The sequence below is a fragment of the Pygocentrus nattereri genome, chromosome 10 (genome assembly GCF_015220715.1).
Source record: "Pygocentrus nattereri isolate fPygNat1 chromosome 10, fPygNat1.pri, whole genome shotgun sequence".
Classification (NCBI taxonomy): Eukaryota; Metazoa; Chordata; class Actinopteri; order Characiformes; family Serrasalmidae; genus Pygocentrus; species Pygocentrus nattereri.
This window is the reverse complement of record NC_051220.1, coordinates 40164565-40308743: the sequence shown is the minus strand read 5'-3', so window position 1 is coordinate 40308743 and position 144179 is coordinate 40164565. Positions and strand designations below refer to the sequence as shown.

Sequence of the window (144179 nt, the reverse complement as noted above, 5' to 3'; positions counted from 1 at the left end):
CAAACTCTTATTAAAAAAAAAGAATATCTAAGATTCCCATAATTGATAATAAAAACACTTAAAATGATGGTTCTTCAAGGGCTCTTTAGTAAAGAAAATGGTTCTATATAGAACCATGAACTATCAAAGAACCGTTTGCATGGGTTCTTTTCTTAGCGAAACGGTTATTCAGATGGATGGAGAGTGTGTTGTAGATGGTTCCATACAGAACCTTTCCAAGTGTTCTTCAATTGTAACAATTGAAGAACCCTTTTCTAAAGGGGTTCTGCATGGAATCATCTACATCCACATTCAGCGGCACAGTGGCATGGCGTGGTCACCTCACAGCAAGGAGGGCCTGGGTTTGAGTCCCTGGCCGGGTGACAGCAGCGACAGTGGCAAAGAAAAACTCCCTAAAGAGGAAGAAACCTTGAGAGGAACCGAGACTCAGAAGGAGAACCCATCCTCCTCTGGTCGACACCGGACAGCAAACATTAGTATGAAGTTTTATAGAACAAAGTGGGAAAGAAAAGATCTGAGGGTGAGGACTGCACAGCGCTGTAAAGCAAGAAGCCCAGTGGTGGTCAAGCCGGTCCAGAAGGCTGGTGACCTTAGAAGGTGTGTGTTTTTACATCCACATTCTCCTTCAATCTTAAAGAGCCCTGTAATTTTGCAAAGGGTTTGTTGAGCATCCATGGTTCTACATAGAATGACTTTCTTTACTAAAGAACTCTTAAAGAACCATCATCTTTAAGTGCTTTACATTATGTAAAAGGGGTTCTTTCAGCCTTGAAAGTTCTTCTCACTCACGTCTCATTTACAAGAACCTTCTTCAAACAATTCCCTGTTCTTGACGAACCAGAGGTGGTTCTTCGATTGACCCACAGGGCTCTCGTTGACCTCTTTAAAGGGCCGAGAATTCTCTGCTTCTTCAAATTCTGCGTAATAAAATGGTTATGATGCAAATAAAGCCAGTTAGAGTGGTTTGGTGCGAAATGCTCTGTTCTGGAGAAACTTACAGACTCAATATTGTTCACAGAAGAGTGCACTGAAGTTCAATACCTCTAAAAGCTCCTTCACAGACTGTTATTATATGAAATGGTTATAAATACGCTGTTGATGTTTGAAGGGTTGCTTTAAGGCATATTTTTAAAAAGCAATAAAAGCACAGATGTCAGCAACACATGTAGGATCACTGGTGGTTTTAGGCAGTGGTGGACAGTAACTGAGTAACTGAGTAAATGTAATTAGTTTCTGTACTTTAGTATTTTTGGTGTATCTGTACTGAAGTTTCTCCGTTCTGGGCGACTTTTTCCTTTCACTCCACTACATTTCAGAGTCTAATATCCGACTTTTTCCTCCTACATTTTGAGAAATCTGTCGTTCCTTTTGGTTTCTGTGTGTATAAAAACGTAACATGTCAAAACGAAAGAAGCGCAAAGCCAGAGCACCAATCAGGGCCCAGCGGTCACTTTGTCTAGAGCTGGTTTTGACCTGTTGGTCATACCGACCCAGTGCAGCACGCGGTTCAACGTCAGCGCAGCAGCGTAAAACTTTGGGAGAGTCTGTTCAACATAAATGATGAACTAACCTAACTTTGTGTAAATAGAGCTCAATATAGAAATATGTCCACATATGCAGTCGAGACTGACGCGGCTTTTTTCTGAATTTCTACAAACACCATTTCATTTTATAGTAAATGAGTTTGGGCTGGTTTATGTTTATGAACAGACGCCTACAGATCAACATAGTAAAGGAGCTCATCTGTGATCCTGAGTTTAAAGCCAGTTTTTATTCAACTTAAACTTGGAACTAAGTTGTAAATAAATCTGAAACTGAAACTTTGCTTGTGTGTAAAAAGTGATTTCAGAGCCACTCGGTTCTCCCTGATGGAAACTGTTTACCTTCAGTGTTTTGTGCTTCTGATCATTTTAATAGACGTCAGCGTCACTAATTAATGACGTTCTATTAAAAGACTGGTTTACCAAGAGAGACGCTGGAGGACTTTCACCTGAAATGAGTTCATGAAGCCAGTCTGGTTATAAAAATGATAACAGGACATCAGAGCCAGAATTACTCTTTTAGTACTTTTACTTTATACTTAAGTACATTTGAAGGGAAATACTTTAGTACTTTTACTCAAGTGGAGGTCTAAAGGGAGGAACTTCTACTTTTACAGGAGTAATATTTACCTTGGGGGTCTCGACTTTAACTCAGGTTCATGATTTGTCAACTTTGTCCATCACTGGTTTTAAATTTCTTTGTGAACTATTTCACATCGAATCACTCTGAATGACTTTGCTTACATCCACTGAATTATGCAGGAATTTTCAAACATTTGGTGGAATTCTCCTTTAAGACTGAAACTCTTACTTTCCGAGTCAGACGTGACCTTAATACGCCAGATGATCAAAGGAAGACTGTGAGGGCTTTGAGTCCAGCTTTCTGAAATCTACAGTCTTTGTGAGGAGGCAGGTTATTAAATCTCAGACCCGCTGCAAACATGTTTGATACTGAATCTCTGGCATTTTAGCGGAGCTCCAAGTCCTCTGTTTATCTGGCTCGCTGTGGTTGACTCCACACTGCAAGCATCCACCATAATTACACGTCTTAAAGCTGCACTCAACAAGCTACATATTGGTTTGTACTCTGTCAACATGAAGCGTGTTCTAAGAAAAGCCTCATGTCGGCCTTTTATTATGAGCCTGGAGCAGCTGAAAGACCATACTGTGCTTCTGAGTCTCTTTACTGCTGCTACTATGCTGCTTTAATGTGAAGCTGTTATGTGGTGGTTTGTATAGAGATGTTTATTTGGTACAAATTATTAGGAGTATTTCATATAAACAGTTTGCATCTTAAGGTAATAAGTGGGACAAAAGTAGCTCACCCAGCCACAGCCTTGCTCGTGTGGTGTTTGAAGGTAGGATGGAAGGAGAAGCCTGACTTATGAACATTTCTAAAGGTTCTCCTCTCAGTCGGCTGCATGGATGCTTGGCAGGTTTCAGTGGAGCCGAGTGCTGGCCTTCATCCTCCCGGATCACTGAGGATTACTGCACTGGAACTGATTAGAGAGAAACTTTTTTAAAAATCTACTGCTGGAGAAAAGGTGTTTGAAGTGCGATGTACATTTGGATTGATTGAATTACGCCTGAGTGTGTGTGAGAGGAAAGTAGGAGCTCTAACTTAGCATGAGAGGTTCCTGTTAATAATAATACGCCTAAATAACCAGTGGGGAACCCTTAGCGACCTTCTGTGAAGAACCTGATTTTTTGATATTTTGATTAATAGTCAAAGGATTAATACTTTATTGGTATGTTTTGGTTGGAAGAGGTTAAATTTCTGAAACGACCAACAGAATCAGGATTATTATCCAATCAGGACTGTTTTCTCTGTGGTGTCTACACCAATCAGGCATAACATCATGACCACCTCCTTGTTTCTACGCTCACTGTCCACTTTATCAGCTCCACTTACTGTATAGCTGCACTTTGTAGTTCTACAGTTACAGACTGTAGTCCATCTGTTTCTCTGATACTCTGTTACCCTGTTCTTCAGTGGTCAGGACCCCCATGGACCCTCACAGAGCAGGTACTATATGGGTGGTGGGTCATTCTCAGCAATGCAGTAACACTGACGTGGTGGTGGTGTGTTGGTGTGTGTTGTGCTGGTCTGAGTGGATCAGACCCCTCAGTGCTGCTGGAGTTTTTAAATACCTCAGTGTCTCTGCTGGACTGAGAATAGTCCACCAACCAAAAATATCCAGCCGACAGCGTCCTGTGACCACTGATGAAGGACTATCACTAGCGTGACTGAGATCCTCCCCTCCTTCTTGCCCGCAATTAGCAGGACCATCAGCCAACCTTTATTATGTTCATTCACAGAGACGCACTGAGGCAGCAGCTCTGTGGTGTTGTTAGTGTAATATCTCCATATCATTATCATCAGTATATTTGTTTTTCTGCAGTAAATTAAAAATAAGAACGTTTTGCACCGCATGTATTTGTTTTATCATTATATATATTTATCATTATAAATAGTGTTTTTGGATACAGTTATACAGTAGTACTAAATCACGCCGTGTCTCTGTGTGTGTAAAATATTACAACTTTGTTTTTATTATTTATTATTGGTGTTATTAGCAAAAATAGCTCTTATGCAAATTCAAACAGAACGTGGAACTGAAAGTGTTCGATTACAAAAAATATCACTATATAATAAATATTTTTCCACTAAGAACAAAAAGAAATGTGCTACTACCTGCCTGTGAATTATAACCTCTCTCTCTGTAGTAGTCTACTACTTTGTCAATGTACTGTAGCAAGGGATAGACAGACAGGCAGACAGAGAGACAGACAAAGAGATAGATAGATAGATAGATAGATAGATAGATAGATAGATAGATAGATAGATAGATAGATAGATAGATAGATAGATAGATAGACAGACAGACAGACAGACAGACAGACAGACAGAGAGATAGATAGATAGATAGATAGATAGATAGATAGATAGATAGATAGATAGACAGACAGACAGAGAGAGAGATAGATAGATAGACAGACAGACAGACAGACAGACAGACAGACAGACAGACAGATAGATAGATAGATAGACAGACAGACAGACAGACAGACAGAGAGAGATAGATAGACAGACAGACAGACAGACAGACAGACAGACAGACAGACAGACAGACAGATAGATAGATAGATAGATAGATAGATAGATAGATAGATAGACAGACATACAGATAGACAGACAGAGAGATAGATAGATAGATAGATAGATAGATAGATAGATAGATAGATAGATAGATAGATAGATAGATAGATAGACAGACAGATAGACAGACAGAGAGAGATAGATAGATAGATAGATAGATAGATAGATAGATAGATAGATAGATAGATAGATAGATAGATAGACAGAGAGATAGATAGACAGATAGATAGATAGATAGATAGATAGATAGATAGATAGATAGATAGATAGATAGGTAGACACACAGACAAAGTCTCCATTAGAACGCTTCTCAATCAATCATATATGTGTGTATGTGCATATATATATATATCTATTTATATATAAAGTTGCCATTTACTTACCTAGTGAATCTTTAAGAAGGCTTCTTTTTCAACCCTGAAAAAACCCTGGTTTTAACATGCAGGCTGTCTTTTGCCGCTGTGTAAACTCTGGCTTTGTTTTTACGTTTCATTGCAGATGAAAGCAGCGAGAGTGAATGAGGAGCTGTGTCTCCACTTCCTCAGGGGATGGAGACTCGGGCTCGATCATGCTTCATTTGGGCAAAAAATAGTGTCAGTTTGACCTCAGCGATCAATGGGGCAGCATCCAGAGCTCATTCGGTTCCTCAGGGGACACAGAGGGGCCCTGATTTTTGTGTCAGTAATGGAAGGGGTTTCAGTGCTCGGAGGGATGAAGGCCTGTGCGTCTGCTTCCCATGGCGAGTAGATAAACAGTCATGATGGCTTTGAAAAGAGGCAAGAAGTCCCTGCTTTCCAGTAGAGCTTGATGTCTGTTCATCCTTCTGTTGCTGAGTTACAGAAGATAAGCCCATGGGTTGCCACATCCTGAGCTGACACGAATACCTGTGCATCTTCAGATTAACAGAGATAGAATTAAGTAATTAATCATTAATAATATAGAATATACAATAGAACTTCTTTCTCAACTAATGAAGTCTGTCCATTAAAATACCATGGCTGGTTGTACTGATATATGCTCTTAAATTCACCAGAAGAGGAGCATTTCCATTACGTTTCAGAGGGAACTCGTAAATCACTGACCACTGTTACAGAGTCTTATTGTTTTATGTAGAGCAGGTCTTTTTTCAGAAATCTTGGACTGAAAAGCAGAAGGCAATTATTGGAAAGGATCAGAAGGATCAAGATGTGATGTGTCATGTATGTAATGGTTTGATGAAGCTAACTTGTTTACATGTATTAAATGTTTTACCATCGCTGGTAATAACTCTAGGAGTAACCTAGATGCATTGAGTCAAATATGGTTGTGGTTGATCTAAAGGACATCAAGCTATACGCCCCATTAAGACTAATAGAGCTGAAATCTTCAAAACATTCTTAGGACATGTGGCTTCTAGACTGTCTGCCATCAGAAGGTGTAGTAACCAGTAACCAGTGGCAAGCCATGACCGTATGAGTTAGGGCCTTCGATTTGGGACTTACATGTCACACCCTAAACCTTAAACCCTCTATGATCTTCTGCAAGGACCCCCACGGGATGCTATTAATTTGTTAGCACATAAACATTTTTTGGCTGTTATGGATTAAACAGAAAGATCTGAGGGTTGTTTAAGACATTGCCAATTTTATTTAGCAGACACAGCAGTGTTGCTGGAGTTTTTAAACACCTCGGTGTCTCTGCTGGACTGAGAAGAGTCCACCAACCAAAAATATCCAGCCAACAGCGTCCTGTGGGCAGCGTCCTGTGACCACTGATGAAGGACTAGAGGATGACCAGCACAAACTGTGCAGCAGCAGATGAGCTGTCGGCTCTGACTTTACATCTACAAGGTAGGAGTGTCTAACAGAGTGGACAATGAGTGGACACAGTGCTTAAAAGCTACAGCAGCACTGCTGTGTCTCATCCACTCTTACCAGCACAACCCTATACAGTATATAGATAAAACGAACAATGAGCATAGATACAAGAAGGTTGTAGTGGTCACAATGTTATGCCTGATTGGTGTATATGAACCTGCACTATGTAAGTTTTGGGTATTTGGAGACCTCTCTGGTTGAAATGTGTAATTGCATGCAATGAGGGGGAGAACATTTTGTGCGTGGGCTGTTCTTCAGACCCCTTCCCGAACGCATGAACCTGATGATGATCTAGGGATGATACAGTGTCGATTTTGCATTTGAGACCTAAACATTGAGCCGGACCTTCTTTTTGTGTGATGTAATGACGTATGACGTGGTCTGAAACCTCAACCCGATGCCTCTGACTTTTAAACGATTATTTCAGGCTTTACAGGGCGACTCACAGCAGCGCCCACTCAGCATATTTTAGCTTGTTTTCATTCTCCTCACTCAATAATACTTCTTCTTTCACCTTCTACACCTTTTAGCAATTTTACAGTGATTCCTTTAGTGAAGAGGTCAGGCTACCCCCAGTATTCACGCTCAGTGACATATCCAGGACTTCCAGAACGTCTAGAGGTCTGCTTTTTATCACGTAATTAGTCCAATTGGAAATCAAAACGTGATTGGTTCATTATATTGCTGGTTCTTAATAATGTTGGAAGTTAATCTAATATATAAGGCCTTTACTCCAGCTCCTGAAGTCCTAACCAACTGGAAAACTCACTTGCCTGGACCTACCTAGATACCAGGGAAAGAGAAATTCTGATTGGTGCATTTTAAGTAGCTGAAACTTAACTTAACTCTTAAAATAAGAGTGTTGCTACAATACTTACATATTTTAAATACAACACGTATGAATCATTAGGCCCTCTTCGCAAGCCTTGAAGGCCCCGGGGGCTCCCCAGTGGTAGTAACACAGAGAGCAGGGGTGTCATGCTCAACCACTAAAATAGCCATATTAAAAAATCTCAGTGAGTCTGTGTTTTTATTTTATTTTTTAAATTTTGCCATGAGCCCAACTGGTGTTTTTTTTGCTTAGAATATGCCAAAACGTGATGGCAAATAATAGGCACTGAATACCTGAACAATTCAAAGATGATTGTAAATAAAAACTAATAGTTTTATTTAAAACGATAGACTACATTTGCTGCAGAGCTAATCGTTAGGGAACCAGCCCTGTGACCGGAAGGTTGCCGTTTGATCTACTGAGCCAACAGTATGTGACTGAAGTGCCCTTGAGCAAGACACCTAACACATCACGTTGCAGTGCATGGTGGGAGCTGTAGTGCGGTTCATGGTGAACTGGGCTAATTTGAAGTGGGCTGAATAGGATTGTCCAAGGGGCCTGGTTTGGCCCGCAAGCCGTGTGGTTGACACCTTGGGAATAGAGGATTAATGATAGGCTGATGTTGAATTTTTGACTCCATGCTTTCTATTTTGGTACTGGAGAACTTCAGCTGTGATCCTGCATGATCATAACTACGTCCTTTGCAGAGTTTTTTCAGTGGACAACTAACTTCTACACTGTAATATCTCTGTGTAATGATAACCAGCCTCTTTCTCCTTTCAGGAAGCCTGTAAATCTCAGGCAGCCGGACATACCACTCAGACAGGGAGCCTAATTGGAAACAGCACAGGCTGTTTCTCTGTGTGCAGGGTACACGCAGCAGCGAGTGAAGGCATAAATAGTGGGATTGCAGTGTGTCAAACATTGCTGAATGGTCCATATTTTATCCCTTCACATTAATGACCACAACGTCCTGTCTATAAATATGTGTTACGCTCAATAGGGCTGGTGATTTAAAGCTATTGCACTTCAGTATGTGGGTTCTTACTGTATGTGGCAGAAAAATAAATGACTGTGTGCAAAAAATGTAATGTAACATACTTAAATACTTGCAGTGAACAGAAACAGAATTCACAGAAGCTCTAGCAGATCTCGTCCTGTTGACTCTGACAAAGACCTTCTTCATCCTGCCTATGGTTGATGGTGTCATTAGATGCAGCCACTGTAGTCATTAGATGCAATCACATGGTTTTCTCTTCTTCTCCAGCCCTCATTCTTAGAAGATGTAAGAGATTAAACCACGTTTGAAAGGAGCATTTATTATTCCGGACTTTTATGACCCTACAAAATCCATCGCACCTAAAACATAACTGCTATTATCCAATTATAAAGAAAATTCCTAGTGAAGTATTGGTGTCAGAAGTGGGCAGAGTAGTGGAAAACTGTGCTCCCATAAATGTAATGCTACTTTAGTGGAAATGACTAGAAGTAGAACTATGTTTTCAACAAAATCATTCAGAGTGGTTTGGTGTGAAGTGTTCTGTTTGAGATAAATACACGAGTCAGAATTGTCCACAGTGAAGGTGATGGGAACCAGACGTCCCCCTCTAAAAGCTCCCTCACAGAAAGTTATTAGATAAAATGGTTATGAATGTCTGGGAGTTTTATGATAGTTTTGAGAAGGCTTTGGTTTTTAAAATAAACCTTATTTTTTAGATTTATGGCTATTTTACCATCATCCATATTACACACAAAAACTCAGAAGACTCGTGTTCACTGGTGGTTTTGGACAGTAAAGCTCAACCACAAAATTATGCAGCGCTTTTAAAAACCTGGTGGAATTTGCTTTTAAGTGCTTAACTTATGGAACCGGAGTGGAACTTACTAGTCCATCCTGCATCTATCAGCACAGGAACTGAAGAGGCTCTTCTTGTTTTGGTCTAAAATAAAATGCTAAAGCTCCAAGGTGGGAGTACAGCTGACCGAGAGCTGGACCAACACGACGGAAGGAAATTAAAGGGCCCCTATCATGGAAAACTGAACTTTCATTGTTTTTTTCTGAAACGAGTGAGTTTGATGTGATGTAAACATCGTGAAAGTTTCAAAATGAGCCATTCCTCCGCAGCCATGGAAACTATATCTGGAAACTAAGCCAGTTTTGAAATCATCGTTGTTGTGATGTCATGAAAGTCAACACATTTACATACACCGGTCAGGCATAACATCATGACCACCTCCTCGTTTCTACGCTCACTGTCCACTTTATCAGCTCCACTTACTGTATAGCTGCTCTCTGTAGTTCTACAGTTACAGACTGTAGTCCATCTGTTTCTCTGATACTCTGTTACCCTGTTCTTCAGTGGTCAGGACCCCCATGGACCCCCACAGAGCAGGTACTGTTTGGGTGGTGGATCATTCTCAGCACTGCAGTAACACTGACGTGGTGGTGGTGTGTTAGTGTGTGTTGTGCTGGTCTGAGTGGATTGAGATCAGTCCACCAACCAAAAATATTCAGCCAACAGTGTCCTGTGGGCAGCGTCCTGTGACCACTGATGAAGGACTAGAGGATGACCAACACAAACTGTGCAGCAGCAGATGAGCTGTCGTCTCTGACTTTACATCTACAAGGTGGACCGACAAGGTAGGAGTGTCTAACAGAGTGGACAGTGAGTGGACACAGTGTTTAAAATCTCCAGCAGCACTGCTGTGTCTGATCCACTCGCACACCACCACTACGTCAGTGTCACTGCAGTGCTGAGAATGACCCACCACCCAAATAGAAGCTCAGGTTTTTTTTTGAAAGAGGCACAATCCATGGCAGCCAATCAGAACAGAGATCATTTACATATATCTTTATATTAAATAAAGGCGCTGTAACACAAACAGCCTGTTTAATTCTGGGTGATGAAGAGACGTTGGGAAATGGCCACATAAGATAAATGATGACTGTTTCAGTACATAAAAGTACACGGGTGCACAAAGATGACCTCAGGGGTACAAATAAAAAACAACAGAAGTGTAGGACACAGGCCCTTTAACCCCCCCCCACCCCCCAAAAATGGGGAATTATGTGACTAGAGATGGAAATTAGGAAAAAGTACTCACTGATATTCAGTAGAAGGAAACTTATCCCATGAAAATACTCATCAGAGCATGAAGTGACTAGTCAGAGCTGAGAGTAAGAGAAAGATGGTTTACCTCATATGGTCATGCGGTCATTCAGTACCATGTAAGGCTGAAGTGATGATGCCGAGCAGTTTGTTCTCCCAAGTGTTTAAACCGTATTAGTTGCAATCTTTATCACTCTGGGCTTTCTCCACGGAATTCCTCACCATATATGAGAATAGCTGCCTCGTGCCTCACTGATGCAAATCATCTGCGTTTTATTATCTACATTCTGTACACAAAGCAATTCCATTCAAATGAAATTATATTATATAATTATATATACATGCTGAATAATAGATGACGTCACGAGGCCGAGGATGACATGGTTTGGAATAGGCTGCTGCATTCCTACCTTTTTTTGTGAATTCTTGAGTCTGTTGTGTTTTGAATGCAGTTCACCAGCAGTAAATAAAAGCTTGAAAACTGTTTTGATGAAAAAAAAAAAAGAATTTTAAGGAAATTAAGCAGGTGAAACACCACTGACATCTAGTGGAGAACGTGGAGAACTACAGGGACATTAAAAAAAAACAAAATATGAAGATTTTTTCCAGTCTAATCAAATCAAAAGACTAAAAAGAGAATTTTGATCACTGAACGGAAAATTCCACCTTTTTCTGAGTAATTCAGTCCTCGGGAGACTTTACAGTGGTGGTGATGGGAACCAGGGGTCATCATGACTACAACACAAATATAGACATTTTATTTAATCTTCTGAGTTTTTATATGTAACATTGATGATGGATTAATAGTGGGAAATCTGAAAATATTTGGAAGGTGGATCATTCTCAGCAGTGCAGTAACACTGACGTGGTGGTGTGTTAGTGTGTGTTGCGCTGGTATGAGAGGATCAGACAAAGCAGTGCTCGGACACACACACACACACACTCTTGCTTCATGAACTCATTTCAGGTGAAAGTCCTCCAGCGTCTCTCTTGGTAAACCAGTCTTTTAATAGAACGTCATTAATTAGTGACGCTGACGTCTATTAAAATGATCAGAAGCACAAAACACTGAAGGTAAACAGTTTCCATCAGGGAGAACCGAGTGGCTCTGAAATCACTTTTTACACACAAGCAAAGTTTCAGTTTCAGATTTATTTACAACTTAGTTCCAAGTTTAAGTTGAATAAAAACTGGCTTTAAACTCAGGATCACAGATGAGCTCCTTTACTATGTTGATCTGTAGGCGTCTGTTCATAAACATAAACCAGCCCAAACTCATTTACTATAAAATGAAATGGTGTTTGTAGAAATTCAGAAAAAAGCCGCGTCAGTCTCGACTGCATATGTGGACATATTTCTATATTGAGCTCTATTTACACAAAGTTAGGTTAGTTCATCATTTATGTTGAACAGACTCTCCCAAAGTTTTACGCTGCTGCGCTGACGCTGAACCGCGTGCTGCACTGGGTCGGTATGACCAACAGGTCAAAACCAGCTCTAAACAAAGTGACCGCTGGGCCCTGATTGGTGCTCTGGCTTTGCGCTTCTTTCGTTTTGACATGTGACGTTTTTATACACACAGAAACCAAAAGGAACGACAGATTTCTCAAAATGTAGGAGGAAAAAGTCGATATTAGACTCTGAAATGTAGTGGAGTGAAAGGAAAAAGTCCAGAACGGAGAAACTTCAGTACAGATACACCAAAAATACTAAAGTACAGAAACTAATTACATTTACTTTAAATTTACTGTCCACCACTGGACATCACAGGAACAATGGATTCAAGCCAGGCTCCGTATATATGTACTTTTGAAAGTTTAACAATGTTTACATACCACATCACATTTTTAAAATCTAAAACAGCAAGGATAAATTCTCTTTGGATGGTAAGGGTCCTTTATTATTATTTATTAATCTGTTTAAAATGAAATTTGTCTCCTCTAGTTCTCTATTACAGTTCATACACAGTGATTTTTTACTATTGAAGCATTGACATCAATCTACCTGTCAATTATGGCCAACTGCCCAGGCCAAGTAACATAGTTTTTCAGTTTTTTTCCATGATTTGAAAACACCTGTTGCTGTTTACATTGTATGTAAAGTTTACAGTGAATGGACCAAAAGAAACGGCCCAAAAATGACTTGGAAAAAAATCTGGTTCCATTGACTTCCATTAAAAGTAAAGTAGGTTTTTTCCTTCTCCTGTAAAGTTGCCGTTTTGGATATACAAGGTTTTGTTCCGACAGCAGCGATACACAACATTTCTTCACCCATCAGAGAAAGTTTTGAGGCATTTCTCTCTTTTCCATAATAAAAGCAGTTGGTATGAATGACGTGTCTATATACATTTTCTCTCTGCCTGAAACTGAATAGCAGGACACATACAGGTCGCGCTGGCTGCTGCTGACCAGCAGAGGGTGCCAAACACTAAACTCGCTGCTGACCATCATTAGTATTTCAGCAGCGTGGTGTGGAGAAGAAAAGAGCCACTGGCCTCAGTGGTCATTTGCATCATTGTGAGGCTTCTTTAGTGTGTGAATGAGCAGAGCATGGACAGGCTGCCTTCTATCGGCCCTTTAAAACACCTCTGGAGAAAAGAAGCTGTTGTGATCCGCAGAGTGAAGAGTGAAGAGAGAAGAGTGAAGTTCTCTCATTTAAGGGTCTGAAGTGGGAAAAGCAGTTTTGACTTCCAGGCCTCTCTTACAAAGTCCTAAAGTGTCTAAAAATAAAAAAAAACACTTTTTGGATAAAATAACATCTTATCTTTTAGCTCATATTGGTGGGGAAATCATTTAAAAACACCATCTTATGCACTTAATCCTGTGTGCAGAGAGCAAATATGTGATTAATCTACATCTGGCTAAATAGGCTACTGTGCCAGTCCGTTATTGGATTACACTCTTGAAATTACAGTACCAGTTCTCACCATTTATCTGAGCCAATCACACGTCACGAAAGTCCTGGGACCGTCCAATCAGGAGAGGCGGCGGATGTCCCCTCCCCCTCTGCACTATTAATTAGATGGGATTGTGCAGTTTAGTGTCTGTGAGGGAAGCAGAAGGGAACCTGTCCCATCTTCATCACACTGCCTGGACTCTTCACCTTCAGCTCTCAACATGGTTGATGCATTCTGCGCAACGTGGAAACTCGTGGACAGCCAGAACTTTGATGAGTACATGAAAGCACTGGGTGAGTTGAATTTGATGTGGACATGCACTGGACCTGTTTGCAGGATGTGCATAGACAGGAATGCATACTGTGCTGGCTTAACTGTGCGGTGGTCATTTTCACAGGTGTCGGGTTTGCGACCAGGCAAGTGGGCAATGTCACCAAGCCCACTATCGTCATCAGCCATGAGGGGGACAAAGTTGTTATTAAAACACTGAGTACCTTCAAGAACACTGAGATTTCCTTCAAGCTGGGGGAGGAGTTTGACGAGACCACTGCAGATGACAGGAACGTGAAGGTTTGTGCACTTTTGCTGGCCATAATATCGGAAACACTGGTGGTCACTGATGCATGTTCCTTTGTCTTGGCCGTTATCTGGAATCAGTGCAGTAATCGGCCTGCACAAATGTGCACAGAGCTATTAACCTGCTGCAGTGCATTCTGTGACATTCACATGGTCAGCGTGCTGAAAAAAGTGATGCGTGGAATTTCCCTCATTTAAATGTTCACAGATCTGCAAACCTGCATCTAAAAAGTTTTGACTTTACAGGAGAAAACTTTGAGAGTTTTTATTTAAAGTTACTATAAAAAAAAAAAAGATTTGATTCAAAGTCGTTTTGAACCATTACTGTATGTATAAAGTTGTGTGTGCAAAAGTTTTAATACCCCTGGGCAAACTGCACGTTTGGTTGGATTTTCTAGGTGAAGGTACGTTAACACATCCTCTACAGAGAACGTGCTTAAATATGACATTCCTCTGCTATATTTAGTGCAAAGATTCTATTAATAAGACATCTAAAATGTGCCGTAACCTTTGAACAGGCCACATTTGATATTTTCTATATTTTCCAATGTGGTTCAGTTGGGTTAAGATGTTAAATGCATCAAAATGTGCACCCTGCAGAGGACGTGTTTACTTATTCACACTTAGAATATCAATACATTTGCAAGCACTGGACCAGGGGTGCCCAAACTTTTATGACTATATTTATATATATATATATATATATATATATATATATATATATATATATAGAATATACATATTCTAATGCATACATATTCTAATGCATATATATTCTAATGCATATATATTCTAATGCAGATATCTACCATTATAGTTGATGTACTAATTTAGACATATTAGATTATTAATGTAGTGTGTGGTTCTTTAAGTTTAGCTTCACTGTCAAACAGTAACCAACTGTAGCAGAACCTGTAATGTGCTCTGTATCCTCTCTCTGATAACAGTCCACAGTAACCTTGGATGGAGACAATCTAGTACACGTTCAGAAGTGGGACGGAAAAGAAACCAAGTTTGTCCGAGAAATCAAGGACGGTAAAATGGTTATGGTGAGCAGCCATTCACAAATATTACTATACTATTGCTACAGTTTTACCTCTGTAAACGTTTTCGTCAATGGGCTTATTATGTACTAACTTCTTGGAAAACTATACCATATGGCTCAGTTCTTCTGAGGGGTTTTAAGAGCTTTTAAGAACATCATCTTTACAGTTGTGTCCATTTAGCACCCGTAAAAACTTTAATACACTGTTAACATCCTTTGTTACTGTTTGCAGACTCTGGCCTTCGAGGGCGTCCAGGCAGTTCGTACGTACGAAAAGGCGTAAACGTGAAAGGGACGGATGCTTCAGTCTACTCCTGGCAACTTGACATCGTTTTTGTTCATTATACGATTAGTCGGTCCCTTTTTAAGACACGGGGCACCTTTTTTAACTACTTTTTATATCAAATGCATGAGTTGTGGAGTTACTTGGGTGTTTGTGTTAAACTGACTGAAATACATACTTGATGACGTCTTGAGTTTCTGCCTCTTTGTTTTGTCTCTTTCTTTTCTGCTCGTCGCAGCTGCAGAAGTTTAATGGGCATATCTTGGTGTTGTATCTGACTTTGCGGCATCAGATTAAATGCTAAATGGTGAAGGATCGAGATTAAGGCTCGCGCTTATCTCAGCGCAGCATGTTTACTTATCAACCAACAGATTGTGAGGTTTGATAAATACACAGAAACCTTTAACACACAGTCGTGAGGCTATAATTACACGGAGATTCTAACTAAATGGCGTCTGAAAAAAAAAAGATTTTAAAATGAATTTTATTGTTAGTATGATTATTTTTACACTTTATAATATGCAGCCACTGATATGTAATATATGACAGGGGGTTGAGTAAATGTACTTAGCTGAAGTGTTATTTCAGAAGGTTTGTTCTTTAACGGACTTTTAGTGAAGTTTTTGAAGTTTGTAATTTTACTCAATCATATTTACAAGAAAGAAAAAAAAAACATCATTTTTACTCCATACGTTTTCATTCAGACCTTCAAAGCACTCATTACAAAACTCAAAGGCTGGGAGATTTTAAAATGAAGCTAAAGATTTTTGGCATCATGTATGACTACATACAGGACTTTTCATTAGTAGGCGCCCACTTAAAGGGGAATTCCACCAAATTTTCAAAATTGGTAAAACATTTAATCATTCATATAAACAAAGTTTTTCAGAGTGGTTTAACGTGAAATGCTCCGTCCTTGACAAACTTACTGAGTCAGTGGTGGTAACAGGAACTGAGCGTCTGAAGAGTTTAATGCCTCTATAAAGAAAGATAGAAAGATACTCATAATGGTAGCAAATACATTTTCTGAGAAATGAAATGTTATGCCTAAAGGCCTTTTTACCACCCTTTCATGGTGGAGGGGTACATGCAGGGTGTTGTGAGACAAAACAGTCCCCCAAAAAATCTGATTCAGAAGACGGACATTGAAGCAGAACTCCAGTCATTAAGATGTAAACAGAATCATTCAGAGCGGTTTGGTGTGAAACGCTCCATTCTAGAGAAACTTAGAGTCACAGTTGTTTACAAGTGGTAGTGATAGGAACCAGACGTCCACCTCTAAAAGCTCCCTCACAGATAGAGATAGATAGATAGATAGATAGATAGATAGATAGATAGATAGATAGATAGATAGATAGATAGATAGATAGATAGATTTGAGAATTTTCTGTTTTTAAAAGGCATTTTGGTGGAGAGATACATGGAAGGTGTGATGAGGAAAAATAGCCCCCCCCACCCAAAAAACCCCCCAAAAAACAGCATTTTTCTGATTTATTGCTATTTTACCATCATTAACATCCCATATAAAGCTCAGAAGACTCGTGTGGGTTCTCTGCTGGTTCTGGATGGTAAACAAAGTGTCTATATCTGTGTTGTGGTCATGCCGACCCCTGGTTCCCATCACCACCACTGTAAAGACATCAGTGAGCTGATTTCTCTAAAATTAACCACTCTGACTTTGTTTACGTCTCAATGATAGAATTATGTGAAAATGCTAATTTTCCGCTTTAAGAATAATTTCTCTGGTGCTTTTTTCAGCCCTGACGTTTAGTTTGCGCTGTGAGTCAGGCCAGCAGAGTGTTGGTATCAACAGAGAAAGCTTGGCTTGTCAGTGCGGTGATGATGAGTGTATCCAATCGGCTTTCACTGTGTGGGAGGCTTGTGGCTGCCCTCTGCTGCTGAACGCTGCCAGTGGAGTTTTGGATGAGGCAGCTTTTTCATGCCTTCTGAGGCAAGTTCCAGCGTACCATAAACTCTCAGCTGACATACATCCTGCTTAATAAAGTGAGATTAAAGTCCTGTAGGCTGAGTTGCCTCAGTGACGCATTACAAAGTCTGATTTAGTCCAATGCAGACCCACCAACCAAGCTTTCATGTGGAGAATCACTGGTGATGAACGAGTATCTTCATCTGGACTCATTAGAAACTAAATAGAATTTAGCTGCCAACTATTTTAAGGCCAGTTTTGATGTAAAGGTGATAATAAGTGATGCGCCAATTCCACTCTTTTCTCTCTGATACCAATACGGCTGATATCAAGTGCCAGTACTGTTACTAATTCTAACCAGCCCAACTACATTCTTGAAAAAGATGGTCCTTCAAGGGTTCTTTAGTAAAGACAGTGGTTCTATATGAAACCATTTGCACTCAAAGAACCGTTTGCATGCTTAAATAGTTCTTTACATGGTGAAATGGTTCTTCAGATTGATGGAGAATGTGTTGTATATGGTTCTGTATAGCACCAAAAAAGGGTTCTTCTATTGAGAATGTCGAGCTTGTAACATCAGAAGAAGCCTTTTTGGTGGTATTCACTCTCAGATATAAAGGCACTAAACTGACACTGGGGCAGTGCCCCTCTTATCACTGGAGTGGGACCCTCAAAGCTCCATCTCAGTGCCTTTAGTCAGGGAACATAACTGAACCATAATCCACTGAGATGATCTGTTCTAAGCTGGACTGACTCCACACACCCCGCCCCGCCTCGCCTCCAGGCTTTTATTCTACTGGTCTGTTTTAAAACATTTGGTTATGAAAAGGAACAAATACCAACTTTTCACCTGGAGAAAATGATTTAAGGGACACAGTCAGATCTTAGAACCACTGGAGAACCTTTGAGGGAACATTTACGCTGTTTGCACCTTGGTGTACCTGAAACGTACCAGCACAGAACCTTTATTTCTAATAGTGTATAGAACCATTTTCATAAAGGTTCTCTCATAGAAGTCTTGATATATAAGTATATGAGTCTTATTATTTACACAGTTACACTTTATAAATATTTTATTTTGGTAAAAGCTGCATTCAGCGTCACAAATAAAACATACCAACCTCAAAATATCGCTGCCGTCTGAACAAATCCTCTCTGAAAAACGCCCGTTGACCAGTACATTGTGTGTAAATTTCATGATGAATGGACCAAAAGAAACGGCCCAAAATGACTTAGAAGAAAGTCTGGTTCCATTGACTTACATTAAAAGTAAAGCAGGTTTTATATATACCTACATATATATATATATATATATATACACACACACAACCATTTGAGATGCTTAGGACAACCTACTTTTGCTTATTTACTATATATAATTAGTATTTACCACTTTACTAGAATTTATTATTACATAATTTATAATTAGCAATAACAATCACATTTAATTTAACAACTGAAATAAATGTAATAAAAATTTTTTTGTGCAAAATACTGAAAAATGCACAGATAAACCTGTGGTGTGTATACGTTTTCAAGCTATTTGTCTCACACAGGCATCCTGTGCACTCATGCTTACATCTCTACTGTAGTAAATTTGACATATTTTACTGTAATTTCTTGTTTTTTCTGAATATCGCTGCTGAGGGAACAAAACATTGTTTCTCCAAAATAGTAACTTTACAGGAGAAGGAAAAAACATACTGTACTTTCAATGTAAGTCAATGGAACCAGAATTTGAATCTAGTCATTTTGGGCCAATTCTTTTAGTCCATTCTTCATGAAATTTACACACAATGTAAAGAACAACAGGCGTTTCATAATTCTGTCGAAACCTGAGAAACGACAAAAATGGAGATACGAGGTTTTGTTCTGACAGCAGCGATACACTGTACTTCAAATACTAGACATTTCTAAACTGCCTGAGTGTGAAATAAAACTATTACTATGGTAAAATCACAGATAAACCAGGGTAAACTTTCATTAGGGACTAAACAGCAAGACGAGACATGTGGGTTGTTCCAGAGTCTGTGATCAGAAGCAGCGACCCAGGACCGAGCACTCGTCTCACTGTGCTAACTTTTATTCCTCACTTTGATTCACTCCGTTAGTGAATCTGTGAAAGCTGGACTCCTTTGAAGAGTGTTGCAGCCAGTTAATGAGTGTAGCTGACATGCACATACAGGCCTGGGACATTGGTACGTCTTCAAAAGCCTGAGGCCAGAGAAACTGCCAGCTTCAGGAACATCAGGTGTTTGATATAAACTGTTGGTACTTGCTCTACTGTGTAATGCTACTTGTTCTATGGCACTTTGTGGCATTCTAGAAAATACAGCCCAAATTCTGAGATCTGAGCTGTCTGCCGTGCCCTGAACTGAACCGATTTCATGCAGCCTTCATCTAAACCTTCATTTGCATTTGCAGACTGCTTCAATCATGTGTTCAAACAGCATAAATAGACGGTTTTGTTAGGGGCTGCTTTTTCTTTTCACTGGCAACTGACTTAAAAAGACCAAGACCATTTAGTGTCGGCCAACTTTATCAACTATTGAGTCAGTTGAAAAGGGCAGTCTGGGTGAGGACAGTCTGGCTTCTGTGGAACGGGCCTTCAGGCGAAATCTAAGACTATAGAACAGCAGAAGACTCGAGGGGGGCAGACAGAACAGTACACACACAGTACACAGATCATGTGTGCACACTATGAAGAATAAAGCTCGGATCTTTCTGGGTCCAGGAACTGAATCAGATCAACGTTTAGACTAGGCGGGAACTTCATACTTACACGATATTTACACAAATCCTTCTATAACAAAAAGAAAAGAAACAGTTCTTCTGCTGATCTATCTATCTATCTATCTATCTATCTATCTATCTATCTATCTATCTATCTATCTATCTATCTATCTATCTATCTATCTATCTATCTGTGTGTCTATTTGTCCATCCATCCGTCCATCCATCTGTCTGTATGTCTATCTATCTATTTATCCATCCATCTGTCCAGCCACCCATCCATCTGTCCATTCGTCCATCCACTCCATCCATTCATACGTCTATCTATCTATCTATCTATCTATCTATCTATCTATCTATCTATCTATCTATCTATCTATCTATCTGTCCAGCCACCCATCCGTCTGTCCATTCATCCATCCACTCCATCCATTCATACATCTATCTATCTATCTATCTATCTATCTATCTATCTATCTATCTATCTATCTATCTATCTATCTATCTATCTATCTATCTATCTGTGTGTCTGTCTATTTGTCCATCCATCCGTCCACTCCATCCGTCCATCCATCTATCTATCTATCTATCTATCTATCTATCTATCTATCTATCTATCTATCTATCTATCTATCTGTCCATCTGTCCAGCCACCCATCCGTCCGTCCATTCGTCCATCCACTCCATCCACCCATACGTCTATCTATCTATCTATCTATCTATCTATCTATCTATCTATCTATCTATCTATCTATCTATCTATCTATCTATCTGTCCGTCCGTCCGTCCGTCCGTCCGTCCGTCCACTCCATCCGTCCATCTGTCTATCTATTTCTGTCTGTCTGTCTGTCTGTCTGTCTGTCTGTCTGTCTATCTATCTGTACGTCCATCTGTCCATCCACTCCATCCGTCCGTCCATCTGTCTGTTCATCCATCCATCTATCTATCTATCTAAACTGAATTTGTACTTGTCATGCTCTGTTGGACGGGACTGACCTACAGTAACCTCTCCCAGGCGAGCACTCGCCTGAAGTCGAAGGTAATCTCATAATCCCTGGTGTCATTACGTAGAGCATCATTCGATTGATTTGGCCAACCATGTGCTCAGACGCTGCCAGTGAAGTTAAGAGTTTCTGCAGTATGAGATTATACAGAGCCTCGCATGCTACGCTAAACTGTTGACCTGCTTGGCCATTTGGGTAAATAAACTGCTGTGCATCGTAGCTGATATTTGATGCTTATGCTATATTTTAAAGTCTAGTGTTGCGGTTATTTGTCCAAGTCTGTAACTGTTCAAGAGGCTTTTACATTAAAGATGGTCCCTAGCGACCATTCTAGTGGTCACACAGCAGGCTGTCCGGGAATGAACTAATTCGTACACAAAAGCGCCGTAATTGGAGTGGAAACTAATGGGCTATTGTCTTCTGCCTTCACCTCTGACCAAAAGTGGGCAAGCAGAGCCTCTAACTGCACATAATGACGCCATTGAAATGGTTCATCTGAGAATCTTAATATAAACCAGTCTGATCACAATAAACCAGCGGCGCTAATATTGGATATGATTAGTCTCATGCTTTTGGACGGGTCTCTGCAGCCACATGAGCTGTTATGTCATCTGTGTTTGCTGTGGTCTCCGAGGCTCCAGTGGCCTGGTGTGCCTTTAGTGTGAAATGTATGTCAGTGTGGCCTCACCAGTGGGGCCTCTGCATGCTAATCCTCATTAGAGGGCGCTTCCCAGGCTTTTTTTCCACATCTTCCTTAATACAATCCCCTGCCATTCATTCATGCATTTTGGTTCCTGACCTATGAAAAACTGTCTTATGCCAATTTTCACATGGATATTTTTGTGCATTGTGAATCCCTGTGATTGAGTAACTCCTTTTTAGCTTGTGGCTTCTGTAGCAGTTTGTCACCCAGCGTGAAAGCTTGCCTTAATCATTTTTCCCCCCTTTTTAGAATCCTGCTGGCCTAACCTTAAGCCGATTTTGGCTCGTCTTCATGGACTGAGAGTAGCCCGTTCCCTGCTGGCCAATAGCCTTCAAGCGTTAGAGTGACATCACTGTCAGATGATGCCCTTGCCAAGTATCATGAAAGGAACGAACCCTTTTGTCCTGGTTGAAAAGAAAAGAGGCAGCGAAGGTCTGGGAAAGACGGGAGCCTCCTCCTCCGCTCGCCATGGGAACTACTAACAGCGAAGGAAAAATATTTCAGTGGACAATGGGCAGATTGTAATCAGGCAGCGGTCCAGGACTACAATGTAGCCCACCAATGAGGGGGAGGCTTCAGTGTAGTGCCACTTATTACTACATCAAACCCTGCAGTGATTAATGACATAATGATAATGATGTAATAGAAAAGCTATTGTTTCAAAGCATGACAATAACTAACCCACTCACTGATTACAGTCACTGCAGTCCACTTTATGAATAAATTATGAAGCCACTTACTTGAAAATAAATCTCATTACATTAACTTGTGCTAGAAGTTTGGTCATTTAATTTCCTCACTTTATAATAACATTATACATATTTAAAACATGATGTTTTGGTCTGACAGTGACAATATATATTTATTACTTTTAACCCTCTAGTCCACAATGTTGCCTCTGGGCAACAAACTCATTCATTTCCTCACTTTACAATAACATTGTACATATTTAAAGACAACAGCAGGGTTAACAACAAAGGGAAGGGTTTGATTAAGGCAATAAAAAGCCTGTACTTGGTCTTAGTATCTCTGAATGGGCACATTTAAACCTCTTTTTTTAACATTCAGTATCATTTTTTGTTATGAGAATTTGCAGAAATGTGTTTGTTGCCTAGAAGCAACATTGTGCGACAGTGGAATGGATTCAGCCAATCACAAGCCAGGTCTCACCACTTCAGAGAACACGGCTCTACATTATTTCTTTTCATTCTCGCACAATGTTGCCTCGAGGCAACACACTCCAAACTAACCCCTGCATGCATTATTTATTTTTTATTTGTTTTTGAATTTTTAATAATCAGGTCAGAAAAAATGAATCAGGGACCGTTTGTGCCAGAAAAGTGACTTGAATTAAAATAAAATAAAAAAGAAAAAAACAGGAAAAGTGTGCTTTGTGTTTTCTCTCATTTATCAGTTTTCTAAAATGTTATTGTGGTAGTTCTAATTGTGCATTTGCCGTTTTTTTGTTTTATGTCGTTTTATTTCTTTACAAACTTTTAAACAACTAAACATTGATTTTACAGAAACACGGACGCATCAACTAAACCTAACAAATGTTTTCAGTGTTTATTGTATCCGCTATTCACCTTCATTCCAGCTTCCGTTCTTCTCAGGACCCTCACTTTCAGCTCCTCAAAGAACCTGCAGACACGCCTCCAAAGTTCAGTCTGAGAAGCTGGTTTGATTTTCTGAACTAATCAAACCCATTCAGTGGTGCTGAGGTCTGGACTCTGGGGTGGTCAGTCCTTCGTTCAGCTTCTTTGTTTGATGTGTCCGTCTTCTTTCCTCAGTGAGGTTCTTCTTGATCAGCTACACGTCCTTTCAGACCCACAGCACTGAGTGGTTTTCTCACAGTGGAAGGATGGACAGAAACACCTGTGGATGTTTTCAGATCTGAAGCAGCTTGGTTTTCTTGGAAGCTTTAAGTGCTGTTTATCTGATGGGGGCAGTTTTGGGGTTGACCAGCTCTTCCAGGTGGTTGTTAGGAGGAACGTTTTCTCTGTAGGTCTTAATCAGTTTTTGAACTCCAGATTTGGAAACTCCTGTATTCTCACTTCATCTCCTTCATCATGCAAGTGAATTGTTTTCTCAGAAATATCTCCTCAAAATGATGCACTTGTTAATGACTGATTTGCCTGGAAATGAAATAACTGGTCTCTACTTTTGATTAGTAAATAAACGAGACTAGTTTTTAATACACTTTTACTTTAGTTTGAACTTAATTGCATGTTTAATTCGCACATATCGTGAACTCAAAGCGTTTTTTCAGGACAACCTCAGTTATATATTGTTCCAGTCAGTGCTTTTCTCTATAATGTGGGGGACTATTTAGACCCGCTTAGCATGCCAAAGCCTTGACACACTCAGAGTCCTGCAGTGCATACCAATAGACTAAATCAAATACCTCCAGCGGAGTTCACTGGTTTCCTTCTCAACACGTCTGAGTTGTATATTTACAGCAAGTACAGTCAGCAAGTTCTGCCACTTTGATCCCACTTGAATATTTGGACTGTAAAACTGAAATAAACTGATTTCAGGTTTATTGCTTTGCAGTTTTCAAAAGGCTGTTTGAGTTTAGATTGTAGAGATGTTAAAAAGACCTCCGTCCTGGATCATGTGCACTCCTATATTGCCCCCTTGTGGTTATTCACTGTTCATGCAAATTGGTCTGCAAACAGGATTTTAAATATTTTGACATTTTGAAAACATCATGGTGTTTTATTAAAAGCCCATCATGAAAATCACAAAATTTAAAAGTAAAAAATAAACATAACTTCTGCACAGGCCACGTTTTACATCCTACATTTGCTCCAATCAGTTAAATTCAGCAATTTAACGGTAATTTTGCCTTAAGATTTGCAGTTCAGTTCACATTTCCCTTAGAAAAAATGAACCGAGCATGGAATTGACCCAAACCTTCATTTGACTGCTTTGCATTCCTAGAAATAATAACTCACGCCAGTTGCATTAATAACTATTTATTGCAGCAGAATTTACAGTTTCAGGGTTATATACACCTCATTTTCTTACAATTTAAAATAATTACAGCCATAGTTACTTCAGTTATATGTATGTTGGATTTTGAAACAGATGTATTCGTACTTAGGTTATAATAAAGCCCACTGATCAAATAAATGAAGTCATTTATTACACTGGGCCTCTTTCTGGGAAGTTTTGAAATAAATATAACTCCCAAAAACATCTACAGAATCTGAGGAAATAACATTTGTGGAAATATACTAATTACAGTATGTTCCAGACTAATATCATTCTCTAAATCACTCAGTTTGTCAGCACTTAAATACAGATTTACACAAAACTAGTAGCAGAAAACTTCATGCAGTTCGGCTCAAAATGTTCTCCATACAGTAGGTGCATATATATATATATATGTATATATATATATATATATATATATATATATATATATATATATATACATACATACATACATGCACCCCTGTTATTACTCATTAATACAGTATATTCAGGCCAGTGGTGGTGCTTTAGTCTTTAAAACTGGCTTTGCATGTTCAACAACAGCTTTGTGTCGTTCACTGATCCTGGTTAAACGCACACTGTATAAAGCACCACTGTGGCCTCCCTCACTGTTCTCGACAACACACTGAGCTCATTTACATAAAGCCCAGCTTCTCCATTCACTCCGTCCCTGTTCATAGCGCTGCGCTGTATATGAATACAGACTTCCTGCGCATAAATCTTCTCTTTAAAGTAAGAAATGACATTAAAGCCACAAAACGTGACATACTTGACAAAGTCATGTAAACAGTAAAGGTAAAAAAGGGCAGGTGGTATTAACATTAAAGTTTTCCCCCTTTGTTTCATTCTGAAAAACACTTTTCATTAAATACATTTTCAGAAAATATTGGCAGAACCAATAAAATAGCACAGCTTAAAATTCAAAGTGTTTTGGTACTTTTACTTGGTGCTATGTAGACCCCGTCTTGCTAAGCCTGTAGCTGTGCAGTCTGCCACTGCATGGACAAACTATTCTAATTTGTCATATGCATAACAATAATGATCAGAATCATCATAATGAGTTATTTCATATTTATAATCCCTAAAATAATATGAGTAGTGTGTGTGTGTGTGTGTGTGTGTGTGTGTATGTATACACACTAATCAGGCATAACATTCTGACCTCCTTGTTTCTACACATCAGCTCCACTTACTGTATAGCTGCTCTTTGTATTTCTACAGTTACAGACGGTAGTCCATTTGTTCTTCAGTGGTCAGGACCCCCATGGACCCTCACAGAGCAGGTGCTATTTGGGTGGTGGATCATTCTCAGCACTGCAGTAACACTGACGTGGTGGTGGTGTGTTAGTGTGTGTTGTGCTGGTGCGAGTGGATCAGACACAGCAGCGCTGCTGGAGTTTTTAAGCACTGTGTCCACTCACTGTCCACTCTATTAGACACTCCTACCTTGTAGATGTAAAGTCAGAGACGACAGCTCATCTGCTGCTGCACAGTTTGTTTTGGTCATCCTCTAGTCCTTCATCAGTGGTCACAGGACGCTGTTGGCTTGATATTTCTGGACCAACACAGTGCTGAGAATGACCCACCACCCAAATAGTACCTGCTCTGTGAGGGTCCCTGGGGGTCCTGACCACTGAAGAACAGGGTAACAGAGTATCAGAGAAACAGATGGACTACAGTCTGTAACTGCAGCTATACAGTAAGTGGAGAATCAGGGAGGTGGTCATAATGTTATGCCTGTTGAGTGTGTGCATAAATATCTATATATATACTGTAAAAATAAAATGTGTCATAACTTTTGCACAGGCCACTTTCTATACTAAAAAGTGTGTTCTCTGTACATGTATTAACTTATATTCACTTAGAAAGTCAATAAAAACAATTCGACCACGGGCGCCCAAACTTTTGCACACAACAACACTATTAAAAAAATGTCTCGTCAGGTCAACCTAAAAAAATGACTTCATGGGGCAACAAGTAAGCGAACTACTTTTTTTTTCCCAACCTAAATAAAAACTTTGAATGGACCATTTTTTTCAGTCAATGTAATTCAGTTCAAGCTCTTCTTACAACATGAAGTTCTTTAGGTTGATCTGTCGAGCCATTTCTTACAGCCTTTGTTCCCCCTCTACCGTCTTCAGTCCACAATCATATCATTTTGACAATATTGTGTTTAACTTCAGTCAAAAATAGAGATGGCATATCATTTTCCTTTTCTGATGTCTTCTGATACATCAGTGGGCATCACTGTCCACTACTTGCTCTTTAAAAGCTACTAAGCTGTACAGTGAGATATTTTTCATTGCAGCCCTTCTCTCGATATGATGATCTAAAAGTGGTCTGTCGTAGTAAAACTACTCAGTCGCTCTATAAATGATGCAGAATGAGCCACACGGCTAACATCGCGTCACACGGACTGAGCAGATCTGTTACAGGACTGAATTACATTCACTCCTTATTCACTCCCAAATCTCACCCAGCACTTTCTGCTGACATCAGCTCCACGCCCATCAATACTGAGACACCATCTCTAGATAAAACAGTAAAAGTGAAGTTTGGTCAGGCTTGAAGGGCTCAGCGCTGGGTAAAGACCCGAGACTCATACTGACCCCTGGCCTCGTCTGTGGTCGTGCTGTTTACACGTCAAGAACATTTCAAGTTCAAACAAAGCGTTTAAGCCATTAAAGTCAAATTTCACCAAAACGTCTCTGGCTGGACATCATTTTCTTCCTGTGCTCAGCTGGTGTGAGGTGAGCAATGGTTGTTTTTAACAGAACAGTACTTTTAATGTAACATCTGACCACATACTGTACAAGCGTGAAAGGGAAATTCCACCAATATTTCAAATTTTCTGCATAATCCAGAGGTTGAGATGTAAACAAAGCCATTCAGAGTGGTTCGTGTGAAATGGTTCACTGTAGAGAAACGTACAGGCTCAGATTTCTTTACAGTGGTGGTGATAGGAACCAGGGGTCACCATGACAACAACACAAATACAGCTTATTTACTATCCAGAACCACCAGAGAACCCACACGAGTCTTCAGTGTTTTATACGTCATTTTCAAATGGCAAAATAGCAATAAATCTGAAAAATATTGCTTCTTTGGGGACTATTTCTCTATTCCTTACCTCATCTTCCACCAAAGTGAACATAAACCTTCTCAAACCTGCCGTAAAATAACGTCTCAGACATTCATGAGCAGTTCACGTAGGAACTTTCTGTGAGGAGCTTTTAGAGGTGGACGTCTGGTTCCCATCACCACCACTGTGAACGATTCTGACACGATGAGTTTCACTAGAACAGAACGTTTCACACCAAACCGCTGTGAACCACTTTACATTTCACTGATTGAATTATTCAGAGAGTCTGAAAAATCAGTGGCGTTCCCCTTTAATGCTGATCTCAGCAATAATTACCACGTCTTTCTTCTTTCCTTAAAGTTATAGTTCTGTTATAAGCTGTAATCATTCCAGCGATACATATCGATGGGAGTGAATAACACAAGAATGCATGGAAATTGATTCTTAATAACAAGGAATTAATATTATAATTAATTCATAAGGAAAATAAATGGAGCAATGCTCAGTTTTCAGAAGCAACGCAGGTTCCACTCATCAGTGCAGTGACACTCATGGGGACGCACTGTGTTAAAAAAACATGAACAGCTCAAAAAATCTATATTCTGACTTGGGTTTCTACATATTTGGCTACATGATCCATGATGCCACATCAGCTGTTGAAAGGATGATGTAGGAAACGCCTCTCTGTCCATCATTTTGATAGAAAACAGTGGAATGCTTTAATCAGCACCCTATCAAAACGAGGAACTGTACCAGTGAGGCCATCAGTTTACTTATGAAACCTTGACCTCGTGCTTAGTTGATCTTCCACCACAGCACAAAGTTTTCTGTGATCAGACAAGTGATTTGTTTTGCCTTCACCTGTCAGAGTTTTCACGGACATGTAGTTTTCCATTCCTTATTAAAAATACATACAACTGAATAAACAGAAAACGAGATGCGAATGCATTCTGGCTTTGGAAAACACTTTAAAGGGCCCATACCATGGAAAACTGACTGTTTCTAATAAAAAAAAAATCACTATTAAAGTTTCAAAATGTAGTCCACACAGTCCATGTGGGCAAACTAAGCTGTAAAAGCAGCCTGTTATGAATTCTACGCATGTGTGATGTCACAAAACATGCATATATTTACGTATTCCAGCCGAGTCAGCTGACAAGGCGTTTAGCCCCGTTCATTCTTGCTGGAATAATAAGTAGTGTTTCAACACATAATAACAAACTGCCGGTTAGATTCTGAGGGATAGAAAGAGGTCATCTAAAAATGAATGATGACCCAAATAAATGTGATAAATGGACCTAAATGGAGGAAAAACATCAAATGCGATCAAATGTATCATATGGGCCCTTTAACGCAAGCGAGGCCTGCAAGGTAAACGACAGCCTGATGCCTCCAAAACACCAAACTTACTGAAATATGGTCATTTTAAGACGAAAAGGAATCAGGTCCGTCTTTGAAAGCTCATCGAGGATTATATTATACTTCCCTCGGCTCTTGTTGGTGTGGATATAGAGGACCAGCCGTGTATCCGCTGGTAGATGAGGCCACCACTTTTAACGGTTGTCGTTGTGGTCGCTTAGTGTGACGCAGAACTTGTTTCAGTTTGGCAGTCATAAATAGGGTGGGGAGAACGGGAAGAAGGGATACTGCATGTCATATTCGTCCACGTAGAAGCACTGGAAGTAGGGCACGTCCTCTGAAAACGCAAAGAAGACTTGTCATTGCTGATCATTTTAAAAGAAATCGTCCGCTGCCGAAATCATCAGTTTGGAGAAGATAACATCATTTCCTGAACAGACAATTAAATAAAGGAGCCAGGTAGAGAGACCCGCCCACTTTCTATTTGTCTCAATTTACCCAAAACACACGGAGCCCCGCTGGTGACATCCGTATAAATAAAAGAATGCACGGCCACGACTTAGTAACGCGTGGGAATGAGATGATTAAGACGTGGCCACGACTTACCAAAGCATGGGAACGAGCTCCTAATGCATGGCCATGACTTAGTACGCCTCGATCTCGTTCCCACACCTTACTAAGTCATGTCCATGCATTAGGATCTCGTTCCCACGCATTAAGAAGGCGTGGCCACGCATTATTTTTATCTATACAGGATGTCACTGCTGCGTGCTAAAACTTCTACTCAGGAAGCTTCTACTCATTCACACAGGAACTGGCTACGGGTAGGAAAGCAGAAGGATGTATGTATGACATTACTTAAAAAACTGAAGAGTTTCTGGCTCGTTTGTTTTTTAAGGGGGCATTCATAACAGTTCATATAAGAGCATGTAAGTGCTCTTATTTTCCTTGTTGTCTATGAGGCAATATGCACCCTGACTAAAAAGCTCTAGCCCAAACAAAGTTCTTCACATTTTTAAACAACATTTCAAAGCTACATTTTTAAGATAAAAAACTGTTTTGTGCTGCACTAAATTTTATCCACAGCTGGCCAATTTACATGTGCGGCGTTTGGCAGACGCTTTTATCCAGGACAATTTACAATGGGATCGTTTTACACAGGTGGGTGAAGGTGATGTTGGGAGTCTTGCCCAAGGACTCTTATTGGTATTGAATTCCAGTCTACAGCATAGAAGGCTGAGGTGTTACCCACTACGCTATCCCAACCATGCTGAGGATTCCTCGTCACTCCATCAACTCCAGGAAAAGCTATATATATTTATATATATATATATATATATATATATATATACACATACATACATATATTATGGCAAGCCGGACAGGAAATATTTTATTAACTTTGATATATATATATGGAGTGAACATTGATATGGAATAAAAGTTGCTGTTGAAGGGTTGAGGATGGCTAAAATAACCAAAACTGTGCATCAATAAATGGGCATTAACTCTGATATCTGAAATCTGATAAAGTGACCAGTATCCGCACTCTTACTAACTCTGAGCTGGACATAACATAATACAGCTAACGCATGCATACAATGTAACTAAAGCACTACATAAAGCTGTTTAGTGAGTGTGTGTGTGTGTGTGTGTGTGTGTGTGTGTGTGTGTGTGTGTGTGTGTGTGTGTGTGTGTGTGTGTGTGTGTGTGTGTGTGTGTGTTTGGGGGGGTCAATGCTACAACACAGTCAACCCCCAGAAGTCCCTCTCTGTGCCAAATAAAACATTTGATGTTATTTTTATTTTTGAATTATATTAGTCAATTTTTTTAATTTGACCCATGTATATAAAGGTTCATTCCATATCTATCAAGGTTCATTGTGTATATATAAAAGTGGATCAAACACTGAGAAAAAAATATAAAATAGAGAAATAAAATATAAGTGTGTTGTAGCATTGAGCCGATGTCTATTATCTTAAGGCTGTGCTGACCTGTAGCTCCAAGGTCAGAAACAATGGCCCAGTGTCCCATGGCTAATCTCAGGATGAAACAACTGAGATACAATTTACATCTACAGTGATGATGGAGACGTTCAGCTCCTTTAATTTGTAGCTCACTAACACTTTCCAAGACCTCAGGTTAACCTCAGTTCAAACACAGAGAGGTCAATGAAAGTTCACTATAGAGTGATTGTGATAAACTATAAGATCACACATTAAAGAGTGAACTGTGACCACACCGCTCACAAACAGGCAACAGACCTGGAGCACACCCAGTTTTAAAAGGCATCAGCTGAACCCTCCGCCCCCCCAAAGCAGTTCCCACTCACTGATGCCATCAGTATAAATCACCGGTCACTGTCATAAAAGGCTGTAACTGAAACTAAAAGTATTAAAAATGTAACATGAAACATCTGCGATGATTGTCTATTTAAAAACGACAACATTGCACAAAAGCTCTGATTCATTTTGGACTCTCTCATGAGTGCCCCCTAGTGTCCGACAGCAGATAAGACACTATTTAATTCTCCCTAATTAGACATCCTCTGGCTGGAGGCCATTGCCTGTTTGGCTGATGTACGCTGGGAGCTAAAATAGAGCAAAAGGATCACAGTCCTTCAGGACTGTCCATCTTCTGGAGGTTACAGGGTGGGTTTTGTTGGCATTTACCACACTAGAACATCACAAAAGTGGTGTTGGAGCTATTTTACTGAACGGAACTCACCTTCTTCCAATTCTTCCTCCTTGGTCACCTCAGGCTCTTCTGAAAAATAAATAGGAGTGACAGATTAGTGCACAATAATCTTTATATCTGAATGAGAAACCAGCAAATTGCAACAGACAATGATCTGAACTCTCGTGATATTTACCTTTTGTTTTCACCTCTTTGGTCACTTCTTTCTCGGTGGGCTTTTCTGTGAGGGAAAAAGGAAAGTCTACTGAGCTTCAGGAAGAAATAAATTCAAATAGATTGGCCTTTATTCCCTGATTGCTCAAACCATCTTTGTTAGAATGTCAATATGAATCTTACACTGGGGTAAACAGAGTAAGACTAAGAGATACTTTTTTAATCCCACAAATGGGGAAATTCCACCTCTGCATTTAACCCATCCGTGAATTGAAACACCACATACACACACTAGGGGGCAGTAAGCACACTTGTTCGGAGTGGTGGGCAGCCCTATGCATCTGTTTAGGGGTTAGGTGTCTTGCTCAAGGATACCTCAGTCATGGACCGTCAGCGCTGGGGATCGAACCGGCAACCTTCCGGTCACGGGGCCAGTTCCCTAACCTCCAGCCCATGACTGCCCCATGTAGCTGTCATCTTTCAGTTTACATGCAATATAATTGGAAATATGGTTCTCTTATTGTTTACAGTAAATACATCATAAGTGATTTTCAATTACCTTCTTCTTTGACTGCCTCAGGTTCTAAAACAGAAGGAAATTATAGTTGTTAGAAACATTGATCTGATATATTCATTTTAGGGTGAAAACAGACTGAGGGCAGGGACTGAGGGCAGATGATGTGGCAGATATCTCAACACTTCAAGACATTTTCAGAATACATGGTATACACCAACTGTCCACTTCATTAAAACCACCTCCTTGTTTCCACATACATTGTGCATTTTATCAGCTCCACTGACCATACAGGAGCACTTTGTAGTTCTACAGTTACAGACTGTAGTCCATCTGTTTCTCTGCATACTTTTTTGGCCCCCTTTCACCCTGTCCTTCAATAGCCAGGACCCCCACAGAACCACCGAAGACCAGGTGTAAACACTGTGCCCACTCACTGTCCACTCTATTAGACACTCCTACCTTGTCCGTCCACCTTGTAGATGTAAAGTCAGAGACGACAGCTCATCTGCTGCTGCACAGTTTGTGATGGTCATCCTCTAGTCCTTCATCAGTGGTCACAGGACGCTGTTGGCTGGATATTTGTGGTTCTCAGTCCAGCAGCGACACTGAGGTGTTTAAAAACTCCAGCAGCACTGCTGTGTCTGATCCACTCACACCAGCACAACACCCACCACCACCACGTCAGTGTTACTGCAGTGCTGAGAATGACCCACCATCCAAATAGTACCTGCTCTGTGGGGGTCCATGGGGGTCCTGACCTGACTAGACTCTCTAACGTAGAATCTCTAACATAGTGAAGCCACTTCCTGATGTACCTTTCTTTGCAGGTTTCTTTACTGGGGTCACTTTCTCCTTTGGGATTTCTTGTAGGAGGAAAGAAATTAATATTCAAATACATGCTAATTTTGAAAATGAATGTCTTGTGGAGTGCAGATCAGCGAGCAGAGCACTTCCAAAAATACACCTCACAAATGGCCTAAACAGTTTTATTGTTCAGCGTAGATTTAATTCTGAAATATTTACCTTTCTTTTTAGGTTCGGGCTTGATTTTCTCTGTCGGAGCCTCTGCTACATTGGAAAGGTTAATAAAAAAATAGATATTTGTTAGATCTGAACAAAAACTATATTGATATTTTTAGCACATAAGTAACATCAAAAAGTGCACAAAGAATTTAGGGGAAAATTATTCAACATTTTCACATATTTCATTTGTCGAGATGAAAGTCTAAATGGTTTGTTTACATCTTAACCACATAATTATGGAGAAATTATGGAGACACACAATCACCTTTCTTTGTGGTGGCTGGTTGAGTGATGTTCTTCATGGTCCGCCCTATACGGGGGATAAAATATCCTCATGTGATGTGGATCCTCATAGTGTAATTTCTTAATGATATAATTCAGCTCATTTTATATGCGTACCGCTCTTTACTGCTGCTGCTTTAGTGATGTTTTTCAGAGCCTCACGTCCTGAAAGAGACAAAAGATTTGATGAACAATTGACAGGTTTGTTTGTAAAACGTTGGTTGAAGTTTGCTGACTTTGGCACCTTTCACTACAGTGGGGACCTTAAGCTTCTCTTTCAAAGGCACAGCTCCTGTTAAGATAATTGATTGATTAAAAGTTTGTGTGCACAAAGAAAATTGTGGAGTGATTTTAATACAGGACTTAAGGTGAAGGCAGAAACAGACTTGTGGCTGAACTGAAGCTCTGGTTAGTTGCAGTGGTCAGCGCAACAGAGCCAAATGTTACACTGGTGTCAAAATGTGTAGCGTCTCACCTTTACTGGTAGAAGTTCTCACCATACAGGTTTAAAACAGGACTCTCTCCATACAGAGACATTATGTTGCTCAGTGACAGAAACCATGTAGATGACATTTGTAATGAGACGTGACCTTTTTCCCTGTCATACTGTCCAAGCGAGTAAATGTCAGCAGGTTGTACTGGGCCACTACGGAAGACTTTCGAAAAGCAAGCCGACACATACAGACAAAGGCTGTTCTTACTGTGAGGGCAAATTAAGATTTGATATTTTATGCCTATTTTTGAGACTCGGTTGTAATTTCCTGTTAAATGTATGTTTTCTGCTGTTTTCCCGACTCTGAAAAATCCCTTGATTTTCTAGGTTCTAAGATGCAGACCTTTCTTGATCACTGCAGGTTTCACTTTCTCCTTCACATCTTTGGGCTCTGAAACAAAAAATGCACACATTATTAATCTCAAGAAGTCATCAAGGTTAATGCATATGGTGTGGGTCTTAAAATATATTTACTGCTGCAGCCTTGTGGGAGCGTAATATGCCATTTTGTTCAATATTCTCAGTGTATCTATAATTAAAATGAAAATGGGCTGAAAGACAATTTACATAACTGATCTTTGATGATGTCTACAGTTGTGCATCATTATTCACTCAGTGTTGAGTTTAAACATGGAACTCTGAGTCTATATGCTTTTCTCAATGGTAAAACAATAAAAAGCAATAATTGTGGAGTGATTTTAATCCAGTATGAATCTGCAGTGTGTGTAGTTTTACAGTCTGACTGTAATAATTGTGGAGTGATTTTAATCCAGTATGAATCTGCAGTGTGTAGTTTTACAGTCTGACTGTAATAATTGTGGAGTGATTTTAATCCAGTATGAATCTGCAGTGTGTGTAGTTTTACAGTCTGACTGTAATAATTGTGGAGTGATTTTAATCCAGTATGAATCTGCAGTGTGTGTAGTTTTACAGTCTGACTGTAATAATTGTGGAGTGATTTTAATCCAGTATGAATCTGCAGTGTGTAGTTTTACAGTCTGACTGTAATAATTGTGGAGTGATTTTAATCCAGTATGAATCTGCAGTGTGTAGTTTTACAGTCTGACTGTAATAATTGTGGAGGGATTTTAATCCAGTATGAATCTGCAGTGTGTGTAGTTTTACAGTCTGACTGTAATAATTGTGGAGTGATTTTAATCCAGTATGAATCTGCAGTGTGTAGTTTTACAGTCTGACTGTAATAATTGTGGAGTGATTTTAATCCAGTATGAATCTGCAGTGTGTGTAGTTTTACAGTCTGACTGTAATAATTGTGGAGTGATTTTAATCCAGTATGAATCTGCAGTGTGTGTAGTTTTACAGTCTGACTGTAATAATTGTGGAGTGATTTTAATCCAGTATGAATCTGCAGTGTGTGTAGTTTTACAGTCTGACTGTAATAATTGTGGAGGGATTTTAATCCAGTATGAATCTGCAGTGTGTGTAGTTTTACAGTCTGACTGTAATAATTGTGGAGTGATTTTAATCCAGTATGAATCTGCAGTGTGTAGTTTTACAGTCTGACTGTAATAATTGTGGAGTGATTTTAATCCAGTATGAATCTGCAGTGTGTAGTTTTACAGTCTGACTGTAATAATTGTGGAGTGATTTTAATCCAGTATGAATCTGCAGTGTGTAGTTTTACAGTCTGACTGTAATAATTGTGGAGTGATTTTAATCCAGTATGAATCTGCAGCGTGTAGTTTTACAGTCTGACTGTAATAATTGTGGAGTGATTTTAATCCAGTATGAATCTGCAGTGTGTGTAGTTTTACAGTCTGACTGTAATAATTGTGGAGTGATTTTAATCCAGTATGAATCTGCAGTGTGTAGTTTTACAGTCTGACTGTAATAATTGTGGAGTGATTTTAATCCAGTATGAATCTGCAGTGTGTAGTTTTACAGTCTGACTGTAATAATTGTGGAGTGATTTTAATCCAGTATGAATCTGCAGTGTGTAGTTTTACAGTCTGACTGTAATAATTGTGGAGTGATTTTAATCCAGTAAGAATCTGCAGTGTGTGTAGTTTTACAGTCTGACTGTAATAATTGTGGAGTGACTTTAATCCAGTATGAATCTGCAGTGTGTGTAGTTTTACAGTCTGACTGTAATAATTGTGGAGTGACTTTAATCCAGTATGAATCTGCAGTGTGTGTAGTTTTACAGTCTGACTGTAATAATTGTGGAGTGACTTTAATCCAGTATGAATCTGCAGTGTGTGTAGTTTTACAGTCTGACTGTAATAATTGTGGAGTGACTTTAATCCAGTATGAATCTGCAGTGTGTGTAGTTTTACAGTCTGACTGTAGCAGGTGTGAGGTGAATGGTATTCTGTAATTGCCTGCATTACAGGCAAAACCTGTGGATAAACTAAACTAATCCAGCTCCAATAGTGCTTTGTTCTTACCTTTGAGGGTTCGGTTGTCCATCCTTAACTGATCAATCTGGCTTTGTGTGACCTCCAGGTCAGATCTTATTTCACCAATGTCCTTCCTCAGTAAATCCAGGATAGACAATTTTTGGTTGATGGCTTTCAGCAACTCTACTTCCACACCCATATCTGTACACACAGAAAAATACTTAAAGCAGCTGTTCAGTAGGTTTATATCAGTTGTGACATTTATTTTCAGAGGCAGGTCATTTTAACTGACTTGAGTTTTGGCAAGAGGAAAGAATGAAAACCTTCACACCCAACAGCTCATGCACTGAAAGCAAGGTGGCATTGCAATACTGCAGAATTAGCAGACAAACTAACACGCTTCACAAAGATAGAGAACATTCTGGGTTTGTCCATCCATCCATTTTCTAAGCCGCTTCTCCGTCAGGGTCGCGGGGGGGTGCTGGAGCCTATCCCAGCAGTCTTCGGGCGGAAGGCAGGATACACCCTGGACAGGTCGCCAGTCCATCGCAGGGCAGACAGACAAACACAGACAGTCACTCACACCTAGGGGCAGTGTAACATGTCCAATTGGCCTGACTGCATGTCTTTGGACTGTGGGAGGAAACCGGAGAACCCGGAGGAAACCCACGCAGACACGGGGAGAACATGCAAACTCCACACAGAGAGGACCCCGGTCACCCGGCCGGGGAATCGAACCCAGGCCCTCCTCGTTGTGAGGCGACAGCGCTACCCACCACGCCAACGTGCCGCATTCTGGGATTGTATTTGAAGCAAATACAAAGATTTCATGGGTAACAAGCCACAGGTGTCTCTAAATCTCAATCTAAAATCTATTCTTTATGCATGTATTTTATTTCCTCATGAATATCTGTTGTGCTTATAAGGTACTTAAGCAAAGTCTAGTTTGATATTTAACTGTACTAAACTGACACTGGGTCAGTGCCCCTCTCGTCACTGGGGTCGGACCCTCAAGGCTCCATCTCAGTACCTTCAGTCAGGGAACATAACTGAACCATAATCCACTGAGATGATCTGTTCTAAGCTGGACTGACTCCACACACCCCGCCTCGCCTCGCCTCCAGGCTTTTATTCTACTGCTCTGTTTTAAAACATTCGGTTATGAAAAGGAACAAATACCAACTTTTCACCTGGAGAACCTGATTTAAGCTCCACAGTCAGGCCTTAAACCCACTGGAGAACCTTTGAGGGAACATTTACGCTGTTTGTACCTTGATGATCTAAAAATGTACCTGAACAGAACCTTCACTTCTAACAGTGAAGCTGTGGTCTTCAAAAAATGACAAAAATCACCCAAGCATACCTTTGGGAGTGGGATACACCACAGGGATCGGGGCTTCTGGCTCTGAAACAGAACGACAGTGTTGATCATTTCACGAACACATAGTTTACAAATTCTACATTTATAGTTATATAAACTGATTTATGACTGACTATGTGACAATAATCCATATATATGTGGATTTTATGTGTTGAATACTTTAATAAACTAAAAATGGAAACATTAACATTTTAACATAAGACAGATTTTTAGGCATTTCTGCTTTTTGCTGCATCAAAAGAAGCATGGAAACAAGGCTCTACTGTATCATATCATACCAAATTATGACTTTTGTGAATTGCTTACATTGTAAAAACCATTTTAATGACATTTTGCTTTAGCCTCATATTCATGAATGATGTTATTGATTAACAGAGCCCGTTGCCAAGAAGGGTGAACCAGTCATAACTGACTGAAGTAGGGTTTGTAGGCCTTGGCCTTTTTTATTACAAGCTCTATTAGTAAACCAAAAACACATGCAGTCAAATGCAAAAGTTTGGGCCTCAATCTTTTGGTCAAATGACATGTTATAAATGTCCACTACAGTGACACACTCCTGTAAATTCAATGCACGATAACAATTTCTTTGCTAAATTTAACATACTGAAAAAAAATCATAAAACAGTGCAAAACAGTGTGAAAGTTACGGTGCATTATATTATGTTTTCCCAATAAAACTCAGCAAAGAAACAGAAATCTGGTTCTAAAATTTGAAGAGAAAAAAAAAACATGTACAGTTTGAATCCTTATTGTAATCACTTATAGCTCAGTAGTGCAAATGCAAAGGACCAATAAGCCAACAAGCTCTATTCATGGTTTAGAGAAGAAAAGCCTGGATATACATACTCTTCTTTACAGCCACTGGTTTGGCCCTCACGTCTGCAGCCTCAGGCACTATAAGCCAAAAAAAAAAAAAAAAAAAAAAAGATATTTAATCTTCTCCAATTTCAAAACGCTGTGTAGAGAAACAAAGGAGCTTCATGCAGATTAAAGAAATGAGTTTTTGTTTTCACTCACAAGAAGAGTGTAAATGCCTTTATTTGATGCTCTTGTTTAATATTAAGATTAAACTCATAATTGTAAGAGAAGTAATGAAAGAAAAAAGGCAGCAGCCAGTGAATATTATCCTAATTTTACTTAATAAGGTTTTAAGATTATGGAAATAATTGTGGTGAATCTCGGTCCGTGTGATATGTAGGCTCATTAGAGCTAATTAGAAAACATGATATTAGCCAGTAAATTCAAATGAATTCATTAGTAACCCGAAACAACGTTTAAAGGAGAACCCCACCAGTTTCTCAAATTTCTGTGTAATTCAGTGGTCAAGATGCAAACATTCAGTGGTTTGCTGTGAAACGCTCCGGTCAGAACTGTTCACAGTGGTGGTGATAGGAACCAGACATCTGGTTCTGAAGGTCTGACATCTAGCACCTCTGAAAGCTCCCTCACAGAACGTTCTTACATAAAATAGTGATGAATATTTCACCTGATGTCTAAAACATCGTTTCTTGGTCATTTTAAGATGTGCGTTTATTTTTTTAAATAACATTCCTGGTGGAGGGACACAAGCAGGGTGCTGTGAGTAAATATAGTCCCCAATATAAGATAAGATAAGATAAGATAATCCTTTATTAGTCCCACAGCGGGGAAATTCACAATTCACATATAGTTCAACATTCAATATAAAAACTGTAGTCTTTATAGGACACTATAAACTATAGGATAGTAAATAAAGTGCCTATATTTGTGCTGTAGTCATGGCGACCCCTGGTTCCCATCCCCACCACAATCTCTACAATCAAGCATTTCACACCAAACCACCCTGACTGACTCTGTTTACATCTCAAGGACTGAATAATGCAAACATTTTGAAAAATCAGTGGAAGAAGATTTGCTGCACTATGCAAAATAGGCTTGCAGTGTCCAGTGGATGTGTTTTTAATAGTCTGAGCAGCACTTCACTTCACTTCACTTCACTTCACGAACCTCCTGATTTTGATAGGGCACCTTATTCGCAGTAAAACAGGTGGATTATAACGATTGGTAGCTCTCAGAATATGAAGCTTAAAAGAGGGAAATGCCTGCATTTGTAGAGGCGAACAAAGGCTTAGAGTGACTGTTGTCTTAATCCAGAAATGGGGTGTAATGGAATGTGAATGTCATCATGGCTTTGAGGATAAATACGAAAGCTCCTTGTGAGCGAACGTCTGAGTCTGTATGGACATGCTCCCCGCTGCCTCTGTCTGTTTGTGTTGTTAAACGAAAACCTTTCATCAAAAACGCTGCATGTTTTGTAATAAAATACAAAATATCTGGGTCCCACTTTATATTAAGTGTCCCTAATAACTGTGAAGTTATATGTGAACAACTTATGCAACAACAGTGGAGCTAGTAACGTTTTACTCACTGTTACAGACGGATTACAGCACTACAGCTAATGACATTACACATGTGTAGTTTTAGTTGTTATATAGGTCCAGTGCAATTACAGAGGGGTAATTATAGAATGGCAAGTAATGTGATGTGATTAGTTACCTTACAAGGTAACAAGGTAACCAACTAACAGTTTAGGGGCAGTCCTGGCCCTGTGACCGGAAGGTCGCCGGTTCGATCCCCAGCACCGACAGCCCATGACTGAGGTGTCCTTGAGCAAGACACCTAACCCCCAACTGCTCCCTGGGTGCTGCGGATAGGGTTGCCCACCACTCCGGGCAAGTGTGCTCACTGCCCCTTAGTGTGTGTGTATTTACTAGTGTGTATGTGGTGTTTCACTTCACGGATGGGTTAAATGCGGAGGTGGAATTTCCCCGTTTGTGGGATTAAAAAAGTTTGACTTAACTTAACAACACAGTTATTCTACAGTACTTATGTAAACCAAATGATATATGTAAAAAAACCTTCTGATCTCGTGTATCAAAAATATATGCTTGTGTGATTACAAGAGGCAAAACATACACGTGTAATTACACAGGGTGTACTGCTGTAATCCATCTGTAACCCTGATTAAATCACTAGTTAGTGTTGTTAAATAGGCCATTGATGTCTAACTACACATTTACATTTACGGCATTTGGCTGACGCTCTTATCCAGAGCGACTTACAATTTGATCATTTTACACAGGCAGGCCAAGGCGGTGTTAGGAGTCTTGCCCAAGGACTCTCATTGGTATAGTGTAGGGTTTTTTACCCAGGTGGGGATTGAACCCCAGTCTGCAGCGTAGAAGGCAGAGGTGTTACCCACTACACTAACCAACCAGCAACGTGATTAGAGACACTTAATATAAAGTGGGACCAATATCTGATCTTTTATTAAATTTACAAATGAGCTGTTGTGCTGCTTCTTGGTTAATAATGCTCACTGGTAGATAATTATACCTTTCTTTAATGGGACTGGTTTAGCCACTTTGGCAACTTCAGCCTCTGAAACAATAAAACAGAAAGCCATTGATTAATTACATTTATGTAAGAAATGTAAATAAATGCTGGGTAACTTACAGATCCAATGAAGATACTATATTAAGTATACAAACATAATTATGCTTTTCATTCTCTGTTCACTCAGAACCAGGTCCTATAAAAGTCCTATATTTATTGTCTATGAATATCAAGCACATAAATGGGAAATTAATATATGAACAGTATATTTATGTACAAAGGCTTGTTTTATATGTACTCATACCTTTCTTCACTGGGACTGGTTTAGCCTTCTCCTTAGCAGCCTCTGAAACATTAAAGACGAAGGATGTTATGTTTAACTTTCGGCAAATATATTTTAAACATTACAACAAAAACAACATCGGCAGATTCACTGTCAAGAATGAAAAAACACACGTAATAAACGAAATGTGAGGGGTTCAACCTTTTCTTTAACAACTGAAGGTTCTGTAAAACATTAAGATATTTACTCAGCCTCTTTGGCACTTCTGTAAGATATTTTTAATTGGCATGGACTTGTGCTGTGACTGTTATGTGATTAAATTTAATTATCTGATTTAAAAAAAAAATAATGAAGAATGAAGCTTAGCAGTTAGTTTGTGATTTGAATGATAATCAGGGTATCCGCTTGCCATTGTGAAGCTATGTTTAGTAGACTAAAAACTTTCCGCAAGGTGGATCTATTACACCACTGAAAGAGAGGAAACCCACACCAGCAGGATCTTATGAATGCATCTATAGAGGTGGTACTCAAAGCATGTCATTAAAAATGCCTTAAAATGCACCTGTGTTAAATTGAACTGTTCCATACCTGAAAATACATTAATATGAAACAAAACCTGAAAAATGTAATCTTTTTATTACGAGTGTTAACTATTCTCAAAGGCATTTTTCAGCAAAGTACTCTGAAATATTTCAGATGCTGTGTGTATATGTTTATTGTTCAGTTAAACCCATTTGTAAAAAAATATTAATAAATGAATACATGATGTGTATTGGCATATTCAAACTGTTCCTGCATTGTGAATTTCATAATAATCGGCTGTTTGATTATATTGCTTGCATGTTATATATCCAAGCAGCCATGTGTAAGTCATTGTACGTTCATGTGGAGATGACTAAATAAATGCACGTCAGTTAAATGACATGAATACGTTAAGAAATCAGAAATAGTTCCATGGGTTTTGAAGGTTAGGTGTCCAAGTCTTCTCACCTTTCTTCACTATGACTGGTTCAGCCTTCTTGGCAACAAGCTCTGTTAATCAGTAACATCATTCATGAATATGAGGCTAAAGCAAAATGTCATTAAAATGGTTTTTACAATGTAAGCAATTCACAAAAGTCATAATTTGGTATGATATGATACAGTAGAGTCTTGTTTCCATGCTTCTTTTGATACAGCAAAAACCAGAAATGCCTAAAAATCTGTCTTATGTTAAAATGTTAATGTTTCCATTTTGAGTTTATTAAAGTATTCAACATATAAAATCCACACACACACACACCACACACACACACACACACACACACACACACACACACACACATATATATATATATATATATATATAGATATGTAAAAGAATTGTGTGAGGAAGACGTTCATGTAATTTCTCTTTAAAAACCCTAAAGCTATCTATTTCTTAATTGCTGACACACAATCTTGACTCCCTTATTAGAAAATCATTCATTGTGAGAAAACATAAGTAGGAAATTATGACTTCCCTAGTTAGCCTAGTCTTTTATAATGGACTAAGATAGAGCCACTGAAATGGGACTGTTTTAACTGTCCTCTTCGCATTAATTTTCCACTCCTGGTCACTTATTTAGTCACTTGTGTGCATTACTATTGAGTGCATTACTTCAGCATTTGATATTTATTGTCTGCTAATGTTAGCTGGAAAATAGCAGTACGCTACCAAATCTAGCCTATGTTTATCCAAAGTTCCTAGCTACCTCTACCATGTTCATCTGTTGCAATGACATGTAAGGACTTTGCTTGTAGAGACCCTGCTAGAAAAACTAACATAGACCAGCATGGGTGGTCACCAGCTTAACCAGCGTATCATTGCTGTCCAAAGAAAATGAATTACCTTCAAAATTGTCACTTTACAGGAGAGGGAAAAACATTCTTTACTTTCAATTAAAGTTAATTCCAAGCAATTTTGAAGCATTTCTATTGGTCCGTTTAAAATTTAGACAGCGAAAAGGACGGATGCCGAGCTCAAATGAATAGAAAACTAAATAGTGCAAACAAACAGAAATACTAGCGGCTGTTTTTTTGGACAGTGATGATATGTTGTGTTGTGGGTTCTGGTATGTTCGTCATCCAGCATGACCATGCAGGGTGACCAGTCTAACCAGCACCAGGCCAGTGCAGTCCAGCACGGTAAGCTACTTTTGTGCAGCTTTGGCACCAGTTTTCATATTTGCTGCTGCCATTACTAGTAAAAATACAACATGTTCTATTTTATATTTACAAAAAGTGCTAGACTGCCTAGCTAGACTTTTGCTAGCTGAAAAAAACAAAACTAAATTTACAAAATATATAATTCTGGTCATAAAATTTGATCGGTGGAGCAGAAACTAAAGACGCTGTAAAATTCTTCATATATACACACTTAACTTACAATCCACTCACAACAACTGAGTTCTGTTTTAAAGTGCCAGGACTTTCGCGCTGGTCATATGGACCACCAAGTGTACTGACAGATTAAGTAAGAACCTGTTTTGTTTAAACTGAAGGGCTAATAACAGGTTTTCTTAAAAACTAGGCTACATGATATCAGGCTAAATTGCTTCAAGTGTGTCAAGCTTTGAATTTAAGTGTTTTCTGAACGATTAACTGTAAAACTGGAATATAAAAACAATGTGTCGCTTTAATTTCTTATACAGTTAAAATGTCCATGTTTTGGTTAAATCTACCTTTAGCAGAATTAAACTTGGCATGTTAAAGCCAATATGAGGAGCAATTAGCTTGATGCTAACAAAACAAAGGAAATCGCTTAAAGGTGCCTTGGTGGAAATTAGCATTATTAGGACATTTTAGGTCATTTGATATTTTAATGTATTTCAAAACAAAATACACTTCAGAACAATGCACATTTAGTAAATAGTATGAATGGTGATTTTTTTCACATGGACTCTTACCTTTCTTCACCAGCACAGGTTTAGGCTTCTCCTTGGCAACTTCAGCCTCTGAAATATTAGGCCATGTTTATTATAACTAGGCAGTATGTTTAAAGACCATTGTTAACCTCAAGGTATGTCCATGTAGTAACATTAATTCACATTTGTCAATTTATGTTAAAACGTCAAAATTCAAGCAATAAAACTGTCTGATTCTTAAAAAAGACATAGAAAGAAAAACTCAAAAGGCATACAAATACCTTTCACTGTAACAGGTTTTTTCTGCTCTTTTAGAACTTTGGGTTCTACAAAACAGAGAGAATATATTGTCTATGAATATCAACCTTGTCAATGAAATTCATGTAAAGCATGAAGTCACACATCATAGAAATAAAAAAATCCATAGAACAATATTTGACCAAATGTATTTGGATGCCCTGTTTAATGAGGAGTGGTGTAAAGCTCACCATTGGCGTCTGAAGCAGTGGAAATGCATTCTCTGGCATAGTGAATCACTATCTGGCAGTCTGCTTGGGTGCCAGAAGAATGGTACCTGCTCAAATGCATAGACCTCAACCTCCTCAAAGAACTTTTTTTCTGATGAACTGCAACACCAACTGTGAGTCAGGTCCAACATCAATGCCACTTCATTGATGGTTGGGATGTGATGTTTGGGTGTCCACATACATTTGGTCATATAGTCCATTTTCATTTCATAACCACTGTCAAAATTAAAAACATCCTATGAATACAAAATTACCTTTTTTGGGAGCAGGCTCAAGCTTTGCCTTTTCCTTTGGAGCAGGTTCAGGTTTTGCCTTTTCTTTTGGAACAGGTTCAGGCTTTACCTTCTCCTTTGGAACACGTACAGGTTTTGCTTTTTCCTTTGGAACAGGCTCAGGTTTTGCCTTTTCCTTTGAAGAAGGTTCAGGTTTAGCCTTTTCCTTTGGAGCAGGTTCAGGCTTTACCTTCTCCTTTGGAACAGGTACAGGTTTTACTTTTTCCTTTGGAACACGTTCAGGTTTTGCCTTTTCTTTTGGAACAGGTTCAGGTTTTGCCTTTTCCTTTGGAACAGGTTCAGGCTTTACCTTCTCCTTTGGAACAGGTACAGGTTTAACTTTTTCTTTTGGAACAGGCTCAGGTTTTGCCTTTTCTTTTGGAACAGGCTCAGGTTTTGCCTTTTCCTTTGGAACAGGTTCAGGTTTTGCCTTTTCCTTTGAAGAAGGTTCAGGTTTAGCCTTTTCCTTTGGAGCAGGTTCAGGCTTTACCTTCTCCTTTGGAACAGGTACAGGTTTAACTTTTTCTTTTGGAACAGGTTCAGGTTTTGCTTTTTCCTTTTGAACATGTTCAGGTTTTGCCTTTTCTTTTGGAACAGGTTCAGGTTTTGCCTTTTCTTTTGGAACAGGTTCAGGTTTTGCCTTTTCTTTTGGAACAGGCTCAGGTTTTGCCTTTTCTTTTGGAGCAGGTTCAGGTTTAGCCTTTTCCTTTGGAGCAGGTTCAGGTTTAGCCTTTTCCTTTGGAACTGGTTCAGGTTTAACTTTTTCTTTTGGAACAGGTTCAGGTTTTGCTTTTTCCTTTGGAGCAGGTGCAGCCTTTACCTTTTCTTTTGGAACAGGTACAGGTTTTACTTTTTCCTTGGGAGCAGGTTCAGGCTTTACCTTTTCCTTTGGAACTGGTTCAGGCTTTACCTTTTCCTTTGGAGCAGGTTCAGGTTTTGCCTTTTCCTTTGGAGCAGGTTCAGGCTTCACTTTTTCCTTTTGAACAGGTTCAGGTTTTGCTTTTTCTTTTGGAACAGGTTCAGGTTTGACTTTTTCCTTTGGAACTGGTTCAGGCTTTACCTTTTCCTTTGGAACTGGTTCAGGCTTTACCTTTTCCTTTGGAACTGGTTCAGGCTTTACCTTTTCCTTTGGAACTGGTTCAGGTTTTGCCTTTTCCTTTGGAGCAGGTTCAGGCTTTACCTTTTCCTTTGGAACAGGTTCAGGTTTTGCTTTTTCTTTTGGAGCAGGTTCAGGTTTGACTTTTTCCTTTGGAACTGGTTCAGGCTTTAGCTTTTCCTTTGGAACTGGTTCAGGCTTTACCTTTTCCTTTGGAACAGGTTCAGGTTTTGCTTTTTCTTTTGGAACAGGTTCAGGTTTGACTTTTTCCTTTGGAACTGGTTCAGGCTTTACCTTTTCCTTTGGAACTGGTTCAGGCTTTACCTTTTCCTTTGGAGCAGGTTCAGGTTTTGCCTTTTCCTTTGGAACTGGTTCAGGCATTAACTTTTCCTTTGGAGCAGGTTCAGGTTTTGCCTTTTCCTTTGGAGCAGGTTCAGGCTTCACTTTTTCCTTTGGAACTGGTTCAGGCTTTACCTTTTCCTTTGGAACTGGTTCAGGCTTTACCTTTTCCTTTGGAGCAGGTTTTGCCTTTTCCTTTGGAACTGGTTCAGGCATTAACTTTTCCTTTGGAGCAGGTTCAGGTTTTGCCTTTTCCTTTGGAGCAGGTTCAGGCTTCACTTTTTCCTTTGGAACTGGTTCAGGCTTTACCTTTTCCTTTGGAGCAGGTTCAGGTTTTGCCTTTTTCTTTGGAGCAGGTTCAGGTTTTGCTTTATCCTTTGGAACTGGTTCAGGCTTTAGCTTTTCCTTTGGAGCAGGTTCAGGTTTAGCCTTTTTCTTTGGAGCAGGTTCAGGTTTTGCTTTTTCTTTTGGAGCAGGTTCAGGTTTAGCCTTTTCCTTTGGAGCAGGTACAGGCTTTACCTTTTCCTTTGGAATAGCTTCAGGCTTCACTTTTTCCTTTGGAACAGGTTCAGGTTTTGCCTTTTTCTTTGGAGCATGTTCAGGTTTTGCCTTTTCCTTTGGAGCAGGTACAGGCTTTACCTTTTCCTTTGGAATAGCTTCAGGCTTCACTTTTTCCTTTGGAACAGGTTCAGGTTTTGCCTTTTCCTTTGGAGCAGGTTCAGGTTTTGCCTTTTCCTTTGGAGCAGGTACAGGCTTTACCTTTTCCTTTGGAATAGCTTCAGGCTTCACTTTTTCCTTTGGAACAGGTTCAGGTTTTGCCTTTTTCTTTGGAGCATGTTCAGGTTTTGCCTTTTCCTTTGGAGCAGGTACAGGCTTTACCTTTTCCTTTGGAATAGCTTCAGGCTTCACTTTTTCCTTTGGAACAGGTTCAGGTTTTGCCTTTTCCTTTGGAGCAGGTTCAGGTTTTGCCTTTTCCTTTGGAGCAGGTACAGGCTTTACCTTTTCCTTTGGAATAGCTTCAGGCTTCACTTTTTCCTTTGGAGCATGTTCAGGTTTTGCTTTTTCCTTTGGAAGAGGTTCAGGTTTTGCTTTTTCTTTTGGAACAGGTTCAGGTTTTGCTTTTTCCTTTGGAGCAGGTTCAGGTTTTGCGTCTTTCTTTGGAGCAGCTTCAGGTTTTGCTTTTTCCTTTGGAACAGGTTCAGGCTTTGCTTTTTCTTTTGGAACAGGTTCAGGTTTTGCTTTTTCCTTTGGAGCAGGTTCAGGTTTTGCCTTTTCCTTTGTAATAGGTTCAGGTTTTGCTTTTTCCTTTGGAGCAGGTTCAGGCTTTACCTTTTCCTTTGGTGCAGGTTCAAGTTTTGCCTTTTCCTTTGGAGCAGCTTCAATTTTCACCTTTTCCTTTGGAGCTGGTTCAGGTTTTGCTTTTTCCTTCAATACAATTTCAGGTTTTGCCTTTTCTTTTGGTGCAGGTTCAGGCTTAACCTTTTCTTTAAGGGCAGGTTCATGTTTTGCCTTTTCCTTAGCAAGTTTAGGTTTTTCCTTTGGAGCAGGTGCAGGCTCTGCAAAACATAGAAGGTTACACTTTGAAGTACTGGTTGTTTTATAGTTTGCATTAGCTTGGTTGGGAACAGGAATGAAAAACCTTATAAGCCCCAAAAGTACCTTTCTTTATAGCAAGTTCAGTTTCCTTTTGAGCAGGTTTTGCCTTTACTTTTGGAACAGGTTCAGCTGTTATTTTTTCTTTTGGAGTAGGTTCAGATTCTGTAAAAAAAAAAAAAAAGTGATTCTGATTGAAGACCTTAAATATAAACTTGGCTTGTTAATTCAGTTGTCAAGAAAAATTAAAACATCATATGAAACCAAAAATAGCTTTCTTAGGAAGCAGTACAGGTTTTCCTTTGGAGCAGTTTTAGGTTCTACAAAATATAAAAGGGGTTTTGCTGGCTTCAGTTGTTGCCTTGTTAAAGTGTTTGGTTAATTGGGTGTCAACATGATTGTCAAGCTAAAAATACCTTTCTTTGGAGCAGGTTCAGGTTTTTCTTTTTCTTTTGGAGTCAGTTCAGGTTCTGGTAAAACACAATGTTTGTAGTTTAAGGCTTCAGGTATTGTTTAATTTGTTAAAATGTTTGTAAAGTTAGTTGTTAAGCAGAGTGAAACCAACGTTACCTTTCTTTGGAGCAATTCTGTGTTTTGCCTTTTCCTTTTGAACAGATTCAGGTTCTGCAAAATATTAAGATTTTCACTTTAAAGTCCTGGTTGTCAACTTGGCTTGTCAACATGAACTGTGTATTAGCAAACATTTTGCCATCATCAACTGATTTTTTTGGTTTTAAATGTGACAGGTCTTCATATCCTTCTATAGGGAATGAAGGGTGATTGTAGGTATCTTTTCCATTATTGCCAACATATTTAACCTGAGAAACAATTATTGACAAAAAATGTAAATAGATTTACACTCATATCTTATTAATTGGGCTCACACAATGATTCAGTTCAGTTCAATGTTTACCATTATTAAATCATTGCTTTCAGGTATGCAGATAAAATAAAAAGTACACATGGTGAAATTGATGAATTGTATTCATGTTCACAAACTTATTTAATTTCTTTCAAGTTTTCATACCCTTCTCAAGTAGGGCTGGTTTAGCCTTTTCCTTGGCAACTTCAGCCTCTGAAACATTAAATAAGATGTCCACCCTTAGTAAATTGTATTCCAGAGTTACATTTTATACATTATGAAAAAAAACTACTCACTAAATTGGTTGTCAATACTCTTATAAACCAAAAAGGTACCTTTCTTTGGAGCAGGTTCAGGTTTTACTTTTTCCTTTGTAGCAAGCTCAGGTTTTGCTTTTTCCTTTGGAGCAGCTTCAGGTTTTACTTTTTCCTTTAGAGCAGCTTCAGGTTTGACTTTTTCCTTTGGAACAGGGACAGGTTGGACTTTCTCCTTTGGAGCAGCTTCAGGTTTGACTTTTTCCTTTGGAGCAGCTTCAGGTTTGACTTTTTCCTTTGGAGCAGCTTCAGGTTTGACTTTTTCCTTTGGAACAGGTTCAGGTTTTACTTTTTCCTTTGGAACAGTTTCAGATTTGACTTTTTCCTTTGGAACAGCTTCAGGCTTTAATTTTTCCTTAGGAGCAGCTTCAGGTTTGACTTTTTCCTTTGGAGCAGCTTCAGGTTTTACTTTTTCCTTTGGAGCATCTTTAGGTTTGACTTGTTCCTTTGGAGCAGCTTCAGGTTTTGCCTTTTCCTTTGGAACAGGTTCAGGTTTGACTTTTTCCTTTGGAGCAGCTTCAGGTTTTGCTTTTTCTTTTGGAGCAGCTTCAGGTTTTGCCTTTTCTTTTGGAGCAGCTTCAAGTTTGACTTTTTCCTTTGGAGCAGGTACAGCTTTTACTTCTTCTTTTGGAGCAGCTTCAGGTTTTACTTTTTCCTTTGGAGCAGCTTCAGGTTTTACTTTTTCCTTTGGAGCAGCTTCAGGTTTTACTTTTTCCTTCGGAGCAGCTTCAGGTTTTACTTTTTCCTTTGGAGCAGCTTCAGGTTCTGCTTTTTCCTTTGGAGCAGCTTCAGGTTCTGCTTTTTCCTTTGAAGAAGGTTCAGGTTTTACTTTTTCCTTTGCAACAGGTTCAGTTTTTACTTTTTCCTTTGGAGCAGCTTCAAGTTTGACTTTTTCCTTTGGAGCAGCTTCAGGTTTTGCTTTTTCCTTTGGAGCAGGTATAGGTTTTACTTTTTCCTTTGGAGCAGCTTCAGGTTTTGCTTTTTCTTTTGGAGCAGCTTCAGGTTTTGCCTTTTCCTTTGGAACAGCTTCAGGTTTTACTTTTTCCTTTGGAGCAGCTTCAGGTTTGACTTTTTCCTTTGGAGCAGCTTCAGGTTTTGCTTTTTCCTTTGGAGCAGGTACAGGTTTTACTTTTTCCTTTGGAGCAGCTTCAGGTTTTGCCTTTTCCTTTGGAACAGCTTCAGATTTTGCTTTATCCTTTGGAGCAGGTACAGGTTTTGCTTTTTCCTTTGGAGCAGCTTCAGGTTTTACTTCTTCTTTTGGAGCAGCTTCAGGTTTGACTTTTTCCTTTGGAGCAGCTTCAGGTTTTGCTTTATCCTTTGGAGCAGGTACAGGTTTGACCTTTTCCTTTGGAGCAGCTTCAGGTTTTGCTTTATCCTTTGGAGCAGGTACAGGTTTTGCTTTTTCCTTTGGAGCAGCTTCAGGTTTGACTTCTTCTTTTGGAGCAGCTTCAGGTTTGACTTTTTCCTTTGGAGCAGCTTCAGGTTTTACTTTTTCCTTTGGAGCAGCTTCAGGTTTTACTTTTTCCTTTGGAGCAGCTTCAGGTTTTACTTTTTCCTTTGGAGCAGCTTCAGGTTTTACTTTTTCCTTTGGAGCAGCTTCAGGTTTTGCTTTTTCCTTTGGAGCAGGTTCAGGTTTTACTTTTTCCTTTGGAGCAGCTTCAGATTTTGCCTTTTCCTTTGGAGCAGCTTCAGGTTTTACTTCTTCTTTTGGAACAGGTTCAGGTTTTATTTTTTCCTTTGGAGCAGCTTCAGGTTTTACTTTTTCCTTTGGAGCAGCTTCAGGTTTTACTTCTTCTTTTGGAGTAGGTTCAGGTTTGGATTTTTCCTTTGGAGCAGGTTCACGTTTTGCCTTTTCCTTTGGAGCAGCTTCAGATTTTACATCTTCTTTTGGAGTAGGTTCATGTTTTTCTTTTTCCTTTGGAGCAGGTTCAAGTTTTGCCTTTTCCTTTTGAGCAGGTTCAGGTTTTGCTTTTTCCTTTTGAGCAGGTTCAGATTCTGTTAAACATTAGAGGTTTTACATTAAGGGTTCTTATAAGACATACACTCACCGGCCACTTTATTAGGTACACATGTTCAATTGCTTGTTATCACAAATAGCTAATCAGCCAATCACACGGCTACAACTCAATGCATTTAGGCATGTAGAGGTGGTCAAGACAACTTGCTGAAGTGCAGACTGAGCATCAGAACGGGGAAGAAAGGGGATTTAAGGGGCTTTGAACGTGGCGTGGTTGTTGGTGCCAGACGGGCTGGTCTGAGTATTTCAGAAACTGCTGATCTACTGGGATTTTCATGCTCAACCATCTCTAGGGTTTACAGAGAACGGTCCGAAAAAGAGGAAATATCCAGTGAGCGGTCAGTTGTGTGGACGAAAATGCCTTGTTGATGTGAGAGGTCAGAGGAGAATGGGCAGACTGGTTCCAGATGATAGAAAGGCAGCAAGAACTCAAATCACCAACCAAAATCTCTGAGGAACGTTTCCAACACCTTGCTGAAAGTCTGCCATGAAGAATTAAGGCAGTTCTGAAGGCAAAAGGGGGTCCAACCTTTTACTAGTACCTAATAAAGTGGCCGGTGAGTGTAGGTGCTCATGTTGCTCTCCACTGTGAAATAAACTTTTTTTCTAAATACAAAAATATGTGTAGCTTTCATGTGAACATAAAGAAATCAATAAAGGATCATCACTAAAAGGATGCTGACCAATCACAAAATGTCACAAAATATGAAGTGAAATGTCATGTTTTAAAAATGCATTCACACCTTTCTTCACTCTGACTGCTTCAGCCTTCTCCATGGTGACCCTCATGTCTGAAGTGGACAGAAATCAGGAAACAGTTTCAGTAGAAATCATATTTGCATGGATGAACATCATATGAAGATGATTTAATATGTGGTTTGATTATTACCTTTGTGTGATGGCACTGCTGTTGGCTTTTCTTTCACAAGCTCTGCAATGAAATGAAAGGAGTGATTTATATGACGTTACATAAAGACCTTCAGTCACACTTTAAACAGCTGATTCTACAGCAAAGAAACAAAATACCTTTAACTGTAGCATTAATCCTGTCCTCAACGATTACTGGCTCTGCATAAAGGAAGAAAACATACAAATGTAGATCAAACAAATGAATCCACTGCACAAATTCTAAACTTCTCAGTTATTTTCCAACTGCATTTTAGAGAATTTTCTGTATATATCTGTGTTGGCCTTTCTCACGTTTAACACCGCATATACAGTACATACATTTTGAGTTACCACTCAAAAGTTTGGAATCATTGTTTCAATTATATTAAAACAATTTTCTTGAGGTTACTTGTAGAAAATGATTGTATTATGATAGTATCACTCTACAGGACTTAAATTCATTTGTAAGAAGCTGTAAATAAAAATAAAGGAATGTATCCAGAATGAACAACAGAACTGTGGAAGATTCTGAAAGGACATCACGTCTGAACAGCTGAGCCTCAAGAAATCGGCTCTAATAGCAGACAGACAGACAGACAGACAGACAGGCAGGCAAACAGATAGACATTCAGACAGACAGACAGATAGATAGATAGATAGATAGATAGATAGATAGATAGATAGATAGATAGATAGATAGATAGATAGATAGATAGATAGATAGATAGATAGACAGACAGACAGACAGACAGACAGACAGATAGATAGATAGATAGATAGATAGACAGATAGATAGATAGATAGATAGATACCGCCCTGATATCAGTAACTTTGCAGTTTAGGCCACATGTGCATTCAAATCATTTACACTTCAGTATCAGTGCTGACACAGTCAAAATCACTGATGCCAATATCAGAGTATCAGTACTGACACAGTCAAAGTCACTGATGGCAATGTCAGAGTATCAGTACTGACACAGTCAAAATCACTGATGGCAATGTCAGAGTATCAGTACTGACACATTCAAAATCACTGTGATGGCAATGTGAGAGTATCAGTACTGACACAGTCAAAATCACTGTGATGGCAATGTCAGAGTATCAGTACTGACACATTCAAAATCACTGTGATGGCAATGTGAGAGTATCAGTACTCACACAGTCAAAATCACTGTGATGGCAATGTCAGAGTATCAGTACTGACACATTCAAAATCACTGTGATGGCAATGTGAGAGTATCAGTACTGACACAGTCAAAATCACTGTGATGGCAGTGTCAGAGTATCAATACTGACACAGTCAAAGTCACTGATGGCAATGTCAGAGTATCAGTACTGACACAGTCAAAGTCACTGCGATGGCAATGTCAGAGTATCAGTACTGACACATTCAAATCACTGTGATGGCAATGTGAGAGTATCAGTACTGACACAGTCAAAATCACTGTGATGGCAGTGTCAGAGTATCAGTACAGACAGTCAAAATCACTGTGATGGCAATGTCAGAGTATCAGTACTGACACAGTCAAAGTCACTGCGATGGCAATGTCAGAGTATCAGTACTGACACAGTCAAAATCACTGTAATGGTAATGTCAGAGTATCAGTACTGACACAGTCAAAATCACTGTGATGGCAGTGTCAGAGTATCAATACTGACACAGTCAAAATCACTGATGGCAATGTCAGAGTATCAGTACTGACACAGTCAAAGTCACTGCGATGGCAATGTCAGAGTATCAGTACTGACACAGTCAAAATCACTGCGATGGCAATGTCAGAGTATCAGTACTGACACAGTCAAAATCACTGTGATGGCAATGTCAGAGTATCAGTACAGACACTCAAAATCACTGTGATGGCAATGTCAGAGTATCAGTACTGACACAGTCAAAGTCACTGCGATGGCAATGTCAGAGTATCAGTACTGACACAGTCAAAATCACTGTGATGGCAATGTCAGAGTATCAGTACAGACAGTCAATATCACTGTGATGGCAATGTCAGAGTATCAGTACTGACACAGTCAAAATCACTGTGATGGCAGTGTCAGAGTATCAGTACTGACACAGTCAAAATCACTGTGATGGCAGTGTCAGAGTATCAATACTGACACAGTCAAAATCACTGATGGCAATGTCAGAGTATCAGTACTGACACAGTCAAAATCACTGCGATGGCAATGTCAGAGTATCAGTACTGACACAGTCAAAATCACTGCGATGGCAATGTCAGAGTATCAGTACAGACAGTCAAAATCACTGTGATGGCAATGTCACAGTATCAGTACAGACAGTCAAAATCACTGTGATGGCAATGTCAGAGTATCAGTACTGACACAGTCAAAGTCACTGTGATGGCAGTGTCAGAGTATCAGTACTGACACAGTCAAAGTCACTGCGATGGCAATGTCAGAGTATCAGTACTGACACAGTCAAAATCACTGTGATGGCAGTGTCAGAGTATCAGTACTGACACAGTCAAAGTCACTGCGAGGGCAATGTCAGAGTAACAGTACTGACACAGTCAAAGTCACTGTGATGGCAGTGTCAGAGTATCAGTACTGACACAGTCAAAATCACTGTGATGGCAATGTCAGAGTATCAGTACTGACACAGTCAAAATCACTGTGATGGCAGTGTCAGAGTATCAGTACAGACAGTCAAAATCACTGTGATGGCAATGTCACAGTATCAGTACAGACAGTCAAAATCACTGTGATGGCAATGTCAGAGTATCAGTACTGACACAGTCAAAGTCACTGTGATGGCAGTGTCAGAGTATCAGTACTGACACAGTCAAAGTCACTGCGATGGCAATGTCAGAGTATCAGTACTGACACAGTCAAAATCACTGTGATGGCAGTGTCAGAGTATCAGTACTGACACAGTCAAAGTCACTGCGATGGCAATGTCAGAGTAACAGTACTGACACAGTCAAAGTCACTGTGATGGCAGTGTCAGAGTATCAGTACTGACACAGTCAAAATCACTGTGATGGCAGTGTCAGAGTATCAGTACTGACACAGTCAAAATCACTGTGATGGCAATGTCAGAGTATCAGTACTGACACAGTCAAAATCACTGATGGCAATGTCAGAGTATCAGTACTGACACAGTCAAAGTCACTGCGATGGCAATGTCAGAGTAACAGTACTGACACAGTCAAAGTCACTGTGATGGCAGTTTCAGAGTATCAGTACTGACACAGTCAAAGTCACTGTGATGGCAGTGTCAGAGTATCAGTACTGACACAGTCAAAATCACTGTGATGGCAGTGTCAGAGTATCAGTACTGACACAGTCAAAATCACTGTGATGGCAATGTCAGAGTATCAGTACAGATGATAGATCAGCTATAATGATTACATTACATGCAGGGTCAGACTCTTTAGTGCACTGAGAACAGTGGCAGCACATGGCACATCATTGGCATTGCTATTTTTGTGTGCATGTAAATGTAGCGCATGTCCTTTAATAATGCAGTGCTGGAGTTCTCACCTTTAGGTTTGAGAAGCACGCTAATGTCCGCTTCAGGCTTTTCTTTCAGTTTAGCCTTTTCCTTCATCGCCTCTTCTTTCTCTTTCCCTTTTTTCTTGTCTCTCTCTACTTTTTCCTTCTCTTCTTTCTTTGCCTTCTCAGCTCTCAGCTCTGGAAGGACAGACGTGCTTGGGTCACAGTGCTTTGGTCGATTCGAATTTCAGAATCTTGGAGTTTGACATATGCATGTTATCCAGCAGCGCACAGGAATGGGAGTAAAATAAGGGAGTTACCTTGGAGGACTTTGAACACCTCCTCCCTGGCTTTCTTCTCTTTAGCAATTCTTTCTTGCTCTAGAACTGAAATCATTAAAGAGAGTTACATGATGATGAACTAAAGTAGGTGCAAACTTGGTATGTACGCAGGAATAAGCCTTAGCATGATGTGACAGGGTGACTATACTGTCGCTGCTTTTATAATAAAAACTTAAAGGCAGGCAAAATGATTCATGGGTCGTTCTCCATTTGGAGCGGGAATTCAGGTGGATGTATTATAAAAAAAATCTATTTATTTCATCCCAAAACTAAATAAACAGTGTGCTTGTCTTCTAATTGAATATTGTCTTTCTACTGGTAAAGGTAGGCTCTGAGTTGACGTCCTCTAGCTTAGACTCTAGCTTGTAGAACCTAGTGAATAATTGTAATTACTAGTTCCAGGCAGTGGTGGACAGTAACTGAGTAACTGAGTAAATGTAATTAGTTTCTGTACTTTAGTATTTTTAGTGTATCTGTACTGAAGTTTCTCCGTTCTGGACTTTTTCCTTTCACTCCACTACATTTCAGAGTCTAATATCCGACTTTTTCCTCCTACATTTTGAGAAATCTGTCGTTCCTTTTGGCTTCTGTGTGTATAAAAACGTAACATGTCAAAACGAAAGAAGCGCAAAGCCAGAGCACCAATCAGGGCCCAGCGGTCACTTTGTTCAGAGCTGGTTTTGACCTGTTGGTCATACCGACCCAGTGCAGCACGCGGTTCAACGTCAGCGCAGCAGCGTAAAACTTTGGGAGAGTCTGTTCAACATAAATGATGAACTAACCTAACTTTGTGTAAATAGAGCTCAATATAGAAATATGTCCACATATGCAGTCGAGACTGACGCGGCTTTTTTCTGAATTTCTACAAACACCATTTCATTTTATAGTAAATGAGTTTGGGCTGGTTTATGTTTATGAACAGACGCCTACAGATCAACATAGTAAAGGAGCTCATCTGTGATCCTGAGTTTAAAGCCAGTTTTTATTCAACTTAAACTTGGAACTAAGTTGCATTAAGTTAATTAATCTTTTAGTACTTTTACTTTATACTTAAGTACATTTGAAGGCAAATACTTTAGTACTTTTACTCAAGTGGAGGTCTAAAGGGAGGAACTTCTACTTTTACTGGAGTGATATTTTACCTTGGGTGTCTCTACTTTAACTCATGGACATGGTTTGTGTTCTTTGTCCATCACTGGTTTCAGGTGTGGTTTCAGGTTAGCCGAAGGTGTGAATTGTAGGCTCTGAGGTATCAAGGCTGATACATTGTGGAGGTATTCCCTGGAAGAATCAATGTGCTTGTCTTCTAATTGAATATTGTCTTTCTGTTGGCATTGCCTCCCTACTTGATGGCAACGGTGAAATCTCAAACTTTACCACAAGCCCTTCAAGCTTCGAGTACAGCTCAGCTTGACCTGCCATCTTTCAAGGCGTGTGGAAGACAAGCAAGACTGTTTCCTGTCCCTGGTGGTGGAATGAACTCCCACTGGCTGGCTGTACAGCAGAGTCTCTCACTCTTAACTTAAATGAGCACTGAATTAAGTATTGATTGTAATGTATTGTACTGCACTTATGTAGTGCATTGTATTGTATTGTATTGTGTTGTATTGTATTGTAATGTGTTGTATTGTATTGTATTGTATTGTATTGTATTGTATTGTAGTGTATTGTAGTGTATTGTATTGTGTTGTATTGTATTGTATTGTATTATATTGTATTATATTGTAATGTATTTTATTGTAGTGTATTGTATTGTATTGTATTGTATTGTAATGCATTGCAGTGTATTGTAGTGTATTGTAGTGTATTGTATTGTAGTGTATTGTATTGTAATGTATTGCAGTGTATTGTATTGTAGTGTATTGTATTGTAATGTATTGCAGTGTATTGTATTGTAGTGTGTTGTAGTGTAGTGTAGTGTATTGTATTGTAGTGTATTGTATTGTATTGTATTGTGTTGTATTGTATTGTATCGTAATGTATTGCAGTGTATTGTAGGGTATTGTAGTGTATTGTAGTGTGTTGTAGTGTAGTGTAGTGTATTGTATTGTGTTGTATTGAAGTGTATTGCTTTGTATTGTAGTGTATTGAAGTGTATTGTATTGTATTGTAGTGTATTGTAGTGTGTTGTATTGTAGTGTAGTGTAGTGTATTGTAGTGTAGTGTAGTGTATTGTAGTGTAGTGTGTTGTAGTGTAGTGTGTTGTAGTGTACTGTATTGTGTTGTAGTGTAGTGTAGTGTAGTGTGTTGTAGTGTAGTGTATTGTAGTTTAGTGTATTGTATTGTAGTGTAGTGTATTGTAGTGTATTGTAGTGTAGTGTGTTGTAGTGTAGTGTATTGTATTGTATTGTAGTGTAGTGTAGTGTATTATAGTGTAGTGTAGTGTATTGTAGTGTAGTGTAATGTAGTGTAGTGTATTGTAGTGTATTGTATTGTATTGTAGTGTAGTATATTGTAGTGTAGTGTGTTGTAGTGTGTTGTAGTGTAGTGTATTGTATTGTAGTGTAGTGTGTTGTACTGTAGTGTAGTGTATTGTATTGTAGTGTAGTGTATTGTAGTGTAGTGTGTTGTAGTGTATTGTATTGTAGTGTATTGTAGTGTAGTGTATTGTAGTGTAGTGTGTTGTAGTGTATTGTATTGTAGTGTAGTGTATTGTAGTGTAGTGTGTTGTAGTGTGTTATAGTGTAGTGTAGTGTGTTGTAGTGTAGTGTAGTGTGTTGTAGTGTAGTGTAGTGTATTGTAGTGTAGTGTAGTATGTTGTAGTGTGTTGTAGTGTGTTGTAGTGTAGTGTAGTGTATTGTAGTGTAGTGTAGTGTGTTGTAGTGTGTTGTAGTGTAGTGTAGTGTAGTGTATTGTAGTGTAGTGTAGTGTGTTGTAGTGTAGTGTGTTGTAGTGTAGTGTAGTGTGTTGTAGTGTAGTGTAGTGTAGTGTGTTGTAGTGTGTTGTAGTGTAGTGTATTGTAGTGTAGTGTGTTGTAGTGTGTTGTAGTGTGTTGTAGTGTAGTGTAGTGTATTGTAGTGTGTTGTAGTGTATTGTAGTGTGTTGTAGTGTAGTGTAGTGTATTGTAGTGTAGTGTGTTGTAGTGTAGTGTAGTGTAGTGTGTTGTAGTGTAGTGTATTGTAGTGTAGTGTGTTGTAGTGTGTTGTAGTGTAGTGTAGTGTAGTGTAGTGTAGTGTGTTGTAGTGTAGTGTAGTGTAGTGTAGTGTGTTGTAGTGTGTTGTAGTGTAGTGTATTGTATTGTGGTGTAGTGTAGTGTATTGTATTGTGGTGTAGTGTAGTGTATTGTAGTGTGTTGTAGTGTGTTGTAGTGTAGTGTAGTGTATTGTAGTGTATTGTGGTGAAGTGTAGTGTATTGTAGTGTGTTGTAGTGTAGTGTATTGTAGTGTATTGTAGTGTAGTGTATTGTAGTGTAGTGTGTTGTAGTGTGTTGTAGTGCATTGTAGTGTGTTGTAGTGTAGTGTAGTGTATTGTAGTGTAGTGTGTTGTAGTGTGTTGTAGTGTAGTGTATTGTAGTGTAGTGTGTTGTAGTGTGTTGTAGTGTATTGTAGTGTGTTGTAGTGTAGTGTAGTGTATTGTAGTGTAGTGTGTTGTAGTGTAGTGTAGTGTAGTGTGTTGTAGTGTAGTGTATTGTAGTGTAGTGTGTTGTAGTGTGTTGTAGTGTAGTGTAGTGTAGTGTAGTGTGTTGTAGTGTAGTGTAGTGTAGTGTAGTGTGTTGTAGTGTGTTGTAGTGTAGTGTATTGTATTGTGGTGTAGTGTAGTGTATTGTATTGTGGTGTAGTGTAGTGTATTGTAGTGTGTTGTAGTGTGTTGTAGTGTAGTGTAGTGTATTGTAGTGTATTGTGGTGAAGTGTAGTGTATTGTAGTGTGTTGTAGTGTAGTGTATTGTAGTGTATTGTAGTGTAGTGTATTGTATTGTACGGCACAGAGTTCTGTGTTCAGCTCTGCTCCTTTTCTCTCTGTATCTACAGTGACTGTGTTTCTAGCCGTATCTGAGCTCAGGACCGTCTTTCTCTCTAACCTACTGGTAACTAGCGTCTGCTAAATGCTGTAAATGTAAAATGTAATCTTAATATGTCCATTAACATCTCCTATTATCATATATGCAGAAAGGAGAGATTAATTCCAAACATATTTTACAGTAACTGGTGTTATATGAACATGGTGTAACACCAATGACGGTGACTCCCCTGACATTCTGGTTAAAAACAGATAGTTTAATAAGTTAATCATTAAATTCTGGATTTTGTAAATTGATGGACTCATTGGTGGGCAGGTGACCTTGTGCAACTATTTAAAATGAGTAATAAAAAATTATATTGAAATATCTTTGTTATCATATAGCCTGCCTGTGATGCAGAGCACTGCTTTGATTGCACAGCCATAACAACATCACACAGTACATATTCTTACTAAGACATCAACCCCTGTGTATTTAGAAAAAGAAAGAGTATTATACATATGTGCTGAGACTGAATGAACATTAAACCTCAGATTCCTGGACATAAGTAGCACTAGCTCGAAACAGAAGGAAGGTTTCATCTGAAATCCCCATGAACAGTATAATTTATCCCAAGACTAAGCTTGAATTCCTGAAGCCAAGCGTTTAATGTGGATTTTTCCAAGTTTAAATAAGTAATTTAGTCCTTGGTATCTACCAGCTTAATGGGACCTTTCAAAGTTCCTGGCTGATGTAGCGTGGTGGATAATACTGCTGCTCTCCATTGAACACCTAGGGGTTTTGTTCTTCTTCAGCAAACATATGCTAAACCAACAAACCTGGGCAATAACCACAACACTAAATTCCCCAAGCTCTGTAAAATAAGTCACTGTGGAGAAGAATGTCAACCAATCGGCATAAATGAAAGTTGCTTTAACAACATAAACTACTGTTATATTTTAGTGTGTGCAAATGATTGATTTCTGGAATTTTTAAATGATTATTGATCACTTACACGTGCACATATGTCAACAGGGGTGACAAACTGGGTTCCCTCTGGGCCACAGCTCTGCAGACTTTAGCGTTCCCCTTAATTAAACATATCTGATTCAACTCATCAGCTAATTAGCAAGATCCTTGTGAGTTATTAGAGGAAGGAAAATGCTAATCTCTGCAGAGCTGTAGCCCAGACGGAACCCATTTATATATAAATACGTGCATTTCCTTTAAACAGATCATACATTTACTTTCTTCTTTTTGCAATGCATTCCATCAATAGATGCGCTAATGGTGCATGAAAGCAAGAAACAAGATCACTTTCTTGAAATGTGAAAGTGCCTCGTCATTTTGTTTTCCATTTTTGTGGCACTGTGCCGCTGAACTCTTGATTTTTAACAGTACATTGTTAAAACAAAGTTAAAGTCTGGGAAAGAAACATCCATTTCATGTAGGTTATTGTGATGGACTTGCACATCTAGCTTTTAACAATACAATAGCTGCTTTAGAGCTGTAATACACTGTTTGTAAACATTATACCAGGGGTTTGGCAGCATGTGGCTCTCTTGCTGCCCTGTTGTGGCTCCACGGCTGAATCAGATCAGCAGGTAATAATAAAATAATCCTCTTCTACAGTAAAATAAAGCTCTGCTGATCCTTCAACTCAGTTTAACAGTAAATGGTCTTAAACGCTGGAGTTAATGTAAAACTTCTGATTCACCCTTTAACCCTGAAGATCAGCGCAGACGGCTGGTCACCATAGCAACACAGACGACAGTCTCGCCCCGCTAGTAGCTACGAAATGGCAAAGAGAGAGATTTAAGACGAACGTCGATCATTTGGAGACAAATGGACTTATTTGCATTTATAATCACTCCAGCTGGTTTCCTGATACGTTTAATCTACAATATGAAACTGCCAAACACTAAAACGGCGCAAACCTGAAGTTAGATTCTCATTCACCAGCTTCTTGTTCTAATTTTTCCCGTTCCAACTTAAATTGTGCAGCAGCTACATATTGGCGGCTCAGGCACCAGTTAAGGTGGAAGAGGAAAATTAGAACAAGCTGGCGAATGAATCACTGACGTCAGCTTTGTAAAAACTCAAATATTGAGAGACATTTTACAAGAAACTGATCTACTTTTGAGGAAAAGTTTCCTGCTGGAGATGCGAGAAAAGCAGCTATAGCTGAGCTGAAGGTTAAAGCAGAGCAAAGTAAGTCAGCATTTTTGTTTATATTACAGTTTTAGCCTATACTAGTACATCAGCACATACTGAGACATATTTACAGCCAAGATCGTAAAACATTACTTTGTTAAAGTGAACATAATATATGGCCCCCAAGGTGGCTTGACTTTTGTTGAAAGGACAAAACGGCTCTTCTTAACATTTGGGTTGCCAACCCCTGCATTTTACAATCAAGTCAAAGAATATTGATTCATAGAATCACTTTTCCAAACCATCCCCAATGAAAATAATACCTTTTGCACTTTCTTCAGGAGGAGATTCTTCTTGGTCATCTGTGTCCTTGGCGTTTTCAGCTTTGGCCATTGCTTCTCGTCGTACATCTCTTTTGATAGTGCGCCTTTTGTTCTCATTGTTGTTATTATTTTCATCACAGCTGCCTATGATGTCCAAGTTATCATCATCTCCCAAAGGAAATGCAACATGCCCCTCCGCATCAGCATCTGCTTCCATTTCTCCTGCATCTCCATCTCTATCTTCCTTGATTCCCTCATTTGCCTCTGACTTTTTCTTTGCTTCCTCAGCCTCTTCATCATTTTCCCGTTTTTCTTCTTCTTCGCCCTCCACAACATGTTCAACCTCTGTGCCATTTTTGATCTCAGCTCCATCATGACCAATAGTTACCTGTTCAAGAATTGTTTCTGGGCAAGCTATCGTTTCAGTTTGGTCTTCATCGGTGCTCCCTGTACTGGTTTCACTTGACTTCATTGGTTCCTCCACATTATCAACACCAGCAGAAACATCTACAGCTTCAACCATGAGGTCAATCGGTTCCTCTTTAAGAGCGGCTTCTGAGCAAACATCACCCATGTTTGGTTCTTCAACAGTGTTCTCCCTAGCAGCATCAGCTGCTGGTTCTTCTTCAAAAACATCAGACACACCAATGGAACCAACTCCAGAAATATCCTCAACAGTTTCAGCTTTGGCCTCATCTGATGTAACATCTGGTGAGTCAGTTTCCTCATTTATGACTTTAGAAACATCTTCACCTGTTCCAGTTGCTTCCCTCTCATCCCTGACATCAATAGCATCTTCAACAGTTTCCTTTGTATCTTCAATGGCCGTCATATACAAGGATTCCACCTGGTACAAATTTTTGACCTGAGTTTCTTCTTCGTCTGTAGCGTCCACATCCTTCACTTCTGGTTTAGCAATAGCCATTTTTGTAAGTTCGGTTCTCATCGCAATCTGGGCATCATCATGCTTTCTGCCTAGAACTTCTGCAACTGTTTCATGAAGTCATTTGTTGTGGTTACAGACTTCTCAATTTGAGAAGGTGTAAAATCATGTTTGAGCACATTTTGAACATAGTTCAACAAAATACTGTGCAGGACATATTTTGCAAATATTTGGGCACCCCTGGTTTTTCTAAGGGAAAATATGTAGATCAGGCATAACATGATGACCACCTCCTTGTTTCTACGCTCATTGTCCACTTTATCAGCTCCACTTACTGTATAGCTGCACTCTGTAGTTCTACAGTTACAGACTGTAGTCCATCTGTTTCTCTGATACTCTGTTACCCTGTTCTTCAGTGGTCAGGACCCCCATGGACCCTCACACAGCAGGTACCTCAGAGTCACTGCTGGACTGAAAATAGTCCACCAACCAAACCTATGCAGCCAACAGCGTCCTGTGGGCAGCGTCCTGTGGGCAGCGTCCTGTGGGCAGCGTCCTGTGACCACTGATGAAGGACTAGAGGATGACCAACACAAACTGTGCAGCAGCAGATGAGCTGTCGGCTCTGACTTTACATCTACAAGGTGGACCGACAAGGTAGGAGTGTCTAATAGAGCGGACAGTGAGTGGACAAAAAACTCCAGCAGTGCTGCTGTGACTGATCCACTTGTACCAGCACAACACACACTAACACACCACCACCATGTCAGTGTTACTGCAGTGCTGAGAATGATCCACCACCCAAATAGTACCTGCTCTGTGAGGGTCCATGGGGGTCCTGACCACTGAAGAACAGGGTAACAGAGTATCAGAGAAACAGATGGACTACAGTCTGTAACTGTAGAACTACAGAGTGCAGCTATACAGTAAGTGGAGCTGATAAAGTGGACAATGAGTCTAGAAACAAGGAGGTGGTCATAATGTTATGCTTGATCGGTGTATGTTAACAAATCCTCACATGTCTGCACATTTTAATGCACAATTACTATTTATTTGTTGAATTTACCATAAAAAACTCAAAATGTAAAATGTGGCCTGTGGAAAAGTTAAGCTGCACTTTACATTTTGTTTACTTTTTTCAATTTGTTAAATTTAGCAAATTGGGCATTAAATAGCAAATTGGCAGAAAATGCAAAATTTAAGTTTTACCTGTAGAGGAGGTGTTAACTTATTTTCACATAGAAAATAAAAAAATAATAATTTGAGCAGGGGTGTTCAAACTTATGCATATGACTGTTGCAGGGTTGGATGTCACGGTAAAAGAAAATGCCGTAAAATACAGTAATTTACAATACAACTTACCAGAACACCTTTTTCTTAAATTCATATGTTTTCATTCTTATCAGTTTAGAGTATAATTTACAGTAAAGTGCATTTTATCTGCATTTTATCTGCAAAGAAGATTTTCCCTGTATCATGGACTCAGTAGAGTGTAGCTGTAGGCAGTGCTATAGTTACAGAGTCCCTAGATGCCGGGCCATAAAACACAGTACTGTGCAAAAGTTAGAGACCACCCTTTCGTTATTTCAATTAACACAGTCATTAAACGCAAGTTATTCATTTTTCGGAATCAGGAAAAATAAGACATACAGTCTGTAATGTAATGTATTTATGTATCTAACAGTATTTTTATCCACTCTTTACTTTTGTGCACCTACTGTCACTTTAACTCTTCCATCCTTCCAGTCTTACACTCAACCAGTGACAGTCTGACAAAAGCTCTCACTAACATGCTGTTCCCCTTCAAAGAGACACTAACATTCACACAAACAGCTTCCCAAACTCACCTCAGCTGCCTCACACACTCCTCTCTCATTAGCATCTGAACTGACTGAAAGAGATAACTGTGAGGAGATTATATATAAAATAATCCACTTGCATAAAAAGGGAGAAACTTTCCTGGGGTTCCTAACAACCACCTGGAAGACCTGCTAGACACCAAAACTGCCCCCATCGGATAAACAGCACTTAAACCTTTGATCTCTGAGAGAGAGGAGAAGATCAAGCTGCTTCAGATCTGAAAACACCCACAGGTGTTTCTGTCCATCCTTCCACCGTGAGAAGACCACTCAGCGCTGTGGGTCTGAAAGGACGTGTAGCTGATCAAGAAGAACCTCACTGAGAAAACGAGACGGACACATCAAACAAAGAAGCTGAATGATGGACTGACCACCCCAGAGTCCAGACCTCAGCACCACTGAATGGGTTTGATTAGTTCAGAAAATCAAACCAGCTTCTCAGACTGAACTTTGGAGGTGTGTCTGCAGATTCTTTGAGTCTCCTGAAAAGAATGGAAGCTATAATAAAGGCAAAGAGTGGAAAGTGTTGATAGCATATTTAGCTTCTACATGTATGTTTGATACGTAAGTAAATGGAGGGTGATCTCTGATTTTTACACAGCACTGAAAGTGCACCATCGGTTGTAGTTGTGTCCTGTGAGATTCTGGCAACTACACCGACCTAAACAGCTACTGTGGATATACAGGAATATACTGTTTAATGCTTTCAAATCACAGCATTTAGTATAACATGTCTTATAGTTATATTTACAGTACTTTACTGGCAACTAAGCTGCCAGGAACTTACTGTAAAATACAGCATTTTTTTTACAGTGTGACAATATAATAATGATCAATACATTGCAATGATGACCTCAGCAGTGCACACGTTGCATCCCAACTAACCGTAACCGCACCAGTCTTAGCACCACAGTGGAAACCTTCGCTTAACGATCTTCCAGAGATCATGATCTGCATTTAGCAGTTAAAAGACAGTCAACAAAAGAAAATATTGTATTCTAAACTTATGGATTAACAGTACGTTTAACATTAAATACATTAAATATTTGTATGTAACCTGCTGAAAGGCATAGGGATGAATATTGCTGGTTTGGGACCTCACAATATTCTTGCAACATATGACATATTTAGTTTTAATGGTTCATGCTGGAGATTTGTTATTAAAAGTGGATCTGTCAGAGATGGTTAACCGCTTTTCATACACCACACCCATAACATCATGTCATTCTGTAAAACCTTTATGTACACGAAGAGATGGACGTGTTTATTTTTACACCCGGTAAATCGTTCATGCACCGTTTATTAAACCATTCCAGACAGACTTCGGGTAAGATCAAACGTTTTCGTGTCATTTTAAGGTCACACTGGACGTTTTTCACCAGACTTTATTATGAGAGGTAGGCAGGGGGTTGAATGACAACGCCAATGTAGATTTTTATCAGTATTAGAAAGAGATGAGGGCACATTCAGAAAGTGATTCAGGAAAGAAACATACAGTTACTGATTAAATATATCCAATAATTTTTTCATGCACCATTTCCAGCATTCTTTATTTGCAAGTTGTTTTCATGGGGTTTTTTTTTCTCTCTTGCATATTTGTGTTACTGATATTAGAGGTGGAGATTTGGGTGTTACTGACCTTTTTCCATAGGTGGCAGAAATTCTCCTGTGGACAATAAATATAGACATTCATTATATATAAATAAAACTTCAGATTCAGTTTATAAAGTGAAAATTGAAAATAATGGAATCTTCTGAAGTATTATTAGATGTTCATTAGATATAATTTCCATCAGCATCTTTAAAGACTGACCTTTCCTTCGGATCACATGTGGTGCCTCTTCTAAGGAAAAGAACAGCAAGTCAATTAAAGATAATGGGAAAAAAAACTGTAATCCGCTGTAAAATGTCATAATCTTTAGCACAGAAAACCATAACGGTGCTTTTTTTCATTGGCCATCAGTCCAGTCCCAGCAGCTTTTATGGTTCTAGGTTCCTTTTCAAGAGTGGTACTAATTGAGTTCTAGATTTAGAAGTAGTACATTTGGCAGACACGCATCCACTTACAGTTTATTCACGTTATAGTGGTAGGCGAATGTAACATTAGGAGTATAGCCCAAGGATTGTTTTCAGTATGGCGTGATGTGCCCAGGTTAACTAGCAGAGATTAAAATGTCCTAAATTTTTAATTACAGTGATATGAGTAAAATGAATGGATTATACCAAATAATATTACGTAGCTTGACAAATGATTACAACTTACTGGACACAGCTTATTTACATCTTGATGCTCTTTTTTACAGGCCTGGAGTTGGTTTCATATTTTCCAGCTTCTTATTTGACTATTTCGTTTCACCTTAAATGATGCAGTTGCCTTAATGGCACTCAGGCAGCAGAATGTAACCGCAGCATCATTTAAGGTGGAATGGAAAATTTAAATACAAAACGGGCAAATATGAAGCAGGTTTCAGCCTCATATTCTTTTCCACAATGTTCTGTAAAAGTAATGTTTTCGGTTTCCATTACTTTAGTACCGTCTCTAATTTTACATGCAGTCAGTAATCTGATCATAATCAGATTTCTGCAGTTATCTGATTATTCGGATGGTCACGTAAACAGCACAGCTCAGTAATCCGATATTTTCAGTGCATGTGAACTCCTACTCTGATTTCTTTCGGATTTCGGAGCCAAATTTGTCGCTTTAAAGTGGATACGAATGTCCCACTTGTCTCTCAAACAGGTGGAAAATAAACCTTATTTCTAATTGTGCAGTGGAAAATTTGCCCATACAGCAAATCTGCCATGCTCATTAGCCAGTGACGTACCTTTATCTTCCATCAGGATGTTAGAGAGATACGCCAAGAACATGTCTCTTCTGTCAGCAAACTCCTCAACAGTGTCTGTGACAACTTTCATGGGATCAAAGTTAATGTCAGGAATGCCACCTGGGAAACGGGAATTACAATGTTAATTCATTGCGATTTGTCATTTTGAAATCTACAAACACTTTTCATTATCAATTCATACCTTCATCGCCAGCAAATAGGTTGGATACAGTTGTAAAGACGGTGCTTTTGAGGTTTCCTGCTCCTTCCAGAACATTGTTGGCTAAGTCCACGGGACTAGTGCTCGTCGCAGGAATCCAAGCTGAGAAATATAAGTTTGGTTGAGCACCAGTGTCTTTCACTACAGAACCAATTCAAGCCTAGAAATGACTAGAGATGGCTCTGATCTGACATCAGGTATCAGTAGAAAAGTGCTGGAAGATATATGGTCAGGAGATAATGAATGAGTACGAGTCAGTTCTGTAACAGGGCTGCTCACTCACGCTGTATGATATGATGTTGTCAACTCAAATTTCTCGAAAACGATTTTTTGCTCAAGTCGATTCTCTGACCTGACGGTTCTCGCTCGTTTAGGCGAGTGATTCAAATCTGTCATTATTGTGATAAACTCGGGTCCCAAAATGAGCCTCATGAGCTCCTCCTACTCAGTAACGTCACGTGACTGAATCACTGCATCATCAGCACCAACTAACGAGCAGAACGAGCTTCGCTGAGAAGATCATTAACTCTGATCAGCTCTCAGCTTCATTATTAGAGCCAGACGGAGGAGGAAAAGGTGAGACGAGCTGCTTTTCCACCGTTTACAGGCTTTAACGTCTGTTCGGCGCTGTTGCCATGGTAACGCAAAGTATAATAAACAATGCATTGAATATGAGACCAATCTGAGAGCTATCACTGTTCTAATATTTTGTGGAGCACCTTTGATTAACAGCCCTTAGTCACCTTACCTAAACACTACAACATGACCAAAGTGGGGAGAAATGAGCGAAACAGGCTCAGGAGGTGGTGTGGACCCCACCTGTGTCCACTCACTAAAACTACCACCCACATCACACCACATCAGCCTTGTGATTGGTGAGGGTACTGCTTATATACATGTGACAATATTAGAGCTGTCTGGTTTACATAGAAAGGGCAAAATTCTGCATGAGATTTTAGTGGATATTTGGAAACCATTCACAGGACATAGAACCCCGTTTTCAAAAAAGCTAGGACGCTGTGCAGAATGTAAATAAAAACAACATGCAATGATGTGCAAATCATGTAAACCATATTTTTAAAGCAAAGTGCTACAAAGACAATATATCAAATGTTCACACTGAGAAATCTTACTGTTTTTTTTTGGATAAATTCCCAGTTTGAATTTGATGCCAACAACACAATCCAAAAAGGTTTGGGAACGGAGGAAACGCTGCTGTAGCTTTGAAAGTGAAATGCTTTCCTGTTCTTGTTTGATACAGGCTTTTAGCTGCTCAACTGTTCAGGGGCTCATTTGCCATGTTTTTCATTTCATTAGGTGCAAAATGTTTTCAGTGGGGACAGGTCTGGACTGCAGTCTAGGAGTTTTAGCATCTGGACTCTTTTAATACGGAGCAATGCTGTTGTAATACATGTAGAATGTGGTTTCACATTGTCTTGCTGAAATAATCAAGGCTTTCCCTGAAAACACGCTTATATCGCTCAGCATTAACGGTGCCTTCACATATGTGCACTAATGCCCCCCTATACAGTCATGAATACTGGCTTTCGAACTGTGCACTGATAACAAGCTGGGTGGTCTTTAGGACACAGTGTCCATGATTTCCAAAAAGAATTTCAGATGTTGATTCGTCAGACCAAAGGACACTTTTCCACTTCCCCTCAGCCCATTTTAAATGAGCTTGGGCCCAGAGAAGGTGGCAGCATTTCTGGGTCCTGTTTATATTTGGCTTCTTCTTTGCATTTTAATTTTATTTAACTTGCATTTGTGGATGCAGTGATGAGCTGTTTTCACAGACAGTGGTCTTTTAGAAGTGTTTCTGAGCCCATGCAGTGATTTCCACTACAGAACCATATCTATTTTAATGCAGCACAGCCTGAGGGCCCAAAGATCACGACCAGCAGATACTGGTTTTTGGCCTCATCCCTTACATACAGAGATTTTCCAGATTCTCTGAGTCTTTTAATGATATTCTGTACCGTAGACGATGAAAAGCAAAAGTTCTTCACTATTTCATGTTGAGAAACGTTTTTCTTGGATTGCTGCACTATTTGCCCACTCAGTCTTTCACAGAGGGGTGAACCCCTCCTCATCTTTACTTCTGAAAGACTCTGAGATGCTCTTCATACCCAATCATGTTACTGACCTGTTGCCAATCAACCACCAGGTGCTTTTTTTTAGCATTATACAACTTCACCAGCCTTTTGTTGCCCCGTCCCAACTTTTTTAGAACGTGTTGTTGGCATCAAATTCAAAATGGACAAATATTTTTTTAAAACAATAAAATTTCTCAGTTTCAGCATCTGATATGTCGTCTTTGTTCTATTTCAAATGAACTGTAGAGTTGAAATGATTTGCATGCCATTGCATTTTGTTTTGATTTACGTTTTTCACAGCGTTCCAACTTTTTTGGAAATGGGGCTGTAGTTTGTACACGTATATGTAAATTTAAAAGACTGACTTACTTAAAAAGAAAACATGATTTGGGTTCCTGGGGACTTAAACTACATTTTAAACATGATAACATGTGTCAAAACTATTTGGACTTGCCTCCAATGCCCTTGAACAGGCCTAAGACAGAGTTTGAGATGGCCACTGCTACATCTGAAATAAATGTAGCTCCTTCACCGACAATTTCCAGAGGTTGGACAATCACTACATTCAGCGTGTCTAAATGGAGAGGATACAAAGTACATTTTAGACAGTTAATACAAACAGATCAGTAGATCAGCTTCTGACACTGACACACTAACATTAGTACAAACATATCAGAAAGATAAAACAGGAGCAGCAGCCTCACATCTGTCTACACCTTTGTTCATTTTTATAGATAACAGCGTAGCGTACACGCTTTAAAAAGGTGGTTCTTTAAGGCCTATATAGAACCATGACCACACAGAGACCCCATTGCATGATTAAAGGGTTCTTTGCATCGTGTAAGTGTTCTTCAGATTGACGGAGAACATGCTGTAGATGGTTCTACTACGTACTATGTAGCACCAAAAATCGTTCCATTATGGTTACAAGTCAAAGAATCCTTTTTAGTATTATGCACCGGTCAGGCAGAACATTCTGACCGCCTCCTCGTTTCTACGCTCACTGTCCATCTTATCAGCTCCACTTACTGTAGAGCTGGTCTTTGTAGTTCTACAGTTACAGACTGCAGTCCATCTGTTTCTCTGATACTCTGTTACCCTGTTCTTCAGTGGTCAGGACCCCCATGGACCCTCACAGAGCAGGTACTATTTGGGTGGTGGATCATTCTCAGCAATGCAGTAATACTGAAGTGGTGGTGGTGTGTTAGTGTGTGTTGCGCTGGTCTGAGTGGATCAGACACAGCAGCGCTGCTGGAGTTTTTAAACACCTCAGTGTCGCTGCTGGACTGAGAACAGTCCAACAACCAAAAATATCCAGCCAACAGCGTCCTGTGGGCAACGTCCTGTGGGCAGCGTCCTGTGACCACTGATGAAGGACTAGAGGACGACCAACACAAACTGTGCAGCAGCAGATGAGCTGTCGTCTCTGACTTTACATCTACAAGGTGGACCGACAAGGTAGGAGTGTCTAATAGAGTGGACAGTGAGTGGACACAGTGTTTGAAAACTCTAGCAGCACTGCTGTGTCTGATCCACTCGTACCAGCACAACACACACTAACACACCACCACCACATCAGTGTCACTGCAGTGCTGAGAATGACCCACCACCCAGATAGTACCTGCTCTGTGAGGGTCCATGGAGGTTGATATGGTCATAATGATATAGAGCCCTTTTAGTTAAGAGTGGGCAGCAACAGAAACTGACATTTGGTTGATTGACAAATTGAGCTTTATTTCAAGACGAGTAGTAATTTTCACCAAACTGTCACGTTACTGTTTTTTGTCAGGGTGTAAGCCAAACATGCCATATTCTGCACAGCTGCATAACAGTCACAGTTATCTTTTCATTTCTTCTTATTCGGCACATGTTTGCACTGTACAGAATCATCCCGTATTTACGAACTTACCTTCAAACATGTGGAACAGACGGCCAACTGGGGCCCGAACCCAGTCGTTCACTTCGTCTAGTGCACCAGTACCGAGCTTAAAGACGTCAGTGACTCCTTCATTCCCATTCAGTGAAAAGCCAGAACAGTCCGCACATGGAAAGAATAAACGTGATTGTAGGGGCAGCACATATTTTCAAGTTTAATATGATTTTTTATTGTCGTGTTTTTCATGCATTAAAAATGTGTTGATTCTGCAGAGCTCTAACTATAAACTACACAGATTGGAGTTTAAGTTGGTGACACTTTATTTTGAGGCTCCTTTATAGACGAAACAAACACTCAATAGACTCTCGATAACATGTCAAGAACCTATGAGGGTTAGGATTAGGATTAGGGTAGAGGTTAAGGTTAGGGTTAGGACTAGGGCCAGGGTGAGTGTTAAGATTAGGATTAGGGTAGAGGTTAAGGTTAGGGTTAGGATTAGGGCCAGGGGGAGGGTTAGGATTAGGATTAGGGTAGAGGTTAAGGTTAGGGTTAGGATTAGGGCCAGGGGGAGGGTTAGGATTAGGTTTGGTGCTGAGGTTAAGGTTAGGATTAGGATTAGGGCCAGGGTGAGTGTTAGGATTAGGTTTTGGGTAGAGGTTAAGGTTAGGGTTAGGATTAGGGCCAGGGTGAGTGTTAAGATTTAGGATTAGGGTAGAGGTTAAGGTTATGGGTTAGGATTAGGGCCAGCGTGAGTGTTAGGATTAGATTTGGTGCTGCGGTTAAGGTTAAGATTTAGGGCCAAGAGGAGGGTCAGCATTAGGTTTTGGGTAGAGGTTAAGGTTAGGGTTAGGATTAGGGCCAGCGTGAGTGTTAGGATTAGATTTGGTGCTGCGGTTAAGGTTAGGATTAGGATTAGGGCCAAGAGGAGGGTCAGCATTAGGTTTTGGGTTGAGGTTAAGGTTAGGGTTAGGATTAGGGCCAGGCTTATGGTTAGGCTTTGGGTTGGTAAGGTTAGTTTTTGTTTAATGCTTTAATAACATATTAACAACAACACGTCTACGTAATGTAAGTAATGTATCAATAGAACAAGATATTTACTTCACTACTGCTACTTCACTGATATGTTATTAATGCGTTACTAATAAACTGTTAAGAGTTTATTAATCATCTACAAAGGACCACTCTAAATAAAGCGTTACCTTAAAACTCCCCAACAGAACTTTTTCAATTCCTGTGTCGCTCTAACAAGAACGAACCCCCCAAAATGACAACTCCTTCCATTTATAAGCCCTTCTTTAAAAAAAAGGGCCAGACTTTTCAATGTGGGTGTGCCTTTAATATAAGCCCCACCCCTCCGTACCCACTTTACTCTGATTTGGGTGCAGCCAATGTCTTGTTGACAGTGATTTTGATGAAAGAAAGCCAGTAGCATATCAGCCCTACAGTTTTATATTTCCATGCATCATTTAAACATCCATTTTCCAGATTTCTCTGTACTGTACTGAAGTCATTACACCCGTAACTGAGGATTATGATATAATGCTGGACTAAACCTAAATCAGTGAAGTCACAATTCATACCAGAACCAAGTATTCCTGATAGAAATGTCACAGATGTGTCAGCCCACTGGACAACAGCGCCCATCGGATCAGAGATCACGTTAGGGACGTACTCTATGACCCCCACAATGCAGGAAAAGAAAGAGGAGATGGATTCAGCATTGTTTCATTCACATCTCTGCGAAGCTTTAGCGGTTTAGGCCTGTCACTACTGATTATATTAGTAATCGGGTAATTTACTGTCTGCGCAATAAGAAACCATGAAGTCGTCCAAGACTTTCAATGAATGCAAACTACCGTTATGAGAAGAGATGAACAAGTAAGCCTTTAAAAAGCCTTTAAAAAGCCTATTTAACTTCCTTAAAGTGTCCAGCAGGCTCTGTTTCTCACCGCGTGGGAGTGCACTTTACAATGTGCCTCATTAATACGGAGCTTGATTACTAATAAAGGCTAATTCACTGCCTTTTAATCAATGCTTTCTGTATTCAAATAATCAAGTTTAATAGAGTAATCATCACATCCCTGGAGCACACAGGTCATCTGAATTATTCCTCATGCTTTATAACCGAAAGAGTAGACAGCATTTACCTTGAGCATCGCTAAACATGTCATTCATGTGGCTCATTCTGTCTGCAATGCCCTCAACAGCTTTATTGACCGCTGTCATTGGATCAGAACCTATATCTTGAAGATCTATAGCAAAAACAGACAAAAATATATTTATTTATATAATGGTTATACTCCAACAATTCAACGATATCTGGGTCATTCTAGAGAAACCTTCACTTCTTTTATCTGCCCATAGGTGTCACTGGTGTAACCGATCGTCATCGGTGTGACACGTAATAAACGAAACACCAGAGACGGTTTTAATTAAAGGGTTTTACTAAATGGCGGCGACAGAACATCAAACCACACGCTGTCAATCAGGGAAAAATCTACTAAAATATGGAATTTAATCCATTTGTATCCTATTTTTCCACAATTAGCTCAGAATAAAGTCGGTCGCACCAGTGGCGTCCGCTAAAAGCTTCATATGAGATCATGAGCTGAGTGAGAGAATCTCTGAGAGCTGAGAGACGCAGTGGACTCACCATGAGCTTCTCTTCATAGATCCTCAGAAAACAGGTCAACGGAGGTCGAGTGACGTCATCGGTGTGACTTTTATTTCAGAATAAGAGATTTTTTTGTTACGCGGTAACACCAGTGACACGACTCCTGGGGGACTTTCATTACATATTTCATAATATTTATTTGGCTTTTGTTTTCCTTGTCATTTAAAGCACATATTTCATAGTCGTTTATAGATTATTGCAGTTAAAACTGCAGAAAAACGTGTTTTTCTTAAAATATGGCCTCAGCCTTCACACAGGACCGTGAGGATGAGCTCTTCTGTGGTGCTGTGAATTCTATATAACTGATTTTAAAAATGATATTGATAAATTAAGGCTCAAGAAGCTATAATTGTTGAAATGACTTATTGTTTTATTTGAAAATGTAAATCAATTGTAACCCTAAGACATTTTTCAAGTGTAATATATCTGTAAACGCTAGGGACGCATTTCTGCAGAATGACCCGGATGCAGGATGAATGTGCTTTTGTTATTAAGGCACTTACTGGTCAGCTGGGTGTCGCTCACAAAGTCGAACATAAAAACGCCGGCTGCTGACCATGAGGCCAGGAGAGCGATGATGATCAGCCATTGTGCAGGACGGTTTAAGACTCTCATGAAACCATGGCTTACGACTTTAGGAGAGCTCGACTGCACAGCGTCTTCGTTCTGGAGGTCCATCGTGGCTTCAGGGTGGACGCTCTTCCTGCACCTACAGGATGGTTGAAGTGGTGGAACACAGTATTTACTCTCAGCTACTGGGCATTTATTTTGAAACATTTAAGTCAATATGTACAGCCCAAAAGTATTAGCACCCCTCATGAAAATCTACTAATCAACGTGTATGATCAAGAACACTTGTTGAGGGTTCTTGGACCACTTCTCCATGCAGAACATTTCCAGTTCCATGTTATTTTTGCTTCTTCGCTTGTGGACTGACCTCTTGAATACACACCACAGGTGTTCAAATGGGTTCAAAACTGGACACTGAGAGGGCCACTCTGATTTTGAGTTGCTGAAACCGTTTTTGTGTGGATTTTGAAGTGTGTTTGGGGTCATTATCTTGCTGAGAAGTCCAGCGATGACCAAGTTTCAGCCTCCTATTACAGGCAGAGCCCTTGAACCACTAACAGCAACACGTCAGTGATCCACCACCGAGTTTGGCTTATGTCAGGTGCTGTTCATTGTATGCAGTCAAACATGAGGATGGGTTCATACCCAAAAAGTTTCATCATTGTCTCATCTGACTAGGTCCCATTCCCTTTGTGGTCTAATGTCATTTTGCTGCTGTTCAGGTGCTGCATTATGTGGCCTACTCTCAGAAAAGGCTTCTTTTGTGGAACTCTTCCAAAAAACGTCTGTTGATGGTGGATTTCTAAGAGTTCAAATTTCTTTGGTTAGGGATCAGTATATATATATATACATATGAATATATTTTTATAGATATAGTATATTTTTGTAGATATAGTATATCAATATAGTTTCAAAAGAATTTACTATTCTTAAGGATAGGAAGGATTTCTATTAAATAAATGGTAGCCAATTTCTCAACATCTCTGTCCTTATGTGTATTGTTTACTTTGAATGATTGTTTTTGCACAGTATATTGAAGGGTACCAATATTTCTGGAGTTGACTGTAGTCACCATATGGTGAAATGGTGGCTGCAGGTTAATGTAAAAAGTCTTTATTCCAAGCAGATGGCTGTTTAAAATGAGTTTGGAATCAATGTTTCCAATATTTAGAAGGATTCAAATGTGTTAGTCCTTCACAGCTTTCTAGCAAGCAGTGCGCCCCTAGGAAGCTGGACAAAATGATGAACAGAGCTGTAGAAGAAAACAAAGAATCCAGTTTCCGACGGAGAAAATGACTGTATAGCATCAAGAATTAAGTTAATGTCCAGATTTGATCACATTTCCAAGGTCATGTTTCATGCAATCATGTTTGAGGCAGATTACTCAATGTAAATCAATAATTACACCATTTCTTCAGTTGTTTGCTCTTGAAATTAAATCAAAGAAAAAATCTTTTAGTGAATAGTTTTTGTTCAAATCTGCATTGTATGCCTTTTTATCAAACATAAAATAACAGAAAAATATTAAATGGCAAGTGATTCCAAGCCTTTTGATGGTCAACGTCAAGGTACAAGGATTTTGATATTACTTTTAGCTAGAGCGAGTGTTAGAACACGTTGTAGTTCGGTGGGTTTCATCATAGTCTTTTTATATCAACAACTCAAGGTTCAATCAAACATCAGCGTAGAGAAACACTCTGAATCACAACCACCAGGAAAAATCTTTGGAGCCTGACCACTACACTACTCACAAAACATGAATAAATAGCATTTTATGTTTATCGTGAAAAAAATGATAAAGTTAATAACGTTTAATATTAAAAGTACTCGGATATTCTCGGATATCTCCACCGTAACAGTACACACAGCAGCATCCGCTGATATTTGAGATGTAAAGGCTCAAACTTGTAATAATTGGGGCAGTCGTGGGCTGGAGGTTAGGGAACCAGTCCTGTGACCGGAAGGTCTCCAGTTCGATCCCCAGAGCCGACAGCACATGACTGAGGTGTCCTTGAGCAAGACACCTAACCCCCAACTGCTCCCCGGGCGCTGCGGATTGGGCTGCCCATCGCTCCGGGCAAGTGTGCTCACTGCCCCCTAGTGCATGTGTTTGCTCACTAGTGTGTATGTGGCATTTCACTTCACGGATGGGTTAAAAGCGGAGGTGAAACTTCCCCGTAGTGGGACTAATAAAGGTCTCTTAATCTTAATCTTAATTCAAGATGTACCATTAGATCAGGGTGGGGAACTCCTCCTGGAACCCAGGCCTACAGGCCTATTTCTGCCTTATCTCAGCAGTTGATTTGTTGTTTCATTACAGGAAAACAGAAAATAAACAGACTAATAACTCAGTGAAATGTCAATATTTGAAATAATACACCATCCTTAATTTAAAAAGGAGAATATGGGGAACATTTCAGTCATGATATGTATTATTTATTCCATATGATTGCTTCTGCACCGTTTATTGAATGATGCCACTTACTCCCGTCAACTGTGGTCACTATATAGTAAGAAAACCTTTTATCTTTGAAAAGGTGACTGTATAAGAGAACTGTGAAACGTGAAAGATTTGCTCATATTTGTAAGTTTGTTATTCTTTTAGTGCTCCAAAACCCGAGGGCCTCAACATGAGTTTCCAAGGACATGAAAACAGAGCCAACTTTCAGCGCTAATTTTACCGCCAGACAGATGTAGGCAGGGAACAGTTCAGATATTTTGCTGGAACTTCTTGTAGGAACATGTTGGAACATCGTCCACCGAATATGAGAAAGATGATGAGTCTCCATCAGCACCCAGTGTCACTGGTTAGCTGTCATTTTAGCCCATTAGCTCTCCGATCACTTTCCCTCCGCTGCTTTTGAACAATAAAACAGGCTTTAAAACGTGTTTCTCTGCATGATGCTGAGTTTTGTGCAACCCCGTGCTGTCACCTAAAAAGGCTTTTAACGTTATGTTCACATTACAAGCCTCATTGCCCAAATCCGGTCTCTCTGACACGACGGTTCACACTCGTTTAGCTGAGTCACTCAAATCGATCATTAATATGATGAACCGGCCTGAAATGACCCTCATGAGCTCCTCCTACTCAGTGACGTCACGTGACTGAATCACCGCATCATCAGCACAAACTAACGAGCAGAACGTGCTTCCCTGAGAAGATCATTAACTCTGATCAGCTCTCAGCTTCATTATTAGAGCCAGACGGAGGAGAAAAAGGTGAGACGAGCTGCTTTTCCACCGTTTACAGGCTTTACCCAGAGCTGAATTATGAGGAGTCTGCCCTCTTCCTATTTCCCCTCTTATATCAAAATCAGGCCTGCTGAACTGCAGAGGGCGCTCGCGAGTGAGTCCTCAACGAATGGGAGTGAATGGAGCTCACTCGCCCAGAACTTTCCTTTCATTTTAGAAAGTAGAAGCATGGATTTCACTAAAAAAACTAAGAAAACTCACCTGCATTTTACTTTTTTCTACAGCTAATGGGTTTTGGGCTGCAGGAGGCGGGCTTTACTGCCAGAGCGGGATGATTGATTGGTGAGCAAAGCAGCTCATTGGCTGTTCGCGCTCACTGATGTCATGAACTTACACGAGGTGCCATTTTAAACTCCTAGAGTCACTCAGGTGCGCCCTCTAGCGTTTGAATAAACCGGAAGCGGTAGTTTACCTCTCTACAATTTCTGTTCGGTGCTGTTGCCATGGTAACGCTGAATGATGGCGCAGCGCAGTGGAAAAACAGCACATTAATCCTGATCTGAGCGTCACATTAAGGTCCCATGGCCACAAATCAGATACGTGTCCGATCTAGGACCACATATGAAAGTGGCTCAAGTCGGATTTGAAAAAAGATCAGATTTGCGTCCACACTGCTCTGAAAACACCAGATCTGAGTCACATTAGGGCAAAAAAAATCGGATTTGTGCCACTTCAGCCTGGTAATGTGAATGTGGCCTAACTCTACGTGAATTTTGCCTAAATCCTTTTTTAATCGTGTTGTTTTCTTTCCCTTCTCTGCAGTTAACCGGATACCCGTTCATAAACTGACAGATACTCAAAAATGAAACACACATCCCAATAACCAGGTGTGATTGCTGTCTCAGAGCAGAGAAATCAGCAAACTGAGCCGGACTCCGGCCCTCAATTCCTCCCCTGCATTAGAGCGTGGAGCACAAATTACTGTTATTCAAATTTGTCAATCTATGGCTATGAAATATATATATATATATATTTATATATATGCCATTACATTGCTCACTCCATAAGGAGATATAAGCATTTTCATTTGTCATAATTATCATCTGCTTTCAAAGAGATTGCTTGCAACATCTACACTGGGCTGGCCTCTCAGGCTTTATTCCCCTCTTGCCAGCTTGGTTTGAAAATCTAAACATAAATAACGACGCAGTAATTAGGAGTCACTGCGAGTCTTACCCATAATGCTCCCTGTAATAAAAACTGTCAAAGAAAAGTGGTCAAATTTACTCCTGCTACCCCCTACAGTGGGTGGGTGAAGCTACCCGGCGTGAAAAAGGCTTTAACTTTGAAGCAACTTAATCCCAATTAGAGAGAGAGCTCTGCAGGTCGGTCACATTAGGCCGAACGCCAATTAGCAGAGTTTTCAAAGCAAACAGTTGTCCGAGCTGCGGATGCTTCACAAAAATAGTCTGAGAAGGCTTGACAACATGGTCAAACTGCATTAGCACAGTGGAACAGCTGATTGACAAGGACAGACAGACACTTAACACCAGCTGCTCACCACCACAAAGCCTACGGCCTCAAAAATGAGCACAGAACTGCATGACACAATTCCAGGAAAGACTGAAACTGCTCCGAAGGCAAAGCGAGGACCTTCTCCGTATTAGGTTCTTCCATTCTCACATGTATTATTAGGTGTTTCTGTTATTTTGTCCAGCGCATTAAACCTCTAGAAGCCTCATTCTACCACATTAAAACAAGCAGCTTGACTGGTAGGTGGTTCTTATTTAAAGCACCTTGAAATAACCCAACACTACAGGTGCTGATTACCGGTGTAGGCCAAAGAGTTTCACATCTGCACTGTATTCGCAGAGGCTTGTTAAGCTGCACAGCATCTAAGTTAATGTCCTGTGTGACTTTCTTCCTGTGTCTTTTGGCATGGAACAAGAATTATTCGAGAAAACAGACCCTGACTTCACATTAAAAATATGGTCTAAGCGGTAACCTGATCCAGCGCTCTGCTTGACTCCCAATGCCGGTCCATTACTGTCATCCCTCTGTGGACACGGCGCAACCCTCAAGAAAGTTTTGAGAGAGCACAGGATTGAAAATGGGTCTCTTTCATACCTCACAAACACACCCCAAAGCTTTTTGTCAGCCTGGAATTAGTCACTTAAAGTTCATTCACAGGCCTTTGTAACTGTAACGAGTGTTAAAGTGATATGAATGGATGAATGCAGTCGTTTTCTCAAAGTGTTTTGGACACTGAATCTAGTGTCTAGTTTAAGCCTCTGCTCATGGGCCAGTTCCCCAGCCTCAGATTAAGCTCAAACATAGACTAAGATTTTCAAAGGTGGAACACGGCAGGCTCAATCCGTGCCTGAGAAACCGGCGCTGTACAGCAGGCGTTATCCGTCAAGCAAATTCTGGAGGCTATGGATACAAAACTTGCAGTACCTTCAGTGGGATTTAGTCATGTGGGTGATATCCTGCCTGTGTAGTCCTATCGGTTCCACCCAGGTGATGTTCCTGGCCCTCTCAGTGCATGGTGTTCATCCTGTTTGTCCCCCGTATAATCCACAGGTGAAACCTCTAAGTCATGTGGGAGAAAACGGATTTTTCAGAGTGCCAGGCTGGTGTTCATGGTGCAGGGCAGTGAGGGAAGGTGGTGGAGGGGACCTAGGCTGAGGACTGAGGCTGCAGGCTTAGACGGGGGGAGGTAATTTCCCCGATGTTATTGAAGCCTCACATGGGTATAGGGCAAGAAGAGATGCATGGGAGGCCTGACGGTAACCTTACCCACAGCAGCCCCAGGTTATTCTTAGCCAGTGCTCCCTTCACCAGCTGCACTCTGCCTGGCCTTTTTAGGCTGCGGGGGGCGTGACCGGACAGCCAGGCCGCAAAAGAAGAGCAGATCGTGTGTTGACATGGATTGGATCGTTAGTCTTGGATCATCACTCCTTACATTTTGCTGATGAAATGAAACACAGTTTTCTGATTGCGCTCACACAGGCCTCTTCACAGCACCGATTAACTTCAGTACAAGATCTCTCAGATCCTATTTAAAGGCTATGGTACCACTCCTCGCTCTTTAGTCAAATCTCAGAGGATACATTTCATCTGGGATTTCACAGAACTGATCTACCTATTTATAACCAGGGAGCCAATGAGCTGACTCGAGCAGAACATGTCCCGAATGTAGCGGCCCTCTGCTGGCCAGGAGCAGCATTACTGGAAAAAACCCTTCCATGGAAAAACCAGACTGAAATAATTGATGTTTCGGTGAAAATATGGATCTGTGCTTCCGAATACTGAAGCAAGCCCGAGGGCATCCCACTAGAAATGATATCACTGATGTGTGGTCTTAAATGCGCCATTGATTAAAACTGGTTACCGGGTTTGAGGGCATGATGTATTGATCTGTCTTAAAATTGAACCAAGCATTAAAAGGGGCTCCACTGACTTAATAAACTCTACAATTCTGCAAAATTCAATCGTTGAGATAAGCTCATAAATAAGCTCATTGGGAGTGGTTTGTCTCAAATGGTGACCAGGAGTTGTGAGGTCTAGGTGTTTATATGTAATGATGATGGTAGCATACTATAAAATATGAGCACCGTTTGGTCATGATTCACCAACAAGAATGGGTTTAAAAACAGGTTTTAGGCCAAAACCGTTCCTCAAAGCTATCGCAACACAACGTCTCGGACATCCCTTTCTGTGAGGGAGCTTTTAGACGTGGCCGTCTGGTTCCCATCACCACCACTGTGAACAGTCCTGACTCTGTAAGTTTCTCTAGAACGGAGCGTTTCACACCGAACCGCTCTGGATGACTCTGCTTACGTCTCAACCGTTTAATTATGCGGAAAGGGAATTCCGGTCATGTCGCAAAAGTAGCTCGTTCTTCTTCTTCGAGGAGAAGCATGAAATCCAAAAGAAATGGGCTTGGGTATGAGTCTTTATTCTACAAATGTTTGTGCTTAAATGAAAGAAAACAATTAAATAAAACACGATATCGATGAATTAATCCAAAGAGATGATACAAAAATAAACATGTGAAAGTCATGAGGTTGGACTGGGAGCACACAGATGCTGCACAGGGCCGAGCTCACAGCCCGGATTCAAACTGTCTACTACGGTGCACGCTATTCCGTCTAAGACCTTCACTGGAACGACCCACGCTCAGAGTGAAGATCGCCCAAGGAACACAAAGTGAGAATGAGCTACTCTGCCCTGCTAGTTCTGCCCGATGGAGAGAGAGTTTTAGTTCAGACCACGATCGCGAGTAAATGCGGTCCAGAGAACGAGGATGGACCCAGAAATGAAGTCTGGATGTAGAGGGGGGGGGCAGAAATAAGGGCCAGAAACAAAGCAGACAAGCTCAGTGGAGTTAATGTTAAGTGACGTTTTTTAAACCTTTTTCCTCCTTTACTTAGTTATTTCATAACGCATGTTACAATGCATTTAAATGTTTGCTTTTTTTTTTCCTTTTTGTTTTATACCTCTTACAACAGTAATGATGTTAGCCATTTATTTTATTCTTTGCTAGAGAGAGAGAGAGATGCAGGTATAGTCAAGCATAATGCCCACACAGCCTGATTACTATATCGATGCATAATTAATTCTATCATTAATCCAAAGTGACTAAATAGAAAATGCACTCATTTTTAAGTAGCAAGAAAAACAAAATGGAGACACTGAGCTTTTGCTAAAAGCAGGAGCAAATAATAAGGCCCAGCAGAGTCACCGAAGCCAGTGGACGCATCGCCTCCCCTCGGCGGAGGGGCGTGATGCTCAGCGTTAGGAAAGCTCTATCTACGCGCTGCAGTTCTTAACATAAAGAAAGAGGGAATGTAGTTACTGGAGTACATAACTGACACAGTCCCAGTAGTTTTTAAAAGAGGCTGATCAATATTCGTCCGGAATACCGAAGTTAAATAGAAATGATTTCCAGAATCATTACAATTGTTAAAACAGGTTTCGTTCTGGCCTCGAGTCATGCTTTTTTCTCTGAGCTAACGCCTTTCTTCTGGAGAAGAACGGAAAACAAAAACCAAAACCAGCATTATAAAAAGTAATAAAGCCTAAAACGGGGGTCAGTAAACACGTCGATCATATTTACACTACATACAAACAGGCCGTTTCATCCTTACTCATGATTCTTTGTCACGTACAACACAGCCCACCGAAGACCACTGGGGCCCCCGAAAACACTATTTGGCTTTACTGATACATGTAATGTGACGTGTCCGTTCGGTGGAAGATGTAATGTGTCGAAATACTGGATCGAGATGGCAAGAAATCTGGAAGCTTTGTCATCGTACGTGCATCGTATCAGTGGCAACGTCCTTGTGTAGGGCAGTCTTAGTCTGTTGTGGCAGATCCGTCCTCCTGCTGTCCTGGGGGCTCTCGCCGTTTAGAGGTTGTCTCCCGGTTGGTACTGTGGCTCAGTGGCAGTGAAGTAGTCCTCCAGGAACGCCTGCAGGTACTCAAAGGTGGGCCGCTCCTCAGGGTCTCTCTTCCAGCACTGCAGCATGAGCTCATGCAGGGAGATGGGGCAGTCCTGGGGGCATGGCATCCTGTAGCCACGCTCCACCTGCTCAAGCACCTCCCTGTTGTTCATCCCTAAAAGGGAGGCAAAAACCCAGAGAAAGACGTTAAGATGGTGCTGACACTCTACAGGGAGCAATAAAAACAGGCCTATATCTGTTTTTAAAGGAAAAAAGTCTTCTTAAAATATCATAAGAATCCCCTTTAGAATCACAATCATTAGCTTTGAGTTTTATTACACACGAATCACAGCGTAACATTAAATATCCTACCTGGATAGGGCACGCGTCCTTTGGTCACCAGTTCTGTGAGCAGTATTCCGAATGACCACACATCCGACTTAATGGTAAACCGTCCGTAGAGCGCAGCTTCTGGTGCCGTCCACTTGATGGGGAACTTTGCACCTAAAACAGAACGCAGCTTTAGGATCGTGTGCGCAGAAGGTTTAGGGAAAGAAACTCGCCGTTTAAATGATGTACCAGTAAGTTCAGGTCTTTTGGGACTTGCTGGCAATTAAAGTGAAGCAATAATCCACCCGTGTCTGCGGACACTGATTATAGTGCCTGTGAACAGGTCAGGACGCAGCAGAGAGAATCAGGAAACACTTTAAACATTAGCGAGACAGACATCGGACTAGGATGGAAGCATAACAGAGGCTATATGTAGTCAGTGGTATGCAGGAAAAAGACCCCTCCCACAAACCCTTTCCTTCCATTCATTGTTTGTTAATCTATGTGATTTTGGCCTTCGGAAAACTCAGAAGGTCTCAATGTGCAAACTTTCTTCCACAGGTTTTTAGAGCATCCTGGTCAACTTTAAATAGTCCAGATGAGTTCCTGTGGGTCTTTTAATGAATCAAAGCCCTCAAATGATCAACATGAATATATCATTATACACAAAACCTGTATATATCGTTCACCATTAATGGTGCCTTCACAGATGTGCATGTCACCCTTGTGCATTTATGCCCCCCTACACCATCATGAATACTGGCTTTTGAACTGTGCACTGATAACAAGCCGAGTGGTCTTTAGCCTGGAGGACACATGGTTTCCAAAAAAGAATTTCAAATGTTGATTCATCTGGTCCACAGGACACTTTTCCACGTCGCCTCAGTCCATTTTAAATGAGCTCGGGCCCAGAGAAGGTGGCAGCATTTCTGGATTGCGTTTTAGAGTTTTAACTTACATTTAAGGACGCAGTGATGAGCTGTTAACAGACAGCGGTTTTCAGAAGTGTTTCTGAGCCCATGCAGTGATTTCCACTACAGAACCTACAGACTGTAGTCCATCTGTTTCTCTGATACTTTGTTACCCTGTTCTTCAGTGGTCAGGACCCCCATGGACCCTCACAGAGCAGGTACTATTTGCGTGGTGGTGGTGTGTTAGTGTGTGTTGCGCTGGTCTGAGTGGATCAGACACAGCAGAGCTGCTGGAGTTTTTAAACACCTCAGTGTCGCTGCTGGACTAAGATTAGTCCAACAACCGAAAATATCCAGCCAACAGCTTCCTGTGGGCAGCGTCCTGTGACCACTGATGAAGGACTAGAGGATGACCAACACAAACTGTGCAGCAGCAGCTGAGCTGTCGTCTCTGACTCTACATCTACAAGGTGGACCGACAAGGTAGGAGTGTCTAATAGAGTGGACAGTGAGTGGACAGCGTTTAAAAACTCCAGCAGCACTGCTGTGTCTGATCCACTCAGACCAGTGCTACACACACTAACACACCACCACCACGTCAGTGTTACGGCAGTGCTGAGAATGACCCACCACCCAAACAGTACCTGCTCTGTGAGGGTCCATGGGGGTCCTGACCACTGAAGAACAGGGTAACAGAGTATCAGAGAAACAGATGGACTACAGTCTGTAACTGTAGAACTACAGAGTGCAGCTATACAGTAAGTGGAGCTGATAAGATGGACAGTGAGCATAGAAACGTAATGCTATGCCTGCTTGGTGATTCATTTAGGTGAAGTGATTCATGTCAACAAGAGGAGACCATGGAATTATTATTAACAAATAATAACGTTGCTCTGGTACTGATACTGTCTGTATAGGCGCTAATACCTGCATTTAAACACAGTATCAGTACCAGTGATGGAGATACAGATACATATGACTGAAACCACAAATCAATTTATGGCACGCGCATGACGCCTTAATTCAGAGCTTAACAACACGTCGACTGTGTGGGACAAGCTGTAGTAAAACACTCATGGCAGAATAAATAACGGCAGTTTTTGGTGTGAAAAACATGCTGTGCGCCACACTAGCCCCGCCTGCTGTGCGCCTCCATCGGTCAGCTGTATCACTCAGCTGACCGATGGCCAAGCCAGAAAAAACACTAATACGGACAGTGTGAACGATGGTGATAACAAACTGAGTGGACAAGACACACGTATCAAACGAACGAAAGAAACCTGGATGTGAAACAACATTCGGCTCTGGTTTTTGTTGAGCCAGAGAAGCTGCAGTGCGCTCATGTGTGAACATCACAGGCTTATCCATACTGTTCAGCTCTGCTTTAAACGTTTAGAAATACAAAAGATATTTTTGATGTACTTAAATTGTTAAACATCGCTCTCGTTAATAATTCTATAATAGCAAATACTAAATTCATACAGTAAATGAAGACAAATAAGCATCTGATAAATACAGTCCTGTAAAAAAGTAAAAGGCTATCCAACGAAAGCTGAATGTGTTTGATTTGTGACACAGAACTTAGGCTTTGTTTACACAGCAGGTAAAAGCGGCACAAATATGACCTTTTTCCTCACATGTGGCAGATGTGTGTCTGTGTGTGGGTGTGAACAGAGAAACACACTGAATGATATTTTCAGTTCTGATTTGAGGCGCTTTCATATATGGTACTGAAATCTGATCCGTATCCGATCCGCAGCAATGTGACTGGCCGTGGCCGAATAACGCGGCCTTTTTACAGTGAACTCGAACACATGGGTGATGAGCCCAGCTGTCAACCACTGGAACTTCAGAATTGCTCCTGTGATGCTGGCAAAGATGAAAGCGACAGGCGTTCTCTAGTCGTCATGACTGTTTACCTCTGGACAAGCCTTGTGAAGTATTGTTGTTTCGCGCATGCAGGTCGGTTTAGGAGCTGATCTGTTCAGACTGATGTCAGTCAGTCAGTCAGTCAGTCAGACAGTCAGACAGTCAGACAGTCAGACAGTCAGACAGTCAGTCATTCAGACAGTCAAGTCAGTCAGACAGACAGACAAACAGACAGTCAGACAGACACTTTATTGACCCTGAAGGAAATTTAGCAGCCAGTAGCTGACAAGTATTTCCATAAATATGTGGACTTCCAAGTGAATTAGGTTAGATAGAGTTAGTATCAGCCCTGCGATGGACTGGCGACCTGTCCAGGGTGTATCCTGCCTTCCGCCCGAAGACTGCTGGGATAGGCTCCAGCACCCCCCCGCGACCCTGACGGAGAAGCGGCATAGATAATGGATGGATGGATGGAGTTAGTATCAGTACATATATTCTGTATCGCCTCATATGAAAGGATCAGGCATTGGAAGGAAAAATGGTATCAGTGCATCTCTAACAAACAATCGTTCTTTCTTACACGTCTTATTAGTCCCAATGGAAAAAAACAGAACAACTGTATTGGTATCGAAACTTTTCTTACAATACTTGGCCCTAGCCATGAAAGTGCTTCAGTGAGGTGTTGACTGGTGCTGGTCATTTGCAGACTCTGGAGTTCAAAGAGTGCAGCTGCATTAGATCAGATAATTACCAGAAAGCCTATTCTCCACAATGCACATGCTCCCGTTTCTGCATTGCAATATCTCAACGTAAAGGATAATACCAAGGATATGCCAAGTTAACTAGAACACTGACCTACTGCCTTAATTCTTCCTCTTTTGTTTATCATGTGTCGCAATAATTATTTATTTTAGCAAATAAATAAATAAATCAATCAATCAATATCACCCAGCGTGTCTGAAGAACCAAGCCCTCACCTTGTCGAGCTGTATATTCATTGTCTTCTATCAGCCTGGCCAGTCCAAAGTCTGCGATCTTGCATACTAAGCTGTCACCCACGAGGATGTTCGCCGATCTCAGATCTCTGTGGATGTAGTTCATCCTTTCGATGTAAGCCATGCCTGCGGCAACCTGAAAGAGAACGGACACCTCTGAGCGTCCGCGGCTTTTCGCTCGCATGACTGAAAGCTCAGCTTCTGCTCTGCGAACGCAACTCAGATGTTCTTACCTGAGCTGCCATGTCCACTAGGTTTGGCAATTTAAGGCCTCGTCCTTCGCCATCTTTCAAAAAGTCCAGCAAACTCCCTGAAAGGCGAACACACAGAAGGGAAAGGAGTTTAAACAGAAATCCGCCAAAAATCCTCCCCGAGTGTTGCTGATCAACCAGGATGGCTTGTAAATCTATAGGTTCATTCTGTACTGCACTCAGGTTATAAACAGAGCAAATAAATGTCATTATATAAGGTAGGAAATTTAATAAGACGCCTTAATTAACCAAGACATTTCGTTTCCAGGCCCGTGACACAGTCCTATTCGGCCTACAAGATTACTTTAATTTTCTGCTCTTATTAGCCTGATTCACCCAGAGATGCACTACAGTCCCCAGCATGCACTGTGTGTGTGTGTGTGTGTTCTAAGCCCCCCTCCCAACAACAATATATGGGATATGGGCCAGTAGTTACATAAAAAGATAAGATGTCTGGTGCCTCATTCAAGCAAATAGGCAGTTTAAAATAAATAAATAAATAAAATAAAACTAAAAGAATGAATTTTTACTTCGCTTTATTTTTGAATAAGTATTAAATGCCTATTTTCCTGTGGCAGTTTTGGCATATAGGTCATTCTACAGAAATGTCCACTTTTCTATCTGTCCATAGGCGTCACTGGTGTTACCAACCCTCATCAGTGGTACACACTATAAAGGCAGCACCAGAGACGCTTTTAATGAAAAATGCATTTTACAAAACGGCGGCTACAGAACATCAAACCACATGTCATGAGTCATGGAGCATCCACTAAAATATTCATTTATATTCTATTTTTTAACAATTAGCTCAGAATGAAGTCGGTCACACCAGTGACGTCAGCCAAAAGCTTCATATGAGATCATGAGCTGAACGAGAGAATCTCTGAGAGACGCAGTGGACCCACCATGAGCTTCTCTTCATAGATCCTCAGAAAACAGGTCAAAGGAGGTCGAGTGACGTCATCGGCGTGACTTTTGTTTCAAAATAAGAGGTTTTTGTTACGAGGTAACACCAGTGACAGGACTCCTGTGGAACTTTCATTACATATTTTATAATATTTATTTGGCTTTTGTTTTCTTTGTCATTTAAATCATAGATTTCATAGTCATGCAGAGATTATTGCAGTTAAAACTGCAGAAGAACGTGTTTTTCTTAAAATAAGGCCTCAGCCTTCACACAGGATCGTGGGGACGAGCTCCTCTGCGGTGCTTGGAATTGTAGATAATTGATTTAAAAACCAATACTGATGAATCGAAGCTTAAGGAGGTGAGACTCTTAAAATAACATTGTTTTATTTGAAAATATAAATAAATTGTAACCATGTTTTTCAAGCGTAATATATCCGTAAACGCTAGGAGCACAAAAACGGACAATTCTGTAGAATGACCCACATATTGAATAAACAGTGGACCGTTTCATGGCAAAATGTTCAATAAAAATGAAGAAAATTGGCTGAAATTTAAAAGCTACTCAGCTGAATTACTTTTCCAGGTGGTATGAGGTGTGAATGAGGACCATATCCTTTAAAATCATATTCAGACACACCAATAAAACCATGAGCAACGTGAAATAATTCACCTTAACGCGACGCTCTATGAATTATGACCGTAGAACAGTTCTCACCCTTGCCCATGTATTCTGTGACGATGTAGATGGGTTCTTCAGAGACCACAGCATAAAGCTGCACTAACTTGTCGTGTCTCAGTTTCTTCATAATCTGTGCCTCCTCCAGGAAAGACTCTGGGGACATTGTGCCTGGCTTCAAGGTCTTCACTGCCACTTTAGTGGTGCCATTCCAAGTGCCTGCGATTTAATGGGAAGATTGCATAATTTGAGAGACAACCATCCAAGAAAGCCCTTGTCTCAAAATTATGCATGAAGTTAGGCTGAGCTTTTAATGCATTATTAATCTATTTAAGAATCCCAGAATAAATATTCTGTAATTCATATGAGCTCCTTTCAATTAATCATATCGCTGCTGTCGTTAGAAAAATGTGTAACTCCAGTTTTGCTGTTTCTTTTTAGGCATTATTTGAAAGTGTCTGATGCTCTTTATATTGCATGTAGAATTTGTTATGAATTTTATATATAATAATTATTATTTTTTTTAAAAACGGGCTAAAAATTAAAAGTCAAGTAGGCGTTTTCCTTCTACTGTAAAATTTGCATTTTGGAGATACGAGCTTTTCTTCCAACAGTGGCGATAAATTTTACACACACACACACACACACACACACACACACACACACACACACACACACACACACACACACACACGTTTTATGTGTGAAACTTTTATTTTTGATTAAAATAACTTTAAAATAGAAAAAATGCATTAACATCTGCAGAAAAACGTCTCAAGTTTGTTTGCTGTAAACAATATCTAAAATAAAACTACAAACTGAATAAAAAAAAACTCAATTTATGCAAATTAATTTTAAAAAAAACGTAGAATAACTATGTAAAATAAATTGGGCTTCATTTTGCCGTCAAATTACAGATTTTGCTGGAATAATTTTGGACAATGGGCTGAGATCTGTGATTAAGCCCAGAGCTGGATTACAGTTCTCAGCTGACGATCCTCCTCAGCGAAGCTGTCGACAAAGCCAGTTAAACCAATACATACCCATCCAGACCTCTCCGAACTGTCCATTCCCCAAGCGCTTGATAAGCTGAAGCGACTCCCGTGGGATTTCCCACACGTCTTTGGTTTTGACAGACAGATCAGCGAGGCGAGGCATGCCTTTGTGGCAGGGGACTATTAAACGACAACACAGCCCCGCAGCCCTCGCTGTGCACAGACACAACACAGAGAACTCTGGTTAGACAGCACTGCGAGGATATCGACAGCGACAGACAGCGCGGTCCTTTATTTTCTCACACGTTATTTGTTAAGAGGAAAATAACTGAATAATATTTTGCACTGGTCTGTGATCAGTTGACTCAGATTTACCAGAATAATGCTGCACAAGCTGCTGCAGCGTCTCAAACTGTGCTCTGGTAGTGATGTAGTAGCCTCCATTGTCAAGCTTACGGATCTTGTAGTGTTTCACATGATCTCCTTTAATGTCGTCCCAGTCCTGTATGGACAGGGAGTACGCGCCTGGAGTAGGGAAAGGAAACAGGACATCAGATAAAGTCCCAGTCGGGACGGAACAGGTTCTTCTTATAGGCTGCTGTTATTTTCTTACGCAGAACAATTTCACACATATAATCTTGTTTCCTTTTAAGTCTTATCTGTTTTGCTAAAAGTTCTTAAATATGACAGTTTCCATAAGGTTAGAGTGACTGTTATTTTTCGGTGAATTTCCAAAGTAGTCCCATTTTATTGATAACTGAGTGATTACATAATACAAGTAGCTGTATTTGAGTATGTTGACTAGTCAATATAAATGCAATTTGTCTTTAAATTTGCATCTAAGCGTTGGCACTAAAGCAGGAGATCGCGAGTTCGATCCCTGGTGATGCTCAGCCGTCCTGGCCGAGTCCAAGAGAGCACAATTGGCCTCACTCTCTCTGGGTGGGTAGGATGGACCCCGTCACCCCCCCCCCCCCCCCTTTCCTCCGAGCACGTTCCGCTGTCCAATGACGTTGCGTTAGTGGCAGTTCTAGTGGCGGTGCTCTTCACTGGTCTTGCGGGAAGCCTGTGTTGGCCTTCACCCTCCTAGCGTTGGTAGTATTGTGTGACTGGGGGAGGTCCTAACTAGTGGGCAGAATTGGAGACGACTGTTGGGGAGAAAACTGGGAAAAAATGTTTTTCTACTTTTTTCCCTTTGTCTCCGTTTCAATGATCATTATTCACGGACATCCAATTTACAGCGTTTTCTCAGTTTACTGCCAACTAAGTAACTCTATAAGTAAACTTAAGTGGGCTGACTAGTCAATTCACGTGTAATTTGTCCTTAAAAAAACATTCCCCCAATATCTTTAATGTTTTAACGCTCATTATGCACTATGGAGTTTATTTTGATCTCCAATGTCTGATATTGTTTCATTTTAGTGATAAATGCATAATCGAGTAGTTGGATTTGAGCAGGCTGACTAGTCAATTCCCAAGCAATCTGCCTCTAAGACATGTAATTGTAGCCACCCCCCCACCCTCATCATCTGTTTTAATGTTCATCACGGCATTCGTTTTGATCTCCAGTTTCCAAGGTTTTCCCATTATATTGATAACTAAGCAACTGTCTAATTAAACCATTGCATTTAAGTGGGTTAAGTGGCCAATGTATTTGTAATTAGACTCATCTTTACGTTTTAATTGAACTTATATGTGTTCACTGTGGGGTTTATTGTGATCTCCAGTTTGCCTATTTTACTGATAACTGTGTAAGCGCATTACTGAATAGATGTTAAGTAAGTTTACTGGTTCACTCTTCTATAATAGGGCCTTGAAAATGTTCTATTCATTCATGGCCTCGTAAGAAGTCACATAATAAAAGTGTAAACATGGCTTTGTGCACACGCTGGTTACCTTTAGTGGTTTCACTCTCCCTGATGAGAAAAGTGCCCCTAGGGTTTCCATTAGACAGCAGCTGCCTCTCTGCATCCTTACGGCCTAGTTTCCCAAAGTACCAACTGCAAAAACGGACAGGTACAACTCAGTTTAACAGCCTGGTCACATGGAAAGGACGGCTTACTTGAATGCTTGTTAAAAATAAAAAGTCACTAAAACTGGAACTAGTGTGGTAAACGGCACATAATCTCAGCGTGGTAAATAGCGTGGAACACCCTGGCCGCCTATCCAGGGTTTGTTATTTATCTTGGGTCTTTCGCCGGATATAAATTGAACTCACTCTTCCGCCTGAATGGAATCTACTGGAGCCACGTAATTACTGGGTATATATCCTGTTCCACCTGTAGTGAGAGAGCGCGCCTCCCACCAGTCTCCTTCCCTGTAAGACAGCAATAAAAACAAATGTTACTGCGTAAATAGGCTGCATATCGATAAGAGGAGAGACTAACTGCTTGGTATATACTCGTGAGACTTCATACGTCAGCCTAGGTTTGCTGAGCAGGAGAACAGAGAAGTCGCTGTTGCTGCTTAACGGTGGCAGTTTAGGGCGTATTTGCCAGCTAATCTGCGCTCACAGTCCCAGAGGGTATTTCACAAGGCAGGATTTTCCATGTAACTTTTGCCAGAACTGAACTGTCCAGCAACAGAAAGGATGAGATGTGTCAGCGAGCTGTACTTAGTAACATACCCCATGAAGTTACTGCCACTCGTTTGATTTTTACCTAGAATTACATGGTTCAGATCAATACTGTGAACATTAACAGTCAACCAACTTCCCTGCAGCCTTTTCAAACAGCAAACTGCAACATTAGCCCACATAAGCCCAAATATGAAGTCTCTTGATTTTATTCGAGACCTGATAGCGCATTTCTTTAGGTTGCTGGGCGTAAAGAAGGGCAAATTTACAATGGCCTAATCTGTAAACCCGCCTCCTCGCAACCTACAGCAGTGCCGCCAAAGCGCAGTGTGTATGAGACAAAAGTCTTGAGAAATTCAAAGCCAAAGTTACATTTGGCAACACTTTTCTTGTTTAAATTTCCTGTTCCACCTTAAATTGTGCAGCATTTCCATTCAAACACCTGAACAGGTGCCTGAGTGTGACTGTTCCATTTAAGGTGGATGGAAAACAAACGGAAAGCCCAGTTTAACTTCTCCGAAATTCAGATGTGACTGTTTATTTATATCTTCTTCGGTTTTTGCTATTTTGCACAATAAAAAATGTTAAAAAAAAAAAAAAAAGTTTGTTGTTAAAATTGGTTCTTATTAAAAGTGAAATGACATCCCTGAATACTAAACCTATAGAAAGCTGTGTAAAAATCACTGAAAATTGTAAGTCGCTCTGGATAAGAGCGATAATGCCGTAAATGTAAACCACTGTTAATGTACAGAGAGCTGACTTAAGCATCTAAAATGATTTCATTTATTTTAAAAAAATTATAAAAAAACAACACCAATAATAAAAAAATAGAGATTTTCCAAAACCCTCAGAAATCACAAGATCAAATTTTGACCATCAAAACCTTCTGATGATGTACCTTGAAGGAGTAACCCTGAAAAAACTCCAGCTGCTTTGGGGGTGAATACCTCTAACAAGCTGAGGAACGGAGTGAAAGCCAGAGAGCTGGGAAGACGAACATCATGTCTGCGTTCATTAGCCTCCACATCAGCGGCTACACAGACAGTAAAGATTTCTGGATCCCAGCTTGGTCGAGGAGCTGTAGGATGCCTTTGCACAGGACATGCAGGGTTTTGCAGTACGTATGAAATTTCAATCAAAAATGATGAATTCTGTCAACACGACAAGCCTGTGAGGCGCAATTCTGTGCACCATTACGCTACATAACAAAAAATAACATTAAATCCTAGTTTTGCGCTGAAGTGCCTCTTTAAATATCATTGAAGACGGTGCTCTGTCTACATGTGAGGCCCTATTTATCACCAAAGGCTCTGCTCCTCTTACAGTCAATCGAACGGCAGCAAACCGTTTCAGCATTCAGTAACAAAGCCACATGTGCAAACCTTCTGCAACGTCTTTAAAACCGTTTATACTCACGTGCTATTGAGAATTTGGAATTTTTCTCCTTTCCTGAAACTGAGGTCGTCCTCTGTCCTTGCCTCATAATCATAAAGTGCTACAAACAGTGTAACTCCTGCAGAAGATGGAGCGGACAGCGAAGGGGGGAGATAACATGGAATACAAAGAGAGAAACGCACATCAAGGTTCTGAGCAAAGTGATGAAAAGCTGCCAAAATATTATTAGAACGTTTATGTTCTGGATTCCTTCCTATTCATCATATCTGTCTAATGATTTCGGCTCATGATTCACTTTTTAAAGTGCCCATATCCTAAAAAACCTCGTTTTTTTTGTTTTTAAAGAAAGGTGTTTAATGTAGAAAGTAGTATGTAAAGATAAACATTTTATCCACTCCCACACTTTTCCACATATGGAAACTGAGCTGAAAAAAAGTTTTGAATTTACAATTTTTGTGTTTTTGGAATACGACACAGATAAATACAGTTAGATCCAGAGGTTTAAACACCCTCGGGTCAAATGACATGCTTTATTGATTGAAGTAAAAATAATAATAAAAATAATTTTAGAGGGAGAAAACTTAGATTTGGCATTTTACTTCTGACTTTGGCACCAAAAAAAATTTTTTAATATATAATTTTATATATAAAGTGACATAACTTTTGTACAGGCCACATTTTGTGTTTACCCCTGAATACAATAAATAAGGCACTTATTTTCACTTAGAAAAACAACAAAAACATGCATTTTAGACAGGGGTGCGAAACTTTGGTAAACTGGTTAAATGTACAGGCACCACTGTGTTTTTGCCTGTTCACCCTGCAGCGGTTTAGCCCCCATTCACAATGACCTTCATACTGATTTTTGGAGGAGGTGCAATAAAGAACAGCCAATGAGAGCAGAGCTTATTTAGAAGTCTTACAGACACAGTAACAACAACCTGTTTAACTGTAGGGGATAAAGACAGGCTTGAAAATGGTCTTCTAAATATAAATAATAATAATAATAATAATTTTATTTACATAGCACTTTTCATGCCAGTGGCAGCTCATAGTGCTTTACAAACAAGAGATAAAACAGTTATACAAAAAATGATAAGCATTTATTTAGAATCAGAAGAAAATGACATCAAATTAAAGGATAAACACCATGAGAGTAGAGTTTTAATTAAACTCTGAGTTAAAGAGATACGGATTAAAGATGCTTCTTAAAAGTGAGCACTGAGCTTGACGGTCTAATAAAAGCTGATCTGAGCTCCGCAGTTTAGAAGCCGAATAACTGAACAGAGTTTCTCCTTGTTTTCTCTATTTTGCAGAAGGTGTTCAGAAGGTCAGTATCTGCAGATTTAAGATCATAATCAGTCAGACACTCTGCGATGTAAGCTGGAGCTTTAAGGCCTTAAAACTAGTAGCAGAACTTTAAACTCTATCCTAAATGATACAGGCAGCCAGTACATTTCTTTGCAAGCCGGACTGATCTGGTCTCTCGGTGCTGTTTTTGTTAGGATGCTGCTGCATTTTGTACGAGTTGTAAAGGATGCATTGTTTTCTGAGGAAGTCCAGTATGAAGACCATTACAGTGATCAACTCTCATCGCTCTGAGACAGAAAAGGCCGAACTTTAGTGACGTTTCTCAAATGACAAAAAGCTATTTTAGTGACTGTGTTTACATGCAGAGGCCCGTACATACGGGCCCTTTAACATCCCATTTCAGATTAAGCTCCAGAAGAAGTTCACCTGTTCCACCCCGAGAGCGTAGAGTTCCAGAGTGTGAGGATGAGTTGACTCCCCCGAACACCGTGACCCCTTGACTGACAGGTGCGTGGAAGTTGTTGTAGTTGGGGATGGCGGTGACTCCGAAGCTGGGGTAGTGCTGAGGAGTGGGATCGGCCCCATAGCGGTACCCAGTGTGCTGTGAGATACTAGTCTCTCTGTCATCTGTGAGTTTGGTTGCCTCTTTGTCCTTACATTGTACACAGCCCATTATCTATATTCTGTGAATTGAAGGGAGCAAAACAAACAGCCCATTATTTATATGCACTGACTTCCAGCCCTGTTTCTAAACATGTTTCACATTTCCAAGATTTGACTCATTTTTGGGGGTTTTTGGATTAAAAAGGCATTTTTTCAACGCTTATTGAAATCGTTACCCTTACATCTTACAGTACACTCAAAAAAACGCTGCTTCAAGGGTTCTTTGGTAAAGAAAGTGGTTCTATATGGAACATCGGACACTCAACGAACCTTCTGCGTGATAAAAAGGTTCTTTGCATCATGAAAGGGATCTTCAGATTGATGGAGAACGTGCTGCAGACGGTTCTTTCTGAAAACAGTTCTACATAGCACAAAAAGTGTTCTGTTATTAGAGTGTCAAGTTTATAGCAACAGAAGAACCCTTTTGGGTGCTATATAGAATCGTTTTCAAAAATCTTCTAGAGAACTGTCGATAGCACATTCCCACGCTTGCTCCGTCAATACGAAGAACCTGTTTGTGACGCAAAGAGGCTTTTTTTCATGCCGAGGGTTCTTGGAGCGCTCATGGTTCTATTCAGAAGCATTTTCTTCCCTAAAGAACCCTTAAAGAACTCTCTTTTTAAAGAGGGTACGTGTTCCCTGCACGCAGCATGGAACTCACCGCTGAAGGGGCGTGTCTGTCTACAACACGGGACGCCAACGAACCTGTCAATCAGTCGTGGATCTCAAATAACTGTGAAATGATTTCTCCTGTCAAGGCTACTCTCAAACGGCAAAACCTCGGCGTAGTTCAGCGCGTCGCCGCTGTCGGAAGAAAACCTCATATCTCCAAAACGGTCATTTTACAGGAGAAGGAAAAAACCTGCTTTTCTTTTCATGGAAGTCAATGGAACCAGACGTCTTTCTAAGTCATTCTGGGTCGTTTCTTTTAGTCCGTTCATCATGAAATTTACACACAATGTAAAGGGTAACAAGTCCCTTCAAATTATGTCAAAAACTGAAAAATGTCAAAACCTTGTATCTCCATTTTTCTTCCTGATACAACAAAAATCAACCGACGAGATCTTTAATTGTGATTCAGTGCCGTTTTAAATCAGTGGGAACACCGACAACGTCAGAGACTTTCACTCTTGTGATCGCATTTGTTTGGAATCACATAGAACAAGGAACCCAGACACGTTCACTAATTTCTCATCCATGCTGTCCAGGTGGAACTACAGGCACATCCTTTTTGTGCGTGGACAATGGGAAATTGCTTTTGCTTGACTGGTCAGCGCTGCGCAGCTGCTGCGCGTAATCAGCTTACAGTTGAAGCCGTAGGCTCAACTTTTCTTGTTGTCCTACAATCCCACAATTCCCCATGCGTGTTTTATCACTACTCCCTGTTAAAATTAGAGGGTGAGAAAGTCTGGAGGACACAAACCATCACTTTGCGGATTTTATTTATTTTTTGTCTTTGGGTCAAATTCAATTAGTCCCGTTCAAAGCGATAATTTATTAACACCAGTATGAAGAAAACAGTGGAGACAAGCAAGACTACAGCTGTGGGTCCTTCCCCCGTTACCTTTTCACTCGGTCACTTCGTTCATATATTTATTATTTCATATCACTGCTATGGATGATAACTCAGTCACTTATATATATTTCTCAGATCATCCCTTGTATAATTTTGATCAATCAGGCACAACATTCTGACCACCTCCTTGTTTCTACACATCAGCTCCACTTACTGTATAGCTGCACTCTGTAGTTCTACAGTTACAGACTGTAGTCCATCTGTTTCTCTGATACTCTGTTACCCTGTTCTTCAGTGGTCAGGACCCCCGTGGACCCCCACAGAGCAGGTACTGTTTGGGTGGTGGATCATTCTCAGCACTGCAGTAACACTGACGTGGTGGTGGTGTGTTAGTGTGTGTTGCGCTGGTCTGAGTGGATCAGACACAGCAGTGCTGCTGGAGTTTGTAAACACCTCAGTGTCGCTGCTGGACTGAGAATAGTCCACCAACCAAAAATATCCAGCTGACAGCGTCCTGTGACCACTGATGAAGGACTAGAGGACGACCAGCACAAACTGTGCAGCAGCAGATGAGCTGTCGTCTCTGACTTTACATCTACAAGGTGGACAGAAGCGTCTAATAGAGTGGACAGTGAGTGGACACAGTGTTTAAAAACTCAGACACCCAAACCAATGTTTTCTTCAAGGTTTAAAGTATTAAATTATACCATTTATCATCAAAAATATCTTTTTTTATCTTTTTACATCTTTTAAAAATAGATTTTTACAGGTGCCCATAAGTTTTAAAAATGCCAATTTTCCTGTCTGCGAATGTCTTAATGTCGAAATAAGCTCAGTCAGGTCCATAAAACCATCATTTAGTGCAGAGTGGCAGCACCCAGTGACTACGGGCTCATTAACTTTATCACTGCTCATCTAATAATGTGATACATCGCTGTGGTCGGGACAAAACCTCGTATCTCCATTTGTGACGTTTTTCAGTTTTTGACATAATTTGAAAATACCTGTTCCCCTTAACACTGTGTGTAAATTTCATGATGAATGGAGCAAAAGAAACGGCCCAAAATTACATGGAAAAAAACTCTGGTTCCATTGACTTGCATTAAAAGTCAAGTAGATTTTTTCCCTCTCCTGTAAAGTTTCCTTTCTGGAGATACGAGGTTTTGATCCGACAACAGCGATATTCTGAAAACAGCAGCTGGACGTCATGAACATCACCCGGCACTAAAATCAGTGCATTTTTGTAGGGATGCACAATAATATTCAAACCGGTGTCAGCAGATAATCGTAATCGCTTACATGTAAAAGGCACTGGACAGAGCTTTATACCTGACTGCTACCTGGTGTTGCGCTTACTGTATTCCGGGTTTGTAGCGAACTGATTTAAACGGGTCGTAATGTCATTCCGGTACATTCTCTATTATCCAAGATCCAAGTTACGGACCTCCTCTAACCTCTCAGCTGAACATAAAGGCACATTCGTTTCACTGCTACGGCGACGAGGGCGAAAGACGGGAGACGTGACGCATGGAGAAAGAAAATGCAAACAGATGTCTATTAAACATACCACAGGGAGCACTGGGGTACCACACTGGAGTATTTGCATTCCATTCAATTACAGCTGGAGTAAAAACATCTATGATTGGCTCCGTTCAAAACCAGGCCTGAGTGGGAGGGAAAAAAAGAGAGCAGTCAACTTTATTATGAAATACACAGTTTTCTTTACCACAGTCCATAAGGCAATCAGACCTATTGGGAATATAGGCTACGTATACGTCATACACCATTCATTGGCTGTTGTACGGGACTTTTTGTGGGATTCATGTGTTCTTGATGGGAATATCTTAGAAATGCCTTAGGTGGGCAGGTCTAAACTGCAGCTTTAATCCTGGGATTCCTCGAGCTATAAAGCTTTTCCTTAGTAATCTATGGTCAGTGCCATATGTTCCCAGTCTGCTGTTTGCGCCCAAGCAATGCAAAATTACTGCACACTTAATTTGCATTTACTCCACGGGAAATAAACATCGCTCGCTCACACTTTATCAACCTACAGAGAGACATACTTGTAAATGAGCTTCGAGAATTTTCAACACATCTGCAAAATTCAGTGTTTGAGACGTAAACAAAGTCTTGAAATGGTTTGGCTTGAAATACTTGCTATTCAGTAAGAACTCATGCGGTGTTGACTGAAATGTTATGACCTAAACACCGAAACTTAAACCAGTGCTTTGTTCATGGTTTAACGCATCACTACATTTCCAAAAGTATTCGCTCATCTGCCTTCACACCCATCCCATTCCTAATCCATAGGGTTTAATATGATGTCGGCCCACCCTTTGCAGCTAGAACAGCTTCGACTCTTCTGGGAAGGCTTTCCACAAGGGTTAGGAGTGTTTATGGGAATTTCTGACCGTTCTTCCAGAAACGCATTTGTGAGGTCAGAGGCTGATGTTGGATGAGAAGGTCTGGCTCACAGTCTCCACCCTAATTCATCCCAAAGGTGTTCTATGGGGTTGAGGTCAGGACTCTGTGCAGGCCAGTCAAGTTCCTCCACACCAAACTGGCTCATCCGTGTCTTTATGGACCTGCTTTGTGCACTGGTGAGCAGTCATGTTGGAACAGGAAGGGGCCGTCCCCAAACTGTTCCCACAAAGTTGGGAGAATGAAATTGTCCAAAATCTCTTGGTGCTGAAGGTTTAAGAGTTCCTTTCACTGGAACTAAGGGGCCGAGCCCAACTCCTGAAAAACAACCCCACACCATGATCCCCCCTCCACCAAACTTTACACTCGGTACAATGCAGTCAGAAAAGCACCGTTCTTCTGGGAACCGCCAAACCCAGACTCGTCCATCGTATGGCCAGACGGAGAAGCGTGATTGGTCACTCCAGAGAACTCGTCTCCACTGCTCTAGAGTCCAGTGGCGGCGCTTTACTCCACTGCATTCCACGCTTTGCACTGCGCTTGGTGATGTAAGGCTTGGATGCAGCTGCTCGGCCATGGAAAACCATTCCATGAAGCTCTCTACGCTGTTCTTGAGCTGATCTGAAGGCCACATGAAGTTTGGAGGTCTGTAGTGATTGACTCTGCAGAAAGTCGGTGACCTCTGCGCACTATGCCCCTCAGCATCCGCTGACCCAGCTCTGTCATTTTACGTGGCCGACCACTTCGTGGCTGAGTTGCTGTCGTTCCCAATCGCTTCCACTTTGTTAAAATCCCACTGACAGTTGACTGTGGAATATTTAGTAGTGAGGAAATTTCACGACTGGACTTGCTGCACAGGTGGCGTCCGATCACGGTACCACGCTGGAACTCACTGAGCTCCTGAGAGCGACCCATTCTTTCACTAATGTCTGTAGAAGCAGTCTGCAGGCCTAGGGGCTCGGCTTTATACACCTGTGGCCATGGAAGTGACTGGAACACCTGAATTCAGTGATTTGGATGGGTGAGTGAATACTTTTGGAAATAAAGTTATATATTTTGGGAACAGCATAAAGTAAAAAAAAAAACAATGTACAAATTATAATTTTCTTGTCACAGAACTACCATTCAAATACGAGACGTTCTGACTGGCAGTTTGTTTATCAGTTCATTCTCAATGCTGCACAGATTTCTCCACCACCAAGAAATCACTTACACCGTTCATCATCAAAAATATCGGAATTTTTACAGGCTCCTTCATACGTCATCAACTTATAAAGAGACATACTTTTAAATCAGCTTAGGAAGGATTTCTAATTTCTAAGTAAAAACACTGAACTTTGCAGAAACTGAGACATAAACAAAGTCATTCAGGGTGTTTTGGTGTGAAACTGATTGTAGAGACTCAGGCGCCATTTTCACGTCGCCATGACGACAACACAAATATAGACATTTTATTTACCGTCCAGAACCACCAGAGAACCTTTCTTTGGGATCTCGTCGCCTTACAGCACCCCACGTTTCTCTCAACCATGTATGAACTTCAGGCGTAAAAGCTTTTGAAAGCAATTGTAAAACATCAAGGAAGACTCACAAAATAGTTAAAGGTGATCGTTTTCTGTGAGGGAGCTTTCAGAGGTGGACGTCTGGTTCCCATCACCACCACTGTGAGCAGCTCTGACCCTGCAAGTTTCTCCAAAACGGAGCGTTTCTGAACGACGGCTGACTGACTGGTTTACATCTTAAATCATTCAATTGTGAAATGAAATATTCCCCTTTAAAACAGATTAAGATCTGGTTGAGGCTCAGCAAGCAGCCCAAACCTGCACACACATGGCTGCTATAGGGTTTCTACACCATCATGGGTAATTTCTTATCTCTGAAAGCATAGCAGAGATAAGAAAAGCCCCACTCAGCCTGAAAAACAGCTTTTCAAACGAAACTCATATTTAGTTAGATCTATGATGCACAGCGAAGGCTTAAAAAGGACCTCCACCGATTTCTTCTTGGTTTTAATTTACACAGTTGAACGGCCGAGATGTAAACAGAGTCGTTCAGAGCGGTTCGGTGTGGAACGCTCCGTTCTAGAGCAACTTAGAGTCAGAACTCTTTACAGTGGTGGTGATAGGAACCAGACGTCCACCTCTAAAATAAAGCTCCCTCAGAGAAAACGCCTACATGAAATGTTTATAAATGCGCTGCCTGATGTCTGACACACTGTTTTACAGTAGTTCTGTGATTGATTGTACCTTAAAATGCATTTGAGTCCATTTATTTTGATCCAGTCGTGGTGGAGGGATGCATGGTGGAGGGATACACGCAGGGCATTATAAGGCAAAGTAGTCCCCAAAGAAAACTGAATTTTACAGAAAGAAAATGATTTTAGCATCATCACCTCTCCATATAAACACTGGGAACACGTGTGTAGGTTGACTGGAGGTTTTGGTCAGAATGTAAAACGGCTCTATTTGCAGTCATGGAGACCCCTGGTTCCCATCACCACCGCTGTAAATAAATCTGAGTCTCTACAATCAACCACCTCACACCAAACCGCCCTGAATGACTCTGTTTACATCACAGGGACTGAATTATTCAGGGATTTTGAAAAGGTGGTGGAGTTGCCCTTTAACATCCCAACATCACCGTGAGCTACAGGCCCGACAGGGCACCACATCCATTTTCTAACCATCAGTGACCACCGCGGACATCTCGCCGGCCTCGCGCTGTCCTTACGCATCTGCTGTGTTTCTCTCCACAGCCTCAGCCTCTTCCTCCGCGGACTGCAGACACAAAGTACCCGTCAACAGACACGACCCCGCACGCAGACGCCCAACAATGCCCCGCATATAAACGCTGGAAACGGCCAAACAAATCGCCCCCTCGCATTCCCAGCGCCTGCCAGGGATGCGCCCTGACTCACTGCGCTGGAATCAGATGACCAGCGCCATGCACTTGCTGTTATTTTTCGCGACAGAGGCCTTATTCTTCTCCACTGTCTCCATTTCTGCTGCGCATCTCTCGCTGCTGCTGCTGCTGCTGCAGGAGCGCTGCGCTGAGCATCTCAACGTCCTCTACGGAGAACCAGCCCGTTTCCCACGACGGCTAAGATTTAGACGCTTTACAGGCAGCATCGGGCTCTTCTCCACCCCCGACCGGCGAAATCAGACCGGCTTCTGTGCCATAAAACGTCCACGTCCACATCCACATCCACATCCACCCCACTGCATTTTAATCAGCCTGGATTCCGAGCCATGGGAGACGGATCGGCTACGCCAAGTGCATTCAAACCGCCAGACCGTCGGAAAAAACCAAACACAGGTCGCTTACCACAGCGAGGAGCCGTCTGAGCCGCTTCTCACACCTACAGGAGCATCGGCGCTGGCTCATGAGCAGACGGGTGTCTCCGCGCTTTATCTGGTGCCGGTTTTCCTCGTTGATTCGGTTCTTTTCGCGAAAATAACAACACTGAGCGCTGGCGGTTCCGCCGCTCCTGTCGCCCCGCTGTAACGGACGATGGCGTTGCTGAGGCGGTTGCTGAGGGGGCGGGACCGCCGAGCGCGTTATTGGCAGACGTTTCAGCCAATCGCGGCTCAGAGAACACGCACGCGCACGTGTGCTCGACCCTGCCCCCCCCCGGGCTCTCTCGCACTCCTCCACCGTATTTGTTTTCCCGCCTGTATTCCGACCACGCCTGCAAGGATTGGCTAGTTGTGCACGGTGTCCTGCGCTCGGATTGGACAAGTCCGAAGTACTCAAAATCAGCAGCCAATCCGAACGCACGAGGGCGGGACTTGACGGAATACGGGCGGGAAGAAGCAACCCCTCTCTCCGTCACTGAAGGTTCCCTGCCTGCCAGATAGCAACGATAAAGTATCGCCAGAAAACAAGATTATGTCGTCGTTTTTGGCAAAATAACGCGTGAAAAGGCTTGTTTGGGAGGCAACGTTTGTCCTGAATGAAGAGCCACAATGTAAACAGAGCTGCGCAGGATGTTAGCCCACCTAGAGATGATGGCAATGGCCTCCATGTTGAGCTCACACTGCTGCCTCGTTAGACGGCCTAGTCTGATTTACACGGATGTGATTTACAGACTAAACAGTGGCTTATCGTCTGTGCGACAATACCGTTCCCACATGTTATTTTACACGACCGATTCTGCCCAGTTTAGACAGATTTCTGACAACAACGATAGCACTTTTCCAGAGTGTCTCACAAAAGTGCTTTAAAAAACACAAATACAGTACAAGTCCATTATAATCATATACTCAAATAAGTACTACAGTTAAATACTCAACACACCGGCTTATAAAGCACATCAAAAGCAAGAGAATAAAAACAAGTCTTTAAACGTGTTTTTTAAAAACCTGATTTGAATGAGAGGGTCTGACATCAGCAGGAAGATTATTCCACAATTTTGGGGCCCGGCCCCCCTTTGATTAATGACCCCTGGTTTGAAGACTGGCACTATGAAGAGCATGTAAGAGCTCAGTGATGTATGCTGGAGCCTCGCTATGAACCGCCTGATAAATAAGCATTAAACCTGTAAAATCTATTCTGTGGCTTATAGGCAAGCAGTGTAGAGAAGCCAATACTGGTGTAATATGTTCCCCACACTTTGCCCTGGTGAGATGAGCAGCTACACACAACACAACACAATGAGCACAAACATAAATGTCCAGTGTATGTTATACAAAAATGTTACGTCTCATGACGAGAGGTGAATTAAGGTGAATCAACGCCTCAAAGCCATCGCATACGCTACACTCTTTGAAAAGAGGGTTCTCCAAGGGTTCTAGCCAGAATAATGAGTTCTATAAGTAAGTGATACTTTTTTAATCCCACAAATGGGGAAATTCCACCTCCACATCTAACCCATCCGTGAAGTAAAACACCACATACACACTAGTGAGCACACACACTAGGGGGCAGTGAGCACACTTGCCCGGAGTGGTGGGCAGCCCTATCCACGGCGCCCAGGGGAGCAATTGGGGGTTAGGTGTCTTGCTCAAGGACACCTCAGTGATGGACTGTCGGTACTGGGGATCGAACCGGCAACCTTCCGATCACAGGGCCGGTTCCATAACCTCCAGCCCACGACTGCCACTCCAGGCTTAGATGGTTTTCTGCATGGTAAAATAGTTCTTCAGATTGACTTGTTGTCTTTTTGAGTCCGATATAACACCGAAACTGGGGTTCCTCTGTTCTTACAGTCTTTACAAGAACCGTTTTTGGTGCTACACAGAACCATTGTATATATATAGGACTCATGGTTCTAAATAGAACCCTTCCCTTCACAAAAGAACCCTTTAAGAACCATCTTTTTAAAGACTGTAGCGTTCAGAAGTTTGGCGTCGCTGGTCAAAAGTTTGGAATCAGTGTCTTCAACCATATGAAATATAAGTGTAAAATAATTCCAATATGTTAGTTCAAAGAGTTCATATAATCCATAGCCTGGGAGTTGTAAATGAAAATGAAGACTAAACTATTTGGAAAAGTCTTATAACACTGGGAATGAAGATATTGAATTAAATTAATAGCTAAAGTTCAGCGTATTTCAAAAGCAGGGATCAAATCTCAAGGCAGACAACTTGTAAAATAATGAATGTAGATCATTACAGGCCTATATTTTTCTCATTTTACCACGTATTCGCAGTTTTTGAAATACTGAATAAAACATCTGCCTTTTGATGAGGAGCCTGTAATATTTAAATCCACATTACAGGCAAAACATTATAGATATTTTCTCCATGTTTTTCCATGAAATCCAATTAAAGAGGTCTAATTATGCTCACCTCATAATGAAGTGCTGACAACATCCACAGTGAGCTCAGAGAAGCGTATTGTTAGATAGTTTATCACAATATCACTATAACACTTTCATACTGCCCAGCCCTACCACACTGCACGCTGATATTATTATATATAAAATAATGAAAACTACAGTTATGGCAAGTGATTCCAAACTTTAAAACAGCAGGAAATACTTTGTGTAAAATACAGAAAAGACGGAGAGACTCTGCCTTTTATCCTGTCGACGAAAGGTGGAGCTTAATTCACAGACAGACAAGCTCAGTGCACACTTTTAACAAACACCTGAAAACGTACCTGTTTAATTTAGCGTTTCATTAAATTCCCACCTCTCTTTTTTGGTGTGTACAGTACTGTGTGAAAGTTTTAGGCATCTAAGCAAATTTTTTATTGTAAGTTTATCACAATATACATTACAATAAAGTCGTATTCATAATTCAAATAAACGTAAAAACAATAAAAAGTAACAAGAATTTCTCGGGTCCATATTTTTCCTGGACACCTTCACAGCCGCCACAGAGACTCGTTAATATCATCAATTACATCATGAGCTCAATTTACTGAGCACTGATTGGTCAAACCAGGAGCTGCTTTTTAACTACATATAATACTGGGCTTCCTCGAGGAGCGGCTTGGAAATGGGTAAACAAACACACCAATTCCAGTGAAGTTGGGACGTTGTGTAAAACATAAATAAAAACAGAATACGATGATTTGCAAATCCTTTTCAACCTGTATTCAATTGAATACACTACAAAGACGAGATATTTAATGTTCAAACGGATAAACTTTATTGTTTTTTGCAAATATTCACTAATTTTCCATCCATCCATCCATTTTCTAAGCCGCTTCTCCCTCAGGGTCCCAGGGGGTGCTGGAGCCTATCCCAGCGGTCATCGGGCGGAAGGCAGGACACACCCTGGACAGGTCGCCAGTCCATCGCAGGTCAGACAGACACATTCACTCACATGTAGGGGCAGTGTAACATGTCCAATCGGCCTGACTGCATGTCTTTGGACTGTGGGAGGAAACCGGAGAACCCGGAGGAAACCCACGCAGACACGGGGAGAACATGCAAACTCCACACAGAGAGGACCCCGATCACCCGGCCGGGGACTCGAACCCAGGCCCTCCTTGCTGTGAGGTGACAGCGCCACCCACCACGCCACCGTGCCGCCCTATTCACTCATTTTGAATTTTGTAGAGGTAGAAAAGGATTTGCAAATCATCGTATTCTGTTTTTATTTATGATTTATACAACGTCCCAACTTCACTTCAATTGGGGTTGTGTGTATATGTATATTATATGCATATGTATATATATATATATATATATATATATATATATATATATATATATATATATATATAGATAGATAGATAGACAGATAGATAGATAGACAGATAGATGTATCATTATTAATTAATACACTATAATGTTGTTTATTCAAATAACACTTTTCTCAGCAAATAAACACAAACTACACAAATAAATACATTTTTTAAAAATGTGTCTTGGGTGCCTGAGACTTTCACACAGTGCTGTATGTTCTTTTTTTTTATCTATTATTGTCTCTAATTATTTTATTACAACTTTTTCCTTTTTTTTCTTATATTGCTGCTACTGATCAGCAACAATAACAGAAGAAAATCAATCAATGAAGTCGACTCACTTCTTCTATCACTGCTAAGCTTCATCTGTAAAGCACTTTGAGCTTCCATCGGAATGAAAAGCGCTCCGTAAATAAAGTTATTAGTATTTATTTATTTGTATGGAGTTTGGTATTGTGGGAGTACAGTATTAGAAACACTGCCCGCATGACAATGGATTTATGGTTTGGCCTAGTTATTTTTTCTGTGGTTATTATTGGATTGATGCAATTCTAATCTCTGTCTCTCTCTCTCTCTCTCTCGCTCTGTCTCTCTCTCTGTCTCTCTCTCTGTCTCTCTCTCTGTCTCTCTCTCTCTGTAAAGCCTGTGTTGGTGTTGGTGTTGCTGGTGCAGGCAGTTGCCATGGTGATCAGGGATCGTGCACTAATGTGGAAGTGCGTACACAGTGTGTATCAGACCGCATATGTGGACTCTGAGCAGGTCCGTCTAGAGCCTTCAATAAACCATTAGTGAATCCAGGTCACTGGGGTTCCTCAGAAAGGCATCGTCATGCATGGCAGTGTTTGGGTTTGTGTTTTGTAAACCGTAACAAGATAATCACCGGCAATAATTGTGCTCATCCATCATTTTGTCAATCATAGCGTTAATCACTGTAATTATCAGCTATTTTCATGAATATAGCCTACTCTTCAAGGAATGGTTCACCAAAACACCAGATTTACACAGTTTCCCCTCTTACCCCAAACAAAGTTGATCAGCCGAGACGTGTTTGGTGTCCCAAGTTTGCCTCTTTAGCTTTGCCCTGAAGTCTATGCCCACGCTTGGGCGTCACCGACTTTTATGATATAAATGGTTCTATGTAGACCCAGGAGTTCTATATGGAACCATAAGCATGTCTGAATTGCTCTTTGCATGGTGAAATGGTTGTAGATGGTTCTATAGCACCAAAAAGGGTTCTTTACTTGTTCCAATGTCAAGCTTTTAACAATAGCAGAACCCTTTTTGATGCTACATAGAACTACATATAACACATTCTCCATCAATCTGAGGAACCATTTCACCATGAAAGGAGCCATTTAAGCATGATCTGGTAAATATAAATCAAACTGATTTACTACCACTGAACAGCTGAATGACCAGGATGACCCATAAGCTTTATAGACCTCTCATTTAGTGTTACATGATAAAATTCAGCATCAGAATTGATTTAGTATCAAATGATAAACGGAGATATATAAAAAAAGCATGTTTATCTTTCATACATGTTAAAGGTAGTACTTGGTACCAAAAACTACGGTATAACTGGGATTATACTGCAAGTCTAGTGACTTTGATTTAGCACCAAAACCTCCTTTAGTTATGTCTATAGATAAATATCATGTGTAAACTACATGTGCATGATCCGAGTCAGCCAAGATCAGATTCAGAATTTTTTACTCCAAATATACTATATTGCCAAAAGTATTCAGTCACTCATCCAAATCATTGAATTCAGGTGTTCCAGTCACTTCCATGGCCACAGGTGTATAAAGCCGAGCCCCTAGGCCTGCAGACTGCTTCTACAGACATTAGTGAAAGAATGGGTCGCTCTCAGGAGCTCAGTGAATTCCAGCGTGGTACCGTGATCAGACGCCACCTGTGCAGCAAGTCCAGTCCTGAAATTTCCTCACTACTAAATATTCCACAGTCGACTGTCAGTGGGATTTTAACAAAGTGGAAGCGATTGGGAACGACAGCAACTCAGCCACGAAGTGGTCGGCCACGTAAAATGACAGAGCTGGGTCAGCGGATGCTGAGGGGCATAGTGCGCAGAGGTCACCGACTTTCTGCAGAGTCAATCACTACAGACCTCCAAACTTCATGTGGCCTTCAGATCAGCTCAAGAACAGCGTAGAGAGCTTCATGGAATGGGTTTCCATGGCCGAGCAGCTGCATCCAAGCCTTACATCACCAAGCGCAATGCAAAGCGTGGAATGCAGTGGAGTAAAGCGCCGCCACTGGACTCTAGAGCAGTGGAGACGAGTTCTCTGGAGTGACCAATCACGCTTCTCCGTCTGGAAATCTGATGGATGAGTCTGGGTTTGACGGTTGCCAGGAGACGGTACTTGTCTGACTGCATTGTGCTGAGTGTAAAGTTTGGTGGAGGGGGGATCATGGTGTGGGGCTGTTTTTCAGGAGTTGGGCTCCGCCCCTTAGTTCCAATGAAAGGAACTCTTAAAGCTTCAGCACCAAGAGATTTTGGACAATTTCACACTCCCAACTTTGTGGGAACAGTTTGGGGACGGCCCCTTCCTGTTCCATGACTGCGCACCAGTGCACAAAGCAGGTCCATAAAGACATGGATGAGCCAGTTTGGTGTGGAGGAACTTGACTGGCCTGCACAGAGTCCTGACCTCAACCCCATAGAACACCTTTGGGATGAATTAGGGCAGAGACTGTGAGCCAGGCCTTCTCATCCAACATCAGTGTCTGACCTCACAAACGCACTTCTGGAAGAACGGTCAGAAATTCCTATAAACACACTTGAAGCTGTTATAGCTGCAAAGGGTGGGCCGACATCATATTAAACCCTGTGGATTAAGAATGGGACGTCGCTCAGGTTCATATGCGTGTGAAGCCAGACGAGCGAATACTTTTGGCAGTGTAGTGTACGTGATCAGCAATCAGACAATTTACCCATTTTTTAGGTAAATGATGTAAGGCAGGTAAGTGCATTCAAACTGTATTTGAAGGTTATTATTTTATTATTAGGTTCTCTTTCTTCCCCTCATGGCCCCTTATCACTGTTGTGTGGGTTTGCTGCCTTGTTTTCCTGCAAAAAGCTGCAAGAAACACCTCCTCCTTATAACTTCAGTATGAGGGGGTGGGGCCAAACGTCCTGAACAGTTGGATATTTGTAAATATGGTGGTTTTTGTAACATGACAAAAACAATGAATTTAAAACAAGCTGGTTTTTTATGGATGAAGTGTATGTTTTGAAACTTTAGCAATGTGTACATACTACATCAAACTCTTTTTAAGTGTGGAAAACGCAGCTTTCAGTGATACTGGCCCTTTAAACAGGCAACTGATTTTTGTGTAAGACTTTAAAACGCTAGTTTGGCCCATTAAAGAGCAAATACCTCGAAAGTAAATAAAGGTATTTACATAGAAACGTTAGATAATAGAAAGTATTTGAAATGTTTGAAATGTGCTAGTGTGTTTCATTTGTTATTTATGCCAACACAGCACGATATTTAGGTTAAATAAATGGGCTAAAATTGGCCAAAAAAATGGCTATACAGAAAGAACCGGACATAATAATTGATGATCAGCGCATCCTCAGTGACAATGGAAAGTTTTTCAGGCAACATATAAATTTTTTTTTTTCACAATCACCAAAAGAATAAAATTTTAAAAGTAAAACAAACAAACAAAAAAAAACAGATCTCAGATTAGATATCAGGACCGAGATTTACAGTAACAAAAAGACTAAAAGATCTCAGATTTTTTACTCCAAATATGTGATCAGAAATCAGATAATTGATCAGTTTTATGAGATAAATGATGTGAGGCAGGTAAGGGCACTCACACTGTATCAGAAAGCTGCTGCGACACATCAAACTGTTAATCACCTCTTACTTTGGATGTAGCTCATGTTATTTAAAGGGCCCATGTACAAAAAAATATCCAAGTTGCCAAAAAATATCATCATCAAAATATCATTATAAAGAAAAAATCGGACATAATTAACGATCAGCGCATCCTCAGTGTCAGTGGGAAGTTTTTACAGGTTTTTACAGTAGCCTGGACGCGCTATTAACACACAGTATATAATTAAAAAAAAAAACGTTTTTTCCTCTCTGAAGGACAAAAAGGCATCAGATCGGATATTAAGACTAGGATTCATAGTCACAAAAAGAGTAATATTTTTTAAAAAGACAAACAAACAAACAAAAAAAAACATGCATCTCAGATTAGACATCAGGACTGAGATTTACAGCCACAGAAAAGGATAAAAGTAAAAAATAAAGCAAAAACATCTCAGATTAGACAGTAACTAAGTAAATGTAATTGGTTTCTGTACTTTAGTATTTTTGGTGTATCTGTACTGAAGTTTCTCCGTTCTGGACTTTTTCCTTTCACTCCACTACATTTCAGAGTCTAATATCCGACTTTTTCCTCCTACATTTAGAGAAATCTGTCGTTCCTTTTGGTTTCTGTGTGTATAAAAACGTAACATGTCAAAACGAAAGAAGCGCAAAGCCAGAGCACCAATCAGGGCCCAGCGGTCACTTTGTTCAGAGCTGGTTTTGACCTGTTGGTCATACCGACCCAGTGCAGCACGCGGTTCAACGTCAGCGCAGCAGAGTAAAACTTTGGGAGAGTCTGTTCAACATAAATGATGAACTAACCTAACTTTGTGTAAATAGAGCTCAATATAGAAATATGTCCACATATGCAGTCGAGACTGACGCGGCTTTTTTCTGAATTTCTACAAACACCATTTCATTTTATAGTAAATGAGTTTGGGCTGGTTTATGTTTATGAACAGACGCCTACAGATCAACATAGTAAAGGAGCTCATCTGTGATCCTGAGTTTAAAGCCAGTTTTTATTCAACTTAAACTTGGAACTAAGTTGTAAATAAATCTGAAACTGAAACTTTGCCTGTGTGTAAAAAGTGATTTCAGAGCCACTCGGTTCTCCCTGATGGAAACTGTTTACCTTCAGTGTTTTGTGCTTCTGATCATTTTAATAGACGTCAGCGTCACTAATTAATGACGTTCTATTAAAAGACTGGTTTACCAAGAGAGACGCTGGAGGACTTTCACCTGAAATGAGTTCATGAAGCCAGTCTGGTTATAAAAACGATAACAGGACATCAGAGCCAGAATTACTCTTTTAGTACTTTTACTTTATACTTAAGTACATTTGAAGGCAAATACTTTAGTACTTTTACTCAAGTGGAAGTCTAAAGGGAGGAACTTTTTTACTACTTTTACTGGAGGAATATTTACCTTGGGGGTCTCCACTTTAACTCATGGACATGGTTTGTGTTCTTCATCCACCGCTGCAGATTAGACATCAGGACTGAGATTTACAGCCATAGAAAAGGATAAAAGTAAAAAATAAAGCAAAAAGCGCGGGTCTCAGATTAGGCCCAGTCCTGACTAAGATTTTAAATCGCAAAAAAAAGAAATAAAAAATAAAAATAAAAAGTGAAACAAAAAGTCGTGCATTAGCAGCGAGTTTCAGAGCTTTATCACTAGTTGCTGCCCCTCTCCCCCACTCCCAGCCCCAGTCCGAGGCCCCGCCCACTGCTTGTGATTCGGACTTCTGATTGGCTGAAGTAGCTTTTCCACGCCGTGACGAAACTTCGGGCGTTGTACATGGCATCTCATTAACAAAGAGGCAGTTTCATTACCTTTATCTCACATTCCGCTGTAATTATTTTCCAAAGAAAAGGGAAAAATAATCGGATTCTAAGGGGAGTTGAGCAGGTGCGGATCGCGTGTTTTGCCGGGGTTTGTTTGCGAGTGCAGGCTCTCAGCACCGAGTCCGCCGCCAAGAAGCAGCTCGCCGCCTTTGTTCATTCATTCCAGCCGCTGGGAGTCTTTGTTGGGGGAGTGAAAGAGGGAAAGCAATGGGAGCCCAAGTCGCTAAAAACGGGGCAAAAGACGAAACCGCAGCCGAAAACGCCCCCGAAGCCGGAGCGAAAGCGAACGGGCAGGTAAACTGAACCTTAACCCACGTTTAACCGCGGATGGATGAGTGGCTGGATGGATGGATGGATGGATGGATGAATGCGAGGGAAGGGAAGAGGCTGAAGTCAGCGTCTTGTTCGAATTGGCCCGTTCCACCTTAAGTGGTGCAGCAGCTCCATTCCGGAGCTCGAGGCGCACAAGGCGCCGGAATGGAACTGCTGCACCATTTAAGGTGGAACGGGCAAATTAAACTGAATGAAACCCAGGCTCCAGAATGTAACCGAAGCACCGTTTAAGGTGGAACGGGGAAATTGGAAGAAGAAGCTGGCGAGTTGGAGGGGAGGGCTAGACCAGACTAGACCAGATGGAGACGAACAATGAAAATCGCCCATCAAACAAAGGAGCCCCAGAATCAGCACATGGTCGGGTTAGAAGCCAAACTCGCTGCCTGGGTTTGATCAAATGTTGCAAAAGTAGAAAAATGCACGTTAAAAAAAAAAAAGACCGGTTTTCTTTCTCGAGGTTTAATGTGGTGCGAAGCGCAGATTCTCCCCTTTCTTTTCTCTCACTCCCTCCACCTGGGCCTGCCTTAAAGCTCGACCTAACGCTGCGCGTCTGGGCCGTGGACGCTTTTTCGAAGTGTTGGAGCGAGAAAAGCAGACAAGCACCAAGTGTGTTAACAATGCACAGCCATTTCAGTGGAAACCACCACGCCTTTATTTCAGTTAGAGCGGATGTTAGTCGCAAATAAAAGGGGGTGTTTTCTGATTTTCGAGGAATAAAAGCGAGCTAGATTCATGCCACAGGCTAATGGTCCGAAACTTACCAAGTCCTTCACTATAAAGCAGATTTGGGCCACTCACTTGCTGTGGTTTGACCGTCCATCTTGCATTGCCAAGCCAGACAGCAACAGCTTCAGCCAGACAAAGTGGCTTCACCCACGTGGCGAGCAAATGCACTGGGGCACAGCACAACCCCACTGCAATCAGTGCACCACTGTGCTGAGATGTTTCACCCTGTGGTTCTCAGTAAAGCTTGCGTTCGCCGCGTTTCTCAGCGCTTTTCTTGAGTTCCTGAGCCGAGGAGCCCAGTTTTCCCCCCTGTAGACCTATAATCTTTTCTCTCGTTTCAGGAAAATGGCCATGCTAAAACCAACGGCAATGCCTCGCCTACGGCAGATGCAGCCGGAGAGGAGGTCCAGGCCAACGGCAAGCGCTCAGCAGACGAGGAGGCCAAGGCCGAAGATGGGGCGGCCGAAGGCGAAGCTGCGAGCGCCCCTGTAGCCAACGGAGAAGAGTCGGCCAAGTCGGAGGAGAACGGCTCCGCGTCGGGGAGCGAACCCGCCAAGCAGAAGAAGCGCTTCTCCTTCAAGAAGCCCTTCAAGCTCAGCGGCTTCTCCTTCAAGAAGAACGCCAAGAAGGAGGCCGAGGGCGGCGAAGGCGAGGCCGCGGCCCCAGCCGAAGAAGGCAAAGAGAAGGCTGAGGCAGAAGAGGCGAAGCCCGAAGATGCTTCTGATGCCGCCCCTTCCGCCGAAGAAGGGGAGAAGGAGGCCACGGCGGCCCCGGAGCCGAAAGCTGAAGAGCCGAGCGCAGGTGAGGAGCAGGAGGAGAAGAAGGCGTCCGAGGAGGTAGCGGAGGAGAAGCCCGCCGAGGCCGCGGCTGAAGAACCCACGCCTGCCGAGAGCTCGGATGCCCAGCCTGCTGCTGCGGAAGCTGCCGCAGAGTAAACGAGGTCGGTCGACGGAGGCGAGGGCCTCTTTTTAATGAAGTAATAAGGAGCACAACCACGGAGGATTTGTACAAAACCAATGACCTTTCAAAGCTGTCTTATTACCTGTAGTCATTCCATCCACTCCTACTCCATCCAGTATGCTGCCGTGGTGCTCCCGAAGGAAGGGTTGGATGCTTTGATTGGAGAACGAAGGGCACCATACTTCAGTTCCTCCATAAGTGTTTGTTACAGTATTGCGTATGGATGTGTGCATAAGTGTGATGCAGTATATTTTTTGTTTCGCTTTGTTTTTTCATACATGTTAAACCGTTTTAGTGTCATGAAAAACTGAAATGTTAGATGAAGTAAATGATGCCATACGATTAGGTTCTGCCAGTGTTTTGCTAGGAAAAGGGAGCTACTGTGAAGGAGATGCGGCACTGTGGGTTCATTCACAGGTCAGATTGTTGTCCGTCTTATGTCCGTCATCACGTGAGTCACTGAAACGGGTGCTCAGAATTTAACCAGCGGCACCAAATCCAGCGGCACTGTGTGGTTGTGTAGGCTTTGTCATGTCTTTTATTATTTTTTTTTATTTTTTCAGTGCTATAGATGAAGTTCGACACCCCTCCTCCTCCAAACCTACTTCCTTTCTAACAGAATGGTGAAATGTAGATTGAAACTCTTGACCTGTGATGACTAATACTGTTTTGTTTTTTCTTACCGTGCTGTGCAAGTTTGTGAAATTGCCAGTGCAATCAAATAGAATATGGTTTTCTGTAAATACAAGGTCTGTCACTACTTGATTTTAAATGGAATGTAACTTTGCATACAGAAATATGGATTCAACTCAATTTCAAGGGGCACAGAAAGCAAAAATAAAGGATTAAAAAAAAAAATAATAACGTCTCATTTGTGTGGCGCTTTCAAGGCCGCTTTCCTGGACATGGTTCAAGTCTAGTCCTGGACTAGATTACTATGCCAGTGGTGACTGGCCGTGGAAAATCCTTCGGCCTTATTTTAGGCTTCGTTTCTCTTTAAGGAACATGTTCTTCTATCTTGCTACTGTTGGAACAAAACCTCCCATTTCCAATTTTGGTGTTTTTCAGTTTTGCTTAGTTTGAAAATGTTTGCTGCTCTTTAAATCGTGCAGAGTTTTTATGATGAATGGACCAAGCGAAGTGGCCTGAAACTAATTTTTTCCTTCTGCTGTAAAGTTGTTTTGGAGATACGAGGTTTTGTTCCGACAGCGGCGATATACACGTATATATGTACAGAAATATCGCCGCTGTCGGAACAAAACCTCGTATCTCCAAAACAACTTTACAGCAGAAGGAAAAAAATTAGTTTCAAACTATTTCAGGCCACTTGGTCCATTCATCTCCTTTTTGTCTTTTTTTTTTTTTGGCATATTCTGAATGTGATGCCTTTTATACTGTGTAAATTTCATGATGAATGAACCAAAAAAAACACAACATTAAAAGTGAAGGGTTTTTTTTTTTTCTCCCCCCGTTCTGTAAAGTCATCATTCTGGAGATGCAAAGTTTTGTTCTGACAGCAGTGCTCTCTCTCTCTCTCTCTCTCTCTCTCTCTCTCTCTCTCTCTCTCTCTCTCTCTCTCTCTCTCTCTCTCTCTCTCTCTCTCTCTCTCTCTCTCTCTCTCTCTCTCTCTCTCTCTCTCTCTCTCTCTCTCTCTCTCTCTCTCTCTCTCTCTCTCTCTCTCTCTCTCTCTCTCTCTCTCTCTCTCTCTCTCTCTCTCTCTCTGGCCACTTTATTAGTGTATAAATAACCTCTTCAGTTGCTTGTTAACACAAATAGCTGATCAGCCAATCACACGGCTGCAGCTCACTGCATTTAGGCCTGTAGAGGTGGTCAAGACGACTTGCTGAAGTGCAGACCGAGCATCAGAAAGGGGATTTAAGGGGCTTTGAACGTGGCGTGGTTGTTGGTGCCAGACAGGCTGGTCTGAGTATTTCAGAAACTGCTGATCTACTGAGATTTTCACAAGTCTGTCATGAAGAATTAAGGCAGTTCTGAAGGCAAAAGGGGGTCCAACCTTTTACCAGCAAGTACCTAACTGTACCTAATAAAGTGGCTGGTGTGTATGTGTATATGTAGATAGATATACACTATATATAGATACACACACATATATACCTACATACAATGTGTGTAGGTGTGAATCTATTGGGAAAAGCTCAGTTTCAGACTCGACAGTTAAACTATCCACTGATTTATCTTAAAGCTATTAGGTTGAAATGATTGGAGGAATGAAAAGCAGTGGAATACAGTCGTGTGTGGAAGTTTGGGTGACCCTTCAAATTGCATCTTGGGTTGAAAGTGGTGCACATCCTCTACAGCAAACCAGTGTCTGCACATTTTACTGCACACTTACTGACTTACTGGTTATTTGCTGATTTGAACATACTGGGGCGAATTAATATGTGGCCTCTGCAAAAGTTATGGCACATTTTCGTATTCCCCACGGTGTTAAACTCCATGCCGAGGGTGCGTTAACTTATTCTCACTTCAGCAAATCAACAAAATTATTAAAAGTTTGAAAAAAAATATGGCTCTTTGGGGGTTTTGTAGTAAAAATGGTTCTATGTTGAACCATTCAAAGAACACATGCCACAAGCCTGACATCAATAGAAGAACCCTTTGTAGAAAGGTTCTGTATAGAACCATCTACAGCACATTCTCCATCAATCTGAAGAACCATTTCACCGTGCAAAGAACCCTTTAATCTTTTGTCTTCCATAATCAAATGTAAACATCACTATCAGTCACTATCAGTCCATTTAAGACTAACCGGTACTTGGTACTAAATTTATGATGTCTTCTACCTTGCTGGCCAGTTTGCTGACCAGTGAAAAACCCAGCCTTGACTTATATTATCACTTCTTTAACTGTAACTTGTGGTAAGGGAGTAGACTTGATCTGTTTTGGAATAAATTCCCTAAATTCACAAGTTTATTTAATCCAGGTTCAGATTTCACTTCATGGATGGGTTTAAATGCAGAGGTGGAATTTCCCGTTTGTGGGATTAATAAACACTTAAATCCACGTCTGGTGTTCAGTTCATTAGGTGGGCGTCTGCACTGCAGCACCACCATGTGGTCTTTACTAAGTAAACACATGCTGACTGAGGGATGAGAGGGCTTTAAATCCTAGAGGCCCATTCAGCTTTAACCTCTTATTCTACAGGGTGTGTTTTGGTTTGTCCATCTGAATTTACGTGACCAAATCGTAAGGCAGATTGTTCAGTAAGTGCATGAAATAAATGTGAATTTTTATTTATTTATTTATTGTGTTTTATGATCTCCACATATCACTATACGCTCACAATTTACTGCTGAAAGCCAAAAATCTCCGACGCTCTTTGTGTTATTTTCTAAAAGTGATGTTTCCAGAGCAGATCACTGAAGAGACGCCGTCTGTTTATAGTTTAGAGCCCAGATTTGGGGAAAAACGGGTCGACTTTCAGTAGAAAAACAAAGTTCAGCTTCTTTTATTATAAGGGTTTAAAATGACGTCACCGTCTATTAGACTGGAGAGAAGAGCTACAGCCTCACACGACGCCCAGCTTCTGAATGGAGCTTATGGAATATGAATGTTATGGAGAACATGACCAAGTGTGTTTTGGAGCCACCGGTGGTCTCAGGGAGCATAAGAGGCTAAAAATAAATGAATAAATAGTAATAATAACAATGAATAAACAATTAAAGCTCCCAGGTGCTGTGTTAGATGTCATTATCACAACGTGAACACTTGAAAAGCAGCTGTAGAAACACCACTAAGTGCTTTAGTAAAAAAAAAAAAAAGTTTAGTGACTCTTGTAAATTTTTCAGTTGATTTGTTATGACGTCCAAATACTTTTGGACTACAACTCTGCAGCGCTGGTTACTTGTTTATTACTTTCGTCAAAGTGATCAAGTATTTCAGCTCATAGAGACACTCAGCACTAATCATGGGTGTAATAATCAGGACTATAATAATAAATAATACATTTCTAATAAAGAAAGGGCTCGAATGGTCAGCGCTGGACAGAGAAAGGGCATTTCACGTTTCACATTCTGACCGGCCCTAAAGTAACATGCAGAGGCGTATCGGTTAACACTTACTGTCAATAGTTCATTCTAGGCCCACCGAGTCTTTAATTCAGTTCAGTGTAACAGGTTCTATTGATTTAACCCTAACCTTAAAGGGCAACTCCACTGATTTTTCAAAATTTCTATATAATTCAATCATTGTAACCAAAGTCATTTAGAGTTTGGTGTGAAATGGTTGATTGTAGAGACTCAGGTGTCTTTACAGTGGTGGTGATAGGAACCAGGGGTCGCCATGACTACAACACAAATATAGACGTTTTATTTACCATCCAGAACCACCAGAGAACCTGCACACCTTCTGAGCTTTAAGACAAAGAATTTCTTTGGGGACTCTTTTGCTGTACAACACCCTGTATTTACCTCTCGGATCAGGCAGTGAATTCAGTATTTCATGTAGGAGCGCTCTGTGAGGAGCTTTTAGAGGTGGACGTCTGGTTCCTATCACCACCACTGTGAACAGTTCTGACTCTGTAAGTTCACACCAAACCACTCAGAGCGACTCTGTTTACATCTCAACCACTTAAAAAATAGATGGAGGTAGTTTGTAAACCATTTGAGCATCTCTAGATAATCTGTATGAGGAAAATAATCGGACCTGGAATGGCTTTGATTCTTACTCCGCTCACTCAGCGTGACTGTAAATATCATCCGATTAAAGACGTCTAACTGTTTTAATTTCAAATTGCATTTACAGCATTTGGCTGACGCTCTTATCCAGAGTTTGATCATTTTTACGCAGGAGGGCCAAGGTGGTGTTAGGAGTCTTGCCCAAGGACTCTTATTGGTGTAGTGTAGGGGGCTTACCCAGGTGGGGATTGAACCCCAGTCTACACTACACTATACCAACCAATGTGCTTATATACAGTGCCCCAACCTGTGTACAGTAGTTACCATTACACCAGTAAATTGGACCATGTTGCTAAATTAATTCAAACTGCAGACCCACAGAAAATCACTATTTATAGAAACAATTAAGTAATCAGGCTTCAGATATTTACAAGATGTACTCAAGGCCTTAATAGAGATATTAATAAGCCACACTTTTTTTTTAATCCCACAAACGGGGAAATTTGACCTCCACATTTAAACCATCTGTGAAGTGAAACACCACATACACACTAGTGAATACACACACCCTAGGGGGCAGTGAGCACACTTGCCCGGAAGCCTCCAAAGGATGCAACCCCTGAATTGGGACACGCTGCTTGTTTTAGTCAGTAGGTGGAGCCTTATTTAAGCCACGCCCCTGCATTTAGAGCAGGAAGAGAGGCTGCATCCCTGTCCCTCATGGCCACATGGTGAGCAGTTAGATCCCATTGTTTTGAAATAAATGTGTCCCAAAGTCTGAAAATCAGTGAGGAACATTAAGAATCGTCACTAAGAAACGCAGACTTGGTGCTTTTGTGTGTGAACGGCTGTTCAGAGCTGTGTTTTTGAGTTCTGCTCAAAGCAAAAAGTCCATGTTAAAAGTTCAAAATGGGTTTTTAATTCTGACTTAAACATAAATGTACAGCACTGTGCGAAGGTTTTAGGCATCTAAACAAATTTTTAAACAATTTACCTCAGCAGTGAGTTTATCACAATATACAGTATATATATATATATATATATATATATATATATATATATATATATATATATATATGTATGTATATATGTATATGTATATTTATCATGGTTTCGGAAGAAAAGCTCATATCTCCAAAATGGTAACTTTACAAAACCTACCTTACTCCTAATGTAAGTCAACCAGAATGTTTTCTAAGTCATTTTGGGCCGTTTCTTTAGGTTCATATATCATGAAATTTCACACAATAATCGGGACAATATGCATTTTCAAATTATGTCAAAGACTGAAAATCGACAAAAACGAATACTAGGTTTTCTTCCGACAACAGCGATATATATATATATATATATATATATATATATATATATATATATATATATATATATATATATATATATATATAAATATATAATCATTATTAATTCATATTCTATACAATTTGTTTGTTCAAATAACACTTTTCTCAGCAAATAAACACAAACTACTAGATTCTGAAAACGTGTCTTGGGTGCCTAAGACTTTCGCACAGGACTGTAACTGTCATTATGAAAGCTTTATAAAATGTAATATTACTGTCCGATTTCTATATTAGTGTTCTATCCCCTGAGTACCTGCATCTCAAACTATCTGCACATACCGAATGTGTACAGCAGCACATTTCATAGCATTTTATAACTTATTACTGTACAACTGTACATTGCAATAGTGCAGTACTAGTGTATATTGTGTATATGTGTATATTCAGAGTCAGTGTGTATATATTTCTTTTTCTGCTTAGATATTTATATATGTTTTGTGAGTGTATATATACACAGATCAGGCATAACATCATGACCACCTCCTTGTTTCTGCGCTCACTGTCCACTTTATCAGCTCCACTTACTGTATAGCTGCACTCTGTAGTTCTACAGTTACAGACTGTAGTCCATCTGTTTCTCTGATACTCTGTTACCCTGTTCTTCAGTGGTCAGGACCCCCATGGACCCCCACAGAGCAGGTACTATTTGGGTGGTGGATCATTCTCAGCACTGCAGTAACACTGACGTGGTGGTAGTGTGTTAGTGTGTGATGCGCTGGTCTGAGTGGATCAGACGCAGCAGAGCTGCTGGAGTTTTTAAACACCTCAGTGTCACTGCTGGACTGAGAATAGTCCACCAACCAAAAATACCCAGCCAACAGTGTCCTGTTGGCAGCGTCATGTGACCACTGATGAAGGACTAGAGGATGACCAGCACAAACTGTGCAGCAGCAGATGAGCTGTCGTCTCTGACTTTACATCTACAAGGTGGACCGACAAGGTAGGAGCGTCTAACAGAGTGGACAGTGAGTGGACACATTTTTGTAAAAACTCCAACAGCGCTGCTGTGTCTGGTCCACTCTCACCAGCACAACAGAATCAAAATCAAGCTGTATTGGCCAGGACGAAGGAGGAGTTTAAAAGGTTGACCTAATAGTTGTTTTCATTAGTGCTGGAGTACAGCGCCAAAATAACACAGCACTGTCTATTACATTGTGTATATATTTAACATGGTACATGTTCTGACTGGTTGTGTGTTGGTTAAATATCCAGAGTTGGGTCTCAGCATTAATGAAACTACAGTGAACTAATCTTGAAGGGGAACTCCAACAATTTTTCAAACTTTCTGCATAATTCAGTGGTTTAGATGTAAACAAAGTCATTCAGAGTGGTTTGATGCAAAACGGTTAATTTGCAGAGAAACTTGCCTAACCAGATGTTTTACAGCAGTGGTGATAGTAACCAGGGGTCACGATGTTTACAACACAAATATAGACATTTTATTTACTATTTAAAAACTACCAGTGAACCTACATTTTTTACTGGCTGACAGTGGGAAAATAGGGGCCCTAGTAGACCCTTCATGCATCTCTCCACCGTGAATGACTTCAAATAAATGGACTAAAATACTTTTTACACCAAAATCTTGCCACAAAGCCACTTTAAGGCCAAGCCTCAGGCTGTGAATTCATAACCATTTCATGTAATAACTTTCTGTATGGGAGCTTTTAGAGGTGGACGTCCGGTTCCTATCACCACCACTGTGAACAATTCTGACTTGCCTAGTTTCTGTAGAACGGAACATTTCACACCAAGCCATATACACACACTAGGGGGCAGTGAGCACACTTGCCCGGAGCGGTGGGCAGCCCTATCTACAGCACCCAGGGAGCAATTGGGGGGTTAGGTGTCTTGCTCAAGGACACCTCAGTCATGCACTGTCGGTGCTGGGGATTGAACCGGCAACCCTCCGGTCACAAGGCCAGTTCCCTAACCTCCAGCCCACGACTGCCCCCAAATTAATTATGTAGAAATGTGGAAAAATTGGTGGAGTTCCCCTTTAACCGGTCGATTACCACAGTTTAAAATCTATCAATCTATTAGTTCCAACAAGCTATCATTTAAATGCACTTAATGAATGTGATGTTTTCTTTTACAGTGCCTTAAGTTCTAGATATTAACCATGTAAGTGTGAGTATGAGGTGCACAATTACAATGATGGTTCTTTAAGGGTTCTTTAACAAAGAAAATGGTTCTATTTAGAATCATGAACACACAAAGCACCTTAAAAACTAAATTAGTTCTTTGCATTGGAAAAAGGTTCTTCAGATTGAAGGAGAATGTGCTGTTGATGGTTCTATATAGAACCTTTTAGGAAAGGGCCCTTCTATTGTGTCAAACTTGACATTGTAACTACTCTCTTAAAAATGATGGTTCTTTAGTAAAGAAAATTATTCTATAAAGAACCATAAACACTCAAACAACCCTTATGGTTCTCCCAGTATATAAACTCACCGGCCACTTTATTAGGTACCTTGCTAGTAAAAGGTTGGACCCCCTTTTGCCTTCAGAACTGCCTTAATTCTTCGTGTCATACTTTCAAGAAGGTGTTGGAAACGTTCCTCAGAGATTCTGGTTGGTTATTTGAGTTCCTGTTGCCTTTCTATCATCTGGAACCAGTCTGCCCATTCTCCTCTGACCTCTCACATCAACAAGGCATTTTTGTCCACACAACTGACCGCTCACTGGATATTTCCTCTTTTTCGGACCGTTCTCTGTGAACCCTAGAGATGGTTGTGTGTGAAAATCCCAGCAGATCAGCAGTTTCTGAAATACTCAGACCAGCCCGTCTGGCACCAACAACCACGCCACGTTCAAAGCCCCTTAAATCCCCTTTCTTCCCCGTTCTGATGCTCGGTCTGCACTTCAGCAAGTCGTCTTGACCACCTCTACATGCCTACATGATTGAATTGATTGGCTGATTAGTTATTTGCATTAACAAGCAACCGAACAAAGTAAGTATTATGTACCTAATAAAGTGGCCGGTGAGTGTATACCACTATGCTCAAACTAAAGCTGAAATTCTGCACTGTAAACTCATCAATATTGCTTCTTTTTAAATGTAACTGTGCTGGAGTGACCAATGTTAGATCCTAATGTCAGTGCATACTGATCAATGCACAATTGATCATGACTATATCATGACTTATGGGGTTCAGCCCTGCGTCACACAGAGGCCTCAGCTCATTTTTATGTGTCCATACGGTTAGTTGTAACTGATAATGACAATGATATCCGATCAGCAATGTTCAACACTTATCTGTTGTTTAGGCTCCATGTACTCGGGGCCCTTGCCTAACTATAACTCTATTTCATCCAATCCTCTCTCTCTATTGTCTTGTTGCATGATCACACGATAAATGGGAAAAGCCTTCTGAGTACAGACCTAGTCTCTGCGGTCATTTGAGTTTGGCTGACTGTGGTCATTTGAGTTGAGCTGGACTCTCAGAAGAACGGAGGGCTTCTGGCTAAGTTCACAGCTTCGGTATTGAGGTCGAACCACAGAACCTAAAACCTTCATTGAACGGTTCTAACAACCTGGTGTCAGAAGTGGGATGCTGTGTTGGTAAGTAAGTCTTATTACTCGCACAGCATCTCATGGTTAATGTTTGAATGTATTACATAACCCTGTAAAGGCATAAGAAGCCTCCGCTGTAAGTGGAGCAGTTGAGTTTCTCTTGGCATGGGCAGGCTGGGTATTCCACACACATGGAGAGACCAAAACAACGCAGGTTTTCTTCCGACAAGAGCGATATGTTAAATATACATGCAGTATATTTAACATACCACTGTTATCAGAAGAAAACCTTGTGTCTCCATTTTTGTCAGTTTTTGCCTTAATATGAAAATGCCTGTTGCCCTTTACATTGTGTGTATATCTCATTAATAATGGATCAAAAGAAATGACCCAAAATGACTTGGAAAAATGTCTGGTTCCATTGACTTCCATTAAAAGTAAAGTATGTTTTTTGGGGATAAGTGGTTTTCTTCAGACCACAGCGATATATATTCTGTTCCTTATTTATATAGATATATTCTAACTGGTTGTGTGAGTGAGTGTGTTTATGTATGGCTGGCTGTGTATTTTTGTTTAAGAAATCCAGCAGAGCAGAGATTAAGTAGGGAGGTCATGCAGGGATTAAGCAGGGAGGTCATTCAGGCTGATGCACTAACTTGCAGCACTGCAGTTTGTTCACCAATGCAAGGGTCTCTAATATTTATCCAAAAGGGCATGTTTGGCTGCAGGTTTTCATTCCCATTGAGCAGAAGCACACATAATTCCTCTTGTTTAATCAGTGGGTCTCAGTCAAGGTGCAAAATAGAGGGGATCCTGGGGGGTCTGGGACCCCTAATTAAACTCTTGGACTCATCTTAATAGATGCTCAAACATTGAAAAGTCTTTGGTGCTCTTTGGTAAATCAGTTCACCCAGTTGGTCCTTCAAAGCCTAGAAACTGTAACTACGCCCAAGATACTTCTCAAAAACTTTACAACATGACACAGCATATTTGTAAATCTGAAAACTCACCCAGTTTCCCAAGAGTTTGGTGGAGAGAGCGAATTATTAGTTTCTCAAAATGAGAAAAAGACAAAAGAGGAGACGCAGATCTCAGTTAATGTGAGGAAGAGCACATTACCAAACTAGAACTAGCATTTCCGAAAGAATACTTATTAAACGAAACATTTTCTTACCATTAAAGCACCACTTCAACACCACTATGGCGAGTGAGTTAGCAGCCAGGTCTCACTGGAGTAGCCAGCCAACATGGGACCCCCCGCCCCAAATACCAGGCCGTGTTTTGCACACTGGTCTCAATCTTTAAACAAGTAGTTATTTATATGAACTGTGCTCCTGATTGGTTGGAATGAAAACCTGTAACCACACCAGCCTTTTGTGAATAAGATTGGTGAATGCATCTGATCCAGCCAGTCAAGAACTTCTGAAGAAACCAATTAGTTGGAGCAAGTGTGGCAGAACTAGATTCAGCAGGAAGTAGATTACCAAGACCAGGGTTGGTGCCCACTACTGTACACTGTTAGAAATAAAGGTACTGTGCAGGTACAGTTTTCGATCATCAAGGTACAAACTGTGTAAATGTTCCCTCAAAGGTTCTCCAGTGGTTTTAAGGTCTGATTGTGAACCTTAAATCAGTTTCTCCAGGTGAAAAGTTGGTATTTGTTCCTTTTCATAACCGAATGTTTTAAAACAGAGCAGTAGAGTAAAAGCCTGGAGGCGAGGCGGGGTGTGTGGAGTCAGTCCAGCTTAGAACAGATCATTTCAGTGGATTATGGTTCAGTTATGTTCCCTGACTAAAGGTGCTGAGATGAGCCCTTGAGGGAAGTACTTCAGTGACAAGAGGGGTCCTGCCCCAGGGACGGTTTACTACCTTTTTTTCTGAGAGTGAAGGCCCTGCTGTTCTGTTTTAGAAATGCAATTTGGGATCCCTAATCTTCTGGATTGCTTTTACTTCATTTATGTTTTGGCAAAAAAAACAAAAAAACATTGGTTGACCATTTTTTCTGGACAGTCTGACTAACGGCTATTTTTTTAAACATTTTACGAGTAACATTGACCAAGGAACATTTTGGGACGTTAAGCTTCTGGCCTGCTTCACGTGCTTCCAGTTTTAACAATAATTCAAAGTGATGGACATATTTCTCTCAGAACATCGGAGGATGTTTCCTTTTCAAAACCCATGAAAACCTGTGGCTTTCTAAGTATAAATGGGATGACAACAGACACCGCTGGGGTGTTTTTAGTTTACCGCAGCATTTAAACCCAATTTTAAACCAAGCTGTTCTTACACTCCCGGATTAACCTTACCACTAATCTAACCACCACAAGAAGGGTGTGTTTTCACCCAATATTCCTGTTCCTAGTTTGTGCACTAGATGTGCTTTTTGGATGAACGCCTCAAGCTTGTGGCTTCCACCTCGGCTGGTGCTCGTGTATTTCTGCTAAGGTTGGGAACCCTTGGCTGTTCTAAGATAGAAACGGCTCTAGCCTCCACCTCCTGTCACCCCCAGCCTTTTAACTCGACCGCAAACTCCTCACATGATGGCACGGCCTTCGGCTGCCTGTGGTTGTGGCTGGCTTGATCAAACTCCACCCAAGGGCTTCTGTTTGACTGGCCTCTCCACCTAACCAATATCTTTTTAAGGTTGAGGGGACAAGCTCAACACGCTCACCGAGGGATACTCCCTACCTTTCCCCCAGCTATTTACACTGTTTACATGCCCTCGGTTGGAATAAGAAATGTTCTCTGTAGACCTCTTTGGTTTAAACCAACACAAACAAACGTTGTCATGTTTATGGCTTTGGTTTGGTTCTTCCAACAGCTTCTCACTTTGGTTTTCAAAGGCAAGTCTAAAAATTATTCAAAAGTGTTGGTCTATGCCTGCTGCAAGAACAAATTAGTGGCCTGAGGTGTTCTTTGATCTGATCTATGATCTAGATTTTTTGCAAAAAGTTGTAAAATTTTATTTTGAAGTTTCATTTTTTATCTGAATAAAATAATCTCAATATATGTAGATGCCAAACAAGACACAGCAAACCAATGTTCTGTAAGACAGTTTATTTGACTTATTATGATGGTTTACAATGCACAGTTATTTTTTATGCATAAACATTTAGAAACGTGTTTTGTATGTCTGGTGTGTTTCATTATGATCAATTTGACCATTTCACAATATTCAAGTCAGATGCAAGGATGTCTGGAACAACATTCTCTCTTTTGTGTAATCAATAAGGAAATAAAGTCACCAATAACGAGGTAAAAAAAAGCCAAAAAAAATCACCCTCTGCGATCAGAAAAATAATAATAAAAAAAAAATTACATTGTCAGGACATGAAATAAACATTAAACTTCACATGCTTTCTTCACCCCCAAAAGTAAAGTAAAATAAAGATAATTGTTCTTGACTTTTAACTGCCTTTCTGTCCCTGGTAACCTGTTACATAAATTAGGTCCTTCTTATTAGCACCTACTGCTCTGTATTTTCAAGTTGAGATGCTTCTGTTTCTCAGAACCAAAGAACAACCTGCCCAGATGAACAGGACGTTCTTCATGTTTGAGAAACAGCGAGAGGGTTTAGGAGTTGAGGGATGGTTTTATCACCGTATCACGTAGAGGCAATCAGGAAGCCACTGAAGGAGCAGTGGACGTTGTCAGCGGCAAAGACGCCGTTGGCCTCATCATCGGGGATCTGAATATAGACGGTGTCCTGCTCGTTAAGCTGAAGGACAGCACTACCAGACATCTGGTCCAGGAAGCCCTTGTTGTACTCATCATAGGTGAACATGACTGGGTCACTGTTCTTGTACAGTGCCACCAAAGCATTAGCACCGTTCACGTGCATGCTGTAGGAGAAGTAATAGATTCCTGGAACCTGGCAGGTAAAGAGACCTGTCTCAGGATCATAGTGATGCTCTGCATTGTAAACGATCTGATCAAACTTAATGGGGCTACCAGATGGAGGATAAGGTGTCACGGTTGCAACGGTAAATGCAGACATTGGGGTCTTGACAAAAGGCACCACGATTTCAGCTGGTCCTGCGGCCTTCTCAAAGACGACCTCACCAGGAGGACCAGGTGGGCCAGGAGGACCAGCTGGTCCAGATGCACCAGGAGCTCCATCAGCTCCAGGAAGTCCAGGTGGACCCTGAGGTCCAGGAATTCCCTTAGCAGTGACACCTGCAGGGCCAGGTGCCCCAGGAAGGCCAGGGTGACCTTTAGCACCTGGTGGACCGACAGGACCAGTGGCACCAACAGGTCCTCGAGCCCCAGGGGCACCTGCAGGCCCTGTCTCACCAGCAGGTCCAGTGTATCCTGTATGTCCCTTGGGGCCAACAGGTCCAGTTGCACCTGGAGCACCAGTGGCACCAGTGGCACCAGTATCTCCTTTGCTACCTGGGGCACCTGTAGCTCCCCTTGCACCCTGTGGGCCTGCTGCACCTGGGTAACCTTGTTTTCCCTCAATACCTTGTGCCCCCTGATCTCCCTTTTGTCCCCTGCTGCCCTGAGGCCCCCCTGGACCGGTTTCGCCCTTCTCACCTGTGGCTCCCCTCTCACCTGGAAAACCTCTTGCACCCTGAGGACCAGCTGGACCCGTGGGACCAGTTGCACCTGTGTATCCAGTGGGTCCCACAGAACCTGGCTCACCTTTCTGACCAGTTGTACCAGGGCTACCTACTCCACCTCTTTCACCTTTCTGACCATTTGCACCTGGTTTGCCATAACCTGGAACACCGGGAGCACCAGGTGCTCCAGTTGCTCCCTGATGACCTTTGGGGCCAGAAGGACCAGACAGACCTGGAGCACCATTTTCACCTGGTTTACCTGGAATTCCAACTCCAGGAGCTCCAGTGTTGCCTTTTGGTCCAGTTGGTCCCACAGCACCTGGTGCACCATCATGACCAGGTGTGCCTGGCTTACCAGCCTCACCTGGATATCCAGGTTTACCCGGTTTACCAATGCCAGGCTGGCCAGTTGCCCCTACAGGTCCCATAGGTCCAGTTGGACCCCTCTCACCTTGTGGCCCCTGAACTCCAATACCTCTCTCTCCTTTCTGTCCTGCCTGACCAGGTGCACCTGGATATCCCTTATGACCTGGTTCTCCTCTTGGTCCCACTGCTCCAGGCAGCCCAGCTGGTCCAGGTTTGCCAGTTGCAGAAATACCAGCAGGCCCAGGGCTGCCAGTAGGTCCAGGTGCGCCCCTTGCACCCTGAGGACCGGGTGCGCCAGCATCTCCCTTGGGTCCATGTGCACCTGGTATACCTGGTTTGCCAGGTCCACCTGGAGTACCAGGCTTTCCAGGGGCAGAGTAGCCAGCAGGTCCAGGGGGTCCGGGTGGACCCTGAGGTCCGGGGTATCCTTCACCATTCTCTCCTGGGGGTCCGGGAGGTCCAGGTGGTCCAGCAGGGCCGGGCTCACCTGGGGCACCTGTCTCTCCTGCTACCGAAACCACTAGGAAAAAACAAAAGGTGGCAGATTTATTAATCAGCTGTTAATGGCGTTTGTCTTCTTGTTTGAGATGCTCAGGCAAGTCTTCACTTGCTTCCAAACACAGAACATTGTTGAATTACTACACTTAGATTTCTTTATTTGTCACTTCAACTATATGCAGTCATACAAACAGTGTGTTTTTCATGACAGGACACAGTATGCAAGACTATATTTCTTTACCAGATATATTGTCTTATTGTCTACATCTTCCATAATATATCCCTATATAATATTCTTATATTCCAGCTGATGATCTACATCAGGGCTGCCCAAAGTTGGCACATGACGACGTTTGATTTGGACCACCAGAAAGTTACCCTAACCCCACCCCCCTCACCCAGTAAGTGAACAGACATATTTTTCTACTATATATAACTTGTACATTCTTATTTTCATTCTATTATAACTGTATTTACCAATTACCTATGTGAAAAAATGTGAGTGAATGTGTCTGTCTGTCCTGCGATGGACTGGCGACCTGTCCAGGGTGTATCCCAGTGACAGCTGGGATAGGCTCCAGCACCCCCCAGAAGGAGAAGCGGCTTAGAAGGTGTGTGTGTGTGTGTTACCTATTTAATTTACTTATTTTATTATTATTTACCAATTAAATACCTTTTTGAAACCTACCTTCTTTATCTGTATATTCTTTTGTCTTTTTGTCCTTGGGACCACCTTAAGCAGTATACTTTGGCCTCCCAAGACAAAAAGTTTGTGCACCCCTGATTTACATTGTGATATATTACCTATATTATTCTCAAAGTGCTATCAAAGTCTCAGAAGTGTAGATAAATAACGAGCTTTGGGAAACATCTCAAACCAACTCGAGGAAAACAGTAATTACTCCAAAAATATGTGCATGTTCCACTGAAACAGAAAGCTGTAGTGGCTTAGAGATGAATTTGGCAGGCATCACTTGTTTGAACTTCCATGGACTGTTTTCATTCATGAAGAGGCAGTTTTACAGTTCCCCCCCAACAATAGATGTTTGTCCATATGGCCACTTTGCCTTTTTGAGAAGACTAAAGTGGTGGATTAGTTGATTCTGTATTAATCCAGTGTGTATTTGTACACATTTTGTCTTGATTTCTGGCTTAGATTGTAACCGTGATGAGTAATGCTGTGTTTTGGACCTTGATGTATGACCTGATCCCTTCAATTTCTTTAGGTAGCATTTACAAACCTTGCCCACTGCTTTCCGATATGCTGCTTTGAGTTCATTTTCAACCTCATTCCCAGGAAAAGCACTGACATTCAGAGATGCACCGTGTCACTTGGGTTCAGGTTCAAGTCCCAGCTGTGGCCAGATGTATCTGAGGATGCATTAGGCCTTGGCGCCTTTGTGAGGGGTTACAAGGTAGGCTTCCTCTCTCCACTGTTGCTATGCAACCTCCCAGCCAATGCACTAACACTGATGCTAAGCAAAGTCAAGTGTGCACTGAGGTGCTCAACAGCTCAACAGCACTGCATGACTGCTACAAAATTATATGGTGGCAAGCTTCATATGGAGGAGGCATGCGCTTGCCCTTGCACTGCTGGATTAAAGGAACTGATGTTTGGTCACTACGTTGTGCAACAAATGAAGCCAAACCAGCTTTTTGTAGGAAAACTCTTTGGCTAATGATGATATTTCTAGTTTAAATGGGTTTCCTAGAACTGCTGATGTAGTCCCACGCGAATATGAGCAAGCTAGCTGAAGTAAAACGGGTTTCTATGAGAAAACCATTTTGATCATGAAGATATTTTTAGTTTACCTCGATTTCCTAGCACTGCTCATTTAATTGCAAGCTACTACAAGCAGGTTACCTGAAAGCAAACAAGAAGCTGAGCTTTGCCCCTTTTAAAAGTCTTTCAAGTGAAGCATGTGAAAGAAAAAGACAGTCATGCTGTTTAATGCACCACCTTTATACTTACCAGTAGCACTTTGCAGTATATTTTCCTACATATTGCAATAACTCTTTCTTGTATATTTCACTAACTCTTGAATATTACAGGTTCTTGAAAAAGTCAAACATATTAAACTGTATTTATGGCACTGGAGGATAAAATTGAGGGCTTTTGTTTTATGGGTGCCTTGATGTGGTCACACTCACTGGTGTGTAAACTACACCAGACCCTGGGTCATTCTGACTCAAACAGCTGTGGCTGCTTTTCCCTGCGACACACCCGAACAAATCACTTTCCAGCATGTTTTAAAGCCTGTTTAAGGCTGTTCTTTTAAAAGTTAGATGTTGTTCTTGATGCAGGTCCAGTTTTTATGCTGCACAGACTCTCAAATATAATAGATCTCGTAAAGTACGTAGTGAACTTGCAGCTATTTTTCTAAATCTGACTTACGGAAAATACATATAGTTTAATTTAATTAGGAATTTTGCCGTGTTACAATGTTATGGTGCCCAAACAGTGTAAAAAGTCATATATCCTGTGAATTATATCATGTTACCACGCCAGTTGAGGCCTCAGATCGTCCATTTGAATGAAATATATTGGGATATATTGTCATATTCCAAAATAGAACTAAAATGTGGTCGTAAAGTCAGTCTTTGAGACTGGAAAGGTCAGAAAGTACTAAAAAAGCGTAGCTGTCTTCACTCTGAGCTGAGACTCTGCTTCAGCTGCACTGTTACACGGAGCAGCATTAGTTTCAAAGTGTTTCAAGGCTTGAATTGACACCAAATATCACTTTTCTTTCTAAAATTCTGAGTTAAAAAACCAGATAAATCATTTAAGGCACTTTTTTTTTAGCTTGAATGGACAGACTCGTTTTTACAGCGTAGCTTTTAACTCTTTCCCAAATTAGTCAAACACGATAAACTGTATTTATGACAGCAGAGGATGAAATTGAGGGCCCTTGTTTGAGTCCAGTGTTAGAGCAGGAAAATAGAGTAAATCAGCCACTGGTCCTCGGTCTTCTAAGTAGATTTGAAGAGTGCAGAGAATGAAGTTCAGTCTTTATGGTTCTGATAAGATAATATGAGCTGTATTGCATGAGTTAAAAAAGAATGGTAAAATAGCTTAGACTGAACTGAGACAGCCAGTAATTCAAATATAAGGCAAATCTCTGCTACTCCTGCTGTAGTGGTGCTATAGTAAGACATATTCAAATGCAAGGGCAGGAAAGCTAGTGTCATTGGTTGAATCAGTGCATTTCAGCAGCCAATCAGCTCGAACTGAAGCATGTTCTGGACTTTGCTTTCGCTCTAAATGACTGTACCTCTCGGACGAGTTGTAAGTGCATCAGCTCTTGTGACTTTTTTCTTGTTTTATATGCCTTTAGAGTAAATATAAGACCTAAACATCTTTGTCATTTGTAGGTTGAGGCACTCACCATGGCTCTTTACGGAGTACGGCTGGTACTGAGGAGCTTTCATCACCTTCTTCACAACATATCTCTCGCCGTGGGCAGCTACCAGGGCCACCAGGAGGAAAAGTATGCTCGCTACTCGTAGGTCCATTTTCTGAGGTTAAATCTGAGGAGACAATCGAGTTTGGTTAGATAAGATCAGAGATAACAGCTGGGTTCTTCTGTGCAACAAAGTTAGGCAGCTTGAAATTCAGTTTCGAATAGTTTGTCAGAGCAGAAAAGCGTAAAAAAATGAAAGAGAATGTTTGAGAATCATTTACAAAGACCCACAACATCAGACAAATAAGTCTGACAGAGAAGACTGAAAAAGAAATTGCTCCTCAAAATCAACGATTTTCAAATAAATATACATAAACAGTGCACAATGCTGCACCTGCTGCCTTTCAAAGCCTGGGCCTAATTAGGCCTGGTGGAAGACAGAGAGAGAGAGGCAGAGAGAGAGAGGCAGAGAGACAGACATTCAGGACACATACCGGCATGCTTGGGTTCCAAATAAATAAGAAAGTCAGCACCAGTGGCTCCCACGGCTGTATATCCTGATGGTAGGAGCACGTTAGAGCATCTGCTGCTGTCTAGTACAATGATGAGGGTATTTATACCATATCTGGGCCTTGCATCATTAAAAAAGCACCTACCACACAAGTACCTCCCTCCGCTTAGCTCCACTGTAATTAGGAGGCTGATCTGCCCAATCTTGGCATGTCGCTTCAGGATGCCTGTTTGCTTTTGAGCTCAGAGACCCATGATTAGATTTCGTTACGTTTTCCTCACAAGTAAAATAGTGTTTTAGTGATGAATTTGGTCAGAAATATCATCTGAAACATCACACTTGGCCATACATGGACAGTATATATACATGTGCATATATAGTACATTATGTAGACAGTGTATCTTTTATGTGTATGTTTACTTACAGTGTATTAAATGGGCGGGTTGTATATTTCTATCTTTTAAATATTTAAAGATCACCCGTTTCAGTAGATAGTAGATTCATATGTATGAAAACAAGTATAAAATATGTATGTATGAATATGTATATGTCTATGTGTCTTTTTTGTGCAGGACATTTTTTGTCTATATGCTATTTATGCCTGTTTTTAAGGCATAAATATATAATATAAGATATATTAGGCATGTTTAGCCTGCATTTAGTGGCTTAATGTGTTTATTTCCAGTCTTTAACTCTTGTCTATATATGTCTAATAGATGGTAGTGATAGCATTTAGTAGTTGGATGCATTTTTCAGTTATTATTATTAGTTTCCAGTCTTCTTATGTCAACATATCCACACTGAATGTATGGAATTCAGCAGCTTCTGTTGAACAGATATGACGGCACGAGACAGACGCCTGACAGAAATGGTATTGACAGCTGTGCACGGGCCCACATTGCCAATTTCATCCCCCTCTGGCAGTCTGATAAACAAACTTTCCACCTTTCTCCACCGTCTGGTCCACTTCAATTCCTCCCACAGGAAGGTAAATAAAAATACCGGGGAGTGGGGGGTGTGGAGGGATCGAGCTGGCCGCCTTTCCCTCTCGCTTTACATCAGAACAATCACGACTGAGTCTAATAAACTCACTGACCATCAGCAAACACAGTTGTCCTTCTTTCCTGACCGGGACATACAGAAGCCTTTTGCACTCATGCTTGCTCAGCTCAGCTGTGCGGAGGATAGTGAGGCTTTCATTAAACCGACTATTTCAGGCCTGGTAGTTTATAGTTCTTTGCTTGTGTATTTTTGTACGTACTTCACCCTAGAAACAGCTAATAAAGATATAAACAGATGCTCTGGAAAACACATCTGACTTTGGCTTGATTCGCCCACTTCACAGAATGCAGAGCGAGGGGGCCGCGATGAGGCTTTACCACAGACGACCACCAGGGGGCGTAAACCCCTTTACTGCACGTTGAGAGGCAGCAGGAGAAGGTTTTACAGCCTCTCACAGCCTTTATTCTTTATCCTCTAAACCAGCAATACTTTCACTCTTTACTTTCTATATCAGTCATATTTTTTCATTCATTCACTAAATGGGCAATATTTTCAGTTTTATAACCTAAAGCTGTAATATTTGTACTTTTTGTTGCCTCAATTAGAAACATTTTCATTATTCACTCCCTACATTTACAGTGTTTTCACTGTATATTCCCTATAGCATATTCTGTATTCCTTAAATCAACAATATTTTTCTTTTTTACTTCACAATCAGCATTTTTTTTCTTTTGTTATTTCCTCAATCTGTAATAGTTTCATCCCTTTTTTGAATAGAAGTAATATTTTCATTCTCGTGTTTCGAAATCAACTATATTTTTTATCCTTTATTACCTATATTGGCAATTTTTTCCATTTTATTCCCTGAATCAGCAATATTTTCATCCCTTTCCCCCTGAATCAGTCATATTTCCATTCCTTATTACCCAAATCATGAACATTTTCATTTTATATGATCTAAATGGTCATTTTTGGTCCTTAAATCAGTACTAATTCCGTTTTTGTTCTTCATAATCAGCCATGTCAGTTATGTTTTTATTCTTTATACAATAAATCAGCAATATTTTCATTAAATCAGATAGATTTTTATTCTAGATTCCCTACATTGGCTATTTTTTCATGTTTGCTCCCTAAATCAGCAACATTTTTGTACTTTTTTGCCCAAATCAGGAATATTTTCATTCCTCCTTGCCTACACCTGCAATATTTTGACCCAAATTTTCACGCAAACCGGTAATATTCCCCTTCCTTATTCCCTAAATCAGTGACATGTTCACTTTATATGATCTAAATTGGTGATATTGTCATTTTTATTCCGTCTATCGGTAATATTAGAGTGTGAGCCACTGCAATACAAACCACTTGCTCTTGCTTTTCCTGCTAATGATTATTTTGACCACACTGGACGAGCAGATTAATAACATCCCCATAAAAACACCCAGATTATCTTAACCTTTGATCAGAAGTGTGCAAATTGGCACATACTAGCAGGTCTAATTAATCTGAGCTCCTCCACCTGCGAGGCTCTTTGTGTGCAGAGAGAGCTGTGTGGAAGTTCCCCGGGCCTTGGATGATGGAGAAGTTCTAGGCTGTTATTAAGCAACATGAAACCTGTTTCGGCAGCCGTGCTTTTCACAATTAGACTCAATTAAGTGCAATTTTCCAAAGTGCTGTCTCAACATACTCTGTAGTTATGAAATATAAATATACTTGGCGAGTATTGTTTGAGCACGCTGTGCTTGTGAAACACAAGCTTCTTTCAGTCCCCTTGACTTTATTTAGCGCCGCTGCTCTCGTTAACGTGAGACAGCGTTTTACAGTCTTAAACTAACAAGCGAGACAGAAACTTGCAATCAGAACGGTGTGAAAGATGGTCTGTCTGCTGCACGTGTCTAATTACACTCACTTTCTTGGCCTGTTCATGCCAGTATGTGACTTTGTCACACTTTTTATGCGCATGATTCATCTCAGCCGACTAGATTTGAGAAGTGTCGGCTCCTCTCCTCTGACAGAAATCTGTTCAAAGTGACGTTCCGGTGTCATCCATGCATGCCTGTCCCCTCTACACTTTCCTCTTGAACTGTGTTTGTGTTTACAACCCACAAGGGAGGATTGGGACTGGAAATGCTACTAACATTGAGCTTAATGACAGAGCAGGAATGGGTGGAGACTGCCCTTTTTTAATGTTTGCCGTTCGTTTCTGACTTCAGCTTTTTAAAAAGCTGCGAAAAACAAACAGCACTCAAACAGGTCACTCTGGGTCTCATGTTATCTGTGCCCAGCACATATGTACAGTGCTATATGTGCAGGGAGTGCTTGTGAGTGCTTTCCACTGTTTGTGGAAGTTCCCTTTGTAAAAGAAAAGCCTGTGATGAAGTTGCTGTGTTTAGCCGTATCAGGGGTAAAAGCAGTCGAAGATATTCTGGGCTCTTTTGATTGTGGCCTACTTTTGGGGTTCACAGAAGTGAGACGCAGGGTTGGCCCTGCCTAATGTGGATCTGCTGAAGTCATCACTGTACTGGAGCTCCTTGTTGTGGCTGCTGTTCTCCTTTATAATAACCATTAGAGGTCAGGGTAATGGCCATTATTAAAAATGACCCAGATGTGATCCTGTTTTAGTGGCTACTGTATGTTTGTCACAGTCAGGGCAATAAGACTGTTATAATATGGGGTTAAATCAGTCATCTGAACATAAACCTGAATTTATGATTTTTTTTTTTTGATATTTGAATATACAGAGTCTCAGTTCACCTCTTTGAAGTGTAGTTTAAAAATGCAGGTCATTTTTAATTTATGTTTAAAAAATGCAGACCTTAAAAAATTGGTTAAAAATGTGGATTTTAAATGATTTTGGCTAAAAAATGCAGGCCTTGAAAAAGTCTTGCTCAAAAAATGAAGGTCTTACAAAATTCTGGTTTAAAACGATCGTGTTTAAATAATCAGGTAATAAAAATCTTGGTAAAAAAATCCAAGTAGTGAAAATCCAGGTTATAAAAATTTTGGCTATATGAAATATAATAAAATTTAGGTTCGAAAAATTCTAATTACAATATGCAGCACCCCATATTCTCATAGTAGTGAGCCTGGACCTAATCAAACTCAGTCCTGGCCAATCCCAAGGCAGCTCACAGGTCAGTGGGTCATTGTTTATATATCTATGCAAAGCCCCTCCTAACGAACCCTGAGGTGCTGCATTTTGTACAGTTTGGATTTTTTGAACCTCAATTTCTTACAATCTGGATTCTATAAACGTGAATTTTTTAGGATCAGATTTTTTAACCTAAATGTTCATGACCTGATGTGAATTCAGACTCAGTATATTCAAATATCTAAAATCTGGAGTGAAAGTTCTCGGAAAACATCAAATTACGCAGGTGTTTTTATTCTTTTTTAGTTTTTATAGTTGTAGTTTTACTGCAGCTGCACCACTGATGTGGCCTCCATCACTGCAGCGCTGTATCTGTGACCTCAGCGAATGCGTTACCAAAATGTGGGGCCTGTGTGTGATTCTAGCAATGCTTGAGAAACCAGATGGGCTCTACTAATTCAGGGCCTTTTCAGCAGAGATGGCTCTGGTTTTGCTTCCCGGTTAGCAGCAATCTCCCACACCCAAGACGGAGAGCAAGTAGTAATTGCTGGTTGATGCAAGACATGCAGCAGAATGCGAGTTAGTGCTAAAGATAACACATCTAGATTGGGATACAAATTTAAGCTTTCAATAAACTCACTGCACCACTAAGAGCTGGGTTGAGTTTTATGAATGGAAGGGTGGACGAGGACTTCTCAGAGTGATTGTTGGGGAAATTACAGGGTCGCGCACACACAAGCATCTAGAAATGTGTCCGGAAGTGAAGGCCGACTCAGGGGTGGTATTGGTGAGTGAAGTGTAACCCCTGCCTGAAATCCAGGGACGTTACAGCCGAGCATCTTAAATGAAATTACAGCCGTGGAGCCTCGGCTGATGCGCTAACGAACAAACGCATCGCGCATGTGCTCGTTAACTCGGTAATGACTGTTTGACTGAAAGTTTAAAAGGCAAAACACTGTGAACTCCCACACCAAAGGAAACTGAATCAGCAGGCTTCTGTGCTGAGCGTGCAGAGGACCTAATGTCAATGAGGCATGGAGGGAGGCATAAGGGTTAAAATGACGAGAAACCCCTAAATTCCCAGGCTTATCTCACGGAAAACAATGCAAACTTACTAAAGAGGTTAACCCTTGTGTGGACCCACCACATAATCACTTTTGGACCCCACATAATCATTTTGTAAAATCAATACAGCCTCAACAGTCTATGTGAAAATATCAGATGTTTCCAGTATCACAAGTGGCCAGGGTAGGGTTCTCCTTTAGCAGCTGTAGCCAGTCAGCAGCCTGTCCATGTTGTCCACTTTCAAATACACATATACACACACACACACACACACACACACACGCACACACACACACACACACACACACACACACACAGAGACTAACAGCAGGCCATTTGGGAGGAGAACAGAGTGAAGGGCCTAGCACCTCCACACTCCACACACTCCCCACAGGTTCAGCCCAGCACCACATGTGTAATAAAAATGTGATTTCATATGTTCTTCACAGAAAATGAGCAAATTACAAGAAATCTGAGGAAATTATAATAAATCACATCTTTTTTTTGCTTCGGTAAATTCTGAAAATGAGTCCCACAGACCTGAACACCCCACACGGGTTAAGATGTCTGATTGAGTTTGATACAGGTGGTTTTGGTGTGAAATGTGTTAATCTGGAGAAACAGCCAAGACATGTTTTCTTCTTTAATTTGGCGCTGAAGCGACGCAGCTAATGTAGCTGTACAGCATGCGAAGTAGCATGATGCTAACTGTGCACCTAACTCAAAGCAATATTAGCTGTTCAGTGTCTCTAACAGACCTGATTATGTGGTTTCTGACGCTGTATGACTCACTGTGAACTGTGAACATTGACTAAAGAACAACTCCTAACTAGAAGCGGTAAAAGCCATCATGAAGCCAGAATTGAAAGATTTAGATAAGCTCTATAACAACCTTCCATTACTCCGCTCCGATTGCCTCGTGGATCCAAGGCAAGCTAAAAAACGCTAACGCGTGTTGACTGATCGACTATTTTTGGGGTGAAAGGAAAATTGTGTAAATATGATTTTTGGCCAAACCATCTTTTAAATCTAATTTCTTCCCCCCAAAGTTTACGCCATGCATCACGTCATTTTTGGGCATCTAAACTAAATAAAGCTTTGTAATTCTCCTTTGTTAGTTTTTCTTTCTTTCTTTACAGAACATAAACATCGGTGCTGGGAGAGGCTCGTATTTTAGGTTGATGACTAATGTTGGTTTTGCAAACCAATGGAAATTACAAGAGACTATAGTGTCGTGTAAAGAAACTCAAACCATTAAGTGGGTAAAGAACAGATCTTGACTGCATGGTCTAAACTCATGATCTTCACAGGGAACAGGGAAATTCTGGAATTCTGGAATGGTGATGGAATCAGATGTAACGGTCTGTTTAAAAGAGAAAAAATCAGCCGTGTTGTTGAGGAACTGGCCTCATTTTCCAAAAACACTCAGTTGATCAGCTGTTAAGTGAGTATCACCTTCGCCGCATGATGATTGTGGTGACATCTTTGGTTAAACCCATGTTGTTTTTATGAAAATGGAAGTATGAAAGCAAGATGTACTGACTCTGTAGCTCTTGGATTCACCACAGCCATTGTGGAGCATGGATATTCGTGTTAGAGGCTTGAGTAGCTAAAAACATCGTCCTCTATAAAGCCACTTGGCTATCATATTGGAACTCCATGCTGTAGTCAGTACTATAGACAATAGTATACAATAGTATACTGTAGTCAATACTATAGACTATAGTCAATACTATAGAAATCCATCCATCCATCCATCCATCCATCCATCCATTTTCTAAGCCGCTTCTCCTTCTGGGTCACGGGGGTAGCTGAAGCCTATCCCAGCGGTCGTTGGGCGGAAGACAGGTTGCCAGTCCATCGCAGGGCAGACAGACATATACATTCACACACACATTCACACCTGGGGGTAATTTAGTATGTCCAGTTGTCCTGACTGCCTTGCCTTGCCTTGCCTTTGGACTGTGGGAGGAAACCCATACAGACACAGGGAGACCATGCAAACCTCCTTTCTTGCTGTGAGGCGACAGCAGTACTGCATAGCAGAATATGTTGTGGGCCGCATGTGTCAGGCTCCAGTCCTCGCAGGCCAAAGCACTGCAGACTGCCTAATTAAACACACCTGATTCAGCTAATTAGCAAGGCCTTCGTGAACTGAATTCAGAGCGTTAGACGAGTGTAGACGCTGATCTCCGCAGCACTTTGGCCTGTAAGGTCGCCGGTCTGATCTGCCTGTTGGAGGCTATGTATTTCTTCCTTTAGGAGAGTAGAGCATTTGTTTCACAGTGTGAGCATGATGGTATTTAGAAGGTTAGGTTAAGCAAAGTGGATCCACACTTATGTATTGTTAATAGCTTAGCTGTATTGGCAGATACTCAAGGTTGTAGTATCAATATCGGTATCAGAAGAAAATAAAAGTGGTATCGGCCAAACCCACAACAGCTACAGCTTACTAAAAATGCAGCTACTCGGATGATTGTAAGAGCTAAGAGATCCAACCACATCACTCCAGTCCTCAGGTCACTGCACCGGCTACAGAACTGACTTCAAAGCTCTTCTAACTGTATGTAAATCATGAACAGCCTTGGACCAAAATACACTGCTGATGTGCTTGAAGTAGATGAACCCAATAAGCCTCTCTGATCACTCAGGACCGGTCAGTTAGTAGAGTGAATCAGATCCAAACAGGGTGAGGCAGCATTCGGTCATTATGCTGCCAATCTTATCTTTAGCACTTTAAACAATTGTTGCGGATGCGGTGGCGTGGCGACAAGGTGGCGTGGTGGGTAGTGCTGTCGCCTCACAGCAAGTAGGGCCTGGGTTTGATCCCCTGGCTGGGTGACCATGGTCCTTTCTCTGTTGAGTTTGCATGTTCTCCCCGTCTGCAGTCAGACCAACTGGACATGGTGAATGGTGTGAGTGAATGTGTCTGCCTGCTCTGTGATGGACTGGTGACCTGTCCAGGGTGTATCCTGCCTTCGGCCCAATGACCGCTGGGATAGGCTCCAGTACTCCCCGCGACCCAAAAGGAGAAGAGGCTTAGAAGGTGTGTGTGTGTCCTTGCAGATGCTATTATGATGTGCTAGATCTTAGGACATCATAAGCTTTATTATTTAATGCTTTAGTTTTTCTGTGTTTGTGTGACGCACTTTGAATTGCCACTGTTTATAACAGGTGCTACATAGACATACAGTATACAGTATATAGTATATAGTATACTGATAGTATTGTGGCCTAATTTTTCTCCTGCTGTTCACAATTGTGCTCTTATTCCATGTAGACCAGGCTTTTCTGTTGTGGCTCCACAGCTGAATCAGATCAGTAGGTAATAATAAAATAATCCTCCTCTACAGTAAAGTAAAGCTCTGCTGATCCTTCAACACAGTTTAACAGTAAATGGTCTTAAACGCTGGAGTTAATGTAGAACTGCTGATTCACCCTTTAACCCTGAAGATCAGCGCAGACGGCTGGTCACCATAGCAACACAGACAACAGTCTCGCCCAGCTAGTAGCTACGAAACGGCAAAGAGAGAGATTTAATATTGACATGAATAATTTGGAGACTAATTAACTTATTAGCATTCATAATCAGTCCAGCTGGTTTCCTGTTATGTTTAATCTGCAACGAGAAACTGTCAAACACTAAAAAGTTGTGAGGCTGAAGTCAGTTTCTCATTCACCACCTTAAATGGTGCAGCAGTTACATTCTATTTACACTTAAGGTGGAACAGGAAAATTTGGTCAAGAAGCTGGCCAATGAGAAGCAACTTCAGCCGCATAAAATATCAACCGTTGAAAGACATTTTACAAGAAACTCTTGAGGAAAAGTTTCCTGCTGGAGATGCGAGAAAAGCTGAGCTAGAGCTTAAAGCCTGTACTCTATACTAGTACATCAGCCCATACTGAGACACGTTTACAGCCAAGATGGTAAAATGGACATGATGGTAAATGTTGTGGCTCCCAAGGTGGTTTGATTTTTGGTGAAAGGACAAAATGGATCTTCTTGACATTTGGGTTGCAACCTCTGGTTTAGACTTGATATAGTTTCAATGTTGATGTGACGAGGAGCGAGGAGGCGGACGCATATGCGGAGATAAGCCAGATTTATTAAGGGCAAATCCAAAATCAGGGTCGAGACAGTCCAGGGTCATGGAGCCAACACGGATCGCACGAGAATTAGACATGA

The 144179-nt window shown here is 40.9% G+C and overlaps 5 protein-coding genes across 7 annotated transcripts; 2 read left to right on the top strand and 3 right to left on the bottom strand.

The window, feature by feature from the left end:
• The first annotated feature begins 13527 nt into the window (after nt 1-13527).
• Nucleotides 13528-15492, top strand: fabp7a (fatty acid binding protein 7, brain, a). Its single transcript, XM_017724050.2, has 4 exons — nt 13528-13688; nt 13793-13965; nt 14919-15020; nt 15249-15492. Exons 1-4 carry the CDS (start codon nt 13616-13618, stop codon nt 15297-15299), a joined length of 399 nt encoding a protein of 132 aa, XP_017579539.1. The 5' UTR covers nt 13528-13615; the 3' UTR covers nt 15300-15492.
• Nucleotides 15493-27635: 12143 nt separating this feature from the next.
• si:ch211-266g18.10 (titin) lies at nt 27636-81621 on the bottom strand. Its single transcript, XM_037542247.1, has 38 exons — nt 81322-81621; nt 75606-75811; nt 74576-74680; nt 74009-74101; nt 72462-72557; nt 71007-71126; nt 68439-68558; nt 68237-68356; nt 67225-67254; nt 67051-67077; nt 56235-56300; nt 55963-56112; nt 52603-52644; nt 52466-52507; nt 52320-52367; nt 49581-51554; nt 49411-49458; nt 48954-49007; nt 48800-48853; nt 48450-48548; nt 45338-45940; nt 44838-44882; nt 44599-44646; nt 42662-42703; nt 41693-41734; nt 41389-41433; nt 38860-38907; nt 37996-38037; nt 36681-36833; nt 34616-34663; nt 33897-33944; nt 33763-33807; nt 33498-33542; nt 33290-33337; nt 32517-32540; nt 31980-32024; nt 31835-31873; nt 27636-29444 (listed from the first exon to the last, which is right to left on the bottom strand). Exons 2-38 carry the CDS (start codon nt 75778-75780, stop codon nt 29359-29361), a joined length of 4959 nt encoding a protein of 1652 aa, XP_037398144.1. The 5' UTR covers nt 75781-75811; nt 81322-81621; the 3' UTR covers nt 27636-29358.
• A 1636-nt stretch (nt 81622-83257) lies between these two features.
• Nucleotides 83258-115128, bottom strand: fyna (FYN proto-oncogene, Src family tyrosine kinase a). Of its 3 annotated transcripts, none has more exons than XM_017724059.2 (13): nt 115098-115128; nt 100278-100374; nt 96958-97214; nt 95242-95338; nt 93469-93567; nt 93147-93250; nt 91626-91775; nt 91299-91463; nt 90295-90474; nt 88653-88729; nt 88402-88555; nt 84687-84818; nt 83258-84489 (listed from the first exon to the last, which is right to left on the bottom strand). In XM_017724059.2, exons 3-13 carry the CDS (start codon nt 97202-97204, stop codon nt 84281-84283), a joined length of 1614 nt encoding a protein of 537 aa, XP_017579548.1. In that variant the 5' UTR covers nt 97205-97214; nt 100278-100374; nt 115098-115128; the 3' UTR covers nt 83258-84280. The 3 variants fall into 3 exon arrangements, with proteins under 3 accessions (XP_017579548.1, XP_017579547.1, XP_037397819.1); XM_017724058.2 differs by lacking the exon at nt 115098-115128 and adding an exon at nt 104456-104664; XM_037541922.1 differs by lacking the exons at nt 100278-100374; nt 115098-115128 and adding an exon at nt 104456-104664.
• Nucleotides 113919-116852, top strand: marcksb (myristoylated alanine-rich protein kinase C substrate b). The gene is made up of 2 exons (XM_017724062.2): nt 113919-114260; nt 115367-116852. Exons 1-2 carry the CDS (start codon nt 114174-114176, stop codon nt 115958-115960), a joined length of 681 nt encoding a protein of 226 aa, XP_017579551.1. The 5' UTR covers nt 113919-114173; the 3' UTR covers nt 115961-116852.
• Nucleotides 116853-128542: 11690 nt separating this feature from the next.
• On the bottom strand, nt 128543-134913 carry col10a1a (collagen, type X, alpha 1a). The gene is made up of 3 exons (XM_017724063.2): nt 134822-134913; nt 134313-134454; nt 128543-130948 (listed from the first exon to the last, which is right to left on the bottom strand). The coding sequence occupies exons 2-3, from the start codon at nt 134437-134439 to the stop codon at nt 129105-129107; spliced, it is 1971 nt and encodes a 656-aa protein (XP_017579552.1). The 5' UTR covers nt 134440-134454; nt 134822-134913; the 3' UTR covers nt 128543-129104.
• Nucleotides 134914-144179: the final 9266 nt, after the last annotated feature.

Excerpts from the sequence above, each read along its gene's own strand:
- fabp7a (XM_017724050.2), top strand. The coding sequence starts at position 13,616 with ATGGTTGATGCATTCTGCGCAACGTGGAAACTCGTGGACAGCCAGAAC. Across the intron at positions 13,966-14,918 it reads CAGATGACAGGAACGTGAAG|TCCACAGTAACCTTGGATGG; the intron begins GTTTGTGCACTT and ends CTCTGATAACAG. Across the intron at positions 15,021-15,248 it reads AGGACGGTAAAATGGTTATG|ACTCTGGCCTTCGAGGGCGT; the intron begins GTGAGCAGCCAT and ends TACTGTTTGCAG.
- marcksb (XM_017724062.2), top strand. The coding sequence starts at position 114,174 with ATGGGAGCCCAAGTCGCTAAAAACGGGGCAAAAGACGAAACCGCAGCC. Across the intron at positions 114,261-115,366 it reads GAGCGAAAGCGAACGGGCAG|GAAAATGGCCATGCTAAAAC; the intron begins GTAAACTGAACC and ends CTCTCGTTTCAG.
- col10a1a (XM_017724063.2), bottom strand. The coding sequence starts at position 134,439 with ATGGACCTACGAGTAGCGAGCATACTTTTCCTCCTGGTGGCCCTGGTA. Across the intron at positions 130,949-134,312 it reads GTACTCCGTAAAGAGCCATG|TGGTTTCGGTAGCAGGAGAG; the intron begins GTGAGTGCCTCA and ends GTTTTTTCCTAG.
- fyna (XM_017724059.2), bottom strand. The coding sequence starts at position 97,204 with ATGGGCTGTGTACAATGTAAGGACAAAGAGGCAACCAAACTCACAGAT. Across the intron at positions 84,819-88,401 it reads TGAATATACAGCTCGACAAG|GTGCAAAGTTCCCCATCAAG; the intron begins GTGAGGGCTTGG and ends GTTCTGTTTTAG. Across the intron at positions 84,490-84,686 it reads AGGACGCGTGCCCTATCCAG|GGATGAACAACAGGGAGGTG; the intron begins GTAGGATATTTA and ends CCTCCCTTTTAG.
- si:ch211-266g18.10 (XM_037542247.1), bottom strand. The coding sequence starts at position 75,780 with ATGGACCTCCAGAACGAAGACGCTGTGCAGTCGAGCTCTCCTAAAGTC. Across the intron at positions 38,908-41,388 it reads ACCAGTCCCATTAAAGAAAG|TGCCTGAGGCTGCAGACGTG; the intron begins GTATAATTATCT and ends TTTGGCTTATAG. Across the intron at positions 33,338-33,497 it reads GCCCGAACCTAAAAAGAAAG|AAATCCCAAAGGAGAAAGTG; the intron begins GTAAATATTTCA and ends TCCTCCTACAAG.